Source organism: Akebia trifoliata, chromosome 3 (genome assembly GCF_017979445.1).
Source record: "Akebia trifoliata isolate Shusen 1 chromosome 3, ASM1797944v1, whole genome shotgun sequence".
Lineage (NCBI taxonomy): Eukaryota > Viridiplantae > Streptophyta > Magnoliopsida > Ranunculales > Lardizabalaceae > Akebia > Akebia trifoliata.
The window spans coordinates 33791698-33910347 of record NC_141377.1 but is presented as its reverse complement, the minus strand read 5'-3'; the positions used below and the strand labels follow the sequence as shown (position 1 = coordinate 33910347).

Here is a 118650-nt window from a genome sequence, read left to right as displayed (position 1 = left end):
ATCCCTTTAGTTTTTTCATTAAAAATAAATTAAATATATTGTTAAAAAGAAAAAAAAAGTGGAGAATATTATTGTTTCAATGAAGCACAGGACGTTAGCCTTTCTTTGTATGCATTCAAATCTCTATGATACTTTGTGGTATATTTTTTGGGCCCACTCAAGTTATTAATATTTGATCTATCTTTACACATCAATAATTGATATGATTGGTTGTTTGAAAACATTGGTTGAATATTATGTTAAAAGTGTGCATTGAGATCAATTTAAAAAAAAAAAAAATAAAATAAAATAAATTACATAAAGGACTCTCATGAAGGGATTTCTTTCTAAATAGTCCCTAAATTTTCAATAGTTGTTTGGTAGGACATGTAGTAAACTTTTTCTTTCTAAATGGTCCCTAGACCTCATCTCCCACATTTCTCACATTTGAATGCCTTAACTATTTGAACTCATCGTTTTCATCTAAAAATTAAATTTTTAACATCTCAATCGAGTTTTGGAAACTCCATTCCGTCAGAAAGGATTTAAAAAAGAAAAAGAAATCATTTTCAAATATTTTGAGTATGTATGTAAAAAAAACTAGTGTGTTTTTACTTTTTTTTTTTTCTTTTCTTCTTAATTTTGAATGAAAATCGATCAATAATGATTCTTTTGGGTTGAAATTATTTAAACAAGTCGTTATCTCAAGTTTTTAGTCGATCTTTCCATGTATTTTAGTTGGAGAAACTCGAAAATTGAAAATGGGTGGGTTTTACCAATGTCAAGTTCACCATTTTTTAAATTAAAAAAATGTGAACTTGATAGTAATTAAAAAAATTTGAGTTCAATAGTAAATAAAAAACAATGAACTCGAGAGTAAATAGTAGTGATTTTGACAATAAAAAATGCGAACTCACACTAAATAAAAAAGCATCGAGTTAGACAATAAAAATCATGAACTTAACAATACGAAGGACAATTAAAAAAGAAAAGATTTGCTAAATGTCCTATCAAGCTACCCTGCAAAACTTAGGGACTATTTAGAAAAAAAACCTTTACACGAGATTCTTTTAAATAATTTTCCAAAAATAAAATACTTAATGGACCCTGTGGCAGAGACTTCTTTCTAAATGCACCATGACTTTTGGGATAGTATCCTAATGCCTATTAGAAAATCTCAAACTAAAATTGTTGAGATGAATCATTCAAAGTAATCATTGTTCTCAACAAATTGATCATTGATTTCAATGATTCATGGTCAAATGTTAAACGCTGATCCCAATGATTTGATTGTGATTAATCTCAACCATTGGAACGAAGTCGGGGAGGGGGGGGGGGGGTAAGAAGGTTTACTAACTGGATTATCAAGTTAACGGCAAAGAACTAAGGGGTAGTTAGAAAGAAAACCCTCCATCAGGATTGGTTAAGTAATTTTCTTTTTCTTCAAAAAAAATAATAATAATAGTTTCTCCCGACACAATGTTGAATTTACAATTATTGTGAATTTTATTATTGCATGGGTTTAGCTGGCCGACATGATGCACGTGGCGAGAAAGAGCAGTGTGAGGCAAACGAAAGAGGTTCGTAGTTCGCAATAGCATGCCAACCTTGACTTATTAAATGTGAAACAACAGCCTCTCTAACCACGTTTGAATAAATAATTGATTAACTTTATTTTAGTGGGAGCATAAAAAATTCAAGACAAAGCAAATATCTTATTTTTATCAAGTTGATCTCTCTTTCTTATTTTTAATTTCTCAAATGTAGGCGATAAAGCCTAGATAGTGTAGGATCATTTTTTCAAGTCGGCTTCCATTTCGAGTCAAGAGACAGATAAATAGCACGTCTCATTACATGGATCGGGGCAGTCATGGTGATTGAGGGGGTCCAAGAAGCGATAAACCATTTCGAGTCAAGAGATAGATAAATAGCACATCTCATTGCATGGATTGGAGGCATTCATAGTGACTTGGGGGAGGGCGAGGGGGGTGGACTTTATTCCTTTTTCTATCCTCCCTTTTCAAGAATACTTTTTCAAATTTATTACTTTTTCTCATTTACTCATTTTCAATAATACCTCCCCAACTTTATTCTTTTTTTCAATAATACCCTTACAGTTTTATTATCTTTCATCTTTTACCCCTTTAACTCCAAAGAGAGTAACCATGTCATAGGTATAGACAAACTCTAGTTATTAGATACCCCATTTTGGGATAAAAAATAACCCCGATTCTTCCTTTTAATCACTCAAGAAACTCAAGGATTTGAGTATTTTTGTAGGTATTGTGATGGCCGCACAAATTATTCTAATTACCAATTGGGTAAAGAAGAGAACAAAGGGCAATGGGAGACATTTGAACAATATAGTGAAGATCATCATACACTAATTTTCATCTACACTTTTTGTAGAAACACAAATCAGGGCAACAAGTTCAAGGGTATCTTTAGTCTTTATAAAAATTAGAATCGATTAAAAAATTGTCATAATCAATGGTTGATGAGTGTTTTTAATCGAATAATAATCCAAAATCTTAAGGGCATTTTCATCCTATTTTTTTAGATCATTTTGGTGTCTTGCATTTCTTTTTTCACTATTTAAAAGCATTCTCTACAAGAGGTTGCTTGGGAAAGAATGAAGTAAAGAGGATTTATAACTAATTAGTAAAAGAAGAGGTACAGCTATTTTTGTGAGTATCTTTGAGAGTATTTTGATATACATGTGATAATTAAGCCACCTTTCAAATAGGAGATCCAATACATATATGTGAACCAATCCATTTATCAACAAAAACACAAGGAAAGAAGTATGGTATAGTTGTTGTACATCAGCCATTAATTTCTCAATTTATTATATCGAACGCTTGCACTAGAAACATACACGGTTGCTGAAAGCATCCCACGCATAATAATATGAGAAATGATCAGTTGGGAGTCTTGAAACGATATGAAGAGTAAGAAAGCGTGCCAAGGCTCCAGCTGCTATGTATTAGTTCAGCCGTGGCGTTTCCATCAGCAGCCCCTAGTGCTACATGCAATGGGTAGAAGTGCTCGGGCCATGGGTGTGCCACTTTTGCGTGGGGTGCATTCTTCTCATACTGGTTCACTTCTTCATGCCTGTGATTACAAGTTAATTAAAAAAATTGAGTAACTTTGAGGAAATTAATCCTTTAGGTCTTTGTGAATATTAGAGATATACTTTCAAACTGATGACACCTACTCTTGGCTTTGGTCTTTCCATGAGAGATTTTACTAAAATTATCAATTGATGGAACCATTGATTTGAGCTAAAAAAATAAAAATAAACGGTGTGGATAGCAGTAATATTACCTTCCATTCAAAAGAGATTCTTTGAGCCATGTATCAAACTCCAAAGCCCAAGGCACGATGGAACCCTCAGCTGAATCTTTAAGGCTCCTCAAGTTGTGCGTTGCACTACCTGACCCAATTATAAGGACACCTTCATCCCTCAAAGGGGCCAATGCCCTTCCCATGTTGTAGTGATGGGTTCCATCCCTCTCTGGCTGAACCGAAAGTTGGCACACCGGGATATTGGCCTCTGGATACATGAGCATGAGAGGGACCCAAGCACCATGATCGAGCCCGCGAGCTTTGTCCTCCTTCCCTTGCTTGAAACCACCCACCTTCAACAACTCCTTCACCCTCGATGCCAATTTTGGTGCCCCGGGAGCGGGGTATTTGAGCTGGTACAAGTATAAGAGTTGAATTAGGTTGCATAAATCAATCGAAATCCTATAACTTCAATTTTCAGGAGATGCCCTAATCCTCTTTTTTTATTTATGACAAGGATTCCAAACTCGTGGGCCCGACTAGTTGGGTCAAGGCAACTGGCTTCCTAGAGCATCACATCTCGCCATGCAATACCCCACAAACCACACATACTAGGTAAGCAGGGATAAATCCTTATGGGTGACCAACAAGGGGGTTCGAACACAAGACATCTTCCTTTTTAGGAGGGCTGCCTTGGCCATTGTGCCCAACACCAGTAGGTTGTGATTCACTAATCTTAATTAGAGAAATGTGCAATATAAAGTTTCTTGAGACAAAAAAAGAAATGTGCAATATAAATATGTAAGGTATTAATCTTGGCTAGACCTTTACAATGGTACTACTTTTATTTTAAATCAACTTATAAAAATAAAAGGTATTGTATTTTAATTAAAATAATAATAATTTAAGAGGAATTTCCCAAAAATTCAAAGTTTTGTCAATTTAAGTTGTTTACTAAACACAAAATATAAAATAATTTTAAACAATATAATATCAAATTATAACAATATCACTCAAACAACCTACCAGTAGTAGACGCACAAACTTTCAGGTAGGAAATTTTTTTGAAAATGGTTCACCCACCAAACTCACCAATTTTTTTATTAATTAATAATATTAAAATTAATAGTGCTTTAGACTTACGCATCAGGGTTTTGATATATTTGAGATACCCCTATTATGTGTTCAACCTATGACACACCCTTTTCATCGATATACGATTGAGAAGCATTTATGGTTATGTGCATATCAATGTCTGAAACTATGTCAATTTCAATATTTATTTTAAAAAGACAAAATGGTCTTCATAAAAGAAATTTAATCGTTAAGCCCTTATAGTGCAATTATCAATGTTAGGGGTCAAAATGGAATTATCGCAAACTACAGGGTTTAAAAGTGTAATTTACCATTTTGTTTATTTTAATTGGTGTGTAGTAAGTAAAAGTTGGGGTGCCCATACCAGCTCTCTAAAATAAAGTAGGTCAATTGGGGAAAAATAAAATTTAGGGCCCTTCAAAAAGATTCCATCGATCATCTCCAATTCCAATCTCACCTACCCTCTGAAGACCCCCTACCAGAAGAGAGAGACAGAGAGAGAGAGAGAGAGAGAGAGTGAGAGGTGTATTACGCACCTTGTACATGGACTTAGGGAATCCATAGAAATCGTAGATGGTGTTAAGAGGACCATTAACGGGGTTAACGGTCGGTTCGGATGTCTCCCAATGTGCAGAGATAATGAGAATCGATTTAGGTTTTTGCGGAACCATGTTGTTATCTTGCCAAGATTTCAAGAAATGCCTTGCAGGTAGAGATTCATCGATCGAAAGAGTTGGAGATCCATGAGAGATGAAGAACGTATCCATGGCGGACAAAGGGAGAGATGTGAGAGAAGAAGTTGGTTGAGGTTTTAATTGATAGAGAAATAGAAACAGAAACCAATAAGAAACAATAAATAGAAGAATAATCGAGGGTTTTATATAACGAGAGAGAAATAGCGTAACCGCGTTCATATTCTTTCGTATTTACAAGTTTGACTGTCCGGAACAATTTCATTGCCATCCTTGTGTCAGCAGTGATGTCATGCACTCGTTTTATTATTAGTAATCTTTTTCTTTTTTTCTTTCTATTTTTATTTGGGAAAATTACTATTAAAAATAAAAAATTAATTAATTAATTAATTATAAAAAAATATTATTTTTTTAACAAATTACCAAAAAAAAAAAAAAAAATTTAATTTAACACATTGAACTGTCCCAACTTTTCTTGAAATCGGTAAAAACTTTCCTTCCAACTTTGTACGATTTCAAATCTTACCAAGAGCCCTTGAACTCAAATGGATTACCATAGCCTTATAAATTTCATGAAAAAATTCAGATTCAATATATATAAAAAATTTAAATGATTTTTGAACTTAATCCAAGATTTTAAAATGAACGGCGGCTACTGAATTCTCAAGAATTCCCAATTTTAAAATCAAAATGTAACAATAAAAATTAATTATTATTTTTTGAACGTTCATAGAATTTTCTCCTATACGTCCTTGTGGCATCGATCATATTTTTGGATGCCACACACACTGGACAATTCAGCGTGTTAAATCATTTTTGATAATTTCTTGAAAATTAATAAATTTTAAATAATTAATTAACAAATTTCTCCTTTTTATTTTGAGTGCTGATTTTCTAACTCAATCTGACACAAAAACTCAAAAACTCACGTGGCATGTGCAAGAATCATAGTTTTTTTTCCCCTGAGATACACAACTGCACATTTTTATTAGGGTTAATGATTTTCTAACTCGATTTTTTCACTCGATCAATACTCAGCTGACATGGCAAGAGACCATAGCCATAGATAGGTTTCCTTATGTATCCCAAAGACAATGATCTTATGGTTATGTGCCCTTGCCACATTAGTTGAGTATTAACCGAGTGAAAAAATCGAGTTCGAAAATGGACACAATAAATAGTACGCGACTAACGTGGTAATGAAATAGAACCATAGATCTCTTTCTTTAGGATACATAAGGAAAAATATCTATGGTTCCCTACTGCGTCGATTTATCATTAGTTTTTTTTATTATGGCTAATGAATATCTAACTCGAAAATTTTCACTCGACTAACATGGCAAGGGCACAAAATCGTTGATCGTTTTTCTTGTGTGTCCCAAATAAAAAGATCTGTGATTTTGTGCCCTTGCCATGTCAATCACATATAAACTGAGTGAAATTTTTTAATAAAGAAATCACTACTTTTTTTTATTATGGGAGCACTATTTGCACACACCAAAAGTACTCTATGGACCCATCAGACCATAAAATATAATAAAAAAATCATACTTTACTCTTTTCTAAAATTTCAATGCACACAGTTTAACATGCCAAATGCCAATTTCTTTTTCTCCACCTCGACCACTACCACCGTCAATCGTCATAGTTGGTCACTTACCCTCGTCTCTCTCTCTTCATATCTATCCCCTTTTGAGTTTTGTGAAATATTGAATCAATGGAGATTAGGTTTTAAGATTTCTTTTTCAAATTATCTTAATTCCTTGATTTTTTTTTTCTTTTGCATTTAATAATTAAGGAAGATGGAAAAATCACTATTGAAATATTCAAAATGATAATTTTGAATCAAAGAACTTGAAGATTTTTTGATAGATTCATTTGATAAATACCTACCAAACAAAACTTTCTATTGAACATTACAAAATCAATTCGATAGATACCTATCGACCATAACTTTATTATATAGATTGTTTTGACTTGATTGGAGGTGTTAGGGTACAAAAACAAGTAAACTTAAAGCTTAAAACCCTAATTCTGATGGGACTATCGTTGTTCTTCTCATAGAAGTTAATATAAATGTAAATTTTCTTGACTTGTGGGGCAAGTAAAGGACCAAACCCAAGAGAAAGGAAGTAGAATTAAGTTAAGAAAATGAAATTGAATCTAACCAAAACTATTAAAACTGTTTTTATTTTTTTATTTTTTTTTAAGTTATCAAAAGAAAATTCAAGTTGCTGAAAAATTAAACTAATAGAAATGAAAATAAAGTAAAAACTATAGAGATAAATAACATGGGAAAGGGATTCACCTAGAATAAATTATAAAGCTAAAATCTAGTTCCTAACCTATTTGATAACTCAATCATAAGGGTTTGGTGTTATCTCCTTAGATCAAAAGATTTAACAAAATAAAATCAAATTAAAGAACAATAAAGTAGAATTCCTTCACTTTCTAATATGTGAATCTCTTACTATCAAATATCTAGATTAAGCATGCTACGTCTTGAACTAATCTAAGAATGAAGCATAAAAGGTGTAATCCATAGGAATGGAAAAGTATTGAAAATAACTCATAAATATTAAAGGAAATTAAGACATAAAGAAATTAAATACATTAAAGTAATCTTGCCTAAGGTCATTGCAAATAGTAGAGAAATATATATAGAGAAGAACAAGTCTTACTTCATTAAACAAATATAATTATAATCTCTTCACACTCTCTCACTTACAATAATTACAAAATTTTAATGTAAAACCTAAGCTAAAAATAGAAAATACAGGAGAAAATGTTAAGGGCCCTAGGTTAAAGGAAGGGAGGTAAAAAGTCAAGAGGGACCCTTTTTAATTTAAAAAAGATGATTATTTATAAAAATCATAAGCTTTAGAAAGATCCATTCTTAACTTTCTTTACTATTACGATTAAGATCACATGCGGGGCACACTTTCACGATTTAGGGAGCTCTAACCGAGGTTCATTGCACTGCAATTAGGTCGAAATCTTTGGTCATGAAGTTTGGCTAGGATGCTTGATTGATCCTCCATATTGAAATGTAATGTCTAATTTTTTATTTCGAGACCCAATTTGATGATTTGATCATTGATCTGCACAATGAACACATGTAATCAGGATTTTTTGACAAATGCAATTATTTATGTATAATTAAGCTTAATTAACATAGAAGAACATGAAACGTGATATTTCGAGACTTCACATGATTACTAACTTAATATAGAGAAATAAAGATAAATATCGAGATAAATACCAAGAAAAAGTGTGGATAAATAAGTATTTTGAGACACTGATCACTTTCTTCTGTGAGTTGCTTGGACTTGATTGGAGGTATTAAGGTACAAAAACAAGTAAGATTAAAGCTTAAAATCCTAATTGAAATATTTCTAGATGCAAAGAAGAAAAAGAAGAATTGCCAGATAAAGAAGAAGAAGAAGAGATTGGTCTAGTGGGTAGATGCATAGAAATTAAAATTTTATTTCATTCAATAGTTCATGGGGTGTGTGCATTGCAAATCTCGTTTAGAGATGAATATATTTTTAAAAATCTCTAAGTCAACCGGATTTTGTAATATATATATATATATATATTGATAAAAAAGGGTATTGGGCTAACTTGCACACCCAAGCTTAGTCCCTACGCCCCGCACCCAAGCTTTACCCCACTTACGTGAAACAGTGTGTGGCCACCAAAGTCTTTTATGAGTAGTGGGATTTGAACTTGAGACCAAAGAAGGAGTAGACTCCTCGTCCCCAAGTCGGTACCATTCAGCCACCCCCTTGGTGGTTGATTGTGTAATATTTTGATTAAAATAATAACTATATTTTAAATTTAAATATTTATTATATAAATTAACATGATTTTATCACTAAACACTTTCTAACCTACTTTATTTTATTAAAAAATTAAAATTATTTTCATTTAAATATAAATGAATAAAAATTTATAAACCGAATCATCAAATGGTTTATTTCGTCCGAGACGAGAAGCCGAACCGAATTTTAAAACCTCTCATCAGTCATCACTAGCGAGTCGACTCTTCCAGGATGAATCGGCCAAGCGAGTTTAAATAAGGATTTCTAACTTCGAGCGAAAATAATTGACCCAACTTTCTCTTTCCGTCAAAAGCCACCACTCTCATCACGGAGATCACTCCAAACCCTAGAATTTCACTCGACCGCATCATCACAGAGAAGATCGAATTGCTTCTACAGTCGAAAATGGCGGATATCTTCTTCAATTACACAGCTTGCAGACAGTTATCTCAGATGTTCTTCGCGATCGCTTTCTTTCACAGTTCCGAGTACGTTCTAGCGATCATCTTTCATGGCAGATTCAACGTAACCCTCAGCTGTATGTGTTCGATCACTCTCTCTCCCTCTCATTGAATCAAAACCATTGATTTTACTATTTTGATTGAATTTGAATCTATTTCGCAGCTCTTCTGATCAGCAAACAATATGTTCTCGCAATGGGGGTTTCATTTTTGGAGTATGTGGTTGAGATACTCTTGTTCCCTCAAATTAAGGAACAGTGGTGGATCAGTAATTTAGGGCTTGTTTTGGTGGTAATTGGGGAGATTATTCGGAAAACTGCTATTGTAACAGCTGGCCGTTCCTTCACACACATTATCAGGAATCGACGCGAAGATCATCACGAGTTGGTCACTCATGGAATCTATAGGTTTGTTCTCAATTGCTCTTACCAGAATTCCATTATATTGTAACTCTTGCAATTTTTTTTATTTAAATTTTCCCTTCAAAGGAGTGAGGGACCAATGTTTTTTAGAATAGCGTTGATGATTGGACCGAAAAAATTTCAAATTGGTTAGACCTTGATTCAAAGTGGTTGGACTGATTTACATTTTTTAAGAATTTATAAAGTATAATTTGATTTTTCCTAAAATTATCTTCTTCTTTTTTTCATAATTAAAAAAAAAAAACATTTATTACGAAGGTTCAACTATTAAAGAATTTTCCCATAATAGCAAAATTGGAGCCATTTCAATTTTTTTTTTTCATTTTTAAAATAGTTCTCAAAGAACTGGTTGTGGATTCAACTGGTCCATGCCTTGGGGCACGAAGAGTGAGCCTTCCATGCATAGAATTTTTAAATAAATAATAAAACATACACACAAAAAATGGGTAGCTACCAAATAGTATTGAATTTCAAGTTTCAAATCCACATAATCGAATTTTAAGTTTTAGTCTCTCTTCCATTAACAATATAAAATTTATTATCTATATTTCAACAAAAAAAGAAATATTTTATGTTAAAAAATTTGAAAGTTTCTATTATAAATAGTTTCCTAATGTTTATTGCAAAATTTAATTATATATTGTTTTTTCAATACCTTTCTCGGCATAATAGTAGATACTAAAAATGTTATTTGTAAATCAAATTAGTTCGACAACTTATTTAGTATCAATGTACTAAAAATCGACATATTTTGAATATATCAGTTTCGACAGGCACCAAAATGAAATTTTGATGAACAATCGATTTTGACTAAAACATTTAAAAAAAAAGGAAATGATGTAATTTTTTAGATTTCACATTTTAAAAAAATTGGAAAAAAGACGAGAAACCTCTCTCATTCGAATTATCTTGATGGCCTTAGAGATCGATTTAAAGCTGAAAAAAGAGAGTATGAAAAGAGAATATACTCTCTTTGAACTAAAGCTAGAAAAAGATTTTAAAAAAAAATTAACAGAGAATATATTCTCTAAATTTCTGTTGATTTGACCATTTGATAAAGGAAAAAAAATACCTTAATTGTTTCTTCATTGAATCTAATTTGCAATAACATAGAAGATAAAACCGTTTTTTATTCTAATTTTATAGACAAAGATAAAGAGATGAGTCATCTTCTTCGTATTATTCACTTTCTTCTGAAAATTGAATGCTAAAGGATTCTTGAAACTTGAAGAAAACCTAGGTTGTTGGAGGGAGTCTTGAAACCAAACAAAAAATAAAAACTAGACAAAAATAAGCTAAATACAATTTGTTGTCTTAACATTTGATTGTAATGTGTATATAGGTTACTAAAAAATAATCAAATGTCAAAATTTGAATTGATCTTTAAGTCAAAGGATGCTTGACAAATTTTTTTGGTAAGTGTAAAAGTTTCATTAAAGAGGAAAATTAGAACAAAATAAAAAAGATAGGAGGCTGAGGTAGTCCCCAAACAAACAAGAAAAAAAAGAAAACTAAAACAATAATGAAAAACAAATCGGAGCTACATGTCACATAAATACTCCCATTTGAAAACAAAATCCTAAAAGGTAAGTCCCTCGAAATCTCTATTGAACTTGGACCAAAAGTATAGGACCCAAATCTCCAAGAACACAGTTAATGATGAGCTCTCCTTACTCCGGAAGACCCTATTATTCCTTTCCTTCCAAAGACCCCAAGCCATGATGAAAGGAAGGATCGCCTAAAGGTGTCATCTTCTAAGAGAAAAGGTATTGAAGGCCCACGCTTCCAAGAGGGAGGAGAAAGAATATGGTAAAACCTAATCCAATTGGAATCAGGACAAGGACATCCAAATATTTTGAAAAACCGGACAATGGATTAAGATATGATTCACTGATTCCCTATTGCTCCAGTACAAAGTACAAAAATTTGGAGTAATCTACCCCCAAGAGATTAAATTGTCCAAGGTAAGGATTCTTTCTAATGAAGCAAGCCACACAAAAAAGGATATCTTGGATGGGACAAGATTAGACCAAATAATGGAAGCTGAGAAAGGTCCAAAAAAGGATGTCGTTGAAATCCAATACCACGACCTTCTATTTTCATCATTTTCATGAAATTGTAATTATTTACATATATGTTGAAATATACTCACAATATTTTCACTTTCAAGCTGACTGAAATTGAAATTTAATACCTTGCTTAGTATATATTACTACTTGAGTTTGCTCGTGCCTACGACACAAACATCCTCTTTGAGGTTAAGACTTAGGGGGGTAAAAGAGGAAATAAAATAAAGTTTTGAAAAGGAAGAGAACAAAAAAAACAATATATATAGTTGAAGGGGTAGTATTGAAAAGTAGTGTAGAAGAGGAAAGGCAATAAAGTTGGGGGTATTCTTGGAAAGAGTGAAGGAGAAAAGGCAATAAAGTTTTCCTAGAGATATGTTCTTTATGAGGGATAAAGATTGAGGCAAATGGGACAACTGTCCCGTTTTATTATATAGATTTTATATTCGAATTTATTTTTAAATGCTCTAATCATGTTGTGTGCCTACAATTGGTGGAATGAGTGCCCTTCCATAGGAAATTCAGGTTATGTGTTTAAGAATAAGCTTAGATACTTGAAAGAGAAGTTGAAAGCGTGGAATAAAGAGGTTTTGGGGAGAATCGATGTGAAAAAAAGGAAATCTTGAAAGAGATCGAAACCTTGGATGAAAATGAGGAAGAAGGGAAATTGAACACAGTAGAAAGAGGTAAAAGAATGGAGTTGAAACTAGAATTTCAAAGAGTGGCGCTTATGGAGGAAATCAAAGGTCGAATGGTTGAAAGAAGGGGATAATAACACCACATTTTTTCACAATGTTGCCAACTTCCACAGAAGTAATCAACTTATCAAATTGTCCATCAAGGACATCATGGTGGTTGGAGAAGAGGAAATTAAGGAAGGGGTGGTGGGCTATTACAAAGATCTTTACAAGGAAAAGGAATCCATATGACCTCGATCGGAAAATTTAGAGTTCAAGTCGTTAAATTAGGATGATAAGGGATGGTTGGAAAGACAAATTGGGGAGGAAGAGATTAGATCAATTCTTTTTTCGATTAATGGTGATAAGGTTCCTGGGCTGGATGGATTTATTATGGAATTCTTCAAACCATGTTGGGAAATCATCTCGAATGACTTCATTAAAGTCATCAAAAAGTTACAAGAGAAGAATTGTCTTGATTACAACCTTAACAACACCTTTGTGGCTTTGATCCCCAAGAAGTCGGAGCGGATAAACTAGGAGACTTCAAACCTATTAGCTTGGTGAGTTCAGTGTACAAAATTATCTTCAAGGTACTAGCTTCGAGATTGAAAGTGGTTCTTCCTAATCTTATCGATGAAGAGCAAGGGGCTTTCATTAAAGGAAGACAAATTATTGATGGAGTGTTGATGGCCAACGAATGTCTTGATTCAAGGATTAAGGACAAGAAAAAAGGGATAATTGGGAAAATAGACTTACAAAAATCTTATGATCATGTGAGTTGAGACTTTTTGGAATATATGATGGGATGGTTTTTGGAGCGAAGTGGGTTGGTTGGATCATGAAATGCGTTACAATAGTATCTTATTCGATTCTAGTCAATGGGAGTCCGGTTGGCTTCTTTAGGGGTTCGAGAGGGTTGAGGCAAGGGGACCCTTTATCTCCATTCTTGTTTCTTATAGTAGCATAGGCCTTGGGTAGATTGTTTAGAAGAGCGGTCGATTTTGGAAAGCTATCAAGGTTTAGGCTGAACAATGACGGTTCTCTGATTTTCCACTTACAATTTGCGGATGATAATTGGTGTTTTTGGACCATTTGAGGGATCAGGTGAGAGTGTTGCGTGTCTTATTGTGTTGTTTTGAGGCTATTTCAAGATTACATATAAATTTGCAAAAGAGTAAACTTTTTGGGGTTGGAGATGTGAATAATATTCATTTGATGGCCGCAACTTTGGGTTGTGGGCATGATACTTTACCCACATTTTATTCGGGTTTACCATTGGGAGTTTCGTACAATAGTAATAGAATTCGGGAAGGTGTGATTTAAAGATTGGAAAAAAGGTTGAGCACGTGGAAGGCCAAATATTTATCAAAAGGAGGGAAAGTAATTTTAATCAAAAGCACTTTGACAAGTATCCCAATATACTTCCTCTCCCTGTTCTCGCTTCCTAAGTTAGTAGAAATCAGATTATAAGGGCTTATGAGAAATTTTTTGTGGAATGATAAGAATGATAAGAGGAAGTAACACCTAGTAAGATGGAAGTTGATTTGCATGCCCAAGAAAATGGGGGGCTGAGGATTAGGGGTCTTAGACGGGTTAATAGAGTGTTTTTAGGAAAATAGATTTGGAGGTTCGGCGAGGAGGGGTAGTCTGTGGAGGAGGGTCATTATGGCTAACTATGGGGTGAAAATGTTAGGTTGGTATAGTGGTGAGGCTAAAGGCTCGTATGGGTGCAATGTGTGAAAGGGGATTCTTAAGGTGAACGAGGACTTTGAGATAAGGATTAGATTCAGAGTGGGCATGGGGGACAAAATCAGATTCTGGGAAGATATTTGGTGTGACTCGTCTCTGGCAACTCAATTTCCATCATTGTACACCTGTTCTCTGAAGAAGAACTATTCGATTCAATAGTGTTTGATTCGCAACAACTTCACTTCTACTTGGGATTTGGAGTTCAGGAGAAACTTTAATGATTGGGAGCTAATAGAGATGACATATTTCCTTGATCTCTTGTATTCTTTTCATCTTAATAAAAGCGATCAGGATAGGTGGGAATGGACAAGAGCGAAGGATCTGAGATTCTTTGTCCACTCTTTTTACAAATGGCCAATCCCTTTCGCTGAGCAATCATTCTCGGAGCCCATCACTTGGTTCAAGTTAGTTCCTTTTAAAATCTTTTTTTTTGTTTGGTTGGCTTGCTTAGGGAGGATTCTTACGATGGACAATTTGATTGCACGGGGTTGGATCACTCCTAACTACTGTCCCATTTGTTTGAGGGATGGGGAATCGGTTGACCATATTTTAATTCACTGCTCTTTTTCTCACAATATTTGGTCCCTTTTCTTTGGGCTTTTTTGTATTAACTGGGTCTTACCTCGGAAGTTCTTCTTGTTGTTAGTTGAATGGGCTAATTATGTTTTCTCCTCTAGAAAAAGATATCTTTGGGCTATGCTTCCCTCCGCTATTGCTTGGGAGTTATGGAACGAGAGAAATAACAGGGTGTTCAAAAGTAAGGCGGGAAGCTCTCATGACGCTTTCTTGGAGATCTTGGGTTTTCTGTATCTTTGGTCAAATCTGAACATAGAGTTTGCAGGAACTACTTTTGATGACTTTGTTTTTAGATGTAATTCCTTGTGTAATCATTGATGTTTTGGACTTTTTTCATTCGTTCTTGCTTTTGTTTGAGGGGTTACCTCAACTTTCTCTTCTTGTATTTTGTTCCTCTCCTTTCTTCAATATATTTTATACTTATAAAAAACAAACAAAGAAGTCGAAGAAGAGAATAATTAAGAAAAAGAAGACGAAGAAGAGAACGGAAGAAACTTTTATATAATTTAAAAATAGGAAATTAACAAAAAATTAGGTGAGGTATATGCCTCGGCCAAAAGGCATATATGCCTTTTGGGAGTCTCTTGGTCTAGGCAATAGGATAAGATTGGGGTGGACATTTGCTTCAAGCATTCCTCCATACAAAATGATTTTTCACTCCTTCCTACTATAATTTTTTTATTTTTTATTTTTAAGGTTTTTCTTATCAAGGATCAATTTTTTGGGTTCGTATGATAACATTATGTGGACTTTGTGTTGAATAAGACATGTTAGTGACTAGTGCACAACAAATATTGTTATACTTCTTAGTTAGATTGAGATGGAATATGTTGTCGATGATGAAGCCGATAAGAGGGTTTGAAAATCAGATTTGAAGGCAAGTTATCTGTTCAGTCCTATTCATTGATGATTCTCTTGGAAGCTTTTATTTTTTCTTTTCTTCCATTGTTTGGGCTATCCTATTCCTACTAAGGTGGCATGCCTTGTATAAATGATGATTGACAACAATTTCTTTATTGTAGACTAGTTGAGTGGCAAGACAAAGATTATCCTCAACCAAGGTATTAAATTTCGATTTCGGTCAGCCTAGAAATGGAAATATTCCGTGGAACATTTCAATATGTGTGGAATAATTACAATTTCATGGAAATGATGGAAATAGAAGGTGGTGGTGTTGGATTTCCAATATCATAATCCATGTGGGTCCAATGACCCTTGGTAAGATTTGAAACCTTACTTAGTTAGGGTATTCATTTTTTTAATATATGAAACAAAAAATCAAGGTCATGGAATTATGGTTAGTTTTAATTTTTAAAGGTAAGGGTATCTCAAGTAAATACAAAAATATAGAGGGTTGCAACAATTCTTTAATATAAATCTTCATTAAAATGAAATATATGGCATATTTTAATTGGTTGGGTAGCATTACATCTTCATTATATCACAACAAATTGCAATTTTTAATTGCTTCACAACACATCACTCACTCCAAAGGATAGACAAGTGTTAAGTAATTAAAATAATATGATGTTTTCTCACATAATTTTGCCAAGTGTCCTTTGACTTAAAGATCAAGTCAAATTTTGACATGATTATTTTTTAGTAATGTATATACACATTATAATCAAATGTTAAGACAACAAATTATATTTAGCTTATCTTTGTCAAGTCTTTATTCTTCGTTTGGTTTCAAGACTCCCTCCAACAACCCACATTTTCTTCAACTTTCAAAAACCCTTTTGACATTCAATTTTCAGAAGGTGAAAAAGACGATTCGTTTCTCTCTAGAATCAGAATAAAAAAAAGGGTTTTATCTTCTATGTTCTAGCAACTAGAAGGTCCTTATAGATTCAATAAAGAAACAATAAAAAGTATTTTTTTCCTTTATCAGATTGTCAGATCAACAAAGCTTCAGAGAATGTATTCTCTCTATTAGTTTTTTATTTTATTTTATCCTTTTTCAGTTTTAGCTCAAAGAGAATATATTCTCTTTTCGTACTTTTTATTTATTTTTTATTTTTTTAGCTTTAAGTCAACCCCTAATGTCCATCAAAATAATTCGAAAAAGAGATTTATTGTCTTTTTTTTTATTTATATATAAATGTGCAATCGAAATATTTCTATGAAATAGTTATATGATTTCATTGTTTTTTAAATGTTTCGGTCAAGATCTCGTTCATTGAAATTTTGTCGAATTAAATAGTGATTTCCACCGAAACATGTACAAATCGACAGTGTAAACCATGTTTCGTTTCGGTGTCTATTGAAACCAAAATATTCGAAATTTGTCGATTTTTAGTACCATGTTTTTTGTGTTGGTGAAAGTGGTAGTTTGTTGATCACCTTTCTTCTGGTCATGAGGTGTGTGAATTATTCTTTTCCCAAATGTGTTGTCAAGTACTTATGGGTGGTTTGTGGAGGCCTTTAGGGCCTTTAGCACTATGAATCACATTCAATAGAGAATGTGCCCCTTCGCAATAATTTGTGTTATGTGAACAACTTCAATTTCGAGAACAAGGATGGGGATCTTTCATCCTTCATTTTGGAGACTAAAGCTATGTTTTTCAATTGGTTATCAATCAGTATTTATGTGTTGAAGATTCTAGATGTTGAGACATTTTATGTGTTTTTTCTAGACAAGTTTATAATTCCCTATGGGAACATCATTATGGACTGTTGTTCAATGTGAAATCTCATTAAAAAATAGTAACTTATCTTCTAATCCATTGTGAGCTAGTTTTAATTATCTGATTCATTTATGTAATCCCTTGATATCTATTGGACTCTCCCCTAATCAATAGTTAAGTAATTCCAAAGCTGGCAATATGTTACGATCCTTAGTTTAAGACTTAGACTTTCCACTACATTGACACCTAGGTATTTTTGGAGCATTGGTTTGGGTCTTAACATTTGGTATTAGAACCAATCCCACATCCAAGGTTCGAGTCATGCAGAGGTGATTATGGAAAAAGAAAAACTTCTCTATAGTATGAGAAATGGAAATGGTTCTGAAAAAGGAGGGAGTGAGGAGGAGAGGGGGGGGGGGTGCTTGTAGCATGGGATATGAAACGAGTCTGCCATAGTTGGCCACGGTGATTAGTCTGGGAAGGTGCGACTTATGGACAAAGAGAAAGAGGTATCTGGTACTTGGAGAGAACCCAAGGGTCTGGGGGGCTTGTCAATAAGGGGGCCAATGAGGGCGTCGATCTTGAAGCGTGGGGGAATGTTACGATTCTTAGGTTAAGACTAAAACTTGCCACTCCATTGATTCTTAGGTATTTTTGGAGCATTGATTTTGGTCTTAACACAATCACTGGCCTTTACTTCGAGTAAGGATTTTGTGGAGATGATAGTGCTTGTGATTTGTTGGTGACTCTGTAACGAGAAGAAATGAAAGTCTTCAAAAGAAAGGAGTATCAAGTACAATAACTCATTATTAGCTTAAGTAGGACAAAAGCTCTTGTATTTTCATGGTTCAAATTTTTACAGAATTTGAAGGTTTATTTTTAGAGAATTTTGTTTTATGGTGGGATCTCCGACCTCATGGAGGAAGATGAACTCATTTTATTGTTTATCTAGCATGTTTTCTTTATTTATAGGCAAGGGCATTTATCTTCTGAGGTTGGTCTACTCATCAATCTATCACTTATATTTCTTTTCTCTTGGAATGAATTAATTTTTACTTACATAAAAAAAAAAAATACTGTATATGGGCTTCACCAAATAGAGCCTGGCTTTGTTGCACATCATATCTAACGAGGGTTCTCCATTCCTGTGGGCATTTTTTTTCCTTTTAATGCAATAAACATGATGTAGCGGAAGCATGTGAATCAATAGATTCAAAATGAATTTAGAGATTGTGTTCAATAGAACACACAATCAATTTAAATCAATAGATTCAATTGATAAACAAACAATAGTTTGAAGAAGATAAAGTAAAGTACTAAAAAGTAATTAAGAGAGAAAAGATAATTGAATTTCGTTTTTGAAGCTCTTAATATGGATAACTTCATCATAATAATTTAGAAATTTTCTAAAATACTAAAAAGTAACTTTCTAATTTATCTATAATAGCAATTTTCTAAACCTATTATAACTCAATTTGAACACTTCTAATCGCTTCTAATTATAGCCTAAAGAATAAAAATGAATTTAGATAAAAATAGAAACCTAAAAAAGGTAGAGGCTAAACAAATTAGGAACTTCCTACTAGAATTAGAAAATAGAAATCCTACCAGAACTAGAAAATAGAAACAAATAGAAATAGAATTAGGAAACTACTTAAGATTGTCTATTTAATTAGATGTCCTACATTAGGCCCCATTCCTTTGTAAAAAACTCGTCATCGAGTTGTTCTTGAAGGACTTTTTTTTCCTTGTTTTCCATTCATTTCTCGCTCTAATCCACTTCTAGTGATATCCTTTATTCAGACTTAGTTTAGAGAATATAATTTACCATGGTATATCATTAGGCAAATTCATCATATAAACATTATCGTTTATCTTCTTCAAGATACGAAGGGATCCAATTTTCTTCAACTTGGTCTTGTTGTAAGTTTTGGCGGGGAAACAATCTTTACTAACATAAACCATGACCAAGTCTCATTCATATCTCTTGAATCTTCTATACTCATCGTCATCGGCTTTGTATTTGTCAGTAAAAGCTTCATGGTTCTTTTTCTCTTGTTCCCTCAATATGTCATGTTCTTTCAGACTCATTCTATAGTCGGGCAAATTTGTAAGATTTGTGCTGGGAACAAAATCGATGTGGTGTTGTATATTTCTCATGGGAGACGATGAATCCAATAATTCTGAAGGAAGAACACAAGAAAATTTCTTAAAGAGGGATGCACTTGATGAGAAACTTGAGTAAGAGGGCCTTGATTGGAAGGTTGCACTACCATCAGGAACACTTGGCTTGTTTCCTTTAATTCCTCATTGATGTTAGTAGAAATAAAGCATGCTCTCTCCTCCTTGGCTGGTTGGGCAGCCTTAGGCTTTGCATGGGAAGGGTGTAGTATCACTTTGACACCCTTATGCATGAATGAATAGGTGTTGGTTTTGCCTCTGTAAGTCACATCATTATCATGAAGGTAAGGCATTCCTAAGATGATGTGACTTGCTCTCATTGAGACGATGTCACAAATAACATCATCCTTATATTGTCCAATGCTAAAAGAAAATGAGCATTGTGTAATCACACTTTTCTTGCTAAAAATAAGGTCTAGGGTGTTGCGTAGTAAGGAGCTTGATGCATCGACCATGTGACTTAAAATTATATTTTTTCGAACTTCCACTATCTATAATCAATTGGCACAACTTGCCTTGCACCTTATGTGTAGTCTGAAAAAGACTGTTGAATTGAAGGATCAACATGTTGTACTGGCTATAATTTGCAAATAATACAACTGAGATGTTCACCTTCTTCAAACTTCTCGAATTGGACTTCCAATTTAGTTTTAGTGATGAATTCTCTTTCACCAACTATGAATGTGGATACCACTTGATGTAGTCGAAGCGTGTGAATCAATAGATTCAAAAGGAATTAAGAGATTGTGTTCAATGTAACACACAAAATCAATTTAAATCAATAGATTCAATTGATAAATAAGTTATAGCTTTAAGAATATAAAGTAAAGAATTAAAAACTAATTAAGAGAGAAAAGATAATTGAATTGATATGTTTTTGGAATTGATTGAATTTCGTTTTTGAAACTCCTTATATAGATAACTTCATCATAATAATTTAGAAATCTTCTAAAATACTAAAAACTAACCTTCTAATCTATCTATAATATAATGACCAATCTTGAAGGAGTTCACTGGAATGTCACAAAAGAATATAGGATGGAGTGGACTTGCACCAAAAGAACAAACTTCACTGTAAATTCATTGGCATAGGAACTCATGGTGCTTAACAATCTTTCTAATCAATTCCCTTCGTCAATTATTTGGGGGTTCAAAAGATCTCTCGAAGGTTCGTTTCTTCATTTGGTTAGCTACTTCAAATAAACTACCCACGCTTGATCTTCTTATCTCTCGGGGTTTTGTGACACCTAATTGCTATGATTTTTGTTTAGCTAGTGGTGAATCTGTTGATCACATCTTACTTCATTGTGAGGTATCTTTCGCCATTTGGAGGCACTTCTTTGGTCTTTTTAGGATTTCTTGGGTTCTTTTGAATACTAATTTCTATCTTTTTTAGAGTTGGGATTAAACTTGTTTCTCGAGGAAATTGAACATGGAGATTTCTTCCTTTTGCTATTTGTTGGGCAATTTCGTTGGAAAGGAACGGGAGAATTTTTAGAGGAGTGGCTTCTAATTTCAATGAGATTACCCTCAACATTTTGGGGTTATTTTATTGGTGTAAGTTATACCCTGACTTTAAAGGGGTCTTCTATGAAGACTTTGTCTTTAGGTGGGAAGCTTTGTTGGATTGTTAAGAGTTTTGGGGCTATTCACCTCAACCACCTTGTATGTCTTTCTTGTATTCTTTCCATGTATTAATGAATTAATACTTTTTTTTTTTTTTTTACTTTTCAAAAAAAAATAAAATTATAACACAATTTAAACTCTTCTAATTATAGCCTAAAGAATAAAAACAAGTTTAGATAAAAATAGAAACATAAAACAAACTAGAAACTTCCTATTAGAATTAGGAAAATAGAAATCCTACTAGAACTAGAAAATAGAAACAAATAGAAATAGAATTAGGAAACTACTTGGGACTCTCTAAGTATAAAGGTAGATGTCCTATGTCAAAACCTAACTAAATGAAACAAGGTGAAAGGGATATATACATGCTTGTATGAATTGGAGAAAAGAAATCATTAAATGAAGTATCTACATGGGGATTAATCTAACTACCCAAAAAATGGTGAAAAGGATTTCTACATGGAGTTATGGTTAGGTAGATAGTTTATTTTTGTAAGCCATTAAATGAAGACTACATACAGCTAGGGGTGCAACTTAATTCGATTCAAACCGAGAACCGAACGAATCCGTGAATTTTGGATTGGGTTGGTTCAGTTTTAATTAAGGGCGGTTCGGTTTCGGGTTAAAAAAATAAGAACCGATGAATTTGGTTTGGTTTTCGATTCAAGATTTGTACATAACTGAACCAAACCGAAAATTGAACCAAGTTAATATTTATAAAAATAAAACGTAATTTTTTTTAAAAATCTAACCCTTGTTTCATCTCGTCTCTCTCTCTCGTCTCCACGGCTACTCCACCGGTCGGCTAGTCTAACTCTCGTCTCTGCAAGCTGCGCCACCAGCTCACCACTCATCTCTCTCTCTCTCTCTTTGCGGTTGCACCACCAGCTCATCTCTCTCTCATCTCTATGACTGTGCCACCGGCTCATCTCTTTCTCTGTGGCTGCGACCTCTATCTGCGATCTGTGACCTCCGGCTGCAACCTGCGATCTGCGGCTACGACCGACTGGTTCATATTTCTCTCTCTCTTTCTTGCAAAACAAACTAACAGATGAGGGAATTTCTGCTCTTTGCAACCCATGGAACCGAACCGAACCAAACCGAATTAAGGTCGGTTTGGATTGGTTCGGTTCTAGACCAATTTGGTTCGGTTTTGGATCTCATAGAATGGAACCGATCTTGGTCGGTTCGGTTCTGATTTTGCTCTAAACCGAACCAACCCGAACCAAGTTGCACCCCTACATACAGCGACTTAGGAATTTAGGGAAACTGATCCTTGAAAGACCATAGTCGTAGTAACGTTCATGGATTTAGTGCGAGGATAGTGAAAAAATGATACTGCGTCTACTCTGTTTTTTTTTCTTTCTTATTAATCTTTTGGCCTAAAAGAATTGTTTGTTGATTTCGCTTCCTTATGAAAGTCTATTGCACTATTATTGCTTTCTTGATTGGAAAATATTGTTCTCTTTGTTTGCTATGAATGCATATTAACTTGACATGTCATGTTCTCCACAGATTTATCCGTCATCCTGGGTATTGTGGCTTTTTCATATGGTCAACCGGTATACAGATAATGCTCTGCAATCCCTTTTGCACGGTTGCTTTTATGCTGGTTGTTTGGCGCTTTTTTTCTACACGGATACCGTATCCTTTTGTTGATCTATATAGAAAGAAAAAAAAGCTACATAATTCCGCTTGGAAGTCCTCGACATGTCCACTGTAGCTCATGGTTTTAGATCTAATGGCATCCTAACAATCCTAGATCATATCTTTTTATGTTATATATATCAAATAATATCCTAATATGAATTGAAGGTGCCTCCTCGCTGAGGTGGTAAAGTCTCTATGTGCTGATACGACAGACCCTAGGATCAAAAACCCTGCTTTTGTACTTAAAAGCTATTAGAAGAAAACATATCCTTATATGGTATTTGGACAGTTGTACTCATACTTATCAGAAAGAAAAAAAAAAAAAAAAAAGGTCATTGACATTTCCCCATATAACGTTCATTTTCCCGCTAGTTAGGACCTTTAGTCATTCTTAATATTATATTATTATTAACTTTGGTTTATCATTTGTTTCAAAGTACATGGTATACCAAATTTAATTGTACAATAAAAAAAATTACAATTTACCATTCTTATGTTTAAAATCTTGTCTTGAGGCAATATTTCGATTGGGAGAAAAGCTGAGTTTCAACTGAAACATTCAATGTTTTGTTCCGGTCTTTATAGGTCAGCTCAATTATTGGCGGGTGTTGATCCTACTACCTTAAAACTATAGCTTATCAGCACCATTGTTTGTTTGTATTGAATACATTGTAAAAGACCTGACATTTTGAGTTTCCTCATCTTTAAGAGAACAGATATGAGGAGTATTACTTGAGGCAGTTTTTTGGGTCACAGTACGAGGAATATGCACGGCGGCTTCCATCAGGCGTGCCATTTGTAAAGTGAATACTCTCGAAACTTGTAAGCCTTGGCCTCATTTTTCCTTGGCCTTCTCACTTGTTCTCGAGACCTCAATATTATTTCTATTAAGAGATATCGCGTGACAATCTTGATCGGGAGACCAAACAGATAAAAGGGCATCCGCGAGTATGTTCATCCTAGAAGGTAATGCTCAAAATGAGGTCCTGTATTAAAAAAACCGACCTCTAATTTAACTACAACAGCTTGTTGGACCAGCTTTGCAGCTGCCACTGAAGAGGTGTTGGTGTTGGTCTGGATTTCCATTGCATGGCTGGAATCTGTGTACCATGAGATAGGAGGCTTGCATCAGAAATTGTTTTTTATGATACAACATGTTCGATGATCAAGGTATCTATTTATTTTTTAAACTGAAATTTATAGCATTTTAGGGGATTATAACTGCATCCTCCTTTGGGTCCAGACCATTAGATGGTTTATGGGATTACTGTGATAAGGTGATCGAGAAAGATTCATCACCGTCTACTCTTCAAACGATTTGATTTATGATTCAATTGCTTCAATAGTGTTAATATTGAAGCTTGAAAGTTGATTGCTTACTCTACATAATGTTTCACAAAGTTACATATATTTTCAATCTGAACTGCACGTCTCCTACACACAGCACCTTGGATTGATCACAGAATAAGGCATCTCTAGTAATTTGGTGATCATATTATATGATCTGCAATTCAAACAATGGGCATTTCTTGGGAAAAACACTTGGAGATTGTGTGTAACAACGCTGTTATTCACAGTGTACAATATATGTAGCGTCTTGGGTAGAAGTAGAAGCTGTCTGGGCCAGCTTCCAGTTCATGAAAAATAAAATGATTTACCTAGGTCCATAATTGTTATTTTCTTCTTTTTGCAAATTCATCAAGAAAGGAGCAGACTTCTAGCACATGCAATGCTAACTATTCCACTATAATTAATGATAAATGGCAAAACATACGCGATCTGTACATGGCTGATGTGGCAAGGGCATAAAATCATAGATCTTTTTCTTTGGGATACACAAGGAAAAAGATCAACGGTTCTGTGCTTTTGCCATGTTAGCTGCATACAGACCACATTTGCCACATCAATTTATCACGAGTCATAATTAAAATTGGATTAATATGACAACTGACTCAGTTTTTTTTATTTATTTTTAGTATGCCTGACCTGGCAGTTCACAGAACCATAAATCTTTTTACTTGTGTATCCAGCAGCAAAGGATCTATGATTTTGAGAAGGGAACGTGCAAAAACGGGAGTCAGATCATCATAACGCTTAAAATTATATTATAGTGAGATAAATATGAATATTGTTAGATTGAAAAATTATATTATAATTATATCCATATTAAATAAATGTCTTTAGTTGTAAAAGTACATATGGATACTTATTAAAGTTTTCAAAATAATCTATTTATATTAATAAAATAATTTTATCCCATAAAATTTGTTGACAAATAACAAGCAAGAACGCATGGTTGATGAGTCTTTACCCCTACTTGCCTAAATTGACGATCATGACATGTAACAATTATAAATAAAATAAATTTAACAATACTAAAAAAAAATTTTATTGAGGAATAAAAATATAACTAAAACGTGATATGTGAGCGTGTGTGTGTGTGTGTGTGAGAGAGAGAGAGAGGAGAGAGAGAGAGAGAGGGCCCATCAAAGCAAATATGTGGATGTCACGTTTACCTTATCATCCACCTATTGGCAATATTGATATTAAAAAGCTTCTTAAATAAAATTCATCCAGTTTATTAGAGTCATGGCTCAGCTCTCTCTCACTCCCACTTTGATGACTGCTTCAGCATTGGGATTCAATTCTCATCCACCATCTCCATCTGAATTCCAATTCCTATCACCAAGAGGCAAGGCCATCATCACAAGTTTTGCGTCAAAATCGGGCGGATTTCCATTCAAACCAGTATGTATGCTTGTTCAAATTCTTATGAAATCCATCCAATCATGAAAAGTACAATTTGAGATTTTTTTTTTAATCACACATAATTAGCTTAAAAAGGAAACATTTTATCTCATATATAAGTTAAAAGAGACATTTTTCAAAGTAAATTGCTTTAAAATTTGAACAATTGTAGGATTTTACTTCTTTTATACAAAGATGTTATAGCTTTTAAATTCATATTATGGTATATAATACAGGCTGCAAAGGGGTGCCAAACTTGTCGTGGCCAAGGTGCAATAGAGTGCTCCGGATGCAAGGTATTTGCAAATCCAAAACGACAACTGTGATTTGGGAACTAGTTTTTTGTTTTTTAATATTTTTTCTTCAAAATAAGGGTTGAGGTGACTCTCATGGAAAAACACATTATCCTAATTGTTAAATTGTAAAATCCAATGTTCAGGATTTATAAGTATGCATATCCTAATAATACCCTATAAACTATATATATATATATATATATATATATATGATAAACTTGACTATTCGAATTGGTCAACAACTCGAGATCATATGATGATTTTAACTTATGTAAAACTAATTGAATCGTGATAATCTGATACTCTTTTTTGTACGCTTTCTGACACGGCAATTCACAGAATCATAAATCTTTGTCCTTATGTATCCCGAAGTAAAGGATCTACGATTCTATGAAGGGAACGTACAAAAAAGAGAGCCAGATTATCACAACTCAAACTAATTTTGTGAAGAGTCGTGATTTTCTGATTCAAAAAATTTCACTTAGTTTGTACTTGCCCAGCAGGCATGGGCACAAAATCATAGATATTTTTCTTCGGGATATGCAAGGAAATGATCAACGATATTGTGCCCTTGCCCCGTCTGCCGAGTACAAACCAAGTGAAAATCTCCGAGTTAGGAAAATCATTAGTTTTTGTGAATTACATGCAGGTATTTTATGTTAGAATGGATGTACCTTACTTTATTTCTTACATAGGTTAAAATGTATTACACTATTTCATTTATTTTATTTTATTTTTGTAAAAGTTATATTTTAATGAGAATTGTATTGATTAGAAAAGAATAATAAAAAACTGACTCAAAAAAAGATACTCATGTGACGTGGAATGTGCATAGATGATAGAACCATAGATTTTTTATTTTTTATTTATAAATTACTATTTTGTGAGTTGAATACAGTGAAATTCAAATTTCAGATAACTGTTCATTTTAATTCCCAAAACATTTACAACAATATCGCAGGTTTTTCAAGTGATGATCGCGCAAATTTAAAGTGACAATCTCGATGATATTTTTATTCCAAAGTGACAATCTCGCTAAAAGTGGCGGACCTGCGATATAGTCACTTGAAGCCTGTGAGATTGTTACTTCAACTTGCAAGATTGTCACTTGAAAAAACTAAGACCTCGCTATTCACGAATAGAGCATTAAAATGAAAAAAATTTGGAAAATTTCTCTTTCTTCTTTTTTCCCTTGTATTTCTTGAGGTAAAAAATCTATGGTTCTGTGCGCATACCACGTCAATTGAGTATGTTTTTTTTATAGCCAGTTAGTCACGACTCATTACAAAATTATCGTTGATCCATAATCTCAAACTTAACTTGATCACATTCATTTAGGGAACCGGAAAGAATAAGAAGAATGGAAACATCTTCGAGCGATGGAAGTAAGTGATTTTTCCTTGAATAGAAATTTTGTACCACTTACTTTGGAGCAAATTTTACATAAACATATATATTTTTGAATTAAACTGGATTTAGGGTGAATATTGTAGGTGTTTTGATTGCCAAGGATTTGGGTTAAGGAGTTGCCCCAGTTGTGGTAAGGGAGGACTTACACCAGAACAGAGAGGAGAAAGATAAGATAAGATTTTGGAGTCCAAGTATAATGTACAAAAAATTTACTAAGTGTTTTGTAATTTGTTTTGGAACATTTTCATGAATGATGAGGAAATACACATAAACGATATTTCAATTTGATAAAGGCTAATGATTTTCTGACTCGAGTATTTTCTCTTGGTCTACCGTGGTAAGGGCATAGAAGCATTGATCGGTTTCTTGTGTATCTTGAAGAATCCCGAAAAAATTGATCGACGGTTTTGTACCCTTGCCACATTAGACCAAGTGACAATACTCAAGTCAGAAAATCACGGCTCTTTGATGAAATAAGATTTTGGAGTCCAAGTATCATATACAATAAAAAAAAAATTAGTACTTCTTGGTTAATCATTCTTTTTAAAATTGATTATATTTTTAAAATTGATCTCATCATAATGGAGTTTCAATCATATAATTTTTCTAACAAAAACACTTTCCTTACAAAGTCTAACCCTACTCTATTTTTTATCAAGGATTAGTAGGAAACATTTTGACAATAGTGGTTTAACATTTTCATTATCATTACGATGAAGCTTATCCCCCATCGTCTCATTGGCTGACCTTGACCCCTGTTATTTTGGGGTCATATCTAGTATTCAGAGTTTGCCTCGATTTGGTATTGCTCTCGCGGCCCACACCGAAACAATGCTTTACCCCTAGATATCTAGTCAATTGCTGTGTCTGAACGCATTTCGGGGAGAACTAGCTAGCTCTGGGTTCGAGTGGCATTTCACCCCTAACCACAACTCATCCGCCGATTCTTCAACATCAGTCGGTTTAGACCTAACTGATACTAAATCTAAGCTTCTTGGGGACCTAATCCAATTACATTGCAAATTTAAAATACTATGTTGTGTTTGTGGATCATGATTTGAAAACTCGTTTCGACATCTCGTATCGCCTATGAATAAGATTGAGTTGTCTCAAACGAGTTTTCCGATACGTTTGAGATGTCTTGTTCAACAATGAGAAAAATGAATATGGGTTTTCAATCTTGTCCGATACATTGACCATTTTGTCCATCTCGTTGTTGGGCGATACATCTGGGTCTCGGATGAGTTTTGAATTCATGTTATGGATAATTGCACTCGTGTTACAATGGGAACTAGATTTCTTTGAAAAAAATAATTTAAAACTTAAGCGTATGTTGACAACTAGGTTCAATATAGGGATACAAAATTCCCAATGTGATGGAGGAGAGTTTGCCAACCCTAGTTTATCAATCATATATAGAGAGAGGGATGTGAGATTCATGACGAAATGTGCAAGGAAATGTCGCGTTAAAGCACTTCTAAACAGAATGGAATTGCGCAAGGAAAACAAGGACATAAATTTTGTAGGAGGTATTACTAAAATTCCCTTGAAAAAATAAAAAGACAACTGATAATGTCTTTACAACTTTTACTTATTACACCCCAATTAAAAATAAAGAAAATAATTAAGTAAAAGATGGGGTGCTAATGGAAGCTCTATCTTCTTTTTTCTTGATTTCTATTTTTTGGATTTAAGATTTTATATGAGACTAATCATAATTGTAAACTACTATTGAAATTTTTTAACCAAGTGTTATAATATTTTATAATGTTGAGATAATAATTTGAGCCAAATCCTTATAATGTTTGAATAATGTGTTTTACTCTTTAATTGGGAGTGATAAATAATTTAAGAATTTGGAGTGTAATAAATAAAAGTTGAGGTGCCAATAGTAGCTCTAAAACAAATCAAGGACAACACGTTACGGTATCTAAATATTATGCTCGAATCTCTTCATGGACGATTCCATCCCAAATTCCCAAAGGAACCGACTAGTTGCACACCACCCATTATCCATTGCACTCCATTTGGATGATTACACTAAAAAAATAACTAAAATAATATTGCACTTTTTTTTTATAATTATTTTCTTCTTTCTCAAAAATGTCCACAAAAATTATTGCAACACAAAAAAGATCCTACTAAAGAAAACTAGCAACATAAAACAAAAATGGTCATGCTTCTTTTTCTTCATTTTATATTTATAAAAAAAAAAATAGTATCTAAGATTCTTTTTTTTTTTACACATGTATTTGATTCATCCTATTAAGAAGAACAATTGTAAAGTAGTAAACATAAGCACAATAATTCTATAATATACAAGCAAAAGTAAATATATCTTCGTCGAAATTTAGGAAGATGAATAAATTTAAAACCTTAGAAGTTTATGCATTGAAGTGCAACATATAAATTAACAAAGGTTATAAAAAAAAAAAAAAAAGAGTCGTGATTTTCTAATGCCTCCTGACGTGGCATAGGTTAGAACCATAGATTTTTTTCCTTGGGATACACAACTGTACATCCCCATAAATATGTGCAATTGTGTATCACAAGAAAAATAATCTATAATTTAGCACATGTCATGTCAAGGGGCATGTGTTAGAGACCGCATGAGAAAATCATTATTCAATAAAAAATGAAGATTTTTTTAAAATTTCGTGTGCAACGAATTATTAATGATGTGCAACTAGTTGATCAGTTCCCAAAGCACAGTCTTCTAGTTCAAGGGGCACAATCATTTGTGTTTTTTTTTTTAAAGTACACAAAATCGTTATTTTATTATAAAGTAAAGGACAGAATTGTAAACTCACCTAAAGGATAAGGTAAATCCAACCAAGCTTACCCGCCTTTCACGTTTCCTCATCCATTATAAATAAAGAACCCAAAAAGAAATAACCGAAAAACAAAAATGATGAGAAATGGTGGTGGATTCCGTGGAATGGAGAGAGGGAGTTGTTTCTGGTCATCGACTCCTAAATCCGGGAGGTGTGTCAGATTTCCGACGAGATCTCTTTCGTTTTCCGACGAGTTCGCCGTTCTGGGTCTGACACCATTTGCCTCAAAGACCGACGTCAAACACGCCTACAAACGATTGGCTCTCAAGGTTTCTTCTTCCGTACCAAATTTTTTTTTTTTTAATTATGTGAGACGGTGTAGTTGTGGGTTGTGTAATAATGCGCCACGTGCACATTATTGTGGGCCCGGTACAGAAAATCAGTTTGATTGGTGATTGAAATTGAATGGATTTAAGCTTCATCAAAGATTCTTGAATCGACGGTTATAATCCCACGATGGATAAAAGTTCAAACCGATGGCAATGAATTATCTATCAAACTGACTTTGGGTGCCGTTTCGTTTGTACCTTTTTTTTAAATAGCTTCTACTTACACATCAGTTATTACTTATAACGCACCAAACTCATGTGTTGAAAGTAAAAGTTGGTGTGCCAGTAGAATCTTTATTTATTTATTTATTATTATTTTAATATTTTTTTTTGCATTTGTTGTAAATCTTATAGTATCATCCAGACGTGATTAAAGGAGATAACGTACACAAAAAGGAGGAGATTTTTAAAGAAATTAAATCTGCTTATGAGGTATAAAATTTCTTTTATTTATTTATCGATCTCTAAGGATTTTAGTGAATATTTGCATTTTGAAATAAAATAAATATTTATTGATTTTTTTTTTATATCATCTAAGACCTTGGTTAAGCAGTCTTGGATGTGAGACTAGCAGGAAATTATTAAAATACCCTTATTTTCAACTTCTTGTCAAAACCTTATTATATAATTCTAGATAAAATTTGATGTGATGGGGGTTCATAATTCTAAAAATATGCATAAAGTAAATGTTTAGTTGTAAATGGGGGGTATTTGTTGTTATTTAATAATACTTAATATTCTAGAGTTTACATTAAGGAAGAATATGTGATCAAGTTGAAGTAATAAAATTTTGATTGATTTAAGTTAAACTTTTTGGAGAAAAAATGTAAATGGTACTTTGTTTTGGGTTTGCCAGGCAAAAGACACCTAATTTTTTTTTTTTTTTTTGTTTGGTGGGAGATCTCTTGTTGAAACAACATGAGAGATAAGTTTCAACTCACCAACCTAACATGTTAGTGTCTAAATAATGTGGATTGAGGTGACAAGCAAAACCATTAACCCACCATAAAATTATTGAAGTAGTGTTGTCGAAGCTATGAAAAAACGAAACAATAAAGAGGATAAAAATCTTACAAAACACAAGGATTTATGTGATTCAACAGTGTGTCTACGTACATCCGTGGATCAGATCAAGAACAATTACTATTTTCTCTGTAGTTTTACAGTTTTAGAGATCTCTATTTATAAAACCAAGAGTTGCTCAAACGCGTCTATGCCTCAAAATATAGAAAACCCTTAAAAAATATTACATAATTGCCATAATTGCCTTTTTTTGTAACCCCGACAAGGGGTGCTTCCCCCCCTCCCTTGCACCCCCCGTAGCTCAGCGTACTGCAAACAGAATACAAGACATTTACACAGTAGAAGCCAACCACTAAAAGTGAAAAACATTTACCCGTCGATGGCTTGCTAATGTGGTTACTACCATAGTAACAAAATTCGTCGAATTTTTACGGAGATTTGGAAAAAAATTCATTCTACGAAGTACTTGTTAAAATAATCATTGATTAATTGGGTGAATGTGAAGATCAGTGATTTTTATTGTATGTCTCTGCTCAATTTTTTTTCCCCTAAAATTGACGATTAATTGAACTGACCTCCCTCTTAAAATTGCCAAATCCATTACTACTTTTGGACAAGAATTACTCTCTAAAAAAAAAGGGTCTGTTAGAAACATAAAAACAAAAAAATAATTAGGGACACGACATTGAATTAGCTATTTTCTTTTGTTGTTCCGCATAAAGAAATATCATCCCCATTTCTTTTGCTCATGTTTGAACTGATTTTATTTTAAAATGTACTAGAGAATAGAAAAATTGAATTACTTTTAGGGCTCAAAAACATGTAAGTGAGGTTGAGAAGGGAACATATTTTTAGATTCCTAGATAAATTAATCCAAATCTCTATTGATCCCTAAATGTACAACAAAGCCTCTCCTTTCTCCTTAAAGATGATAAATCGAAATATGAACACATTAACTTTTATTTTGATGATCAACATCTTTTTTTTTTATTTTTTGATGTAAGTTATTTTAAAGTCACTCATTTATTCTTTGTTTTTTTTGTAATGGTCAGAACTTAATGGATAAATTAGAAGTAGAAGAAGAATTGCGGGAATCGTACGGCTGTGATGAGCACGATGAATGGGATGAATGGATGGGATTTGAAGGAGGGATTCCTGTTATATATAATCCATCCTAGCTTTCTCTTTGTTAATATTGTTTTCTCTAATTTGCTTTTAATTACTATTAATAATTTTACAAACACTGTCTAAAATCTTGTAAAATGCTCCTTTGTAAATAGTGGGAAAAAAAATAAAGAAAATGAATACTATTAAAGAGAAGTGCAAATTTTATTTTTATTTTTAATTCTCTTTTTTAGTTGATTTTTTTTTATTTCTTTAATTTTTAGTTAATTTTCCTTATTATTTTAAGGAATGCACGTTCCTCTCTTCCTTTGTTTTCTTCTAGTCTGTTTGCGATAGGTCGAAACATACATACTTTTCGGAACACAAAATGACAGGCTCACAAGCCTCACTTGAAGATTTCATTGGCTGATTTTTAAAGAGGTTCCAATATCGTTGTTCATAAGTATCTTGGTTTAGTAATATTTGGTTGGAGATGTTATAATTATAAGAGTCGTGCTGGAGTGACCTCAAGATTGTTCCTCATATCACACATCTTGACGTGAAAGTGTGTAGGAATCATAGATGATTTTTTGACTCGTATCTCGATGAAAACGTCTTTGGTTCCTACACGCTTTCATGTTAGGATGTGCGATATGAGGTACAATCTTGAGGTTATTGCAGCATTATTCTAATTATCAGTCATGTTTTTGAATGCACAAGGTTTATCATTCTCGTTCACCTTGTGATCATTGGAAGAATTGAAGCTCAAAACTAAATCTTTTGTCTCTCATTTTTTTGTTGCTTACATGCATGAATTTTTTTTTTTTTTTTAATTCACAATTTTAATAAATTATAAATTTTTTCAAAAAATCATGAAAGTTTTTGAAAAGATCATGATTATATCACAGATTATTTATACTTTTAAGTGTTTTTTTATTATTTAATATTAATATATAAAATACATAATTTTTTTATACTTAAAAACATTAAAATTATTTGATGTTTACCTGATTTTATGGATCTTTTGCCTGCTTTCTATTATGTTCATGCCTTCTTATTTAATGCTAAAGAGGAGTTTCTTAGATTTGGTATAACAATATAAGTTTATTTATATGCATCCCTATTTGAAATTATTTATCAAAAGATGTCTGGGATATTATAAATCAATTCTTAATTTAATTATTAGACTTAAGGTATGTTTAGTAACACTTCTGAAGTCTAAAGTCTGAAATCTGGAATTTGAAATTTTATTTTGAAAAAATTGTTTGTTTATAATTTTTAAGAGCTTCTGATTACAAATAGAATTTTAAAATATAATTGTCATTTTGACAATATTACCCTTTTGTAATTCTAATAAATTATTAACAAAAAAACATAACATATTATGCATAATGAAACCATCCACATATTTAATTTCAATTCATAACAAATCAAACTACCCAAAAAGTATTGTTTTCAAATTGAATTCATATTTGAGAAATTATATTCCAACAAGATAATACTCAAACAATAAACAATCATTCATTTTCTAGTTGAATTACAATTTGATCATGTAAAGTGATCATATCAACTTATGTTTGCGATGAGAATCTGTCATTATAACATGGTGGATCTTGTAACAGTTCGAAGTCTACTAAAGAATTACTCTCTTCGTTGACATCAATTTCATATTGTCGAAACAACTCATCATGGAGAGAAACACGACGTAAGAAATTATGTATTGCCATGCATGCAATAACAATGCCCCATTGGGTATGATAATCATATGAAGACATTCTGTTCAAAATTGGAAAAAAAAATTTATATACACCAAAGGTCCTCTCAAAGACATTCCTTAATCGAACGTGTGCATGATTAAATTTCTCATTTCCATCCATTGCACGCATTCCTCATATGTTCTTAACCAATATCGTTTGTTACGATATGGAGTCATAAAACTTCTAGTGTGTGTGTGTATGCAACGTCGCATAAATAATACATATATGTAACAAATATAAAAAATATGTAAAATTTATGTTATTGATTCTAAGATTAATTTCAAAAATATAATTTGAAAATACAGACATGGAGGAGGCATTGGAAAATTATTAATCGGGTTACGCAGTGTCTCATTTAATACCATCGAGTCATGTGCAATTCCTTCCCATCCAACTATCATATATATAAATTTCATACCAAAATCACATACCGCCATTACATTTTAAAAACATTTTCCTTCTCCCCTTCCTCTAAATGGGACTTGTTAATCAAGCGGAATGTGCGCATCAATTAATGTACCATCTAATGTATCGATAACACCCTTAAACGGTTCTTCTCTCAAATGTACGTGAGATCGAATTTCTCCCATTGGCGTGTCAAATGCTGAAGGGACTATTATCTCTCGTGCAAACTGTATCATTGCATCAAACATTTCATGAAATTACCTACTTACAGTTTCTCTAGAATATTGGAATTGATATTTTACTAATCGACAATTATGACATATTTTCATAAAAAACATTGACATTTTCTCTTCTACGTCTATATATCTACTATCACTTAACCAATTTTTATCTCAAAAATATTGACATAATTGTACAAAAACATTCTTCTTCATTCTAAAGATCTCATACATTTGAGTTGAAGATCCTTCCAAAAGTTCCCGCACATATGCTTTGCCAGAAAATGATGAGGTTTACAATCTTTTGTCAAACATTCATACAATTTTTAAGTTTAAGTATAAAAAGTAATGTTACCAATCTCATTAACAACCATTGCTTTGGCGTCATTATCACTAAACATAATGAAAAAGTAAAAAAATTAGTACTAATTAAAATTATAAAAAATGATTTTTCAAACATGCAATCTATTGAGTAAGTTAAAACATGTATATTTGATTAGGTAATAAGATAATAATTCTAATTAAACAATCACAATTTTCATAATATCATCAATGATAGCAACTCAAAAAAAACCATCCATATTAACTATCCAAAAATATTAAAATATAAAAATAATCATCTATAGTAACTATCCAAAAATATTAAAATATCAAAATAACCAATATATCATTAGTTTTTATTAAAAAAAATGTTTGACTTCAATTAATTATTTACAATAAACTCCAAAAATTGAATCATCTCTGCTTCATTATCCAAGTCCATAAATGTGCGTTCCAATTTCGATAGTTGTGCAAATTTTAATATAGTAACATGATAAGTATGAATGCCACCCTTAAATTCTTCAAATCTTCATAACTCCATTCACATATTTAAAACAAGGTCTTTTGCTAGCCTCTTCTTTATTAATCTGTTCTTCGATAACATTAATAAGCCTCTCCAAAAAAATTTCAATGGTGTCATTATTATTCGAATTTCTACGCTTCTTCTTCATCGGACCTTGTGATGTGTTCTCTTCAAGTCGAATGGCACCAATGTCACTATTCATTGTTGGGGTATTAGGGGTGCCTTCCACACTTACACCTTGGAAGTATGTATCCCCTTCCCCTGAAAATGAGCCACCATAAGTATTTTCATCATCCAAATTTGTATACTCCATAGGTTCAGGATCATTTACATCTCTATCAACAGTGGGACGCGGGATCGATGAGAAGGGACTCCATGCTTTATCGCCATTTGAAAGAGTGCTTTAAAAAACACCCATCATCAATTCAACATCTACGAGAGGTTTGTTCCTAAACTTCTTAGCTTTAGGAATTCTCTATTTCAAATAATAATATAAAAATAATTAGAATAAATCTAGTTAATCAAGTTAAAAATATGTACGTAAGGTTAGAGACTTGCCTTTAAGACATCATCCCACTTCTGCGGAGGTCAATTTATAGTATTAATATTTGCACTAAGTCCATAACTGAATAATCCAACAAGTTTTCACCATATGTTGTAATCAATCCTCAAGTAATCATATTGATTTTTGAATACCTTATGACTAAAATTTACTCCCCACACCTTATTGAATTTAGATTCTAATATTTTCCATGAAGCACTGGTAAAAGATAATCCTCTGTACTCTTCCTTGTTCACCTCGTTTAAACACAACTCAAGAAAGTGCTTCCTTTTCGAATGGTCTGTAGAAAAGTCTGCTTTATTAACATTTTTTCTTTATCGTTATTCTTGGGAGCCATATTTATGAATAACAATGAAATGAAAGTATTAATCAGATGGAGTCAATACCACAACAATATATTTAAAACTTTAAAATAGGATTGTCCATGACCTCCAACAATATGGAAATATTAACTAAATCAAAATCATAACACCATTTTATATTGCTATTTTTTTGTTACATTGATACCCCTAGAACCAATGTATTAATACATACCAAAAGAATTGATACCTCTAGATCCATCATATGCTTATCAATTAAAATTTAAGATCTCAAACTCTTAATATACAAACTTGGAGACAAATCATATCTAATAATTAATTAATCAACTTTTATGGATGTCTTCTTTGTTACAATGAATAAAAATGAAAGAAAGTGACATACTAGAATGGGTTGACAATTTGCTAATAGCTTTAAACCTAAATTCTTATTTTAACCCAATAAAACAACAAGTTAAAATTAATTACACATGATCTGAAAGGGTATATTAATAATTTCAATCTTATATATAAAATAATATTAAAAAATTCATATATAAAATAATATAAAAAAATTCCAACCTCCACTACCATCTAAGACATGAGATAAAAAAAAGTCTCCTTCAAGGTACAACTTTAGTCTCATTCATATATAGAATAATCTAAAAAAATTCTCAATCTCCTTCACTATCAAAGATATGAGACAAAAAAATCTCATTCAAGTACAACAACAAACCATTTAATCTCATTCATATATAAAATAATGTAAAAAAAAAAAAAAAATTCAATCTCCTCCACCATCAAAGACATGAGATAAAAAAATCTCATTCAAGGTACAACTTTAGTCTAATTTATATATAATATAATATTTAAAAATCCCAATCTCCTTCACCATCAAAGACATGAGACAAAAAAGTCTCATTCAAATTACAAAAACAAATCATTAATATATAAAATAATATAAATTTTTTTTCCAATTTCCTTGTTTTTTCGTCTCTCTCATTCACATTCACACATTATTCTCTCTCTCTCTCTCCAATTCATCAAAATCAAGTAAAACACAAGAATCAAGAAAACAACTCATATACCCTCAAAGAGTCTACCCAATAACCAATGAAACAATTCATATACCCTAAATAGTCTACGTAAGAACCAAGGAAACAACTCATATACCCTCTAAGAGTCCACCCAATAACCAATGAAACAATTCATACACCCTAAAGAGTCCGCCCAAAAACCAAGAAAATAATTCATATATACCTTCAAAGAGTCCACCCAATAACCAAGGAACAACTCATACACCCAACAAAACCTATCCATCTTTTTTTTTTTCTCTCTTTCTCTATTCGTCTAATGACCCAACTTTATGCAAAAAGAAAAACAAAGAAGAAAAAAGAAAATATAGAGAGAAGATGGAGAAAGAAAGAAGGAAATACGTTGAAAAAGGTTCGATTTTTACTTTTTATTCGATTTTTCCATAATGGGTTCGATTGGTTGTTTGCGATTTTGGGATTTTTATTGAAGTTTTGATTTTTGATTTGGTTGTTTATTTTAGATTTATTTTGGGATTTTTGTTGAAGTTTTAATTTTTTATTTGGTTGTTTATTTTTGGGATTTTTGTTGAAGTTTTGATTTTTTATTTTGTTGTTTGTTGAAGTTTTGATTTTGAAATTTTCTCAATACTAGATTCACATGTTGTTAATCAATCAAAGAAGAACAATAGAGTAGTAGATGCACATACCTGTGTAGATCTTGATAGTCAAGTTGGACAGGAAGGAGCTGTAGAAGAGAAATGAGAGGTAAGGGTTTAAGGATTTTTAGAAGGAAAGGATAAGTGATAGAAATAGTTATTTTGAGGAAGGTATTTTAGGTATAAATTATTTTTTAAGATTTAAGAACTTTCCTCCAATGACTTTCTATCGCTGATTTTATTCGGCTGAAATTGTCTTCTTATTTTGAAATCTGAAAGTAAACAAACAGGTTTAAAACATCTGAAGTCTGAATTTTAATAGTGGACCACCTCCATTCAGACTTCAAAAGTGTTACCAAACACACACTTAATGGACTTGTTCTTGTTCGCTGACGATTATTTTTTATTTGAAAACGAAGATATTTACCAACGATATAAAACATTGCTTTAAGTTTTGTTAATAATTCTTTTGCTATATCGGTCGAAGAATATCCATCATAAAATGTTATCCATCAAGATAGAGTTGTGATGAATGCACGCGATTGGATACATGGCTGATGTGGCAATGGCACAGAACCATAAATCTTTTTCATCGGGATACATAAGAAAAAGATCTTTTTCATTGGGATACATAGGAAAAAGAACCATAGATCTTTTTTATTGGGATACATAGGAAAAATATGTGTCGCGTACTAAAATCGCATGAATTCATCGAGATATTAAGGATATGACCTTTACAAAGATACTCATAATTGATGTAACTTACATATTCTTGTATTAATTGATCCTTTTGCAAGGTATCGATCACTTAAGATGTGGTTATATCTATTTGCAGAGTTTATAAGCCCAAGGGTTTAAGCCATTGAATGATTAAGATGTGGTGTGGATTCCAAGGACTATCCCAATGGTGTGGAGTTATAGAGGACATTGTCAAGAAGAACACATCATGATTCGGTTTTTCGGATTACTTCAGTCGTAGATTATGTGATAATTGATTTTTAATATGACAATCACTTAATTCGTGAGGAAACTAGTGAAAAAATAAAATGAAAAAAGAGCATGCATGTTTCTTGTCCTATAAACAAATAAATGTGTAACACATTACTTGTTCAACAACATATCATCATCAAAGTCTTATCCCACAAATTTAAGGTCAAGAAAACATACATTTATTTATTTATTTATAAAAAGATGTTTTATTTCTCTTTTTTTGGCAAAACAAACTTTCCTTAAACCCAATTCCTCGCAATATCCATAAAAATGCTATCCATGGTTTAAAATGATGTTTTATAGGCAATAATGTCCTTTATAATGGTGAAAATCAATAAGGTTGGGGATGAATTGAGATGGAGAATGCATAACTTAGTAATCTATTACATAATATCCTGAGATATGGTTGTACATATGGAGGGTTTTATAGCCCCATTCCTCCATATGCGTAATGGTTTAGATCAAGCTTAATGGATCTTGATCTGTCGACTCTGCTACTTCAGTGGATGATGCTTCAATCTTACCCTTTTGTTCCAAGGGGTAGTTGGATCCGAGCTCTTGATGACGAAGATGGTGAAAGATGAGGCCTTAGTGTAACACCCCAAATTTTTAATTCGTATCTCGAGGAAAAATAAATAGTGGAATTTTAAGAAAATCTTGAAAGTGGGACTTAGGGTAAAACTGTGGGACCTTGTTTTGATCATTTTAAATAGAATCTGACATCACCATTAGATTCAAAATGATCGAAAAACATAGTTTAGCCTGTAAGCACGCTCAAATGCTAGTCCGAATATAAAAGTTGCAAAATCCTCGATTACCGGGTCGGACCAGGCTAAAACAGTGACTTTTTGTTAGAGTAATAATTTTTAAAATTCGATTATACTATTGGGTTCATAACGAAAAATTATTCAACATAGACTATTTATTTGTCAAATTTGGAGACCAAAAAGTCGAATTATCGCCAAAAACGAAAACGACATCAAGTTTAGGGGTCACGTTAGGCCAAAAATGTAAATTTTTGATGGAGACATAATTTGTAGAAATTGACTATACCATTAGATCCGGAACGAAAAATTAGGCGAAATAGAGTATTCGTTTGTCAGTTTTGGAGTCCGGATGGTAAAGTTATCATCGATCAAAACAATAACCAAAATACCGATTTCGTCCCGAGACCTTATATAAATAAATGTTTATTTTTTTTATTTTACTATTCATCTTCCTCAACGCGTCAAACCAGCCATGTTTTTTCAAAAAAAAAACTTGTTTTTCTCTCGTTCTTCCAACGTCGATTCGTCGCAAACGATCCACTTTCGACGATCGCCGCAGAAGAGAAAAAGTTTCGCAGCTTCGACATCTACCAAACCCACCCAAGATCCATTCATTTCATCTCTTTTTCACCCGATATCGTAGAAAATCAGCCGTACGTATATACGGAGATTTCGTCACTTCGACCTCGGTTTTCATCGATTTCGGGGTCAAACCACCTTTCGCCGTAGAAGGGAGAAGAGACGAGCACGTCGAGCTCTTCGAAACCACCGGGTCGGTTTAAAAAATCAGCCGCTTTGAAGTTCGGTCTGTCTCGATTTCCGCGCTGATCGCCTCGATTTTCGCGCACAAGCTTTGATCCTTTCGCCTAGAGATTGTAAGGAACTCTCAATTTCTATTAGTAATCTAGATTGTGAAAATTGCATTTAGGATTTTATCGAAAAATTTGGATGTATTTTTAAAATATAGAATTATTTTGTTATTTCAAAAATTCACGCCAGAAATTGCATGTTTGATATGTTTAATTGTATTTTTAATAAATTATACGTGGGTAGGATATTTTAACGGGTTATTGCCATAAATTGGGTCTTGTGCACTGCTCGGACCCTGTTTTGATATGAAATTTGTATTTTTTTTAATATTATTGATAGAAATAAATTCTATAGTTGAAAATTGTGATTTAATATTCAATGAACTCATATTGAGTTGATGAATATCAGAAAATGGATATTTTATGAAGAGATTGAAAACTGTAAAAGTCGAAAAAAGGGAAAAAGGGTATGAAACGGTAAAATGTCAGAGTCACACCCGAGGGGTGATGTCTGCATTTTACGTTGTTCTGTTGTATGCAGGTTGGTGAACGGATATCCAGGGATAATATTATTGGTTGCATGTTTATTTCCTTTCTGTTAGCGCGAGGCGCTCCGTTATGTTATTTATTTTAGGCCGGGTGGCCACACTTGCATGGTAGGAAACTGGATATCTATTCTCAACTTTGTATTGTTAATTTCTCTTTTGTTTTCAAATGAAAATAATATATATATGTAGCTATTTTGTGAGCTGTTAAAGAGTTTGTGAATGCCTGAAGGGATAGTCGTCATATCATCCGGAGTGGTGTACTATCCTGGGATGTACGGTAGGGACCACCAAACTCATACGTGGTATGGGACGCGTATGAGAGTGGAGTCACAACTGGAATCCGGGTTATTCCTCTCTATCTTTACCAGTGAACTTGTAATGTAAATGTGGTTGTATACGAATGGTTTGCATATTTGGGAATCACATGTACGCCTGATAGGCATAGACGAAGATGATTGGTCAGTGATCACTAACAATCTATAGTAGTCGAACGTTCTGACACATCGAAAAGAGACCCATTGCTTACGGTCACGTCAAACGGCCAGCCTGAGCCGGATAAATGGTCAACCAAACGTGGTAAGGGCAGCGACCGGCCACAAAATCAGGAACTAAAAGCCAGAAAGGAATTGTAACATCATGTCCCGACTGGGAGCGATCCAGTCGTGAATCCCAACTCTCTAATTCCAATACTCCACCATCGTGTATTATGTATCTGTTGCTTATTTTGATATATAAAATGAAATGCATGTTTATTGTTTCCATTTGATCAATTAGATTTGTATAAAAAGAGAATGTTATAGTGAGTACTGCTGATCGATGTAATGTGAGTTTTAAAATATTTAGTTGCTCATCCCTGGCTATATGTACCAGTTAATCGTAGTTTTCTTCTGTAAAACTTTGTTTATTTTAAAATGATTCAGTATGTTTATTCGTTCATGTTAGGAGAGGTTATTGGCAGAAATTGTTGCTTCCTTACTGGGTAACCATTGTTACTCACCCTTTCCTTCTCCATTTTTTTTAGTTTCAGATCTGAAGCTTGGCGAAACAAGTGTAGAAAACGAATGAGGATCATCTGGTTGGTCAGATAGACAACTAGAGTCCGTCACCTGGTAAGTACTAGGACTATACCCCCTAGTAGTGTCAGTTTCTCCAAGTAGTCTTATGGATTTGTCTTGAGTGTTAGGAATTCTGTTAGAGTGAGGAATTTTGTATAATCCTGTATATAATTTTTCTTCTTCCGCACTCTAATCTATCGAACATTATTAGACGTATATAGGCTTCCGCTAGTATTATATTTTGTTTGTTATATGCAGGATTGTATGTCGTTTATCAGGTGCAGGTTGAATCGCCTTGGAATGCTAACATAAACAGAGGAGACCATGCCGAAATTTCGAGGTGCCACCTCGTACCTTGAAATCTGACATGGGGATTTGTGTTAGTGTTCGGCGGGGCGCCACACTTAGTGTGATTCTTGCCAATGATTCTTCAAAGATCAAGTTAAATTGGAATGATGTTAGAAGATAAAACTGAATTCAGATAGTTTAGAGAAGATGATAAATAGTGAACTCTGAGGGATGATTTTGTTTAAGCTTGATTTGCTAATGTGGAATCCCACCATTAGTTATTGATTCTATGACTAGTTACTGCATTTATCACAATTGGGTAACAATATATCCGATTCAGATTGGTCGTTGACTGTGACCATGAGGTATATGTCCTTTCACGAAGTGTTAATACATTTAACTACTTTAGACTAGTAATGATCATTGACTAGTCATCTTCATATATGTATATTAGGCAAAAACATGATTCTTAAAAGACACCTCTAGACTTGTGCAAATTGTCGTTGCATCACATAGTTCACTGATAAAGATAAAACAAAATCTCTAGGATCTCAATTGTAAGGTTACTCCCCTATGCATCCCATACTACATAAGAGTTTGCTATCCCAACTGTACATCCTAAGATAATATGTCACTATAAAAAATAACATGACAGATTATCCCTTCAAATATTCACAGACTTTATAACAGATCTCAAAATAATTACATGTATAGTATTTTTATTTTGGAAATAATATAGAAATTAACATTTCTAGTGCGTGGAATGAGATATCCATTTTCCTACCATGCAATCACACAATACGACAACAAAAATAAAAATCACATTCTCATTACTTGAACAGAAAACTAAATAAACATGCAATATCGTCTCGCGATAACATAAAGTAAATATTAATCCTGGATATTCACTCGCCAACACATGCCTTGAAAGAGAGTTTACTCTTTCCGTTATAAATTCTAAGTCATTCTACTTATCACATGATTCTTTGAAATTTTAATACTCAAATTATTTTTTCTTCGAATTCAACTAATATCGCACACCTTATGAAATAAAGCTTACAATCAATCAATTCTTTAAAATTCATTTCTTCTAAAAATATTTGAGAAAAATGGTTTAGAATGATTAAAAATGAGTTTCTAGGGCAATTTGCATTGGGACAGACGACCGACACAATTAGAGAGATTGAACCTGAAAAATGCAAAATGTTGGATTTTTATATATGGGGCTCTAGGTGGGTCGACTAGATTCGAAAATTACTCACTCTCCAGTTCTTCATGGGACGAATGGTAGGTCGACTAAGGTGAAATGTGGGTCGACTAAGCTTGTTGGGTTGATCGAACTTGAGAGTTGTGCACTTTGCACTTGCTCATGGGGTGATTGGTTGGTCAACCAAGTTTCCTTGGGTCAATTGAATGAAAGGATTTTTGTTATTTCCTTCAACAATTTTTGCCCAAATTCGTCCAACTCTTCAAAAATCAAATTCAAATCAAGGTCCAACAAGAAAACACACCAAACAATGTTAAACATAAATTTGTAAAAAAAATAAATTTCCTAATTTATTATAAAACATATAAGATTTTGAATTGAAAACTACATGCATTGAAAACTACGACTATTAGGAAGATCTAGAAGTTCCCTATCTTAGACCCAAGATAAAAATCCATGAAAAACGTGAGCTCTCAAGTTGAATAGGATGCTTTACTCCCAAAAGTGATTAGGTGCTTTACTTCTTTAGTTCCCCTTGAGGTTTGCGAGGCGTCGATTGATTCTCTCTTTTATGTTGAATCCTAACAAAACCTCTAAGTAGATGAAAATTGAGCTAGAAGGTTGAAATGAGGCTATGATTTTCTACAAGATTTCTTTAAAAAAAAAAAAAAGAATGTGAGAAATGAAAAAATTCTAAATTTTTTCTTAAGTTTGGTATTTATATAGTCTTAGGGACGTAAGAGTCATTAAAGGATTTATTTTCTTTTGTTTAATAAGTCTATATCTCGAACTTTGATTTAAGAAAATTTATAATCTATTTTGGGTATTTTTTCGATGCAGATCTAATGATATAATCAAATTCATCAATATTAATTTTTAGAAGAAAAAAAAAAAATCTTATTTGGTTGATCTAAGAATTTCCTTGAGACAAGCGTACAAATTTTAGGTCATTACCTGTACAAATCCCACCTTGAGACGAACTCGTCTCAAGAAATCTGGGTAGGTCACCAGCTCATCAACATGTAATGATGGGAGTGCTTGATGTACCCATTTGACACTATAACATTATGAAAACAATAACGTTACTATGAAACAAAGTGACTAACTCATTAAAATAATTGACCATATGCTCACATTGCACAAGCATGAGATAGTCAAGATTGGATAAATGATGTCGATACGTGTCCAATTGGATACATGCTAGCAGTTGTGAGTATTATTGATTGAACAATGTTTGAAACACCCGAATACTCTATTTAGCGTTTAAGGGGCAAATATTCGGCCACCATGTTTTGTCCTACATGGGGTAGAAGTTTCGGAATCGGCTAATTTTTGGTGAGGAGATCATCCTCACAAAAAATTAGCTCAATCTGAAACTTCTAACACCATCAAAAGTGGTTTAGAATTGTGGATTGTCGATTTTTTACCATTAATTTGTAAATCACTTTTGATGGGGTTAGAAGTTTCAAATTGGGCTGATTTTTTGTGAGGATGATCTCCTTACCATATATATTATCCTCACAAAAATCAGCTCAATCCAAAACTTTTAAGCCATATAAAACAAATTGTTACTCCCAATTTTGATTCCATAACAATGGTTGCCGAATGCTATACATATATATATATAATTTTTTTATCCTCAATTTATATTCAACTCAATTTTTTATTAACTTGATTGTCAAAGTAAGAATATGAGAGATATCACTAGGAAGGCAAGAAAAAAAAATACAAAATAGACTCAAATCTACTCAACTACCATGGAATGTGCATGGAATAATATATGTTGTGTATCTCGAGGAATCTATGGTTCTATATGCATTCCACATTAGTTGAGTGGATTTGAATGTTTCTTTAGTCAATTTAGCACGGCTTTGCAGGAGAAACAAAGATTTTGAACCCACTATTTATCTGATTAATGATAAACCGATTACAAAAGGATACTCCAATATATTCAACTGACGTGGAATGTGCACAGAATCATAGTTTGTCCGTGAGATATGTGGATAAAATCATATATATTTTATTGTGTATTCAAGAAAAAAATGTATGCTTTTGTGCAAATGCCAAGTTAGTTGTATATGTTTTTTTTTTTTTGTTTAATTAATCATGAATCTATTTATCCATTTAAATACAATTTTTAAAGATGAAAAATGATGCAGTAACATAGAAATTGACTTTGTTTCACACATTGCTAATATGGATGTGTACAAAATCATAGATGCTTTTCATCAAGATATGAGTGAGAAGAATCTACGGTTCTGTCCAAACTAACGTGTGAAACAAGATCGATTTCAATGTTACTCTAGCACGACTCTTTGAAAAATTTAAATATTTATTAGGCAAATGTTGAAGTAACATTAAAATGGACATCGATTCTCACATTACTAACGTTGATGTATGTAGGGAAGCATATATGTTTTTCATCAAAATATAAGTGGAAAGCATCTAAGGTTATGTGTGCACTTTTACATCAACAATGTGAGAATCGATGTCCATTTCAATGTAAATCCAACATGACTCTATTTGCATTAAATTTTAGAATTGTCTTAGGTTGACTATATAGGACATTGCCTTGGACACTAAACTGACGTGGAGATGTTTACACAAGAAAAAATATTTACAGTGACGTGCACACTTTCATGTCAACTCACTATCCTGTCCAATATCCTGGATAACAACTTGGGAATGAATTTTTCTAAAGAATCGTGATAATATGATGCCCCCATCAGGAGTCATAGATCATTTGTCTTGGGATGTATAAGAAAAATATTTATAATTATATATATCTCGAGACAAATGATCTATGATTCTTAGATGAGAGCGTAGGGGGGCGTGTGTCAGAAAATCTTTATTCTTTTCTAAATTTAAAATATGTTTAACGCGTTCGAGACAACACGACTCGCCCGGGCTTGGTGGGCGACGAGACGAGACAAAACATGGGGTTCATGGTTTTAAAACTCGTCCGAGACCGAGACGTATCGCCCGAGTTAACTCGGTATCAGCAGTGAACGAGACCAACTCACAATGAGTTATGAGACGAACGCGTCTCGTGAGTTATGCGAGTCGTCTCGGACGATATTTTCGCAAAACTCGTCCGAGACAAACGAGATATCCGAGATATTACAGATTTTACATTAACTCGCGAGACAAACGAGTTGTATCGGACGAGATTTTCAAAATCTCATCCGAGTTAACCGAGACAATCGAGTTTTGTGAAAAAAAAAGTTAAAAATGAAAATTTCTATTTTATTTTTACAAGCAATAACTATTGAGTGATATTATTACTTTCTTGTGATAAATACTTAAATGTATTTTTGATAATTTGTTTTATTTTTTCTTTAGAAGTTTTTTGATGAAAATTTCAGTAGAAATTTATACTAATCTTTAGGAAACATGTGTTTTATTTAATGGGTAGCATTCAATGACTAACTTTTTGGCAAAACATTTTTCAAAACATGAGTTAGAAGTTTTTGAATGGGCTGATTTTTGGTGAGGATGATCTCTATGGTGAGGAGATCATCCTCACAAAAAATCAGCCCATTTCAAAACTTCTAACCCATGTTTACAAGTTGAAAAATCGTGGACCGTCCATTTTTTGTAAACTATTTTTTATGGGGTTAGAAGTTTTGGATTGGACTGATTTTTGGTGATGATAATCTCCTCACCGTAGAGATCATCTTCACCAAAAATCAGCCCATTCCAAAACTTCTAACTCATGTTTTGAAAAATGTTTTGCCAAAAAGTTAGCCATTGAACGGGACCCTTATTTAATTACCTTGAATTTGATTGATAGGTATATTATAATTTTTTTTTAATTTTATATTTTTTGAGGGGTTCATTTTTTTAATAGGAATCAATTCTGAATTTTTCCTGATTTTTTCAGATTTTTTAAATGGTTAAAAACCATTATTTTAATGTTGAACGAGACGACTCGACGAGACGAGACGTATCGTCCGAGTCAACTCGGTATCAGAGGTGAACGAGACGAGACCAAATACCGAGTTTAAAAACCATGATGGGGTTTGAAAAGCATGCATGGTGCGAAGTGTGTTCGAGAGGTGGAATCTCAGTTTGCAGCCAACACAAAATCATACAAAAAAAAATAAAAAAAAAAATAATAATAAAAATGAAAAATCCAGAACCGCCTAGCTTCTGTCTCGCTGTCTATTGTTCGTCCTACCTACCAGTCAATAACGGCACGTCTCTCTCTCGAAGAGTTCTTAATTTTTAAAATTTTCTCGTTTTGGCAAAATTAATCGAGATTAGGGCTTTTTTATGGGTATGTTTTTTCATTGAATTTCTCAAGATTGGTATTTAAAATTTTTCTTACTTGTGATTTTTACTCAAATTAGGTTTCCAATTGGGGATCTATTTCAATCTCTATCTTGGGAAATTCCTTGAATTTCCTCAGAATTTGAGCTCTACCAACGTGATTTTTGGGCCAATTTATTGGTAGAATTACTTTGGAATCGTCTCGATGGAGGAGAATTCCGAATTAAATTCTGGAGTTTCAGAGACCACACCTGCTTATGGAATCGAAGAAACGTCTCCCTATTTGTTGATGAACACGCCTTCGAACATTGCAAGGTTGGAGGATGTGATCGTACAGTCTAAAGGTCGGCAGAAGTACCTAGCACAGACTAGGAGTCCTTCAGATGGAGAAGATGTGAGGTGGTACTTCTGCGAGGTCCCTCTAGCAGAGAATGGTGAGTAGTAACTACCGAAAGCTTTGTTGTTGTTGTTTTTATTGAGAGAGGAAAAAATTGCTATTACAAAAATTAAAGAACTTATCAGGAGAAATTTCAACAATTTTGGAGACATTATTATTAACTCATACTACTACCAACATTGTAAATGTTTTGGAAATAGAGCTGAGTATCGATTTGATTTGGGCAATTAAGTTAGTTTGTTGTTGAGATTGGGTGTTCAAGTTGAATGATTCAGTGTACATATGAGAACTGAAATAACAATAAAGAACACTTGGGGGGTGGGGGGCGAATAGGTTTTCTAATAATTTTTTATTATCACAATACTTAATGAACCACACATGCAACCACAACATACAACCGATCAGAATAAATGAATAATAAACAAGGTAGAGTTTTAGATAAAAATCAAACCACACAAGAGGCACAAATTTATAGTGGTTCGGCGACCTCGGTCCCTACTCCACTCTCAGAAAGCTCAATAATTTGAGCTGATGTCTTTTTATTCAATGCTTTCAAATTACAACCGCTTACATAGAAAAGCGAGCACACCGCCATGACATTATGCCCGAGACTTTCACCCGAGCCGTTCTGAGACTTCACAACGAGAAATCTCTGCAAAAATAGAAATAAAATAGAACAACTCTCTCTCTCTCTCTCTTTCTCTCTAACTCAGAGTATTACTAGAAAATGGATCAGAGAATAAGAAAGGAAGATGGAAAAACTCAAGAGCTTAACTCAGATTTAATTAGGTTTTTGTTTGACGAACTTCTCTGATAGATCTCTCCTATTTATAGAAGAGAAAGGAGAATAGGGTTTAAAGAGAAACCCTAACAACTAAGGATAGACTCTTGAAAGAGTCATCAATTTTGAAACAGAAAAAGAAAAAGTCACACAAACTTGGTTTTAAGTGTTCGGTCGACCGAACAAGTCTGGGTCAGTCCAGTGAGCAAATTTAATAGCTTCGAGACTTTCGGGTTCGGTTGACCGAACAGTCTCAGTCGCCCGAGTGAGCAAAAGAGGAGGTTCACAAGTTTCGGGTTTGGTCGACTGAATGGACTCGGTCGTCTAAGTGAACAGAAATGAAGGTATCCAACTTTCGGGTTTGGTCGACCGATGAAGTTTGGTCGCCCAAATGAGAAAAATGGAGAGGTATAGGAGTTTCGGGTTCGGTTGACCATATGTGGGTCGGTCGACCAACCAGGGACACACACACACACACTGACCTTTTTTGACTTTCTTTTTCAGTGTGTGACAATCTTGATTGGTTCTTCATTCTTCTTTCCAACCTCTTTGAGCTTGGTCTTCAACGAGTTTGACTTTGCTACGATTCTTCAAGCTTCAGACTTCCCAAAAACGTCGATTACAAATAAACCAAAAGATTTACAGGGAAATCATTTACAAAAAATCAATACAACTCAAGGATGAGGACAGATACTTCTACAAGAACAATTGGTGAAAGCTATTTAAATATAAATTTAAAAAAAAAAAAAAAAAACCCAAGAGATAGCTGAATGGCAATTATGGAACCTTTTTTTTACCATATGTAATTATTGATATAGGTCAGAAAATAATGGAAGCTTATAGCCTTCGAACTTATGGAAACTTTTTTCTTAATCAAATAAATTTTATTCAAAGAATTGAGAGGAAGGGAGGTCGAGAAGGCTAGACCAATACGCGAACCCCACCAAACAAAACACACTATACAGAGGATAAACTACAAACGCACTCCATATGATAAAAAAATTTGATCTTCTTTTGTTTAGTATTCGGTTAGCGTTCTTAGCTATGGTGTTTCTTACCAATTCATTACTTGGGTCTTTATATCGATCAAAAAAATTACTTGGGTCTTTATTGATAGTGGAAAAAATGGTTATAATAAAGAATTGAAAAACTTATCAAGTAAACTTACATCAATACTGGAACCACTTCATTAACTCATAATTCTACTAACATTTAAAAGTTTCAAAAAAGGACCTGAGTATTTAGAGGCTGGATGGAGTGAAATGAAGCTTAAAATATTATCTTGGAGTGTTTGGGGCTTGGGGAATAAATATAAAAATTAAATAGTTAGAAGTGTAATTAAAAGATGGAATACTGATTTCTTGGCCTTATATTAAAGGACGATCAAGTTAATGATCATCTTCTAAATTATTTGTTTTCAAAATTATCCTTCGACGGTCAAATAGTTTCTTGTCATTATGGTAACCTTAATTTCAAATAAGACCTTTCTATTTTTTTTTTCCTTCTGTTATCCCAAGTATCACAAGCTTTGGTCGATCACTTTCCACTCAAATAAATTCCAATGCCTCCCCAAAGTCTGCTTCAGTTTAGTCAGAAGTGAGGTTAATGGGTTGATATGCTTTGGCATTATCTCAAAGTCGGATTTATGAGCTGAATCAATGACATCATTGGCTATGGGACAATGTTTAGGACTTGGCACCCATGATGAAAGCAACTTCGTTTATTTGGAGTGACTAAGATATTTCTAGGTTTATTTACATGTTATCCCGTCATAATTTATGTTTACTTTTCACCATTCTAATAATAATGTGCTTTCTAGTTTTCCCAAAGGTGCCAGCTTGCTAAGTTGGTTAAATTTTGTAGTGTTGATACAACCCGGGTTCAAAACCTGCCTTCACCCACTAATTACGGACCTCTAATCTCACTTGCCTAGCATAAAAAAACCTTTCTAGTTTCCCCATCGCAGTAACTAAGCCAAGTAAATCGTTGACCTCTTTGATACTTTTTGAGTAGATAGAAAGTTTTTTGACCATTGGATAGAACACTATCATAGGAAGAAAGATATTTGTTGTTTTCAATTTGTGTTTGTTAATGTCTTATAGATTTCTTAATTCACCTTGTTTCAAAAAATTGGATGGACTTCTGGATTGGGCCTATGGATCAAAGATAGATTTCGATTAACAATAAAATGAATAAACATAGCTCTGTAGTCACATTTCTTGAATCTTTTTTAAAATTTTTTGGCGCTTTCCCTTTTCTCTCTTGGAGGTGTTTAAAAGTTGGCTTCACGTGGGTTTAAACTTGAAAGAAAGAATTCTTTGGTGCTTAACTCTTTTTTCCATCCACTGGTTTATTTTGGGGTTCTTGTTCTCTACTTCTCTTGGAGCTAGCTCTCAGAGGAGTTTAGAGGGATTCTCTTTGAGGACTGACTGTATAGGTGGCATAATATTTGTATAGCTTGAGTTGCTTTGTGTCTTGTTTTTTCTTTTTTCTCCTGTAGGTCTTCTCCTTGGCCCCTGCCTTTTTCTTTATATATAAATACCTTTACCTTTCAAAAAAAAAAAAAAACAAAAAATGAACATAGCTTTGTCATGAAATTAGAAGACCCTACCCTCTTTATCTCTACCACACAAGGGCTTATTGCATCCAATAACTAGATTTTAAGGTACAAACAATTATCCATGCTAGTTCCATAAACAAGTGTGAATGAATCACATTTTATAGTTAGTTCTACTATCTGTTGTGTTGTTAGAAGACATATCACACGATGCAAGAGGGGTTAGGACAAGGTTATATGGGTAAAATCATGATTAGTAGAAAGATTGGGGAGAAAGCAACATCGAATGTCTGAATTTTCCTTTGTTACTGTGTTTTTCAAATACCAGTAAGTAGAGTTCCAAAGTCTAAGACTGTAACACTTGGATTTAATGAACATTTGCAAACATAAATCTGTTAGACGTTGCAATGAATCACTTCTCTACGTCTAAATTGAAATTCGCTTGATGTATCTTTACAGAGTTAGCGGCTTCAGTTCCTCGAACAGAGATTGTGGGGAAGGGCGAGTATTTTCGATTCGGTATGAGGGATTCTCTTGCTCTGGAGGCTTCTTTCTTGCAGGTCATATTTAATTTCACAACTTGACAAAATGTTGAATGATATTCTTCCATGGTCATATCTAATATAGGATCATGGTTTATAGTTTCGTACCATCGTGGAATGTTGGAATTTGTTTGCTGAGATCTGAATCAAACATTGGTCCCAAAACATTGAATGTTCAGGATTGTCTCTGAATCTTCTCGGTGGAGACAATCTCATTTTTTCTCCCAATTGAGACAATGCTTATAGATGTGGGTTTAAAACCTTATGTAGGATAACCTATATAGGCATATGAGGAGATCTTTACTCCTTATATTTGAGGAATATTTTTTGTATTGTATAGTTATTCATGCCTATGTAGTGATTGAAGCTATGGTAATGCACCATAAGAGATTCATATTCATGAAAATGGGGCTATAAAGATAATTTGGTATTGAAGTTTAATTTGTTAATTGGTTTTTTGTTTTGAAAAGTCTCTTAGTGTTTAATTGCTCAAATTATGTATCTTTTGCAGAGAGAGGAAGATTTGCTATCTGGCTGGTGGAGAGAGTATGCAGAATGTAGTGAAGGACCAACTGGTCGCTGTATTAGTTCCAACCCTGAGATAGATTTGGAACCAAAACCATGCTCATCTAAAGATGATCATGCAAGCCAACTGTATGCAGCTGAGGAAGAGAGAGTTGGTGTCCCCGTAAAGGGAGGACTTTACGAGGTATTCCTTTTTCTTAGTGATCCGTGATGTATTGTTTTCAAGGCTCCTTTCGGCAAAACTTCATTCAAGGATGTTGTTATGATTTTGGGATCAATTCCTTCCTCTTAGTGAGTGTAATGTAATGTTTTTTTCTCTAAACCCGGCACATACGATGATCTGCTTCCTAAATTATGACAATCCCAAAAATCCTTTCACCTAATGTTCTAGTATCAAGCCTTTCACCTATCGATCAAGGGTTAGGAACCCATAAATACTTGCCACAAAGGTGGCTAAGAAAAAACATGTAAGTTATCGCTTAGTAAGATTTATGTAAAGCATCATCACATTAGCTTCAAAAGTCAATCCTGAGAAATTTGGGTCAGTTGAGCAAATCCTGTTCCTCGATTCAATTCTGTCTAAAGTGAGATCTATGTAAAGCTAATAAGGAGAATCTTGAAATATATCTACACGCTTCTCATCTAAAATTTTGTAATCACAAGTTCACTACTAGGAATACCTCCAATTTTGAATGAAATTATAATTACTGTAACCACTTTTTGCTTGGTTGAAAAGGTCTCATAAATCTAGTTCTTTTTGCCCTCCAATTCTCACTACTTAAAAGTTTCTAAATTAAACAATGCTAATAAATCTGGAGGGGTGATGTTTATCTGATGAAAATGGGAGAGTTGGGGTTGGTACTTCAACATGCTGTTGCAGAAGTGCAGTTACCATGATATCATAACAAACCAGTAGAGTACTTAAAATTTATTTATTTTTTATTAGCAAAGGCTTGTGCTGTTAATGTAAAACAAAGTTCTACACAAATAATTTCAGGGAAGAGAAATTTCTTAACTAGTTTTTATCGAACTTTCAATTCTCAATCAATGCGGAAAAGATTTGATTATGTCAATTCTTGGTTATGGATTTCCATTCATCTACTAGTACATTCCTTGCAAAAGTAAGCAATTGAAAATGAAATCCTAGACTAATTACAATGTAAATCTACAAGCCCAAAAAAACCTAACTAAATTCATGGCCTTCTAGAATCCTTGCAGCAATCTTGTGTTGGGGTCTCTTGTACTTCTTCCTTCGCTATGAATGGGTAAGCATCTACGTCATACAACCAAGGTTGACCCAAGAGAATGTCATAAGCATGTATATCAAGAATCTGAAATGAGGCATAGATGTAGCCACCAAATTTATTTCCCAGGCTAATGGTTGTGCTCATCTTTACGGCGTAACTGGATTTAAACTCATGGAGGGGTATGGGAATACCTCTTCTTGGTTTCTGTCAACTGTAAAATATCCATAAGCCCCATGGTGATCATGTTACTGGTGCTCTTGAACAAAAACTGATATGAATGTTGTCCTCAAACAACCTATTTCTACCTTGCTTATTAAAAGAAAAAAAAAAAAAATCTAGCTTGTCTTGAGTAGCTTTTTAAATTCTTTTCACACTTTGGATGGTAAAGTTCCAAAATTTCTTTGTTGGGCTCCTCTTCAGAACTATTTCTGAGGTCTTTTCATTGACAATCACTGGCTCACTGCACCTTTCTCTTTGGGGCTAGCAAAAAAAAGGCTTTCTTGGCCACAGTTACAAAATTGATTTTGTTTCTTGGAATTGACCATCTATTCCATTAGATATTTACTAGCACATGTTTCTTTATTGTTTTCAAGTTCCCTCTGTTGTTAGGGTATTCCAAACACATCTCTACATTTTGAGTTCACATCCCAGATGTTATATTCTGGCTTGCGTTTCTTGAACTCTAAGAGGCGACTATTTTCTTCAACTGAAGTCATGGGGGTGCTGCAGGTAGATTTAGCCAAGCGCCACTGCTTTCCTGTTTATTGGAATGGAGAAAACCGGCGTGTCTTAAGAGGTCACTGGTTTGCTCGTAAAGCTGGCCTCGATTGGCTTCCTCTTCGCGAAGATGTTGCCGAGCAGTTGGAGTTTGCGTATCGCTGCCAGGTATTGTGAAGTACTAGGTCTATTATCTTCTACTTCCTTGTTGATGTATTTATGTTTGTAGAACGATCTTGTTCTGTACAAATTTTAAGTACTTTGTCAAGTCCATATATGGATGTAGAGTACTTAATCATACATGAGCATGAAGATATACTTCTTCTATATTATAATTCCATCATTCCATGTTTTCAATCCTTGCTACTATTCTCAAATGATAAATCCATCAAAGTTTTGATGAATGTTTCGGTTTGTGCCAGCTTGTATTGAAATGGTTCGGCATGCTCCAGTTTGTCTGGAATGTTTCGGCCATGGTTTTGAAAATTTTTTTTTCCTGATACCATGGTTTGCAGTTATATACCATCTTGCAATATTTCGACTGAGAAATACTGGTTTTGTCTGAGACCGGAAAGAAACATTGACCCTGAATCTTTGAATGTTTCAGTTTGTCTTGGAGTGTTTTGGTCGATACACTTTCGGATTTTCTCTTGACCAAAACGTTGCCTCAAGAGGAGATTTTAGACCTTGATTTTGGCCGAAATATTATGAGACAAACCGGAATATAATGAAACCAAATCAGAAAGAGGGGACAAGTCAGAAACAATGACCATTTCTAGGAGAACCATATAATGGTTCCCTTTCATTTTTTATGAATATTTGAGATACCCCCCTTTTGTTTTTAAAATGATGACATCCTTTAATCTCATCTTCAACCTCTAGCCAAAAGTCCTTTTTGGTCCCCAAAATCCATCATATGCAACCTCTAAATTAAATTTCTTTAGTCTCATCTTTAACCTTGAGATTTTATCGCCTTCAACCTTCAAACCCTAAGAATAAGATAGGATTTTGGGAGAAAAATGACAGATTTATAGTAGCGTAACAGTATGAAAAAGCGTGATATTGACAAAAATAGTGGTAAGAGATTTTATAGCCTAAAACATTTTTTTTAAAAAAGAAAAAAAAAAAAAAAACAATATTTATCACTAAAAATGCTGATTTTTATGAAACAATGTGTTGGGAATATTTTGAAACATTTCGAATATTTCAGAATGTTTTGTTTTGTTTTCATGAATGTTTTAATTTTTCCTTAATCTAAGCATTCCTCGGAAACAAAAATTTGAACTTTGGTTACAATGACCCAAATCTCTACAACAGCAATTAAGAGAGCATAATTGGAGGAAACACACAATTCCCTGTGCTCCCCACACAACCATATCTTGCAATCTTTATGCCCTAGCATAGATGCTACTCTCACATGTTTTGGTTTATCTCCTGTATCCAGATTTATACTTAGGATCCACTGCCAAAGGCATCTCGGCTATACATCACCTAGTCTGCTGAAAAATCTTATTTCTAAGTTGCTCAAGAAATGGTTAGGAGTCAGAGAAGAGTCTTCGAGTAGATTGTTTTTTTCCTGTAAAACTATGTTTTATATTGATTGTCTGTAATGCCCGAGGATCGATTATTATTATTATTTTGATAGGCAAAGACATTTAATTGAAAGGAAAAGATAGAATGTACAAGGTGGTTGAGATGAACCGCCGAAGAAAAAGAAAAAGCCTAGAGATGCCAACTAAACAACTTCCAAATTACAAACATGATCCCACCTAAGAAGAAGATAAAAAAAAAAAACCCCCGAAAACATTAAAGACCTTCCCCCAAGAGAAGACAAAAGATAGATTGAAAGGATTAGATCTTGCAAGTTGAGCTCTTTATCTTCAAAAATGCGTCTATTTCATTCTTTCCATAATCCCTAACAAATGGCAAAAGGTGTGATGCTCCATAAGATGCACTTTGCTTCTCTAAAGGAAATGCCCCAATATAACCAAGCATCGAACAACAAGCGAATCGAATTTGGGAAACAGCCCACTAACTCAAACAAGCCCCGAAAATGCTCTCAGATCTGTCTTGCCACATGGCAGTGCAGCAACACAGGGTTAGTCAATTCCCGTCCTCTTTGCACAAGCAACAGAAACTTGGAATTACAAATTCTGCGAAGTTGATCTACGGTAGGAAGCCTTCCCAAAGCTGCTAGCCACACAAAGTAAGAAATTTTAGATGGAACTTTGGCCCCCCAAATTGCTGCAGCAGGGAAAGAACTTGTAGTAGGAGCACTTAAAAGAGAGTAAAACGAGCGTACTGAAAAAACACCATTTTTTACTTCCCATCCAAATCCTTCTATCATGGGAGTCACTCTCACAAACAAACTCATCTAAGCTCCTCCACCAAGCTCCTAACTCTTCTCCTTCCCAATCATTGAAGCCTCTTCTAAACCCAAAATCCCAAGCTAGATCACTCCCAAAATGACGGAAGAAATCGCCATCCATTTCTTTAAGGATAACCTGTGAAGGGAAGGGAATTTTTCTGAAAGTGGAACATCCCCGTACCAACAGTCCTCCCAAAAGCAAACCCTATTCCCTCTCCCAATCTTGAAGCATATTCTTTTTCGGAAATTTGATGACCCTTTAAGAATACCTCTCCAAAGCCCACACCCATAAGGACCCTTTGGTTCCCCGCTTTCCCAACCAAACTCTTGAACCCAAGCTTACTAGCAATAACTTTTCTCCATAATCCAATTTTTTCCTCTCCAAATCTACACCACCACTTCTCAAGATGCGCCGAATTCATCCACCCAAATCTCCTCAACCCCAGACCTCCTTTATTCTTCGCCAAGCACATACTCTTCCAACTTACCAAATGCAATTTCCTCGCACCATCCTTGTCATTCTAGCAGAAGTCCCTGCAAATTTTATCCAACTTTTTCTCTACACTTCTTGTCAAAGAGAACAAAGATCGAAAGTGATTGGGAATACTTGCCACCGAGGATCAGCTTACCCCCTTTTGAGAGGTATCTGTGCTGCAGATCAGGACATAGGGGTTAGAATGACCCAGGTCTCTACTTCCTACCACTCCAATAGGAGAACAAGGCAGTGTAGTGTGTGGGAAACCACATAAACTTGCGGAGCTGTGTCTAACTATGCATATGTAGTACCTACAAAGATCTAGAGCCCAGCAATACTATGTTTTTCTGATATTAGAAGAAATCAAATCTTTGATAACAACTGTTAAATACCTTAAAATATCACCCTAAAACAAAGCTCCTGCTACATGAAGCTTACAAGTTTCTTACTTATATCATAAGGTGTAGGTTATTTAGCCAGCCTGCGACTAAAGTTTCAAAAATATGGGTGTTCAAATTATACCTTTTAGGATTTGACGTAATCAATTGAAATGTACAGCAAATTAAAAAAACTAAGCAAGATTACTGATTGCAGTCTGCTTTAATCACATGTGAATTATTGAGCAAATGAGTGAGATGGGTAATATAATTGAAGAAAACTTACAAGAATGAAATAATCAGAAATCAAAATATGTTGTACAAACTAAATGTACATGCCTTATCATTGTTGTTCATTGATTTATGAAAATTGTGGAATTTCTATGGCATCCAGGTTTGGCATCGAAGGACATTTCAGCCATCAGGTCTCTTTGCAGCTCGAGTTGATTTACAAGGCTTTACCTCGGTATGCATTTATATTGCTCTTGTGATGAAAAGGAAAATGATTACTCTCAAACTTAGTGCTGAGGTACCGAAATTGTGTGGAGTCTGTTATGCAGGGTTTACATGCTCTTTTCACGGGAGAGGATGATACTTGGGAGGCATGGATGAACATTGATGCTTCTGGCTTTTCTATCAGTTTAAGAGGAAATGGCATTGAACTAAGGCGTGGATATTCTCCATCCGGGTCTCCAAAACCCACCCAGGTTTGTCTTCCTGCTACAATAGTATTTCCCTCTAAACCCACCCTTATGAACACATTATTACTAACAAAATGTTTAGGTCTCAAAGCCAATACACACTGGTAAAAATTGTATGTTTGGGTAGTCCAGACTCCAGACTGATTCCATGATTCCAAGTATATGGTATTTGGTCTTTTTTTCATAGACAAGCTGGTGAAGTCAGGGGTTTTATCCCAGGTCTGTGGTATCACGCCAATATTGACAAATTGCATATGTTGTCATGTGTGACCAGCATATGATGTGCGCACATGAGAATCATACAACCGCATATGTGGTGGCTTATTGAGTTTTTTTTTTATAAATGAAATATATTAACAAATAGAAAAGTATGCAATTATTGCCATATTTCAATTCAATTATAATTTGTTATATTTGCATGTTTAACATGTAAGAATGCATAAAGTAAAAAAATGAATGCTTTATAACTACGATTTGTATTTAAAAAAAAAAAAAAATTAACTACGATTCATGAACGTATAATTTACAAGTTGAAATCTTGAATTATTGATTCTGGAATGTTCCAAAATTCTTGAATCTTGAGCTTGAATGCTTGATGTAGACATTTAGAAGTTGAAATTTAAGTAGAAGAAGGTTAAAGTTAGTACTTCAGATTAGAAGTGAGCTTTTAAAGATCAAATGTGTGCTTTGTACTTTGTAGAGAGCAAAAGTAGGTCTGAGAGTAGTAGAATATTTTTTTGGTGGGGGAATGGGGATGGCATATGAGGGAGTGGGGGGTGAGGATGACATATTTATTTATGTTCTATGTTAAAAAACAAAAAAAGAAATCTTCATATGTGATAACATATTGTCAAACGATCACGTTTTTGCACATGCTTTTCACATATGCCACCATGGCATATGCCAAAATGTGAACCAGCATATGACAACTATGATATTATGATGAGGACATCTACATGGCCAAATTTGTTAGATTTAGGCTAGATTTTAAGTTTCTGTTTTGTTTAGTGTGTTTGGGGGCCCTAGGACCAATTTTATTAGAGTTATACATACACACACACACACACACACACACATATATATATAGTTTGTTTTTATTATAAGTATACGAGCCTTTGTTTGGTGTGTGGGCCACTTTCATTTAAGACTTTTTATTTTATTTGTGGTTTGAGTAGTTTAGGTGTCTTAATTTACAAAATTTTATTTAGGGTTATGTTTTAAGCAGTGGTCCACATTTTTAATAGGGTTATTTAGGAGCTATTTTAAATCTTAGGCATTGATTTTAATTGTTGAAATTATATTAGGGTTTAGAGAGTCTTATAAATATTATTAAGTAGCCTCTGAATAAAATTTATATAATTTTGAGTTCACCAGTGATTGGATTTAGGGTGAAGACATCTTTGGGTGATTCCAAGTTAATCTTTCACCATTATTTTTCTATTTTTTTTATGCCTAGACCTAGTTGAACCATTAATCTATTCCAACACCTTGCTAGAATTTCAATTCAGCACTTTAAACCCTAACCAAAATCACCTATCATAACCAACACCTTGCTGAAACACAATTCAGCAACCACATACCTAGCCACACTCTTCATTAATCCCCCCAAAACCCTAGCGGAGCCCACTTCTAACCCTCAACACCCTCTTGTACTTTAATTACAACACCTAAATACCCAATCACACCACTTCTATACCATTCCTAATCCTAGCCACACCTACTAAAACTCACGTAAACCTTACCCATATCCTATTTTCCATCACCCTACACCTATCTTGAGTGGACCAGCTGTTGGAAAATTTTGTGTGCATCTCAGACTTGCCCTAATTCTATTATTACATCTTGACACCATAATTTTAGTCCCTAGAATCTAAACTTGTTTCTTGAAACCTTCGTGGGGATCAAGAGAGCCCTAAAAATTGAGTGGGTGACCCTAAGCTAGTGGAAGAACAATCTTCCATTGGTATCCCTTAATTCAAATACTTGAAGGATTTTTATCATGAGATTGTGATTGTCCTAGAACGTTGTTGAATTGGTTACTAGTTTTTCTTATTGATTTGTGGTTGCATGAACTTTTGATATATGTTAGAATTTCTCTTAGTGATTAACTTGGTCTCATATTCATCATTCCGGGGTAGGCATCACGGTCCTCCATCATATAACCACTCATAGTGAATTTGCAATCTCACTGAGGAGGCACCTTCGTGACTCTCTGCTCTTTGATCTAAAACCTCAACATCTAGGAGATCATAATCCAAGGTTCATAGTTTTTGAAAAATTCTTACAGTCAGAAATCAATTGCAAGTTGCAACAACTTTTGATCGTCCAAGAGAGGTAATATGGTTACCATATACTTGATCAGTCTGGACTGCCCAAATAGTAATCCATCCCTTGGATTTGGTACACCTCAAAATGAGCTTCACTACAGACAAGATTTGAAATCCTGTTCCAATCCACTAATTTGATTTTCAAAAAATCGAATTTTAAAATCCCCTTCCTCTCAATTAAATGTTTTTGAATGAGGTCGTGTTTCAAGTTCTTGCAACATTTTAAGTTTTTTTCCATGTTCCCAAATAATTAAGAATATACTGGATGATTCCACCTTGTAAGTCACATCCTTTAAGTTGCTTAGCTTTCCAAGAATTTCAGCTCAGACAGCTACACTTAGTATTTGTATGATTTATTATTTAAAGAGAGCATGTTTCTGAATGTTACCATGCCATAGTAGGGCTCTTGCATTAGTTGGGACTTATATGAAACATCATTACTCATGTTGTTTATAGAAACCTGCCACTTCTTCCTGTTAACAACCGTTTTCTTTAATCCAGGACGAATTGCGTCAGCAGAAGGAAGAGGAAATGGATGATTACTGTTCCCAGGTATGCGCTGTATCCTTACTCTTTGTTTATTAAAAAAAGAAAAAAAAATTCAACCTACAAACCACAAGGCAAGATAGGTTTTTTCTGGAAAAATAGAAAACGATGAAAATTTTGATAGAAAAGTCTGGGATTTTCTACAAATAGGTTAGAGCAAGGTTGAAAACTATCGGTTGAAATTACCATGGTGTTTCAAGAGCTTGAGATAATCGATTTTGAAAGAAAAAATAAGGTTTTTTTTTTTTTTTTTTTGTGGCTCGAGATTGAGGATGAGATAGGAGCTTATGTGAACCGTTGCCAGAGAATATGACTGGAAAAATCACCATCACAGGTGCATTTTGTGACCCTAAGGAGAGAGATGGAGACTGGAATTGAGAATGAGAGAGTGGAGAGAGGAGACCAAGGGTTCATTAGAAATTTTAATTAAAAAAATTAATTTTTATCTCATTAGTATTACTATTAAATCAGATATTATCGGATCCTATACACCACTATCTGAATCTGTATCCGATAAGTATTTGAGTGTAATAAATTATCTGAATCCCAATTGGATTTTTTTGGATAATATCCGATTTTCAAATAGGAATCTGAATTTGGATTCGGATTTTGACTATCCGTTGATGGCCTTATACTGCAATAGTTACAGATCTGAAGTAATAAGGTTTTGACACCACTTGAAATAAATTAGAGAGGAAAACAATCCACTTACAACAAGATATACTCCAATATCAGTTGGAGCCAATATTTCTTGAAGGGAAATCAAGGAAAAGCTTGTTCAAGCTACTAATCTAAGCAACTAAAGTTTTTAGAAAGGATTAGGGTCATTCAAGAAAATCTGTAACTTTAGATTGCTCATTCACGATCTTTTACACCCTGTATATATAGACTTCTCAATAACCACCCTTACAATGAATATAAATCCGGAAGCACCAGACCTTACTTTGGTCAGCTTGGAAGATCCAAACATTAATTATATCAATAAAAATAATAAATAGTATTATTATAATTATATATATGGAAATTTGAAACTTCTTCTTTTCCTATCTTACTAACTTATTTTTCCACACAAGTGGTTAATATACTTCGAAAATATACACCAAGGAACAATAGAAAATTCTAGAAATTTCTGCGCAAAGAACTACCGAATTTTAGAAATTTCTCCACACAAAAAAATGCTATTTGACCTGAAAATTTGCAGGTTCTTGATGATGGCCTTGTGTTGATCTAATTAAGCTCAATTTTTAAATGCTACTAAAAGATTCTCTGAATTCTACATAACCAAAAGTAAGCCTGCCTGATCCAACTGTCAGATATTGAGTTATAAGCTTCTAATCTATCCCAAATTATACTTGATTGAGAATTAGTCGAGCAACCCCCATTTTTTCTTGTTATTTTTATTTTTAAAACTTAAATTTAGGGGTATCTTTATGTAATGTATTTGCATCATAATCAGCCTTCATCCAAAAACCATCAAAGTTGACTTTTTCTTAGTTTATCGCCTGTTGGAGCTACTAAATTTTCCTAAGCGTGTTCGTTTCTAATTTCATTTTTCTAGCTCTCGTCCATTTCGACATTCTCATCTTTGCTATGCTCAATTTATTAATATGATGCTTCTTGACCACCCAACATCCAGTGCCATGAAGCATAGCTGGTCTTATTGCCATCTTATAAAAAATTTCTTTTAATCTGATTGGAATGCATCTATAACATAGCACTCTAGAAGCCTCCACTTTAACCATCCATCTTTGATTTTATGGACAGTATCTTCCTTAATCTTACCATCCTATGGTTGCTTCAGGGTTTTTTTATTATTAAAATTCCTCTTCCTTGATGAGATGAAATTTCATTAAAATCATATAAGTTGTATATGAATAATAGTTGAAAGTGAACTCGTCATCATCGTCAAAGCCTTCCCAAAAATATGGATTAACAGAACAAATCTTGTTCCTCATTCAATTTTATATTTAGCCGTCTCTTCTGTTATTCTAAGGTGTTCAAATCTCCTAATTACCTGAATCTACATCCTTTTGCTCATTTAGAACCTTCAACTTTTATGTTTCTAACTTGGGCAGTTGAAAACAAACTATTGTATAAATTAAAACTTTATTTGATAAAGTGTTTTTCCATGTGTTTGAGATGTAGGTACGAACAAATGTTTGGACATTTTGTTACAATTTCAAATGCAAATCTGTGTTTTTTCCCTACTATAACCTTTCATACATCTTGAGCAGATTGAGTTGGATATCTTTTAACCATTAGTTATTTTTCTAGGTTCCTGTTCGCCATTTAGTATTTATGGTTCATGGTATTGGCCAAAGATTAGAGAAAGCCAACTTAGTTGACGATGTTGGTAACTTTCGACATATCACTGCTAGTCTTGCTGAACAACATCTAACTTCATACCAACGTGACACTCAAAGGGTTCTCTATATTCCTTGCCAGGTAAATAGATTATCTTTTCATTTTCTTTATTCTATCCTTTAATCATAGTTTTTAATTTGACTACTTATTCTTATATATGATAACCAAGGTATTAAAAATCGACATATTTCAAATGTTTTGGTTGAAATATGTCAGTTTCAATGGTCACTGACTCGAAACTAGTGTAACAATGTCTTTTTGTCAATATTTCAGTTGAAATTTCAATGAACAGTAGATTTCGACAGAAAATAATAAAAAAACGCAACAAAAATGTCAATATTTTGGTGGAAATCTTTCAAAATATCGAAATATTTCGCTTGAATTGAGAAAAAAAGAAAGAAAAGGGAAAGATTCTTTCTAGTATCTTAGATCTATATTCCAGTGAAAAAAACAAAAATTCTTGAAAAGTAGATTTTTTTTTTTTGAAAAGAATGTCTTTTTTTTTCTTCATATTGCAGAAATTTTAATATTTAAAGTAAAATAAAATAAAAATTACAGGCCTAACTTTTATCATTGCCGATGGATGAAAGAGAGAGATAAGGAGCAATTATCTTCATCATAGCCTTGAAGATTGGGATTGTTTCATTGAAATCAAGAAACAATGGAGAAGATTGGGTTTCTTATTCAAGAGAAGAGATGTGTTTCGTTGTGCTAAACTATGAATGTGTTATGGTGTAAAGAAACTGAAATTTGCCAAATGGAGAGTATTACTTGCTGTTAAAAAATGTAGCAGTTTATCTAAGAGAACAAGTTAACAACACTGTTTTACAATGAGTAGGGATTTGCTATTAAATAATAAGTTTGATAATTTCTAAAAGATGCCATGTGTCTACTTAGTAACTCTTAAGAAACAGGTGGCCATTTTTTGACCTCATAGTTTAATTTAAAACGTAATTTTTTCAAATTATTAAGGACTCCACATTTTGGTAAATATTTGTGACAACCCTAATGTTTTTAAACAAATGACATGCCTGCCTTGAACTTGGTCTTTTCTAACATACTAGTATAAAATGACATAAATGCCTTCATATACTTGTAACTAAAAGAATTTTTTTTTATTTTGGCCGCTCTTTTTCGCAACAGCTATCAACATATAGTGCAACAATACAAATCTTTATTTTCACATTATATAAAATTTGTTAATTGTAGTTTGATGAATATTATTGTGTTTTCATGTATGATTTTTCTTTTATGAAGAACACAATATTATGTGATATTTCCATCATTTCCATGAAATTGTAGTTATTTCCACACAGCTCGAAGTATTTCCATTTCCAAGCTGACCGAAATATTGATCGAAATCGAAATTGAAATTTAATACCTTGATGATAACTGATAAAGATCTCTTGTATTGGCTTTTTGAGTTTGACTTTGGTGCTTGAATTCCATATTATGATGATGATATTGTAAATGTTATACTTCACAGTTCTCATTAAGATTTTGACGTTTTTTCCAAGATAAGCTTAGCAGTTTGGAATTCATTTAGATTTAAAGCTGTTATTACCTCATACTAATTTGTTTTTTCTTATGCGTGGGCTTTTGGACATTGAATTTTCAATTATTCTGTTATAGTAACTGTATGCTACTAACAAACAGCTGCATTCAAAAGATGCACATAAATTGGTAGAGTTGGACTGTTAGATTACGCACAAATCATCATCATCATCGAAGCCTTATCCAAAGGTTTGGAGTTGGCTTGAATGAATCAAATTCTCCATTCAAAATATGTACGTAAATTGGTTTGCTCAGTTCGAATTTGGGTTCACGGTTCACTTCTTTAGACCGAACCCAGTTTGTAGAGGCAATTCCGTTGAGGGCATTTAAGTTATTTATGTTAGTCTCAGAGAAGAAGACCTAGTTCAACGGACATGTCATTAGTATGAAGACACAGGTGTCTTTAATATTCACTACTTTCCACAGACCCATTAGAAACGGAATCTCGAACTGGTTCGTGGTTTGGCATAGTAGTAACATATCTGGCATAGTCACCAAGTCAGGGTTCTGGAATAAGTCGGCAAGGGAAAAAGTAAAAAAAAAAAAAAAATGAAAAAATTGAATTAGTGTTAAGACAATGTATTTATTTTCTACTAAGTGGTATTATCATTTATATTATCAAATCCTATTTTAAACTATAAGAATAAATGGTCTTTGAAAAAACCCTTTTAAAAAGTGACGATTAAATCACATTTTTGTTTAAATCGTGACTTTAATTTAAATCACGACTTTTTCAAGAAGTCAGGATTTAATCAGCAGTCTTTAAAATCACAATTTAAACACGACTTTTTGAAAAAGTCGGCGACTTTGATGACTATGGTATCTGGCAACATTCACTAGAAAGCTTTCTCATTCTTTTAAATCTTGCAGTACTCTAATTTTATTTCCTATAGAGGTTGCCTAGTTTTAAAGTTTACAATTAACTCTCTAACTGAGTTAAAGGTGTTTCTCTTCCTTTTGTTCCACAAAACTTGGTCAAATTTTCTTCATGAATTTGATTTTGCCATTCTCATATCCTAGTATATGGATTTATTTTTTAATAATTTACTCCTTATCATGTCATTGCTTTGGTTTGCTTGTTCATTCTCTTTTATGATGTTAGTTTTATAAGATTGCATATTATAAGTATGTACAAAGTTTCTGATGAGTATTTGCATTCTAGTGGAGGAGGGGATTGAAGCTTAGGGGTGAAAGTGCAGTCGAAAAAATTACTTTGAATGGTGTGCGGGGCTTGCGTGTCATGTTGAGTGCTACTGTGCATGATGTGTTATTCTACATGAGCCCCATCTATTGCCAGGAGATAATCAATGCGGTATTTTATATCTCATCTTGAAGTTCCCTAGCACTTCTGTTATTTTTCTCATAAATGTCATTTTACTTTTCTTATATCTCTGTTGGTGCTAGTTTGGACGTGGAAATTGATATGTGGATGGACTACAAATAGTTGCTTCGAGACAGTTCTTTCTTTGATAAGTTTTTTCTTTTTTTCTAGTTCACCTAAATTGAACTTCCGTACATAGTGAAATCTGTACTACCTAGCAACAAAAAATAAAAAATAAAATCTGCTGTAAATAGTTTGCTTGGTAGTTTTTGGCCAATCCAGTATTTTGCCGCAGTTTCAAATTACAATTACAAATAGTGCATGCTTCCTTTTCTGGTACGCATAATTAGGGAAGACCCGCATGTTTGAATTCTGAACCCATCACAAACCCTTTTTAGCTTTAGATGTTGGATAGACAATTTGATGGAAACATTGAATTTGGCTGGTTTACAACTTCAATTTCAATGGATTTACGCATGTCCTATGGTGTTCCATGAGTGCACCAACATAATCTAGTGTGTAGTGAGAATTCCCAAATTACATCCAACAACCACCACCACCATAATAAGAACAGATTGATGTTAGTGTGCATCCAATTTTTTCAATTTAAGGATCAAATTGAGTTCTTCTAGAACAGAAAAAATGAGGAATTTCTCTAAATCAAATAAAAGAAAACCAATACAAAACTTTCTTAGGACAGGCTGTCCCAGCCAATTTATATTGTTTTCAAGGAAAGCAAACTCATTCTCAACTCTTACAAAAACTACCAATAAGTTCTAATCTTTTAAAGCTTTCAACTGTGTCTTTATCTCTAACTTGAAATAACTTAAATCTAAACCCTTTTTTAAGTGGGCACCCCTTACACTTTGGCCCACCCAATTCTGACTAAACTCAAGAAATCTGATTCTAGAGTTTATACAAGGACCAGATATCTGAATCATGATTCCAGACCAATTGAAACCGAACTCTATTAGGCTATACGAGGGACCTTTGGGGTATATAACAGTCCAAAAACTGAGCATACTATGGCCAACCATCGCCTGTCTTCTTTTTTGATGCCCTTCTAGGTTTTTTTTTTACCACATTTGTGCTCATGATTGTTTCTACCCCATCATCAGACCCTCCTCAGTTGAATACAGGTTGTCTGATTTGGCTGTTTTCCAGACTGTCTATTGCTTCGGTCGAAGAATTTTCATCTGCTTCAGTCTCCCTTGGTTGAGATGAAGTTGAGCTTGGTTCATCATCACCTTCATTGTACTCTTGCAAATCAATTGGGGAGATATTGCAAGCTGTCATCTCGATTAGTAGCACAATCTAGTAAGCATTATATCAAATTTCCATAATATCCTAAAATATTCCCTTCCCCCAAGTATCAACATTAGGAACCTGCATTTCTTTTTTGCAATGGTTTTGTTCGAATCACTCCTTTTCATGAAATTCTTTGTGAACGATGTATTTCCACCATTTTTTTTAACCTTCAGTGTAAAATTTCATTATTTCCTCAAAATTATGTCTTTTTTTGGAATTTTAAGGAATTTGATGTTGCACCATGTAAATCCTGTCCAACCCTATCAACTCTTCAAAAATTGAATCCTAAAAATAGCATAATTTTTTGTATTCTAATTAGTTAAAAGTATTAAGTATTTTATTGATTAAAATTAAGAACATTTAAAAAGATGCATGAACTTAATGGTTTGTGGTATGTACAATGCAATATGTCTAAACGAAGTGACGTCACAGACACAAAGGCCCTTGAAGTCTAAAATAGAACAACAAGAGGGTTAGAAAGGAGGTTTAGTTTTATATGGAAAGTGGCAACTACTCAAGTGTCCACTTTATAGGAAAAATGTAGGGCTTCATATTTGCAGAGCATCTGTATTTTACCTTTACATACTTGAAATAACATGATTGTGATCTTGTTTCTGGATTGTTGTGGTTATGAGCAATTTTCATGTATGATTGTAGATTTTTTGTCTGTCAGCCCTTTAGACAGGTGAATCATCATGTAACAGAATGCCATGGACATTCATTTCATCAGTCTATGTGATTTTTGTAGTTTGATGGCTTAGAAGCGCATTTTGTTGTTTGTTTTAGCACTTCCTAAAACGGTTAATCTTTCTGTCATTCACTAAAAAAATACATTGGTTTCACTGAGGTTAAAAATACCTGTTTGGAGAGGTTCAATATACGTTACCTTGCTAGTAAGCATTGATTTGAAGGAGTTGATCCACTCACATACTGCTTTTAATGCATTCTTGTTGTGTTTGAGAATTGTTGGGGCTAATTCCAAATGCAACAAGGCAAACCCCTTGATACTTTACTTTTGAAATGTATAATGTACTTATATTAAGAATAAAAAGATTTTGGTGGTTGAGATAACCAGTCGATACAAAATGGATTACATATAGAGTCCCGTCTTACTAAAAAAGTCTTAAAAAAATAACCCTTGGAACTCCTTGAATAATTTGCCCAGAAAACCAATAAACTGATAATAGAGGTGATCACTTCTGAGATCGATTGTTCCTTTCCTTCAAGAACAATAACCATTGATGCTTTTTTGTTGACCACAACACAATTATGACTGGTAGCCTCAGTTTGACCATCCATTTGGGAAGGATAGAGAATACTAAATTGCTACTGAACATCCAATTTTCCACCAAAACAGGCTGGAGAGTGACAGAAATTTTTACTGTCTTGATCTGAAGTATTCATCTTTATAACGCCACAAAACTTTACAACCTTCTTGAGGTGAGATCAGCAACATGTGAAGCATCAAGAGTCTTCCTGCATAGAATAAAATGCACCATTTTTAAGAACCTCTCCAGTGCAACAAAATTAGAATCCTTACCTCTTTGAGTCCGTGGAAGGCCCTATGATTTATCCAAAATTCCAGCAACATCATTGCACTAATCAATGAATTGGATTCCACTGAACTCTAAAAGTAAGTGATAGTTTCAAGTTAGTGAAGCAAAAAAAAATGACCGAAGCTCCAATCATGAGTTACTTGATTTTAACACGCTTCTTGAATTGAATTGTGATGTGTTAGAGGTGGAATAGGAGTTGCTTTGAGTTGGGAGGGACATCACAGAGTTTTTCTTTAGCATGAAATTACATGATACCCATTGACATTATTTTGAATATAATGTGGAAGTTTATCTGCTGGTACACATGCTCCAAGAGCGCATAATCTATATTAGTCATCATGGATTTATATTACTTAGACCATTTAGCTCTAGGACACATCAATCAACAGTTCAAGCTGAATCAGAGACCTGAAGATTGTGTCTCATTTACAGGAGTTTAGTTCCATTATCAGCCATAAAGCCATAAATCTGAATAAAATTGGTGATGGTTCTTAACAAAAGGGGAATTTTTTGAGACTTCTAGAAGTTAAAGTGAAATGATATTTGCTAATGAACGAGTTATATGAAGATGGTAATGACTTCCCAAAAGTTTGGTCATGGTGCAAAAATGGAGATATTGTATCGGATGACAAATTTTTCTTTAGAGAAAACCAAATCCATGCCCATTAGTTCATAGCATGGAGAACATAGATGAGTGACCAATGGAGGTCTTGATGGAAATTTCAGAATGTTTCAATGGAACATTTCCATTTCGATCAAGACTAGAATGGACCTCGACCCTGAAACATTTATTGTTTTGGATCATTTATTAATGATTTGGTCGACACCATCTCACTCTATATCTTGGTTAAAATTTTGCCTCAAAATGAGATTTTATGTCACAATCTCATCGGTGCACCTACCTAGGCTAGGGAAAAGGGCTGGCTGAGACCTTCAAGGTCGAAGTGGAGCCGTCCTGTGTGTTGGATGGAGTGGCAAGGAGAGTTGTGAGTTTAGTTCCACATTGACTAGGTAGATGTTTAGAGCTTGGGTTATAAGGGCAAGCATGACCCCAGCTGGTATGACACATTTTAAAGCCGTGTGGGGTAAAGCCCAAAGCAGATAATATCATACTGGTGTCTAGGAGCGCTACAATTTAAGCCTTGACTTTTGTCATGGTAAGGCTTATGATAAATGTTACTGGTTGAAGTACTGCTACTCGGGTTGTAAATGGGTCATTCTTGAGCCAAAATCTTGTTAAATTTTAAATAAGTCCAAGCCTAAGGCTTGGAAGGATGTGATTTAAATACAGGCCTTAGACCTTTCATGAGGGTGCTTGTAGCCATTCTATATTCTGCATGTGAATCATCTAACTGAAATGGAATCCTTCTCTTGGAGCCTCGTGGTAATGAGTGGTTATGGGACAAGGTAATAGTAGACAATTGGAGTCAGGGTTGTTCTTCAATCTTCACATCCATACTCTACAATTAAGAAATTATATGGCTAAAATTATTAGAATGTTCAAATACTCTTACCTTTATTTGTAGTGTTTACGGTTCATGTTCAGCTGAGACATGTGAGTACATAATATTCAAGCTTTTTTTATCAGATCCAGATGGATTGCACTAGCAATCCGCATATTGATTCTTTTAAGCAGCCTTTAGACATATGTACAGGTTTGTGCAAACCGTTTTGCATCTTGATGTCCTAAACCTGGACTTGCCAATGTCCAAAATTGTTCTTACTATTAATTATTATTATTTAATAAGGTATCAAGTTCTTTTGATCAAACTTCTCCATCTTGAACACTGTGTTCAAAACCTTTGCAACCATCCCCAAGCCTTCAACCTCATTCTGATATCAATTTGTTGTGGAAAACCAGGATGTGTGCTGGGTTCAATGGCAATGGGAAATAGAGTGGGAAGAATGACAAATGCACATGCACACATGCCAGCTATGGAGTTATGTTCATGGTTGATGATGACATATATATCTCAACTATTTGAATCAAATAAAATACAAAAAAAGGCTCTAGCTGGCTTAAATAGTCCACCTTCCAATCCTTGTCAGATAACCATACCCATAAGCAATACTTCTATACTGACAATTCCCCACTCACCCAAAATACTGGGTGATAAGTTTGGGGGTCCAACTCAAAACCAATTGGCAATGACTGGAGAGGCCCAGGAGCTTATAAGGAGAGAGACAAGGCAATGAGTGTCCGATGTGGGACTAAACTCAACACGCCCCCACACATGTGGGTCGGACTGGGCCAAAGCACATGGTGATATGAACTGGATAATGTGGAGGAAAGAAAGGCCCGCACTAATAACATGATAAGTTTGGGGGTCCAACTCAAAACCAATTGGCAATGAGTGGCGAGGCCCAGGAACTTATAAGGAGAGACAAGGCAACGAGTGTCCGTTGTGGGACTAAACTCAACACTGGGTTCATGCAGGTCGTGGACGGTAGAGTTTAGGAAACCCAAACCATGTATAACAAAACCATGGTATGATATGATGTCAGAAATCTTTTGTTGAGCATAACTGAATTGATTGCTTTCTAAGAATATAACTTCTCCTTTATTAGGAAAGAAAACCAAGACTTAATACAGATGGAAATGATTTACTCGTCCTGCAATTATATTTCTGACTTCTGATACTTTCTACCACTTTTACTTTTTAAATATGCATGTGTTTATTATACAAGTAACATCTTCCATATGATAATATCTTAAGTAACCCAATTTATGCACCTATTAGATATTTATCTGGTGATATGATCATGATTGCTTACAGTAATCATGATTTCATGTAAAGGCATCCATCATGGATTTTGCAAGCGGTTGTTAGGACTTAAAAGATGATATTTTCCTTCTTTTAGGTATCGAACCAGTTAAACCGATTATATATGAAATTTATCAAGAGGAATCCGGGTTATGACGGAAAGGTATGCAGTTGGTCAAACAGTCCAGATTTGTCTTCATATTTTTTTTTTCTCTTTTTAATGATTCAATTGAACCATTGATAAAATTCGAATTTCCTAAACAGTACTACTATTTTTGTAGGTATCCATATATGGTCATTCTTTGGGGAGTGTTCTCTCTTATGATATACTTTGCCATCAAGAGAGTTTGTTCTCTTCCTTTCCAATGGATTGGATGTCCAAGGAAAATGTAATAAATGAAGAATCTAAGCTTGATGGAGCCAATCAGTCTTCTCAGCGTAGAAACTCTGACACCATTGCTGAAAATTTGGGGGGTTTTGTGGGTGCCACTGAGGAAGACAAGTTTTCACAACCAAACTCTATTATTAAGGATGAAAACACCGATGACACCTGTAGCACTGTAAATCCTTTGCTCATATCAGATTCGGAAGAACCTTCCTCAAAGATATATGATGAGCAAGTTCATGTCTCCTATCTGCAGACTATGGATTCCGAGCAATTTCGTGCTCCATCATTGGCTGAAGATGGTCAAGAACCTGAGGTTCCCAGTAACGTGCTTTATCAAGAAGGGAATGACTTGGATTCAAGAACTAGTACTGATTTGCCCAAGTTAGGGGGAAATACGTCTGAAGAAACCGTTGACAAGGATAGATCAATCGAACTGCTGAGGGAAGAGGTAAGGATCTACTCTACTCGGTCTAATTTACTTGGTTGCAGGGCTAATGAGTTAACCTTTCTAATAAAAAAAATATTGTCCTATTAGATTGATTCCCTTAGAACAAGAATAGCAGAATTGGAATCACGGTGCAATGATGTAGCCACAAATGGGAGCAAATATCAAGGTAACAGTTAATCTTTGCCATTTTGCCCCCATTTTATTGATTTCTATAAAGTAACACATTAGATATAAAAGATATGGGGCAATTTGCCTCACATCTCTTCTATCTAATAATCTAATAATTTGTTAAAAAGTAAATCAAATATAGAAATAATTATGAAATTGTTTTATTGAAGCAGAACATATGCCTTATTTTTTTCTTCTTCTAGAATGCTCTACAAATTTCATGAAAACCATAGTAATTTGTTTAAAAATGAATCAAATATAGAAATATAAAGAAAACGAGAAAATAAGCTTGTCCCTGTTTTTATGACTTACTTCAATGCATGAAAGTGATGTAGGACGATGAGTGGGAGTTAAGAAAACGATGGGGGTTTTAGGGAATTGGTTTAGGATTGAGTTAAGGATTTGGGCTAGGATAGGGTAAACCCAAAAGTAATATATATATATATATATATATATATATATATATATATATTTTTTTTTGTGCAAATACGGCAGGATAGATGAAAATGATTAAAGGTTAAGGTTTATAGGATAATGATTAACAGTTAAAAGAATGGAGGAAGGATTACGGTTGAGGTTTGTAGGTTTCAAGAATCAAGAATCAAGAATCAAGAAAGGGGTTTCAAGATTCAAGAATTTAAGACTTTATAAAAAATCAAGAAAACAAAAGTTTATGGGTTGGGTTCTTGAAAGGATTAGAGGGTTCTTGATGGTTTCTTAATCTCTCACAAATAAACAAAAGAAGATAGAGGATAAGAAGAAGATTAAAGAAAAAAAAAGGATATTTACCTTGGAATCATCCAAATGATTTCTATGGCATCAACCATGTTGAATGCACCAACATTCAAAAGAAAATATAAACTTCTTTTTTATTCCATTCATTCTCTATCAATAAACTCTAATACAATCTATAAATATGGAAAATCAACCAAGAATCCTAATAAAACTAAAATACATAATTTTTGTAACTTTCTCTCTCTTAAATTTTCAACCCTAATAAACTTAAATATAACACATTCTAAAGTTACCAAACTGCCTTCAAATATTATACTAAGACTACAGGTCAAAAAACAACAAAAATAATACCCTAAAACAATTCAAAATAATAATAATAACTAATCTAAAATAATCTCGAACGATAAATCTATACCCAATTAAGTGAAAATTTAAATAATTACAAATTTTTCGTCGGAACCATGGACCGTTGACTTGATTTGCGTTCTGCATTAGAAAGTTTCAAGCCAAGCATCTAATATATCTAGTCATCATCAATATTCAACTATTTTTTTAAAAGGTGTATGCATGTTCTAAAAAATAAGATAATCAGAGGTATTCAGACTCAGATATTCTTGATTCATAGATGAAGATAATAAATCGTAAATGATGTCATAATCAAATTATCCACAAAAAAATGATGGCATAATTTACAAACAAAAATAACAAGGTAATCACTCAGTGTCAACCATATTTCACAGTCAGTCAGTTTCATAAACTAATCAATCATAGCCCGTGCTCCTTACTTAGATATTGAATCTACTTAGATCATCTGTTTTACAAGTACTCATCTTAAAGTCTGCATGGTACTTTGAATGATCATGTGTACTTGAACTGTTTCATTTTGAGAAATTTGAAGGATGCAATGAAACAAAAATTGAGTGAGAAGTAAGAGTAAAATGAATGTCTCTGAAAATGAGAAAAGTAGGGAAAAAAGATTCGTTTTGAAATAAATCTCAGAAAAGAGGTTTAAGGTGTTCTAAGTAAACTTATTTGGCCATTTTTTTCTTTGACCTCGCCTTGCTCCTCTAGGACAAGGCTTGGGCTTTGACTTGCAAGATTAGAGTGTAATACCAAGGCTTCAGCCTCTAGGCTTAACCCTTGTGACTCGCACCGAGGCATATGTGTCAAAGCACACTATTTTAGGCACTGCTTTGAATGATGCTAAGGAACCATGATGCCTACAGGGCCATATAATATTTAAAATAGATAGTTTATCATCTCGTAGTGCCCCCACCCAACCAACCAACTAAATGCTTGATGGTTAACCCATATTTTTTAAATTCTAATTTTATTGTACTTGTTCTAAAGTTTTTTCATAATGGTTGGATGATGTTCTTTCTCCTTGTAACTGCTGTCATGGATCACTTTTCACCCATGCCAAATCTGAGATTATAATTTGTGTAAATGCTTTGTAAGATGTCTAATTGTGATCATTAACCTGATTTCTTCAATTATTTGAAATGTCAAGCTTGATTCATCTCCTCAAGCCAAATACTTGAACTACAGCTGAGTTTTAGAATGCTTCAAAGAAACCTTCTTCTTCCACAAGGCACTGCTGTCCATCCAGCACATAATTTGTCCACGGATTAGCATTGTTTTTATTGCTTCTATTTGTGCTCGGTGCTTAGTCATGAAAGGAGCTTGTATTTGATGATTTTTCTGCGGTATTCCACCATATAGCAGGTAACAAGGAGTTAGATACTGATACTCCAAAGCAGTCCTATTCTCAAAAGCTCCCTCCAGAACAAGATATTACGAGTAAGAGTTATACACCTTATATCAAGTACACAAAGCTTGCATTTAAGGTAACAATATATGAGGTTTCCCTTTTCTCTTCATTTGATCTTCTTACTTTTTTCTCTTTTTGTTTTATAGATGCTTGCATTAATCAACATATATTGTTTTTTGTATGAGACAATTCCTTCTATTTACATGATTAAAAAATATTTGTTTTGTTTTACATTGAACATCTTATTATTTTCTATCCATCCTTGTTTGACATTGATTTTTGTCTATCAGGTTGACACATTCTTTGCAGTTGGATCTCCTCTCGGTGTCTTTCTTTCACTCCGCAATATCCGTATTGGGATTGGTAACATCTGAAACCTTTGGTTCCTTGCTATTAGGATCCTACCTTCTTTTTTATTAATAGCGGGGAAAAAAACAGCAAACAAAAAGGAGAGGTTGAGCTGACCAACCCCAAAAAAGAAAAAACACAAGAAACGAAAAAGGAAACAGAACACAAAACACCGAGCTAAGCCTAAGACAGATTATAAACAAATTCCCAGCGAACTATGAAGTCCTTGAAGAACACCCTTTTGAACTCTTTAAAGATCTTGCACCAAAAGAACAAAAGTCCAAGGACCGACAAACATAACTCTTGAGATGACTGCTCCTTTACTTCGAAGATTCTAGCTTTTCTTTGCTTCCATACACCCCAAGTAATCGTGAACGGAGTTAAGCTCCCTATCAACATTTTTGAAGAACGAAATTCACTTTCAAACTGAATCCACTCCTCAAAAACATCTCTTACGATACCCAACATACAAGAATCCACTCCAAACAAGGAGAGAAAGTGAACTCACACTTCTTTTGCCAAGGGGCAATGCAATAGGAGATGATTTACTGATTCCTCATTTAACAAGTGCATGCAACTACAGTTCGGGCCACAAAAACCTCTTTTCCTCAACTGATCTACCGTTAGAATCTTCTCCTTCACAACTATCCACACAAAGAAAGCCACCTTAAACGACACCCTTGGGCTCCACACAACTACATGTGGGAAGGTTGGGCCCCCACTCCTGTTTAAGTTATTATAAAAGTCCCTTACCGAGAATATCCTTTGCTATTAGTGTCTCAAACTCTCGAGTCTTCTCCTATCGAATTTCTTGGCATGTTGTCTAAGGAATTCAACAACTCCAACATCTCCGGTACATCCCAATCATTAAACAGCCTCCTAAACCCTAAGTGCCAACTTGTACCACCAATATCAAACCCACGAAGTTTGCCGTTGGGAGATCCCTATTTTCTAGAGATGGCAAATAGTGAGGGGAATCTCTCTTTGAAAGAACCCACACCGCACCATGAGTCTTCCCAAAATCTAACATTGGTGCCCCTTCTTACTATAGAAGAACTTTTCTTAAATTGAAGCAGAACCTTAAGAATAGCTTTCCAAACCCCACACCCATGAGAACTTCTAGCCTCTCCACTCTCCCACCTGAAAATGTCTTCCCCAAATTTTGCCACAATCACCTTTCGTCATAACCCTTCCCGATCAACTCCAAACCCCCAAAGCCACTTCCCTAATAAAGCCCCATTCAAGACTCCCAATTTTCTAAACCCAAGGTCCCCTTATCTCTTTAGTGTGCATACATTTTTTTAACTCACCAAATGTAGTTTACTTTTTCCTTCCCTATCATGCCACAAGAAGTTTCTAAATATTTTATCCAGTTTCAACTCCACGCTCTTAGGCAACGAGAAAAGAGAAAGGAAACACACTGGGATATTAACCAACACGGTTTTAATCAGAGTTAACTTACCGCCCTTGGAAAGTGTCTAGCTTTTCAAGACCCCAATCTTCTGAATATCCTTTCCACCACCAGATCCCAAATGCTTTTGTTCTTGAAGGATGCTTCGAAAGTTAAGCCCAAGTAAGAGGAAGGTAACGAACCCACATTACACCCCAAAGAAGCTACTAGAAACTCCACGTTCGAGACCTGAGCCACTGGGAATGCTTTGCTCTTACGAAGATTCACTAGTAACCCTGTGACCGCTTCAAAACACACACAACCACATCTAAAATATTAACGTATCATCTGCAAATTGTAATTGTGTGACTAATGGACCCCTTGCACATGGCGTGAAACCTCCCAATTCCCCATTCTCAACCACTTTACCAATTATCTTTCCTAAAGCCTTAGTCACTACCAAGAACAAGAAGGGGATAAAGGGTCACCTTGACGCAGGCCTCGTGAACTCCTAAAGAAACCTCCGGGAGAGCCATTAATAAGATGAAAAAAGAACGTGAGGAAACACACTTCATAATCCAATAAATCCACTTGTGACCAAACCCCATCCCCCTAGAAGGTACCTCAAAACTTTTCCAACTTTCGTGATCATAAGCCTTTTCAAGGTCAATCTTATGAACTAAGCCTGGAACCCCTGATTTCAGCCTCTAATCCAAGCATTTGTTAGAAACTAGAACCCCATCTATGATCTCCCTCCCGCTCACAAAGGCGCCCTGGCTCAGGCCAATGATCCCATCCATCCCCTCTTTAATCCTTGTGGCAAGCAATTTCGAAAGGATCTTGTAAGTAACACCCACCAAACTTATGGGTCTTAGGTCTCCAATATCTATGATCCCCAACTTCTTAGGCACCAAAGCAACAAAGGAGCATGATTGGTAAGGCAAGCCATCAAGCTGCAATGTAGGTTTTTGTAGGAGTTTAAAAGTTTTGTCTCATTGTTTATATACAAAATATCTATTGAGTCCATGCTTAGCCCCTAGATTCCATGCATGTTAAAGAAATAGTTTTGATTAGGTAGGTAGACATTAAGTCCTTGAAAGTTAGAACACAACGCATTGTTTGGTTGATGGTAGCTCACCCAAGCACATTTAGCCGCAGAGTTTTGATGGGAACCGGTGCTTTTTTGGGAGGATCGATGGTGTGGGGAGACTCCCCTTACGGAGTAGTTCTCGACCCCTTGTGAGATCTCTCAAAAGAAAGGACAACCAAGCTTTGGTTTTATTTGTAGATTGGGAGCCAATGGTGCTTGGGATATTGGCTTTAAACGGTCTTTCAATTATTGGGAGTTTGAGATTGTTGCTAGCTAGTCAGGTTGATTCTATTTTGGTGCAAATGGACCGTGAGGACTATAGAGAGTGGGAGGGGTCTTGAGATGGATGTTTCTCAATTAGTTTCTTCTATGAGCCTATAGTTCAGGTAAGTGTTTTGCCGTTTCTTGAGGCCTATCTCTGGGGAGTTACGGTTCCATCCGAAGTTTCATTCTTCACGTGGGCGGCGTCATTGGGCAATATTCTAACTACAAATCAATTGATTAGAAGAGGTTTATGGTTTTCACGTTGGACCTTGTAGAAATCGAAACATTTTGGTATAGTTCATGGATGTATGTCAAATTTAATGCTATAATCTAAATTCGCAAATTTTGTTAATTGGATGCCCTAACCAATCCTTTCCTACTTCTCACTATAGCATGGTGCTGTTGCATCCCATGTTGTCAGCTAGCATGAGTTAATTAAGCAAAGGATTAGATTTCATGTTAGGAGATGGCAAAGCTTGAACACTTGTTGCCAAGCTTACGTAACCTCTTCCTTTATCTAGGTGTGAAACCATCAATGCAGTGCAAAAAAAGCACTACACAGGCGGAGTTTTATAATTTGAATCTATTTTAGTATTAGTTACTTCTCTATTTTTAGTATTCACTTAAAAAGGTATGCTTGTGAGGCCTATGCCCAAATCTTTCTTTTTAGTATTCAATTGAATATTGCTTGATCCTTATTTTCATAAAAAAATTAGGTGTTACAACATACTTTTGTTAGTGTGGGATTAGTCTGATAAACAACCTACCACACTGTTTGTCCCCATTTTATTGAGTTTATGCTTTTATTTTTGTTTTTGGTATTCTCCACGCTTAATGGTTTCCACTGCACCTTGGGGTTTCTACCTCCAATTTAGGTTGTCGAAGTCTTTCTCTCCCCACCTCCACAATAGAACATTGATCAGCTTTGCTGAAGATCGCTTGACCCTTTGGCATCGAAATTTAGGTGCCACAGTTACTTTTGTTGTTTCTTTTTAGACGAAGCTGATAAAGGGAAAATTACACTGTTGGCCCCCCGGTTTCAACCCCAATTCATGAATATCCACGTGTTGTGCTTCAAAAGTGATCTCTCTTAACGTGTTGGAGCTGCAATTTTTTCTGTACTTTTATATCCTCTCTTGGTGTCACATGGTTATGGCTCTTCTAAGATTCTTAGCAGTTATTTGTCATGTATTATCCTATATTTTTTAAACTCATTGATTCAAATTCTCATGAGCTCTTTTATTGTACCTCCATTGTAGGTAAAGGTCAAGACTATTGGGAAGATGAAACCATCAGTGAGGAAATTCCAGCTTGTCAGCAAATGTTCAATATATTTCACCCTTTTGATCCCGTAGCATATAGGTTCGTCTAATTCATTTTTTTCTGAGTTCTCATGCTACATATTCTTGCTTGTCTCAAAAAAGAAAAAAAGACGAAGAAAAGATTATGTATTTCTCTTCATATCTTTTTTTTTTTTATGTAGTATAAGTACATCTCTGTTCCTATCTGTGTCCATAACTGTATGCGTACATTCCTCCTTTTGGCAGGGAGGTGGCAGTGAACCTCCTTCTGGCGCATTCATGTGCCATGTACAAGGGTAAATCCATTAGTTGATGTTTCCCACCTGGGAGTTGACTCCTAGGACTAAATCTGACCTAATTAGATTGTTGCATCTCCAATCTACATCTTTCTTTGGATGGCTAGATAAATATTGAAGAATGTCTAGAAAAAAAGTTTAGTAGTTGGATGCTTATGATGATCCAACAAGGTCAATTACTTCAATAGAATGGGAATACTTCAATAGAATGTTCCCAAGGTGGGATTCATTTATTGTGCACCCCTGACGTCATTTCCACGTCTGGTCAAGGAGAACTGCATTTACTTCTTTTCAATATGATGAATTTCTATTTTGAAGTGAGAACACATTATATGAATCTAGGGTGGGCTTTCGTACAGAGTAGAGCCACTTATCTGTAAAGAGTACATCAGCAAACGCCCCGTTATAATCCCTTATCACAGAGGTGGAAAAAGGTTGCATATTGCGTTTCAGGTAATGTGCTTTAGTTGTCTCAGATAAATGAAAAATATTGACCAGTTGTTTTGCTATTCTGTTCATTTCACCTTCGTGTAGTTTTTTACATAAAAGTACATTTTGTTCATAATCCCTGTGATGCAGGAGTTCACTGAAGATCTAGCTGCACATTCTCAAGCTGTTGTGAACCGCCTAAAATCTGTGAGGGTATGACCTATATTAAACGTTCTGAAGTTTATGTTATGTAACTAGATGATTTTGAATTATTTAATGAAAAATAAATGAAGTATCCCTTATTCTTTAAATTTGTGAAATTTCCCTTAAAACTTTTAGCTCTCTCTCTCTCTATATATAAATATATATATATATATATATATATAGAGGGTGGTGTTTGGCAGCCAACGTTAGGGAGTCAATGTTGTCCTATATGGCATAAAAGTTTCAGATTGAGCTGAAACTTTTAGGTCCATCAAAAGTGGTTTACAAATTTACGTTAAAAAATCGTCGGTCCACAATTTCTGGTGAGAAGATCATCCTCACAAACAATCAGCCCAATCCGAAAATTTTAAGTCATATGGGGCAGATGTGTTGGCTCCCTAACTTTGGCTGCAGAACCTGACCCATATACGTATATATATATATATATATATATATATATATATATATGGGAAATGTTCAGCACCCTAAGTTTTACCACACACTTTAACAAACGTTTTTTGTCCTACATGGGTTAGAAGTTTTGGAATGAGCTGATTTTTGGTGAGGATGATCTCTATGATTAGAAGATCATCCTCCCCAAAAATCAGTCCATTCCGAAATGTTTAGCCCCATGTTTACACGTTGAAAAATCGTGGACCGTCCATTTTTTGTAAATCAATTTTGATGGGGTTAGAAGTTTTTGAATGAGCTGATTTTTGGTGAAGATGATCTCCTCACCATAGAGATCATCCTCACCAAAAATCAGCTCATTCCGAAACTTCTAACCCATGTAAGACAAAACGCGTTTGTTAAGGTGTGTGGTAAAACTTAGGGTGCCGAACGGGACCCTATATATATATATATAGATATAGGGTAGCGTTATTTTGACAAAATCCTAGACAACATTCTACATAAAACATTTTATCTTATATGGGCCAAAAGTTTCAAAATGGGCTGATTTTTTGTGAGAATGATCTCTATGGTGAGAAAATCATCCTCACAAAAAATCAGCCAATTCTGAAATTTCTAACCCTAGTTTATAAGTTGAAGAATCGTGAACCATCAATTTTTTACCATTAGTTTGTAACCACTTTTCATGGGGTTAGAAGTTTTAGAATTAGCTGGTTTTTTGTGAGAATGATCTACTCACCATAGAGATCATTGCACAAAAAATCAACCCATTTCGAAACTTTTTAGCCATATAAGACAAAACTTTGTCTAGAATGTTAGTCTAGGATTTTGTCAAAATAACCTGACCCATATAATATATAGGGTAGCATTCAAGAGCCAGAGTGTTTTGTGTTATATGGGTTAGAAGTTTCAGAATGGGCTAATTTTTTGTGCCAGAGTGTTTTGTGTTATATGGGTTAGAAGTTTCGGAATGGGCTAATTTTTTGTGAGGATGATCTCTATGGTGAAGAGATCATCCTCACCAAAAATCAGCCCATTCCGAAACTTCTAACCACATGTTTGCAAGTTGAAGAATCGTAAACCATCCATTTTTTGTAAATCACTTTTGATCAGGTTAGAAGTTTTGGATTGGGATGATGATCTCAGCACCATAGAGATCATCCTCACAAAAAAACACTTTTATTCTTCAGCTAGTGGTATTTTATTCTTGAAAAACACTTTCCTGACTAAGCTAAGAAATTTTCTTGACCTCACCTCAATGTAGCTTCTAAAAACATGATTGGATGCCACAAGGATGTAGTTCACAAAATTTTAAGGTCAACCGTTGAATTTTAATTTTAAATTTAGGAGTTTGGTGGACGTCCATTTTCACAACTTTGGATCAAACTTGATTTTTAATTTTAATTTTAATTTATATATTTATTTGGAATTGATATTTAACATGAAGTCTAGAGGGTTGTGGTGTTGGATTGCCAATCTGGCAATCCATCTGGGCCCAACAACCCTTAGTAAAATTTGAAATCTTACTAAGGTAGTCATGCTAGCCTCACTCTTTATTCTTTCTAATATTCTAGAAAATTCTTGATCTTTTGAATACAACCTTTGTTCTCTAGAATTCCTGTTAAAACAATATCTACATGTGTAGCTTTTGGTTTCATGTTTTTAACGTTAGAAATGTTTGAATAGGTCAAAGTGCTAACTGCCTGCCAATCGAAAGACACAGATGACATGGAAGGCATGTGAAACTTTTCTCTTACCTATTATTTCCTAAATATCGCTATTTCTATATGTTTTGACTATGCATATGGATTGTAGAAGAGACAGAAAATTCTCAAGAAACGAAAGAAAGATCATATGGTTCAATCATGATTGAGAAGTTAACTGGGAATAGAGAAGGTCGAATCGATCACATGCTTCAAGTGAGTAATCCTACCAATGTGGTGTTGCTTTGTCCTTATAGTAGATACATTGCAAATATTTTTTGATCAATAAAGATCAATTTATTGATAAACAAAGAAAATGAGGGGGGTCGAGGGGACCAACCCAAAACAAAGAAAAGCGACGTAACAAAAAGAAAGGAAAAACAACAAAGAAACGCGAGCAACAAGCTAGTCTCGCGGCAAATAACAAACCCTATCCCATCTTACAATAAAATCTTCAAAGAAAAATCCCTTAAATTTCTTGTAAAGTTTGCTTTTAAGAGAACATGAGCGCCAAAATAGATAGAACCAATCCTTCCAATATAGAAACTTTCCCCTCAAAGGTGCAACTGTTCCGATTTTTCCAAATACCCCAACATATCACAAACGGTGCCAAGAACCAAAGAATCCGTTTGATGACGTGAAGGAGCCTCCCCAAACAACCAAGACTCCAAAGTTGACTTAACCAAGCGAGGAAAGCAACCCACTAAACCGAATAAAGAAAAGAAATGCGCCCAAATGTCATGTGTCACCCAACAATAAATGAGTAAGTGATCCGTCGTTTCTACATGAGATCTACACAGACAACACTGATTCGGAAAAATGAATCATCTTCTGATTAACTGGTCCATAGCGGAGAGTCTCCCAAAGGTTGCCAACCAGATAAAGTCCAAGATCTTAGAAGGGATCTTACTACCCTAGACGAAAGAATGAGGAAATGACGTTGCACTCTTTGGAGCAATGCCATCATACATGGATTTGACAGTGAATTGCCCATCCCTAGCACCACCTCACAATTTCTGATCGTACAAAGAGCCCTCCATGTGGCTATTCTCCACCAAAAAAAATTAATCTTCCTAAAGTTTTCATCTCCCAATCATTAAAAGTCCTTTTAAACCCAAAGTCCCAGTTTGTCACCCTATTCCCAAAGTTTTGAAAAGAGAGATAACTTGGTTCTTTTTCAACAAAAAAACATCGTTAAGAGGTCCATCCTCACACCACCAATCCTCCCAAAATCTCACCTTACTCCCACTCCCAATCTTAAATTTCAATATTTCTTAAGTAACCAAAGTCTTCTTAGGATACCCTTCCACACCCCAACGCACCTCTAGCCAGCCCACTCTCCCACCCATTCCCACTCACCCCATATTTATCCGCCATTATTTTCTTCCAAAGACTTTCCTCCTCCTCCCCAAACCTCCAAAGCCACTTTTCCAACAAAGTCGAATTCATAGAACTAAAATTCCGAAATCTCAATCCACCATTCTTCTTCGGCAAACATAACTTCCTCCAAATCACCCAATGATGTTTCTTCATTCCATCTTTGTCACGCCACAAGAAATCTCGGCAAATTCTATCCAATTGCACTTCCACACTCATCAACAAGGAAAACAACGAAAAAGAGTAGATAGGAATGCTAGCCAAAGTACTCTTAATGGGAGTAATTTTCCCTCATTTGGATAAAACCTTAGCTTTCCAAATACTTGAACTTTTTCTCATCCTTCTGAGCACCGGCTCCCAAATATCCTTACTTGTATACCCCATCCCCAAAGGAAGGCCCAAATACGTGGTTGGAACCCAATAGAAGCCGCAATTACCTCCACCCCTTCCACCTCACCTACCGTGAACAGTTTACTCTTGCAAATATAGAACTAATGATCTTTTCTTAGTGTATTATTGCCATTTTTTAGTCACTCTATAACCTTCGGCACCTCTTCAGCCATTTCTAAACACAATTTTGTAATTCCACCAAATTTGCAAGGGTAATGCTTGGCTACCGCAGAGTGGATTCGATGCATCTTTGCCCGTCATTTTCTGTCAGTCATTCTTGAAATATATCTGGGAGAGAAGATTAATGTATGGTTGCTAGTGTTGAGTGGCTTCTTGAGAGTATTCATTCAAAAAGAATAAAATAAAATAAAATAAAAACGTCTTTCGTGCAGTGTTGTTAAAATTGTACAATTCAAAAATCATAGTCCGATGATTTGAATTTTGTGTATGAATCCATTTGGATTAAAAATCCTGGGATTTATTTATTAATCTTACACTTGGTACAATTCATGATTTGAATCTATTTGAATGGAAACAGAAGGCATGTGTTTTGGGTGGCAACAGTGACCGCTATATTTGTTTTTAATTCTTTATAAACCATAAAGGAAAATATGGATGTTTGAACTAAGTTAATCGGCATCACCTTACACAATTGAAGAGAAATGCATCGCATCCACATTGTAGGATCAAGTGTTTTGATGACTCATGGAAACTTGTTTATTTTGACGATAAAGTAATACATCCGGGGTTTGGGATTGTCCTTTATTATTTTTTTTTTTTCCTTTCCTAGGCCGTTTAAGGATGATTTATGTTTTTGATTTTTTTGGGGTAAAAAAAACTCTTGTTTGTATAACTAGGGAGTTCAGAATAGTCTCCATATAGTTCTTATCAACGTTGCCTGTTTAGATTGTGTTTTCGTTATTTGTAAGTGTTTGTAAAGAACCTTTTCCTTATCCGATTATGGGGTAATTATGCATGTTATATATTTTCTAATAAGTTTGATATTATTTCATATTTATTAATTCATAAAGAAAGAAAAAAATCCCTCCTAAAAAATTTATCCTTAAGAGGTGTAGATTGTTTCATTCTTAAGGATTTCCGTGCTATTGTACTTCCCCCTCACATGTTTGGGTTAATGAATGAGTCACCTTTAGAAGCTTGACTTTCTCAACATCCTCCTCTCAACAATTACTTTACATGAATTGACCAATTGGTTTATGCAATCGCCCTATTTCCTTAGCCATGCAACTTGCCACTTGAGGTCCCTCAGAGAACTATTCCTCCACGTCTTATTAGAAATTTATATATCCTATTTGTGTTGGGTCACTCAATCCATTATCCTATTGGTATTGGGTCAGTCCATTTATGTTATCGGCTTGGGTCTCCAGATTAATTTGTTTTTGAGTGGGGTCTACATTTCATCTACTGGAATTATTTTTGGGGCCGGACTGAGTAGACAGCCCTACTTTTGAGTGCAATTTCCATGTATTATTTTTACCTTTTTTGTGTATATCATAACATCTGTATTTACTTCAAGTTTGCCTATCAATCATGCAGGATAAAACATTTGAACATCAATATATATCAGCGATCGGCTCCCATACGTAAGCTTCTTTACCCATTCTCCACTTCGTGTTCATTTTCTTATCTTGGGATTACTCTTGTGTTTTTTTACCTTGCTAATTTTTATTATTGGATGCACAGAAACTACTGGCGGGATAACGATACTGCCCTTTTCATGCTCAAGCACTTGTATCGAGATATACCTGAGGAGCCTAACTCGCCTGAACAGTCCAGTGAAGGTAGCTCAAAAAATCATACAACGTCCACAGGCAGGTTTTATCAAAGTGACACCATCAATGAAGAGCTTCCTTTGACTTTCTCTGACAAAGTACTTGCCAGGGAGTTTTCGAGGAAATTGAGGAAGGCAGTGAAGACCCCCTAAAGGATACAGTAAGCTTTTATGTAATGTCAAGCTAGTTAGGACGATTCTTTAATGGTGTCATAGCTGTCAAATACCCACATTTCAAGTGCAAATGGTACAACTATTCCATGTTGGGGCTATATCAAGCCCAGTGAGTGAAATACCATAGGAATCACAGTGAGTGAAATACCATAGGAATCAGAAGTCGTAGTCTAAATTTCCCACTTGTTTTATCTTCTCTGTAGATAAATGATGCTGTGTAGTAGTAACTTGAACAAACACATTTAAATATATCGATGAGGTATGTCTATATTTGATACGTATTGGATGAAAAATCTGTAATGGAATAAAGCCAACATTTACCAATGAAATATATTTTCCTACGTCCATTTTTTTTGTTTTTTGTTTTTTTGGTTGGGTGGAGAAAATATTTTCGACTGAATTGAGTTAATTGGTGTAGTTAAAGAGGGGTATTTTCCAGGAGTCAGGACAGGTGATGTTATGAATCCATCCACTAAACACGTCTCAATGGCAGATTCTTGGGCCCACCACTCTTGCAATTATTCAAGGATAAGTCTGATTGATTATTTCTATGTTTTGGATTTGAGAAATTTTGTCATGAACCAGTGCAGTTGCCAGTTGTCATTAACCACCTGATATTAGCCAAGTGAAATGACAATAATAACCCTCGTAGCCAAATAAACCAAGCCTACAACATCTTATAAAACTTGATTTTTTCAATCGAGTTCTGTTGGAATTGACCGATTCAATCTGACTTAGATGAGTCAATCTCTCAAACTAATATTAGGTGATTTAAATTGTTGAAATGGACAATTCAAATCATTGAGATCAATCTCTCTGCTCCAAACTTGGACATCAACATTTACAATCATCAACGATCAATAGCTTATAAATAATTATCTCAAAGTTTCAACTTGCATAATTGAGAACAACGTTATTCAAATTGTTAGGATCAATCTTATTTCAATCATCAAGATCAATAAATCAATTTATTGATCTCGAAGATTTGAATCTTGACCTGGACGATTTGACTACGCTGATTTATAGGGATTAAGGGCATTAAGGAAGAAAAGATTTTACATTGGGTTGTTAAGGAACTTTAGATAAAGCCCCATAACTCATTACCGACCGAGTTTTTATTTACGAAAAGAAAAGAAAAGAAAAAGTCTGACAAATTACAGTAAAAATCTCTCTACGAGTCGGTTCAGAGTCGAGTCGAGATCGTCAGATTTCTGAAACCATGGGCTACACATGCAATCCTCCGTAAGGAGCGGGATTTGGTCGAAACCGAAATTGTTGGTTGAATTAAATGAGACCTCTCAGAGACAATTAATGACCTCTTAGAGACTCGATCGAGAGAGAGAGAGAGAGAGAGAGAGATGGAGATGGAGAGGCCTCCAGAGAACGATTGCTGCTCGGTATGTCATGACAATTTCAACCTTCCTTGCCAAGCCAATTGCTCTCACTGGTTCTGCGGTACGTTCGTCCCTTCTTTCTTTTTTTTTTTTTAAAGATTTTTTTTAATAGGTAAAGTCCTTTTTTAAAAAAGGGGTTATGTCGATGTTCATGATTTATTACGAATTTGATTATTTACCTAAAAAATTTCAAAATTTTTCGTTCGATGTTGCTTGCAACCTCAATCATCAATATATTTGTAGTTGTTTTGGCATTTTACAATCCTCAAGTTTTTTTCGTAGATTTTTTTTTTTTATTCTAATGCTTTAGGCATCATCAGTGGTGAAGATGATATTGTTGAGGGAGTGTCTTGATTCTGAGTCATGGTTCTTAAAAAAATAAAAATTACGACGAGATTGTTGTTTCCAACTATGTATTGTTGAATATCACAAGAATTCAATGAACAAAAAAAAAAGGATCTTAATAGCAGAATGAGAAATTTCCTTCAAATCAAACCAAATGCTAAGTAATTGCAACAATCAGCAATAGAAGAATTTTAAAATCAAAAGTATAGAGTAACTTATCAGTTAGCAGTATTGAAGACCGAGGTACTTATTGAATGCGTTGTCGTACAGCAAATTAGTCCCCTCCAGTTGAGTTTCTTGTAACTCTGCCCCTATGATTCAATAGTCTCTAGAACATCGAAAAGTGCAGCTCACCAATTTCTTGGTTTGATGGAACGGGGATTGTTATTTCAACCTTTCTGTTGGAAGAAAAAAATTGAGTGAAGTCTGTAAAATACTTGAGGAAATAAGAAAGTTCTGAGTAAATTTTTGTGTTAAAACAAAAAAGGGAACAGTTCCTTTTAAAGATATAAGAATCCAGGGGATGATTTACCAGATTTTGCCATGTGGTTCAATCTTGTTTGTCCTTCTACGGACATGAAAAGAGAGATGCATAGGAATAGGTCATCTCCTTCAGATGTCTCTTACGGTTCTAAGTTTTCACTATAAATCATTAGACCAAAGCCCACATGTGAGGCCATGGCTCGCATCCACATCCCATGACTGAACTTGGCGATCAAATTGTTCTTTACTGCCCTGTGGCTTGGCTTTGTAGATCTCATTTCCTCTCCCTGTTTGGTATTGAGGGGTGTTTTCATCTACCGGTTCAGTCACTTTTCCAGTCTTAACTTACTTGGGGGTTCCAATTTGGAGGGTCTAAGTGCATTCTTTGGAGTCTTTTGCCTTTGCCGTTTATAGGGATCTTTGGAAGGAAAGGAAGAGCCATATTTTTTAGGATAAGGAACATTTATTTCATGATCTCACATTCTCAGTTTTGGGCTTTCTTTTTTTGTGGGGAAAGTTATTCAAGGAGTCTGAGGGTATCTTCTTTGAATATCTTTTGGTTAGATGGGACTTGATTTGTAACCTTGTTGCCTTGTAGTTTTCCCCTTTCAAGGGTGTTATGTTCTGTTTTCCCTTGGGATGCTCACCTCGACCTCCCTTTTTTCGAATAATTTACTTTTACCTATCAAAAATAAAGCTTGGAATGGTGCAGGTGTTCGTGTGGTTATTATGGTCATTGTCCTACCTTAGCTTTACTCAAAGATAGAACAAAAATAATTTATAAATCAAAAAGACTATTCTTGTCTTGATCTTTATGGGACTCAAGACTTTCAACAAAAGAGAAAAGCTAGGAAAAAAAAATTCAGCAAAGCATTTCCGTGCTTCAATTTTTCTATAATCATAGTGGTTTATCGATCAACCAAGTAAATGGATTTCAAGATCCTATATGTTGTAGAGGACTGTGCAAAGATTTGGAAGAGGTGAGACGTACAATCCACTAGGTCCCAGCAGCCCCACTCATCACAAATTAGAACTAAAAGATTTATGAAAAATAAGGCTAGGAAATGTGGTTTCGTGAAGAATGAACCAACGACCAATAAATCTTTAACAAATATAGCAATAACCTAAACTCATTATTATCATAATGGCAATTATTCCCACACACAACATTATTTAAGTGTTTCAATTTTCGCAAACAAAGTTTTCAAACTCAGATAATGATCATTAGTTACGATTATTTTGAAAATAAGGTCATTTACTACTATCTCCTTTCTCTTTTGGGACATACTTCGCTAAAATAATTTCTAATATTAACTATGGTGGGGATCACCATTACATAACACCATTCTGGTTACCATTATTTTGGTTCTATCTTCGTGGCCATTTTAAGAATTTCTACACTCTGTAGTTATTGGTTAATGGGGATTGGAAGGATCATTTCTCTAGTATCAATTGTTAACAATTAGATTACATATCAAAGAGGCTTTTTTGGCATGACCCAAATAATTTTGGAAACATCATTTTTTTTCTAGGAACATGGTGTGTTGGGTATTAGAAACATTTAAGATTTTGAACTTTTCTTTTACTGGTTGGTGGTTTCAGAGGTTGGGGAGAAGGCATTACTCTTTTGAAAGGCAATCATTGAAGCAAAATATTGTTTTAGGAATTTGGGCTGGTAGAGAAGTCGAACTCGATTATTTTATGCGTATAGAGTTTGGAAGGGCAACATGAAGTTTCAAATGAAGGTTTCATAAGGCATTAGGTTTAATGTAGGTAAGAATGATAGAGTTTTCTTTTATGAAGTTAAATGGTATGGAAATTTCCCCTAGAAGCCTTACAAAAAGGATAGTCCATTGCAGGACTTCAAAATCTGGAAAGGTGAAGATCTATCATGAGTGGATTTGGGAGGAGGTTGAGTATTTGGGATATTAAAACGGTTTCTTTGTTCCTCACAAGCATTACGAATCTATGGCACTCCTTCAGATAATAAATTTTTTATTTTGAACAATAGGGTATTTCCACAATTAAGTCCTTTTACAAGGTTGTGAACAACTTCTCTAGCAATTCCATTTCCTCTATTGCACTTTTTTGGGGTTTGATTTTTGTTCTATCTGTACAATAAGTAGGGAATCTGCGAACCACTTCCACCTCCACTATCATTTAGTCTATCCATTTTGAATTTCCTTCTCCATTTTGGGGTTATCTGGATGATCATTTTTTTAGAAGTTTTCCGATATTGGTATATTTTGGCCTTTTCCATGATAAGTTTGTGGGTCCAACTCAAAACCAATTCACAATGAGTGGAGAGGCCCAAGATCTTATAAGGAGAGAGACAAGGCAATTTGTGTCCCGTGTGGGACTAAACTCAACACACCCCCACACGTGTGGGCTGGTCTGGGCCAAAGCACGTGGAGATATGAATTGGGTGACGTGGAGGAGAGAAAGGCCCGCTCTGATATTATGATAAATTTGGGGGTCCAACTCAAACCAATTGGCAATGAGTGGAGAGGCCCAGGATCTTATAAGAAGAGAGACAAGGCAATTTGTATCCATTGTGGGACTAAACTCAACATTCCATTTGGTACTTTTGACACCTTGTTAGGATATATGGAAAAAAAGGAATTGAAGGATGCTCGAAGGCAAAGAAGAAAATCTCTAAGATACAATATTAAGGAGAAGCTTTATTGTTCAAGTAGTCAGCCCTCTTCAAGGAATGTAAGGATACTACTAAAGTGGACTTGGTTTCTAGCTGGGACCTCATTATCAGTGAGAACTTAGTCTTTTGTGTTTCTTTTTTTTGTTGGCAGCTCATCTGGATCTCTAGGATTTTATATTTTTATTTATCATTTTCCTTTTTCTAATAATGTTTTACACATCAAATATGTGAGTGTGCAAAAGAAGACTTGTTCAAGGTGAAATGATTTCTTGAATCGAGAATCTCATTCAAAAGTGGTGGGCTGTTGAAGAAATAAAAGAAGTTTGATTGGGTTTTCTTGTTCTAATAACGAAGGCAAAAAAAACACAAGGGTCGTTGATTCTCAATTTATCTTTTGGGCTATTTCAGTTTCAGTAAAGGCAAAAGGTTCAACACGTAGGACTCTCATGAGCTTGTCAGCAAAAAAAATATCGGTTAGCATGAAAGTCATGCAGTCACAAAGTGTGATGGCAAGTTGGTCAACTAGAAGATGGCACTCTCAAATTTGTGATGTAGAGTATTGAGATTTTACTACAAAATAACCCAAGATTGTTTAACCACTCAATTTATTAGGGGGGTGGGGGGGGGGGGGGGGAGGCAACATTACTTTATACATCAAAACCTCACAAGAATTGATGGTGATCCGATTCTATAAGCATGTCTTTTACCTTGCATACTAGATCTCTCTCTTTGTTCTCCAGAGGACTAGAGAAAAGCTGAATGGTCGAGATCAATGATTCACTAAACTGTTCATATGCTTTTTGTTGCTTCATTAATAAGTACAATACTAGCTGAATAGCTGCAAATTCCTTATGTAGTATTTTTAATAGTATCTATACATATGGTTTCTCAAGTCTTCCATCTTACCATGGAGTTCTATTTACTTCCATGTTAACCATGGATTATGTGAGTGTTGAGTAACTTTGGATTCTGCAATTGCCAATCCCTATTCATTCTCAAGTAGCTTGATTACAGTTGGTCTTGCTCCTTTTGTACAGTTAGGTTTTGGTTGCTAGGATAGCTCTATTTTGGATAGAATAATTGTTGGGTACAAGCTTATCTGTTGTTTGGCTCTGCAATATTTATGGGGATAAGAGAAGGTAAGTCTAGCCTTACTAACTTAGTGATATTTTAAATCTTACTAAGGGTCGTTGAGCTCACCTTGTGGCATCCAAAACCATGATCCGAGGCCACAGGGATGTAGAGGACAAAATTTTATGAAAAGGCTATTTTTCGCCCTTAAATCTTAATTTTAACTTTGGAATTTAGTAGCCGTCCATTTTCAAAACCTTAGATCAAACCCCCCTCCCAAAAAAAATAAAATAAAATAAATAAATAAATAAGTTGTGAGTTTTTCCATGAAATATATTCCAAATTCGGTAATCCATTTTAGCTCAATGACTCTTAGTAAGATTGGAAATCCTACTAAGTTAATAAGGAAAGTGTTTCTCATAAGAGAATCCTTCTAATCAACATTATCCACAAGTTTTCTTTTTTCGATTGTTACATCCTGAAAGAGTGGTTTTCCCTATCAGGGGGATAAGCATATCTTGGGATGTCACCTCAAAAGGTTTCGGTGAGGAAGACAATATTATTCCCTCGCAAGTGGTGCTTTTTCAGTATGCTCTAGCGGGGGTGGGGAGGGGAGTCTTAAGATCATTTTTTATTATTGGTAAAAGAGTTTCAAGATCAGTTATCATGCACTTTTATTTGGTGTTTTCCTTTTTAGCATTTCAGGTAATTGTATTATGCGTGTTTGGCATCATGGATCAGCGATTCAGCCATGCAAATGCCCTATATGTCGTCGTTTGATAACTCTATTGATACCTTCTGAGGCATCATTACAAAATCGTCATGACTCAGAAGTTAGGGAGGTACTAGAAAATATTGAAAGGTACAATCGTCTATTTGGTGGAGGCACACGCAGTCTCGTTCAGGTATTTATATACATATATATGAGTGTCCTATATGTTTAGGCCATTAGATCTTATTGATGTTTGTTACATTTAAGCCTTGTGAAGATAGTTGCAGATTGTACTTTTTTTTTCTAAATTTAAACACAATATAGTTTTTGTCTATATATTGTATTTACACATGTTCACAAGAGTCTCCTTTGGAAAGATGGTTTAGGTTATTCATTTACAAAAAGGAGGTCATGGGGCAACTTGGAATAGTGTTTTTTACATGATTTGTGCATGATATGATTGTATAGATGAGGGTGTTCAATTCCTCATAGAGATATATGGTCAATGGTATGATTGTATCCGTGTTTTGAGATAATATCTTGATCAGATTGTGATATACTAGAGATATAATAAAAAAATTGATCAAAATGATCTATAAATCATGACAATTAATAGTTACTATTAATGAAATATGATCACAACTGTTGATTTCACAGTAATGATATATGGTCATGGCCATACTGTTTTGGAATGTATCGATCAATACGTACCATTAAATGAATATTTTGACACGAAACATGTTTGGAATCAAAGTTTTGATGAATATTTCGGTCTGTGCCTTTATAAACTAGGACATGTTTTTTTTTACAATTTATATTTTTCACTAAAATGCTGATTTTGATATATGTTTTTAAATGTTTCATTCTGTTTCAGTGAATGTTTCGTTTTTTTCCTTGACCAAAAAATTATTGCAAAACGAAATTTTAAACCTTGGATATGGCTAAGATTGAGACTGAGATCAAAGAATCAATATCTAAGATTTGCAAATGTTGGAAGGTAGAGAATAAAATTCCCATTATCAAGTATGCTGGATCCTTGTCTCTTAAAAAAGGTACAAACCTAAAATAAAGTATCCTTTCTGGTATATTTGCAGAAAAGTTATACAACTTCAGTATATACTGTTTTACAATTTTGGCTTATATAAAATCTTTGCCCTTGTGCCTTTTTAGAAAAAATCACAAAACAATTCCAACATTTTTTTTCTATAAAAAGGTCCACATTTCTCATCTTCAAGAACTTTCACATTCAAAATTTTCAAAATTTCTATTTATTCTTCTGTTTTTTAGGCATTCAGAATGCTGAGTATCTAAGTCTCAAATCCAAAACTAGTAATACAAACCAGCGACAAAAAAAAAATTGTGAGGATATTGCAACTAGTCAAATCTTGGAGTTAGTGCTACCAAGGACCCTTGCACAATTGGGTGTCGCTCAATATCTTGAAAAAGTGACATTCACAATGGCATTGGAGTCATTTAAATATGTGATAATTATATAATTTGACAACTGATTCCAACAATTTTGATATAATTTCCAACAATTTGAAGATAGTCTGCTTATATTATGGGATTATATGCATCAAGAACACCAAGTTCTGTACTTTAAAGGACTAGATCCCACTAGGAAAAACTCTTGATTAATAACAATCATAGGATGTTTAATAGGGATCATGATCACACATAGCACTCCCAGTTAGAAGACTGTACAAGTTGAAGGTTCTGAAAGAGAAAGATGGAGGCCCAAAAGAACATGGATTGAAATAATGAAAGTATATATGAACAGACTTTCAATAACAGAAGATGTGGATGCAGGCATAATTGGATGGAAGAATAAGATTCGTTTAGTCAACCTTAAATCTTTGGGATAAGGCTTTGATAATGGTGGTCACACACATAGTTACCAAATTTGGTGATTTATTAGAAAAATTGCGATTAAATCTTGACTTTTTTCCTTCATGATTTAATTGCAACTTTTCATTTAGTCTCGACTTTTTCAAACTTCGCAGTTAAACCACAAACTTCACGATTAAGTTAGGAAAAACGAAAATAGGGTGTTTCGGTATCTGCTTAGATAAATTTCCCATAGCCAGTCTTATATGATGCACTAATAAGAAGGAATGTCATTGATGAAGATGATGGTGACCACTTTATGGATGAAGTTGTTGTGTATGTGAACACCTTTGTGAAGCTCACTTTAGTAATTTGATCAAACACCTATTAGGTATTTCACGAAACACCTTGTATGCCACACCTTTCAAGACCTTGTTTGATAATGGCAATAAATGGTAAACCCAACTAATAGTAGCAAATGCAAAGAAGATAAACAATCTCACAAAGAAAAAGTAGGAACACAATACCTACAACACGAGATTTTACGTGATTCACCCAAAAGTTATGTCCACGGAGGTATGAGCATTTGAGCTCGATTTCACGATGAAGAAAACGGGGCAAATCGATATAAAAAAAATACCTCTATCACTTAGCTTTATCTTCTTCTAGATCACAATCTTCCTAGATCTCTCAAACTCTCCTCTTTTTTGGATTTTCTACTCTCTTCTCTAGAAAAGACTTAGACTTGAGTTACAACAAAAGAAAATAAAACCCCTTTTAGAAGCACCACAAAGTGAGCCACTTACATAAGTTACAAGCCCACCCCAAATTACCTTTGACCGACCCAAAAAACACACATACTTGGACCGGGCCTAATTGTTTTGAGCCATACTTCAACAGAAGCTTCAAGGAATGAGGATACAAATGAGGATGACATTGAATTTGATGATTTTTTATTGGTTGATGAATTCTAACTTGGATTCATGATTTAGATTTTTTATATAGATTCTTTTCTCTCTCTCAATATATATATATATATATATTTTACAATGTGCATGCCCACCTTCCTCATCAATTATGTATGCATGGTAAGGCTCCTTCCAAGTTGGATTTAATTTCCGTGGTTTGGTTCAAAACACTTACTTATCTAGATATATGGTTAAAGCCTTATCCCAAAGATATGGGGTTAGCTCAACGAATCATGTTCCTCCATTTCACTTTGTCAAGAGCCAAGTCTTCATGGTTGTAAGTCTACCATGGTTTAATATTGTGGCATACATCCAAATTTATATTCATTTTAGTTTTGACTTTCGAATGTTATTTGCTAGAGAATAAGCACATTGTCCTTGGGGTACCTATCACTTGAGTTGTTCATGCTATTTGGGAAGTGAGGAAAGTTCATTCTAACACCTTATATAAATTTTTTTGTTAAGTAATAATTCATTAATTGAAAGCAAGGCCGGACGAGATGACCGACCAAGCGAAGAACCGTACAAAAGGAAACTACTCAGTAGTAATACAACTAACCCCATCCTAGTTGCAAATAAAATCCTCAAAAAAGACCTCCCTAAATTCCTTGAAAATCTTAGATCAAAAGATAATAAGACCCAAGATAGACACAATTGTATCCTTACATTCGTTCATTTATCCATCAAAAGTATGACTATTCCCTCCATCCAAACCCCCCAACAAATTGCAAATGGAGTGATGCTCTACAACAACCTCTTCATACTTAGGAACGAGTATCCAAGGGAAGACCAAGAAGTGAAAAGATCCCAAATTGTTTTAGGCAAGCAAGTTGATACCCCGAACAACTTGAAGAAATGCGCCCAAATCTCAAAAGTGAAATTATAATGGAGGAGAAGATTCAATGATTCCCAGTTACTCAAACACAACAAACAACGACTCACCCGCACATTCCTCGCTGCATAAAAAAGTCTACCGTTTGGATCCTACCTAGCTCGGCTGTCCAAGTAGGAAAAAAAAATACTTGGCACTTTTGGTCTTCAAATAGCAACGAGGGGAAAAGAAAGCTCTCCAATATCACACAAAGAGTGATAGAATGACCGCACCAAAACCTCCCTTCTTTGTTCACCACCCACACTCTCCCATCCCCTCTCTCCACCTCCAAAACGAGCAACGAATTAACCTACCAACCTCCTCTATCTCCCAATCATTGAACGTTCTACAAAAACCAAAGTCCCAAGCCCACTCTCCGCCCACAAATCTTCTAAAAGTGGAGATTGGTAACCCTTTCTTTGAAGAAATGGAATATAAAGATGGGAATTCCTCCCTAAGGGGACGAGAGCCACATCAAGTGTCTTCCCTGAATCTCACCCTATTACCTTTACCCACCTTGAGCTTAGTTCTCACCTTAAACAATGGAAGAATCTTCATGATACTTTTCCACAAACCGCACCCATGCTAGTGCCTAACTATCCCATTCTCCCACCCAAAAGATATAGAACCAAACTTTGCTTCTATAACTCGTCTCCAAAGACCACCGCCTTCCACCCCAAACCTCCAGATCCACTTATCCATTAGGGTCAAATTCGCCACACTTGCCTTCCTTACACCCAATCTGCCATTCTTCTCATCTGAACACACCCGCTTCCAACTCACTAGGTGATGCTTTTGATTCCCTACTTTGTCATGCCACATAAAATTTTGAAACAACTTATCTAATCTCATTTCCATGCTTCGAGGCAACAAGAACAAGGATAAGAAATAAACCAGGATACTAGAGAGCAGGCTTCTGATCAAAATCAATTTGCCCCCCTTAGATGAGTAGTTAGCCTGCCACATCGCTAGTTTCCTTTCCACCTTTTGATAACTAGATCCTAGATTGCCTACCTCCTATAAGGAGCACCCAAAGGGAGCCTTAAATAAGAAGTAGGTAGGCTACCTACTTGCCAACCCAAAAAAGTTGCAAGTAGTGTCACGAATGGGACCCGACCGACTGGTAACACCTTGCTCTTTCTCATGTTCACTGGGATGTCAGGGACAACTTCGAAACAGCATAAAAGGACACCTAATCTCCTTGTCTGATTTAAGGAAACATCAAGGAAAACTAATGTATCATCTGCGAACTGAAGGTGAGAAACCGTAGTGTCCCTGATACCAATCGAGAACCCAGATAAGTCTCCATTCGCCACTCCTCTATACAACATCCTCCCAAGTTTCCGCAACAATAATAAACAAAAATGGGGATAGAGGATCCCCTATCTAAGTCTTTTGGAGCCTTAAAAAAACCATGCGACGGCCCATTAATCAACACCGAGAAAGACAATGAAGAAACAAAAGTCATAATCCAAGAAATCCATCTCCTACCAAAGCCCATCCTCCCAGACATGGACTCCAAAAACCGCCAACTTACGTGGTCATACGCCTTCTCAAGGTTCACTTTGCACACCACCCCCACTCTTCCAGATGTTAGTCTAAAGTCAATACACATTCGCAATTAAGACCCTATTTAGTTTCTAACGCCCTTTGATGAAAACACTCTGATTATAGCCAATTAACCCCTAAATTACGCCTTTTAATATTTTAGCAAGTAAACTCAAAATGATTTTATAAGTAGTGTTTGCCAAATTGATGGGCCTCAAGTCCTTGTTGTCTTATGTCCCCAACAATTTAGGGATTAAGGCAATGAAAGTACAGTTAGAACTGTGATCTAGCAAATAATCCGAATAGAACTCCTCCACTAGCAACATGAAGTCATCCTTAATGATATCCCAGCAAGTTTTAAAAAACTTAACTGGAAAACCATCTGGCTCAGGAGCTTTGACATTCCTCATACTTGTGATAACACTCCAAACCTCATCCTCCTCAAAGGATCTTTCCAACCACTCAAATTGATTCTCGATTACCCTATCAAACTGCAGAAGCTCTAGTCTGGGTCTATTGCGATGTTGATAAGTTCACAACGTCGAATAGAAGTCTACAATCCTTGGCAATGTCCTCTTCCCCCTATAGCCAAGCCCTAACCACTCTAATTCTTGAAATGTGATTGATCCTACTATGAGCATTGGCCATGCAATGGAAGTACTTAGTGTTACCATCTCCTTTTTTGAGTCATCTTGCTCTTGACTTTTGCTTCCAACTAATTTCCTCTAAAGATGCCAATCTCTGATAATTCTCTCTCTAATTAAATCTCGAGACACTGTCATCCGTCAAGAGAGGATGCAACTTCTCAAGCCGATCCATCTCCTCGATTCTCAAAGAACGTCTTTATTTTGTACATCTACCCTCCCAAACGAATCTGTGTTCCACCTTATTAGTACCTCTTTCAGCGCCTTCAACTTTTTTGTAAACATGGTCCCCACATTTCCATCACAAGAAAAGCTCCTCCACTATTATGTTACAACTCTTTGAAATTATAATGCTTCAGCCACATAACTTCAAAACGAAATGGAATGGATCCCCTCCTGAACAACACTGCTTTCAATTGGAAGGAGCAATGACCAAATATCGGATTCGGAATTGCCACCTGAGAAAATTGCCCAAACATTGAGGCCCAATCGTCCGAAACTAGAAATTTGTCCAACCTATCATCCAACTCCTCCCAAGCACCAAGGACGATTCCAGTTACACCCTACATCATCCAACTCCTCCCAAAATTGTTTGCATTCCCATCCCTTTGTTGGCCCATACACTCCTGAAAACACCCACTTAGGCTCGGCCCCAACACATTTGCCCAAAATGGAAACAGAAAATGCCCCTATCAACGAGTCTTCCACCTCGATCAACCTCTTGTCCTATAAAACCCACACACCTCCTGCTAAACCATTGGCTGCCAAGTATTTCCACCCCTTATTTCTGCCACCCCAAATATCTCTAATGAGAAGATTATTCACCTGATGGAGCTTTGATTCTTGCAAGGTTACGATATGGGGCTTGTAGCTTTGGATTGCTGGCTTCACCAAGGCCCTTTTGTTTCTGTCATTTAAACCGCACACATTCCAAGGGAGGATCTTAATTGGCATCAGAACCATTAATTTTTCTTCCACTCCTCAGAACTAATGAGGAATTCAACTGGAATCTTACCCCTTGACTTGTGTAGTTCCTGCACTTCTTTAGCTAATGTGACTCTTAGCTTCTTCACCCGATTTTCATCTACCACTTCCAGTGACGTAACCAAATTAGACATAGGCTGCTGAACATCCTCTTCCTGACCCACTTCATCCCTCAAAATGCTCTCCACTTCTGATCTGATGCTACCTTGTTCCTCACCAATCGGTTCTCCCTACATAATTACCTTCTCGTAGTGCTTTTTAAGAGCTAATTCCAAAAGAAAATTTGTTTCCTCTGTCTGACCTTCCTAGTCCAGCCCAGTAGACCAACCCAACTCGATCATTTCAAATAACCAATCAGTCAGCACCTCTACTACTTGTTGCTTAGACCTCCTACCACCCTAGTCACCAAAGTCGCCGACTTTTTCAAAAAATCGTTATCAAATCGCGATTTTAAAAACTGGTGATTAAATCACAACTTTTTAAAAAAGTCACGATTTAAACAAATAAAACGTGATTTCATCATCACTTTTTAAAGGGTTTTTTCGCAGACCATTTATTCTTATAGTTTAAAGTAGGATTTGTTGATATAAATGATAACATCATTTAGTAGAAAAAAAAAATTCATTATCCTAACACTATTTCAACTTTTTCCCTTGCCGACTTATTCCTGATCCCCGACTTGGTGACTATGCCTACCACACCAGATTTTATCAGATCCTACGCCCTCTTCCATGGCCAAATGGGTGGGCTCAACACACACACGCAAAACTCTGAACTCTCCTGTTTATTGGACCTTAGATCTATCCACCCAACAGCCACTCTCTTGGTCAACTGTCTCCCCTCCTTCCAAACTCTCGAAGAGCACCACTAAATCACCTCCCACAGTCTCAACCTCTCTTAGATTCAATGACTCCACCTCTTCCTATGCTTGATCATTTACAACAGACTCTACTGGGAATATGGAAGTCATCAAAGCAGTTGTGAAATTGCAGGGATCTTCTTCCTGGTCCAGCCCAAGAAATAGGATGGGCTTAATCATTCCATTTAACAGATCTTCCTCCAGAAGAACCTCTTCTGTGGGCTTGAAACTTATAGACCCATCCACCTTGTTATAAGTCCTCGCTAGAATAGAGCACAGCATGTGCAAGCTAGCACATGTGCTGCTCCTCCCTCGATCCAATTCAGCCCATGGGTCTGTCCACCTTTGGCCCTACACTCCTGACCATTACCACAAGCCCATCCAGCAACCGTAGAAGTCCCTGGCCCACTTGCTTCTTGGACCTCGTGCAACATTGCTTTTCCTTTATCCTTGTACACCATGCAACCCTCTCGGACCTCCACTGCGCCCCCAGCTGTCCCACCAAAAAATGAGTCACATCTAGACAGCCCTGCTAATTCAAGTTCTCTATTGATATCCCCACTACTCATCTTCTCCATTTGCCTCTGTTGAAAACCTATCACCTATTGTTCTTTTTCCGGCAAGGGAGACCCTTCCCTCTTTCTCTATCTCCAGCCACCTCCAAATCAATGTACCAGGCATTATGCCCATCAATCCTCTCATCAGAAATGCGAATCCCTATTATCAGGTTCCCTCTCGCTGGAATCTTAACCCACCTCGGAATATCTATCACCCTGCATCCCACCTTGATGGACCAAGCCATCAAATCTACGAGGTTGTTCATGATCTCTTTAACCTCCACTAATCCACCTAAAAGGCCTCCGATAAAACCGAAAGTTTCGTTCCCCCACTTGTGGAAAGGGAATCTAACAATGTCAATTCAAGTTCCAGGCTTCTCCCATGCATTCGAGATGCTGTTGTAGTTCGCATACCAAGCTCTTAACCTCACTACAGCTTCACGAATCCTCGGATTTCTGAGTTGTTTGAACTACTTTGAAGTACTCGTAGTCCTGATTACCTTGGCATAAAAAGACTCGCATATTTGGCCCACACAACCTTAGGACATAGTTGGTTTTCAGGCGTAGCCAGGGCATTCACTGCTTCTGCCGCATCCCTCAGCACAGATCCTGCCCCACAGTTTTGCAAAGTATGGCTCACCTCCACGCACCGAAGGATTCTGAGGGACCCATTATTTTGTTTTTCTCAAGAGATCTTACCCCCTCTTGCATTTTCGAAGGAGCTTCCTTCGAACCCCCAGCCTCTGTTTCAGTCACAAAGCCCCACATAGATTCCACCAAACCCACGCCTTCTCTTCCTTCAGGGATCAGTAATGCGGGAAACCAAACTGTCCCTGAAAACTCAAGAGATTTTCAAGAAGCGACCAAACTCGTGCTCATACCCATGAGCTGCTTTGCAATGTCCCAAGACCACCGATATACTCCACATCTCCTTCCCTGGTGCCCAGTTCAATGCATCCTTCAGTACCTCTGCCAACCACCGCCTCTCCTCCTCAAAAAGAAGTTCCGACACTCCCTTTCCTCTTCTCTCTACTACTCGAGTGGCCTGACTATTCTTCACCCAGCATTTCTGGATCTCAAACACTCTCTGATCTACCTGCACTAGAGTGGCCCTCCCCACTAGCGAACACCCTGTACCACATGTCCTCATACATGAATGAGGATTGTGATTATTACTGGCAAAATGTCATTGTTCATGTTCATTTTGTTACTGCTTGGTGTTTTCCTTTTAGTTGCCATAAGATTGTCACTTGTGTGGTGTCTGTTCTTATTCAGGCTAATCAGTAGTGTTTTTTATTTTTTGGGTGGTTAAGCTGGACCTGAAGATTCAAAGTTGCTTTGCAATTTGTCAAACAAACTGAGCTATGGATCTAATCCCGACTGATCAGCAGTGTTATTTATTTGACTTTTCTGATGTGCAGGCATATTTTATTATCTCATATACATTTAGCAGATCTTGCAATCAACCATACTTTCTATCATGTATATGAGCTGACATATGGAACACATGTCTTTTGCTTCTCCACAGAGATTGCGGGACTTACCATTTTTCCTGAGAAGGTTATCACGAGAACTGATGGATCCTCAAAGATCTCTTCCTCTTGTTTTGAGGGCACGTGTGTTTTTTGCAGTTAAGGTCTTTGAAAAGCTATACTGCATAATGTTATAGTCTCATTCACAAGAAGTTTGCACATATCATTTCCTTTACATTTATCACATTTTTTTTATCAGAAACTATTATCTGTTACGAAGTGAATGTGCAATTACATAAGAATTGTTCAAGTAATTTCCTCATTATTTTCTTTGATGTATTTGGGTTAAAATATTAACTTTTCCCTGATTGTGACCTTGCCACTTCTATCCCTTTGTGTTGATTTTCGTTTTTAAAATTCATCACAGTTTCTTGGTTTTTTCCAGCAATGAAAAAAAATTGGTAAGTAATGATTCATATAGACGGCAGGTCAAACCCCACCTTCCCCAAATAGTGACTGCAAGGTGATGTAAAGTTGAAAGGCTCTTACCACAAACACTGAGCAAAAAATCAATTTGGCTTATTTATAAGGCTATCCCACCTAAAAACAACACCTATATTCTGGTAGAATCCTATAACAATAAATAATCAACCGAAGCCTTCATCCTTTTGGAAGACTTTTGTAAACACTAGTGCCTTTTTTTTTAAGATTTGGCAAAATTATAAACTATAAGTAGTAGTAAGCCTAACAAAACTTCAGTTTGCAGTGGTGTCAACATTTAAAATAGGATACTTTTTCTTTCCTGCATTTAGTGAAATGCATTGTTGAATTCTGGTTTCATATACATGTCTTGTATCACAGCCTCCCATATTGTATCTATGCATCTTACCTTCAGAATGTTTTTGATGTTTCGTGATATGAGACTTTTTTTAGGGAATTTTTTTATTTTATTTTTCTGAATTTTGTATTGATCACCAGTGTTGAAACATTCAACGTGCCCATCTGAGTCATGCCACTGTGGTTTTCCTTATTGGTAGATTTTCAGGATTTGAAGCTAGTTGTGAGTGCTAAAAATATAAAGTCTGCTACCTATATACCTATCCCCTATGGGGCCTTTGGAATGGATTCCCCTAATACTCGACTTAAAAGAGAAGCTGATAAGTTGATTGAGAGGTCATGATCTCATCAAACTTTAGTTGGCCCACAGCCAAGTTTGATTTTTTATGCAAGATGACCAAATGTGTTCTCTGGCCCTTACTCGTCTAGTGGCTCCCTATCAGTTGAGATCAATCAAGTCCCTTGTCACCGTTCCCTCACAAAAATCCCAGAGTTTGCATTGTGCATTTTTTGGGGGAAAAAAAAGTGGGCATTAGAGCTATAAACAGAAATATATATATATATATATATAGTAGGGCTCACAATGTAAAGTGCATAGTAGATTATGCTTGTCGCTACTGGGTTTATAACTTGGTTTTTCAGTTCATATGGCTCTATATATCTTAACACACCATTTTCTACACAAAAATTAATGCTCATGAGGCCTACATGAAGATGAGTAAAGGCTGATTTTTGGTGAAATGATCTTCTCACCATGGAGACTATCCTCATAAAGACCATCCCTTCATGAAACTATGTGGAGTTCCAAGTTAACTGTAGAAAATGGACAGTCCAGATTTTGTTCAATTTGCAATCCTTTTGACAAATTTTGGTGTTTTAGAATATATATGAATGATATAGCTGCACGTAATTGCTTTTCTTCTTGTAAGTGGTTCGGGTTATTATGAATAAAAATAGGAGGTAGTACTTGACACGTTCCTAATGTACGGGATCAAGGCAATTTTCTTTCAAGTCAATCATCGCATATACGAATGGCAGCTTATATTCATTATCTGCTTATCAAGATTATTTATGGTTTCTATATGAAATTGTTACTTTTCAATGTTCTTACTTCTGAACAAACTTCTGATAACTTGCATGAAATTTCAGTTAATTGTGAGCATTCCGGCTTTAGATAGTTTCCATCTGAGCAATTCTAGATTCTCTCATTTGCAGATGTTACTAAGCGTCATCTACATATTCAGCCCCATAGACATTATTCCTGAAGGTATTTCGATTACATGACTTTAATTCGGTGGATGTAGTCCTTTGTTTACCGATTCGATTGTTTGCTAATACTCATCATCTGTTGGGTTTTTTAAAATATAGGGATCTTGGGATTAGTAGGTTTTTTGGATGATATCCTCATAGCACTCATCTTTTGCCTCCATATTGCTGCAATTTATCGTTCGGCACTCCTTTCTCGACATGGGGGTTCTTGAACGTTCAGCTAATAACTACAGCATGTTTGAACCACAAAGGCTTGGAAGAATGCACAGAATCAAATTCCATTGGAACAATTTAGCATGTTTCCATTAAGATAATTCACACTTTTATCCTCTTTTGTACTTTCGAGTTCCATATGTTTCTCTGCTATGTATGAGAAGATTCGTTAGATGTTTTTTCAGTGTCTTATAGTTTTATTCAACAGTTACTTTGTGTTGTAATCTTTATTTTTTCGTTGATGTAGACATGCCCCTCAATGTTTTGGGCAATATTTGAGATAACCTCCTATGTTCTCAAACTGATGGCATGCCCCCATGTTGTCAACCTCTAGCCGAAAATCCCTTGATTTTTCTCCCAAAAATCTGTCGATCTTCTAGTTCTTAACATCTATGGTAAGTTATTGTTGAGATTTGAAGGAAAGAGAATCTTAAGGCTGAAAACAAGGATACAAATGCTTATGCTAGAAGTTTGAAGATGACTATTGGTTTGGGAAACAAAGTCGAGCTTCGTTTTTTTATTTTTATTTTTTTGGCTAGAGATTTAAGATAAGGTTATTTAGATCATTTTCTATTAGTCTCATAGAATGCATAGTTCACGGTGGGGCGTATCTCAAATATTTACCAAAACGTGGCTCAATAATGTCTAAATATTTTTTTCCTTTTTTAGGGTGTTTTATTAAGAGCAATTATAACTCTAAATTTAAAGAAAAATTTTGGAACTAGTCTATGAGTCAGTTATTCATTGCTTTTAAAAACCCATCACTTTTTAACATAAATGTCATTTTTTATTTTTAACTTTTCATAAAATATTTGTCCTTATTTATTTTCAATTGTTTTCATTCAATATGTTATTCTTTTATGGTAACTGTTTCCTAAAAAATAAGGAGAGAGTCTGAGAGAAAATAAAAAAATAAAATCTGGCCATATTAAAAATGGAGGATTCAGTAAGATTTGAAATATTATTAATGGTCGTGGGCCTCATGGATTTTCACAATGGAAATCCAAACCCAAATCCATCTAGATTTTATGGAAAAATTCAAATTCATATAAAAAAATAAACAGACAGGATGCGTAGCTGGAGATAAGAAGGGGAAAAAAAAAAGAAGAGAGCTCCCATTTCCGTGTGAATGTGTTTTAAAGAATAAGTCTAGGCTTACTAACTTAGTAAGATTTCAAACCTTGTTAACGGTGGTTGAGCTCACCTTGTGGCATCCAAAAACATGATCTGATGCAACAGTGGAAGACAAAATTTTACGAATTTTGGTGGGAGTTCAGTAGCCGTCTATTTTCAAAACCTTGGATTAAGCCCAAAATAATAATTATTTTTTATTTGATTTTTTGGGTTTTGTTTGTAACTGACTATTTTTCAATGAAGTCTAGAGGGCCGTGATGTTGGATTTCCAATTTGGGTGATCCATTTGAGCTCAAAGGCCTTAATATAAATATGATTTGAAATACCAAAGTTAGTAAGGAAAGTGTTTCTACAGTAACCGTTGCGCCACAAATCTAACAAGGAAATCTGAAAGCCAAACAGTTTCCTTACTAACATAGTAACAACTTAAGTCTTACTAAGAGTCGTTCTGCTCAAAAGGATCAGCAATCCAACACCTTAGCCCTCTAAATTTCACGGAAAAACTCATATTCAATTAAAAAAACTTCAAAAAAAAAATTAGCTTTATCCATGCTTTTGAACATAGACAGCCACCGAATTTCCACCAAACTTATTATTAAAATTCAATGGTGAAATATAATAATTTTTTTAGGAATTTTTTTTTTTTTTTCTTTCAAAATTTATAGAAAATCCTACAACCTAACATGATCCAATCAATAGAAATCTAACAAATAAAGAAAATGAATTTCTATTGAAGCTTACCTTTACTTATTCTCAAGTGTTGACTATTTAATATAATATAAATTGGAATGTAATAAGTAAAGTTGGGTTGCCAATAGCAATTCAAATTGGTTCAAAGGATAACTTAGAGAAGATAACAATTTGGAGTTGCTCAAGGTGTTTGTTCTCATGAACAGCAAAAGGTTTTTTCTTTTTCTCTTTGTCTATCTCTCTCTCTAATTGAATTACTAGTCAACACTTATCAAAAACTAAGCCCAAACTTCAAGTTAATTTGAAATGATCACTCCAAGGGTATCTCAGCCTCGACATTTAGATATTCTGAAACATTCAAAATAATTGGTGCTTTCAAAAATCGCTTATCATCCACTAATCTTGCTTGGCTCCTAAATTCTTTGAACAATTTGTGCAAGGGGTTTAGAACTCTTGGTGCCTAGTGCACAGATTTAATAGAATGTCGGAGACACAAGCTAACCATTTTACTAAATTGTATCTGGTTTTATTGATTCAGGTCATGACTTGAACTCAAGATCTCTTTATTTTGAAGAGAGACCTCAATCAATACACTCAATCTTATTAGTTGATGAACAATGACTTCAAAAATATATAAATACATCTTATAAAGTAATATATCATTGATCTTGATAGATATAAGGATAAAATCATATTCGATCCAGATTCGATTCGGATCAAAGGACATCAATCCATATTTTAATTCAAATATACTTGATAAAATCAAACCCGCTAATTTTGGATTTGGATCACTCGAATTTTGGATAAAATCCGTACCATTTTTAGCCTTATCTTCAATCAGAGTATAAGTCCTAATAGTCTATTTGAGACCAAGTGTTGTACTGAGAAAAATCGTAAAAAATCATTTAACTATAAAAGAGTTGGAAAATGAAAGGTAAGATACATCAAAGAATAATGTTAAAGTAAGCTCAAGATTGGACCTCACATTGCACAACCTAACATGAAATTGTATGAGAATCATAGATGATTTTCTCGAGACAGCCAAACGTGACCAATTTTTTAAGAATTGATTAGGAAAAATATTTAGAATATAGAAACAAAGACGAAGGAAAGTGATCAGATCTGAGAAGCAAATGAAAAAATATATCATCAATCAACTTGATCAAGCTATCACATTATAAAGGATTAATTATTGTAATTTCCAAATAATGACTACTGAAAATCGGTCCGGGTCGACTCGGACGCTTTATGAGCTGGAAATGTTTACTTTGTTTGATCCAATGAGTAGAGTTGCTCTCGTTTCCCGCCGCTTGTCGAACGATGCTGAACTTCAGTCGAAGATAAGAGAATCCATTAAAACCCCAATTCCAAATCCAATAGAATCTGTAAAACCCTAATTTCAATTATTATGAAATTGAATCAGACTTTTACAGGTGATTGATCATCTCATCTCATTTCAAACTGATCTTGCTTTTCTTTATTTTTCTCTTGTTTTTCTGCTGTATTTTTACTAGCCAACACTGTAGATCCTTGAAAAGCTCTCTCTCTCTCTGGTTTCCATTCCTGAAAACCCTAGAAAGATCTCTTAAATATATAATGTTCTTCTCTAATTTCAATAGAATCCGAAAAAACCTCGAAAGATCTCAGATTCTTTTTGTCCAATTTCACTCCTTTGTTCACACTAGAAACCTAGTAGAATCTACAGAGAAAGAGAACCTAAAAAATCCTACCTTTTATGCTCCAATTGTCTTCTTCTCATCTTGTAAACAAAACCCTAATCCCAATTTTGTTGAAAAAAACGATTCTGTTGATAACAATGAAGAAGGAAACAACGAGGATTTTAGAGTTTCAGTTTCATTTGATCAAATCCCCATAGATCATCCTGATTCCGAATCAGATGATGAAGGATTTGAAGAAGAGGAAGAAGAAAATGATGATGGGGATGATGATTTTAGGGTTTTAGATTTGTTCAATCGAAATAGTAGACAAGGTGGAGATTCTGGAAGAGTTGGAGAAGTTGGAGAAGTTGACGAACTTGATGAAGAATCCAGACACCCATTAGTTAGGGAGATTTGTAGGTTAATTGAACTCCGACAAGCTTGGAATCCAAAACTCGAAGGGGAGTTGAGACACCTACTTAGAAGTCTCAAACCTAGACAAGTCTGTGCTGTCCTCCATTGTCAAGCCGACAAGCGAATCGCTCAGAGTTTCTTCTACTGGGCTGATCGACAATGGCGGTACCGTCACAGCCCCGAAGTCTACTACACGATGGTCAAGATCCTTAGCAGGACAAAACTGTGCCTAGGATGTAAGAGGATTTACAGACTAATGTGTCGGCGGGGCATTGAACGTCGACCAGAAGTGTTTGGTTATTTAATGGTCTCATATAGCCGTGCAGGGAAATTGAGGAGCGCAATGCGGGTCTTGAATTTGATGCAGAAAGCTGGGTGTGGACCTGACTTGTCGATTTGTAACACCGCGATTCATGTTCTCGTGATGGCGAATAGGTTGGAGAAGGCATTGAGATTTCTTGATCGGATGCAACGTGTTGGGATTACACCAAATATCATCACGTATAATTGCTTGATCAAAGGGTTTTGTAATTTGCATCGTGTGGAAGATGCGTTGGATTTGATGGATGAAATGACTCACAAGGGTTGTTCTCCGGATAAGATTTCGTACTATACTTTGATGAGTTTCCTTTGTAAGGATAAAAGGATCAAAGAAGTGAGGGAATTGTTGGAGAAGATGGTGAAGGATGGTAATTTGTTACCAGACCAAGTAACTTATAACACGCTTATTCACGTGTTGTCGAAGCATGGGCATGGAGATGAGGCTCTTGGGTTCTTGCGGGAATCGGAAGAGAGAGGGTTTCGTGTCGATAAGGTGGGATATAGTGCAATAGTACATTCATTCTGCCAAGAAGGGAGTTTAGACAGAGCAAAAGAAATTGTGAATGAAATGTTCTTGAAGGGTTGTATTCCTGATGTCGTGACTTTCACTACGGTTATCAACGGATTTTGTCGGATAGGGGAGGTCGATCAAGCTAAGAAGATGCTTCAAAGTATGTACAAGAACGGTTACAAACCAAACACCGTGTCACACACAGCCTTGTTAAATGGGTTGTGTCGGACGGGCAACTCATTAGAGGCAAGAGAGATGATGAACATGAGCGAGGAGGATTGGTGGACTCCAAATGCCATCACATATAGTGTTGTGATGCACGGGCTTCGTAGGGAAGGAAAGTTAGCAGAAGCCTGTGAGTTGGTTGGGGAGATGGTTAAAAAGGGGTTTTCTCCGACACCCGTTGAAATTAATTTATTAATTCAATCCATCTGCCAAGAAGGGAAGGCTTGTGAGGCTAAGAAGTTCATGGAGGAGTGTATAAGCAAGGGGTGTGCTGTTAATGCGGTAAATTTTACAACTGTAATTCATGGATTTTGTCGGGAAGGTGACTTGGAATCTGCTCTTTCGTTGCTAGATGACATGTATCTCATTAACATACGTCCCGACGTGGTTACATATACGACATTGATCGATGCCTTAGGTAGGAAAGGTAGATTAGAAGAAGCTACTGAGCTTACTAAGAAAATGCTTAGAAAGGGTTTGCTTCCTACACCCGTTACTTATCGTACTGTTATCCATCGGTACTGTGAGAATGGTAAGGTGGAAGATTTATTGAAGTTATTAGAGAAGATGCTTTCGAGACAAGAGTTCAGGACCGCATACAATCAAGTTATTGAGAAGCTTTGTGGTTTTGGGAATCTTGAGGAGGCTTATAAACTCTTGGGAAAGGTTTTGAGGACTGCTTCAATAATCGACTCTAACACATGTCATGTGCTTATGGAGAGTTACTTAAAGAAGGGGATTCCTTTGTCCTCATATAAAGTTGCTTGTCGAATGTTCTATAGGAATTTGATTCCTGATTTGAAGTTGTGTAAAGAAGTGAGTGAGAGATTGAAATTAGAAGGAAAACCAGAAGAGGCTGATAGGCTTATGATGCGGTTTGTTGAACGAGGACTCCTTTCACCTCAGTGAAAGTAGGTTTTGGGAATTGGAGCTAATGAGGATTTTTCCTCACAGTGCTGTTGATTTTTTTTTTCCTATGATGGTTTTGGATTGAATTGCTGGTCAGGAAAGGAAAAGCAGTGTACAAATGGATTTGTTGAACAGTGAAAGAAGTTATGACATTTCTTTCATTTGTTGGTCCAATGCTGTTGGAGAATTGTTGGTTCTATCATTTGAAGGAAAATTGCTGGATTGAGGCTCCTTTAATGCTAGGCAGTAAAACACATTCTTCCATAATGCAGGTATTTTCTTCTCTTTTTCTATTGTTTTTGTATTCCTTGCTCAAGTTTGTTTTGTCTGGTTCATCACCCTACGCTTTACCAAATGTGTTTTGTCCTACATGGGTTAGAAGTTTTGGAATAGGCTGATTTTTGGTGAGGATGATCTCTATGGTGAGGAGATCATCCTCACCCAAAATCAGCCCATTCCAAAACTTCTAACCCCATAAAAAATGGTTTACAAAAAAGGGACGGTCCACGATTTTTCAACTTGTAAACATGGGGCTAGAAATTTCGGAATGGGCTGATTTTTGGTGAGGAGGATCTTCTAATCGTAGAGATCATCCTCACCAAAAATTAGCCCATTCCAAAAGTTCTAACCCATGTAGGACAAAACATGTTTGGTAAAGCGTAGGGTAAAGTGTAGGGTGTTGAACATTTCCCTATATATATATATATTAGATAACAAGAATAAATACAACTTTTCCTACCTAAGTTTCTCTTTGAAAGGATAGAGTTAATGGGTTTTACTCTTTTATATCTTGAAAACATAAAAGAAACCAATGTTTTTCCCCCTTTTATGAACTTGTTTTTCCTTTGGAATGTATGATAGGGAAGAAAGCAAGATACTTTTTAAGGATTATCCATGAAAATGTAAAATCTACATTTTATGATTGAAAGATGGCAACTAGCTTAGTTGGTAAAGTCTATGGGTGAGATACCATGGACATGTTCAATTCCCCACATCACTGAGTCATTGATCTCATTAAAAGCAGGCTTACCTATCATAATCAGAAAAATAAAATGCAAAATGAAAACCCATGTGGTTAGCCCATACAATTTGTTCCCTTTTATATGTATGTAGAATTGTGAAGTGGGCTTGCCTTGACAGTTTCTTTGAGAGGTGCAAAAGGGGAGAGTATAGAGCAACGAACAACCCTCGGGTGTAAACTTGAGCAAATCCAGACATATAGTTAAGAATCTATGGATTTTGTATTTCCTTTATTTCACTTGAGTCTTAATCGGAACTCAAATACCTATTGGGTTAGTTATAAATATAATATATTGGAATTTGAAGAAAACCTAATGAAGACCACTCGAAAGACTAGGTAGATACTTGATGCCTGATCATAGGCCATGTACATATTATGTAAAATTAGGATTATTGCTTGTCATGTGTATATATGCACGAGTGATTCTACTAATAAGCGAAGGAACCACCTTGATGATATCAGAATTTTGCTAAACTACGTTTAGCTGATTTGATCTATAGTCCCGTACCTCTGAATTTGATGAATTTCTACTAGCATTATCTTGTTCTTTTTCGCTCATAATCCTGCAAAATTTGTCATTTCTTGTCCCTACTGAAATTTCCAGAATATTATTTTTATTTTTATCACATATTATCATAACTTTCTCTGATAAATACCTAGTGGATTGCTAACTACAAATTAAATTTGAAGGTTTTGTGTAATTTATCAAATATTAAATTCATGCACCTGATCGATGTCTTGAAAAATTATCATTAATGATATCACAGGGATGTTCCCCGTCATAATAGAGGCTGAGAGTGATCATGAATTCCTTTCAGAAGTGGAGAGACTGCATGGATGGGCCCAGGGAGAATGGTTGATCGTGTTCCCATCCATGAGGCTCTTTCCGAGTCAATGGCTACCAATGGAAATTTTGTTCAGGTTTTCTTCTTTATAATCCTTTGCTCCAAAACTAGAGTTTAAAATAGAGAGAGAAGATTAAGATTGATTAATTAGCCCTAATTAGGCTATATAAGAATTATATAAGATAACTAAAGAAGGGAAAAGACTAAAATAACCCTACAGACTTATTTAACACTCTCCCTCAAGTTGGTGCGTGGATATCAACAATGCCCAACTTGGACAAGACATCTTCAAGGAAGTTTTACTAACACCTTTAGTAAGAACATCAGCAAGTTGTTAAGAGTTAGGAACAAAGGGAGTACAAATATGTCTAGAAACTATCTTTTCTCTAATGAAATGACGATCAACTTCTATGTGCTTCGTTCTGTCATGCTGAACCGGATTTGCAGCTATGTTAATAGTTGATTTATTATCGCAATATAGTAAGAAGGGGACCGGTACAGGAAGACATAAATCAGCTAGTAAGATTTTGAGCCACAACAACTCACATACTCTAAGTGCCATAGCTCTGTATTCTGACTCAGCACTCGACCGAGAAACCACATCCTGCTTTTTACTACACCAAGTTACCACCAACTTTAGTACAATAACCAGAAGTAGACCTTCTATCAGTCACTAAACCAGCATAATCAGCATTTGTCCATACCTCAATGTGAAGATGACCATGATTGTTGAATAAAATACCTTAACCAGGACATCCCTTAAGGTATCTAAGAATACGATAAACAGCAGCAAGATAAGATGTTCGAGGCGAGTGTATAAACTGACTTATAACACTAACAGCATAGGCAATATCAGGGCGAGTCATAGACAAGTAAATCAACTTTCCCACAAGACGCTGATATTGGCCAATATCTGACACACACTCCCCCTCAGAATCAGTCAACCTGTGATTTTGCTCAATAGGAGTATTAACTGGACGAGATCCAAGCTGACCAGAGGCACTGAGTAAATCAAGAACATACTTACGTTGAGAAATAAATATACCAGACTGGGATCGGGCAACCTCAATACCCAGAAAATAGTGAAGATGGCCAAGGTCCTTAATCTCAAATTGACGTCTTAAGTAAGTTTTGACCTCGGTAAGCCCATCAGCATCATCTCCAGTAAGAACAATATCATTCACATACACAATCAGAGCAACAGTTTTGCTTTGGGAGTGACGCAAGAACAAGGTGTGATCAGCAGAACTCTGATGGAAACCAAATTGATGCATGGCCTTAGTGAAGCGCTCAGACCAAGCACGAGGAGACTGTTTTAGACCATAAAGGGACCAGCGAAGACGAGAAACATGTGCAGGAAAAGCAGAAGGAAGAAACCCAGGAGGTTGGACCATATAGACTTCTTCCTGAATATCACCATTGAGAAAAGTATTCTTGACATCTAACTGAAAGAGAGGTCATCCTCGGATAACAGCAATAGAAAGGAGAACACGAATGGTGGTCATCTTGGCAACCGGAGCAAAAGTTTCTTGATAATCAATCCCATAAGTCTGAGCATAACCTTTGGCCACCAGACGGGCCTTATAACGAGCAATAGAACCGTCCGGATTATGCTTAAGCGTGAAGACCCAGCGACAACCCATAGCTTTCTGTCCAGGCGGAAGAGGAACAATTTCCCAAGTTTGAGTCTTTTCAAGAGCAGTCAATTCATCAATCATAGCTGCGTGCCACTCAGGATGAGCAATAGCATCTGCAACAGTAGTAGGAAGAGAAACAGCGGAAACAGAAGCAAGAAAACTTCGATAGGAGGGTGATTGTGCAGAATCAGATATATAATTTGAAATGTGATAAGTACAAGTGCGCTTACCCTTACGAGTGGCAATAGGACGATCATCACAAGGAACAGACGGAAGCGGAGTTGGAGGCGAGCTGATCGGACATAGAAGTGATGGTAGTATCACGGGGACGTCGAGAGTAAACCTGCAATGGAGGAGAGGACGAACTGACGGGGGATGAAGAGGGAAGAACAGGCATGGGAAGAGGAAATAAAGAAGGAAAAGAATCATCAGGTGAATCTAGAGGAAATCACTCAGATTGAATACCAACGGACCCACTATAGTAAGGAGTATACTCAAAAAAAGAAACATCTCGAGAAATGAAATGCCGTTGAGAAGGAGGATGGTAACAACGGTATCCTTCCTGGGTAAAGGAATAACCCAGAAAGATACATTTTACGGTCTTAGGGTCAAGTTTGGGCAAGAATTTGAACAAAGCAGACACACCCAAACACGCGCGGAGGAAGTGGAAACACAGGACGATCTGGAGAGGGCTTAGAGAGGAGTGTGGCAAACTGAAGAACACTAGAGGGGGTCCGATTAATAAGGTAAACAGCAGTAAGAACTGTATTGGCCCAATAGGATTGAAGCACATTCATGCCAATAGAAATGGTACGAGCTAACTCTAGAATATGGCGATTTTTGTGTTCTGAGCGACCATTCTGCTGAGGGATCTTAACATTAGACATTTAATGCTCAATGTCAAACTCTAAACAAAGTTTCAAGACCTCACTATAGGTGTACTCAGTACCATGATCAAAACGGAAGGTCTTGATGGTACAACCAAATTGGGTATAAACCATAGCAAGAAATTGCTTGAAAATCCCATAAACCTCACTCTTGTGTTTCATAAGATAAACCCAAGTGGTACGATTGTGGTCATCGATGAACAAAACAAAATAGCAAAAACCAAGAGTGGATGTGACAGGGGAAGGACTCCACACATCAGAATGAATTAAGTCAAACATAGCAGGTTTAGTAGTATTCATACTAATAGGATAAGAAGAACGCACATGTGTAGCTAATTGACAAGTTTCACAAGACAAATCAAACAAATTGTTATTATGAAATAAAGTAGGGAACATGTGTTTCAAATATCCAAAAGAAATATGACCCAAACGTAAATGCCAACGCATTACAAGAGCTTCATTAGACTGACTACGACTACTACTAAGCGGAAGAGCAGAATGAGTGCTAGGGGAACCGGGAACGTCCAAGAGATACAATCCATTTACTTCATGTCCAGTGCCAATCGTCCTCTTCGACTCCAGATCCTGAAAGACACAATGAGAGGAATAAAAGGTTACACTGCAGTTCAAATTTTTTGTAAGACTACTAACAGATACAAGGTTAGTAGTAAGTTGTGGAACATGAAGTGTGTTAGTTAAGGATAAAGAAGATGTAACGAGTAAATGACCTTGACCAGCTATGGAAGACAAAGAACCATCAGCCAGTCGGACCTTGCGATGACCAGAACAAACACTATAGGTTTTAAATAGAGAGGACGTACCGGTCATGTTATCTGAGGCACCAGAATCAATGATCCATGGTGAGGAAGTGGTAGAAACACTGTGTGCAGATGCAAAGGTACCTGAGTGAGCGAAGGTAGAAACTGGCTGAGATGAGGTCTCTATCTGATTGAAGAATGTTTTGAACTTGTCAAGTTCGGCTTGGGACAGAGATACCGAATCCGATGAGGATGTAGTAACTGAAGGAGGTGCTAAATCATTCGTTTGCTGAGAAACTACATGAGCTAAAGACCGTTGAGACTGTTGACGATCTTAGTTAGGACGACCATGAAGTGCATAACAGCGAGCCTTCACATGACCCAACTTTCCACAATGATCACACTTACGTCGCTGACGAGTAGGCAGAGACCCACTGGGGGACTGTGAAGAAGGTAGACGAGCAAGCATAGTGGAGTGATCTCCCGAAGAAAGGGGTATGACAACTGCGTGACGACTCTCATCAGCCAAGACATAGGAATACGCAGTCTGTAGGGAAGGAAAATGATCCATTCCCAATAAATGAACTCTCGCATACTCAAACTCATCCCGGAGACCAGCTAGAAACTGAAAAACCTGATTTTTGTCCAGAATTGACGCATATAATGTCTCATCAAGAGGGTCCTTCCAGTAGTAATACGAAGAATAAAATGTCTACTCTTCCCACCGAGCACGTAGTTGTGATATATAGGTAGTAACAGAAGAGTCACCCTGTGAGAATCGAGAAATCTCACACTCCAGGTTAAAAATTCGGATATTGTTTTGACGTTGCGAGTAAATATTCTTTGCGGAATCCCATATCTGCTTTGCTGTCGAGGAGAACATAAAACCAGCTACGATGTGTGGTTGCATCGATGAAACCAGCCAAGAACGTACCATAGAATCATTAGCAAACCACTGGAAGTAAGAACGGTCGGTCTGTGTAGGTTGTTTGTCCGCCCCTGTGAGATAACCGATCTTCCATTTTCCACCAATGAACATTTCTATCGATCGTGCCCACATAAGATAGTTAGGACCATCTAATTTCACGGTAGTGATTTGAATGTCGGGAAAGTCGGTTGAATGAGACGGAAGGCCACTCGACCCATTACTAGTACCAATGATCGAGGAAGAGGATGACTCAGAGGCCATTAAATAATCCGAGTACTTTGGTTTGAAGAGAGTTCAAGAAGATGAGAGCACAACTCCCTAGGATAAAGTGATCGCAGCACCCTAAAGGTGACAATGCACGATCAAAAGAGCTATAAGGGCTAATTAAATACTGTTGTGGGTGACCCAATTAATCATTACCGCAAGTATAGGTAATCAATGAGCAAGATAAGTGGGAGAACAGCCTCAAATAGCACTCTAATGTGATCGAAAAAACTTCGTAGGTGTTCAAAACACTGCCGACACCC

At 35.2% G+C, this 118650-nt stretch overlaps 7 protein-coding genes across 20 annotated transcripts in view; 6 read left to right on the top strand and 1 right to left on the bottom strand.

Moving 5' to 3' along the window:
* Positions 1 to 2601: 2601 nt before the first annotated feature.
* Positions 2602 to 5268, bottom strand: LOC147406504 (extradiol ring-cleavage dioxygenase-like). Its single transcript, XM_086434575.1, has 3 exons — positions 4899 to 5268; positions 3307 to 3680; positions 2602 to 3093 (listed from the first exon to the last, which is right to left on the bottom strand). The coding sequence occupies exons 1-3, from the start codon at positions 5127 to 5129 to the stop codon at positions 2901 to 2903; spliced, it is 798 nt and encodes a 265-aa protein (XP_086290701.1). The 5' UTR covers positions 5130 to 5268; the 3' UTR covers positions 2602 to 2900.
* A 3885-nt stretch (positions 5269 to 9153) lies between these two features.
* LOC147406503 (protein-S-isoprenylcysteine O-methyltransferase B-like) lies at positions 9154 to 24339 on the top strand. Of its 2 annotated transcripts, XR_015176480.1 has the most exons (5): positions 9154 to 9416; positions 9503 to 9746; positions 22782 to 22910; positions 23633 to 23882; positions 23942 to 24339. XR_015176480.1 is itself a non-coding variant. In XM_086434576.1 (4 exons), the coding sequence occupies exons 1-4, from the start codon at positions 9284 to 9286 to the stop codon at positions 23721 to 23723; spliced, it is 597 nt and encodes a 198-aa protein (XP_086290702.1). In that variant the 5' UTR covers positions 9154 to 9283; the 3' UTR covers positions 23724 to 24339. The 2 variants fall into 2 exon arrangements, 1 of the variants encoding a protein (XP_086290702.1); XM_086434576.1 differs by having other exon boundaries at positions 23633 to 24339.
* Positions 23955 to 27904, top strand: LOC147406502 (uncharacterized). Of its 3 annotated transcripts, XM_086434579.1 has the most exons (5): positions 23955 to 24086; positions 25549 to 25664; positions 25901 to 25960; positions 27299 to 27345; positions 27454 to 27904. In XM_086434579.1, exons 1-5 carry the CDS (start codon positions 24071 to 24073, stop codon positions 27539 to 27541), a joined length of 327 nt encoding a protein of 108 aa, XP_086290705.1. In that variant the 5' UTR covers positions 23955 to 24070; the 3' UTR covers positions 27542 to 27904. The 3 variants fall into 3 exon arrangements, with proteins under 3 accessions (XP_086290705.1, XP_086290706.1, XP_086290704.1); XM_086434580.1 differs by lacking the exon at positions 23955 to 24086 and having other exon boundaries at positions 25409 to 25664; positions 27440 to 27904; XM_086434578.1 differs by lacking the exon at positions 23955 to 24086 and having other exon boundaries at positions 25440 to 25664.
* A 2351-nt stretch (positions 27905 to 30255) lies between these two features.
* Positions 30256 to 32901, top strand: LOC147406501 (uncharacterized). The gene is made up of 3 exons (XM_086434574.1): positions 30256 to 30473; positions 30888 to 30965; positions 32609 to 32901. The coding sequence occupies exons 1-3, from the start codon at positions 30279 to 30281 to the stop codon at positions 32732 to 32734; spliced, it is 399 nt and encodes a 132-aa protein (XP_086290700.1). The 5' UTR covers positions 30256 to 30278; the 3' UTR covers positions 32735 to 32901.
* Positions 32902 to 48147: 15246 nt separating this feature from the next.
* SGR2 (shoot gravitropism 2 (SGR2)) lies at positions 48148 to 87816 on the top strand. 8 transcript variants are annotated; one of them, XM_086434565.1, is made up of 22 exons: positions 48148 to 48292; positions 48449 to 48802; positions 52563 to 52663; positions 53157 to 53354; positions 55147 to 55302; positions 58749 to 58820; positions 58903 to 59061; positions 61884 to 61934; positions 64203 to 64373; positions 67009 to 67158; positions 72894 to 72959; positions 73078 to 73632; positions 73720 to 73798; positions 76258 to 76382; positions 76597 to 76669; positions 80658 to 80760; positions 81355 to 81448; positions 81575 to 81637; positions 83726 to 83774; positions 83855 to 83958; positions 87067 to 87113; positions 87214 to 87816. In XM_086434565.1, exons 2-22 carry the CDS (start codon positions 48574 to 48576, stop codon positions 87452 to 87454), a joined length of 2886 nt encoding a protein of 961 aa, XP_086290691.1. In that variant the 5' UTR covers positions 48148 to 48292; positions 48449 to 48573; the 3' UTR covers positions 87455 to 87816. The 8 variants fall into 8 exon arrangements, 7 of the variants coding, with proteins under 7 accessions (XP_086290691.1, XP_086290690.1, XP_086290696.1 ...); XM_086434564.1 differs by having other exon boundaries at positions 48227 to 48375; XM_086434570.1 differs by lacking the exon at positions 48148 to 48292 and having other exon boundaries at positions 48317 to 48802; positions 73078 to 73356; positions 73438 to 73632.
* An 838-nt stretch (positions 87817 to 88654) lies between these two features.
* On the top strand, positions 88655 to 106503 carry LOC147406499 (uncharacterized). Of its 3 annotated transcripts, none has more exons than XM_086434573.1 (5): positions 88655 to 88930; positions 94122 to 94329; positions 103923 to 104030; positions 105919 to 105970; positions 106072 to 106503. In XM_086434573.1, the coding sequence occupies exons 2-5, from the start codon at positions 94141 to 94143 to the stop codon at positions 106182 to 106184; spliced, it is 462 nt and encodes a 153-aa protein (XP_086290699.1). In that variant the 5' UTR covers positions 88655 to 88930; positions 94122 to 94140; the 3' UTR covers positions 106185 to 106503. The 3 variants fall into 3 exon arrangements, with proteins under 3 accessions (XP_086290699.1, XP_086290697.1, XP_086290698.1); XM_086434571.1 differs by having other exon boundaries at positions 88668 to 88930; positions 94130 to 94329; XM_086434572.1 differs by having other exon boundaries at positions 88678 to 88930; positions 94130 to 94329; positions 103923 to 104024; positions 106072 to 106392.
* Positions 106504 to 109291: 2788 nt separating this feature from the next.
* Positions 109292 to 118650, top strand: part of LOC147406498 (Tetratricopeptide repeat (TPR)-like superfamily protein) — a 10948-nt gene continuing 1589 nt past the window's right edge. The window contains exons 1-2 of one of the 2 annotated variants that reach the window (XM_086434560.1): positions 109292 to 112319; positions 113836 to 113989. In XM_086434560.1, the coding sequence (XP_086290686.1) occupies positions 109606 to 112047 (2442 nt within the window). In that variant the 5' untranslated portion in view covers positions 109292 to 109605 and the 3' untranslated portion in view covers positions 112048 to 112319; positions 113836 to 113989. The remainder of the gene's footprint in view (positions 112320 to 113835; positions 113990 to 118650) is intronic. The other variant, XM_086434561.1, reaches the window with a different exon arrangement.

Excerpts from the sequence above, each read along its gene's own strand:
- LOC147406504 (XM_086434575.1), bottom strand. The coding sequence starts at position 5,129 with ATGGATACGTTCTTCATCTCTCATGGATCTCCAACTCTTTCGATCGAT. Across the intron at positions 3,681-4,898 it reads TCCCTAAGTCCATGTACAAG|CTCAAATACCCCGCTCCCGG; the intron begins GTGCGTAATACA and ends TACTTGTACCAG. Across the intron at positions 3,094-3,306 it reads GAATCTCTTTTGAATGGAAG|GCATGAAGAAGTGAACCAGT; the intron begins GTAATATTACTG and ends TTGTAATCACAG.
- LOC147406503 (XM_086434576.1), top strand. The coding sequence starts at position 9,284 with ATGGCGGATATCTTCTTCAATTACACAGCTTGCAGACAGTTATCTCAG. Across the intron at positions 9,417-9,502 it reads ATTCAACGTAACCCTCAGCT|CTCTTCTGATCAGCAAACAA; the intron begins GTATGTGTTCGA and ends TCTATTTCGCAG. Across the intron at positions 9,747-22,781 it reads GTCACTCATGGAATCTATAG|ATTTATCCGTCATCCTGGGT; the intron begins GTTTGTTCTCAA and ends TGTTCTCCACAG.
- LOC147406502 (XM_086434578.1), top strand. The coding sequence starts at position 25,506 with ATGGCTCAGCTCTCTCTCACTCCCACTTTGATGACTGCTTCAGCATTG. Across the intron at positions 25,961-27,298 it reads TAGAGTGCTCCGGATGCAAG|GGAACCGGAAAGAATAAGAA; the intron begins GTATTTGCAAAT and ends ACATTCATTTAG. Across the intron at positions 27,346-27,453 it reads AACATCTTCGAGCGATGGAA|GTGTTTTGATTGCCAAGGAT; the intron begins GTAAGTGATTTT and ends TGAATATTGTAG.
- LOC147406501 (XM_086434574.1), top strand. The coding sequence starts at position 30,279 with ATGATGAGAAATGGTGGTGGATTCCGTGGAATGGAGAGAGGGAGTTGT. Across the intron at positions 30,474-30,887 it reads ACAAACGATTGGCTCTCAAG|TATCATCCAGACGTGATTAA; the intron begins GTTTCTTCTTCC and ends TAAATCTTATAG. Across the intron at positions 30,966-32,608 it reads AAATTAAATCTGCTTATGAG|AACTTAATGGATAAATTAGA; the intron begins GTATAAAATTTC and ends TGTAATGGTCAG.
- SGR2 (XM_086434565.1), top strand. The coding sequence starts at position 48,574 with ATGGAGGAGAATTCCGAATTAAATTCTGGAGTTTCAGAGACCACACCT. Across the intron at positions 61,935-64,202 it reads TGGATGATTACTGTTCCCAG|GTTCCTGTTCGCCATTTAGT; the intron begins GTATGCGCTGTA and ends TTATTTTTCTAG. Across the intron at positions 64,374-67,008 it reads TTCTCTATATTCCTTGCCAG|TGGAGGAGGGGATTGAAGCT; the intron begins GTAAATAGATTA and ends TTTGCATTCTAG.
- LOC147406499 (XM_086434571.1), top strand. The coding sequence starts at position 88,834 with ATGGAGATGGAGAGGCCTCCAGAGAACGATTGCTGCTCGGTATGTCAT. Across the intron at positions 94,330-103,922 it reads GCACACGCAGTCTCGTTCAG|AGATTGCGGGACTTACCATT; the intron begins GTATTTATATAC and ends GCTTCTCCACAG. Across the intron at positions 105,971-106,071 it reads CATAGACATTATTCCTGAAG|GGATCTTGGGATTAGTAGGT; the intron begins GTATTTCGATTA and ends TTTAAAATATAG.